Genomic DNA, 144179 nt, shown 5'->3' with positions numbered 1-144179 from the left:
ATCAATTCTGAACAATGTGAGGAATATGACATCTCTGTATCTATATGCCAATGTGCATACTGTATGTGATGCACCTTATTGAAAACTCTGTGTACTCACAATCTAAAATACTCAATCACTCAGTATTGTATATGGCCAATCCAGCCCAGGGAAGATCCATCCCAAATATATATGTATATCCATCAACTGACAGTCAGTCACTCACTACTGTATAAGGCCAATCCAGCCCAGGGAAGATCCATCCCAAATATATAAATACTTCGGGCAAGATCCATGCCCAGGGAAAATCCATCCCTCAATATAAATGCTTCGGGCAAGATCCATGCCCAGGGAAGATCCATCCCTCAATATAAATGCTTCGGGCAAGATCCATCCCTCAATATAAATGCTTCGGACAAGATCCATGTCCAGGGAAGATCCATCCTTCAATATAAATAATTCGGATAAGATCCATGTCCAGGGAAGATCCATCCCTCAATAAAAATGCTTTAGGCAAGATCTATGCCCAGGGAAGAGAGGCTCTTTTAGCCCAAGCACTAAAAATCAATCGTGCTCACTGGGGGTGTGTGCAGACTCTCGGAGAGGATCTTTTAGCCCAAGCGCTATAATAGCGAGACCCAGGGATAAATAAATAAAATATGATGCGACATGCAACCCGATCCCATAAATATCGATCAAAATTTTCAGTCTCTCGGGCTCTCAATGACATGAAAATCGACCCGACATGATAATATGATGTACAATGAATGACAACAGATACTGAGACATGATATGCAAATGATAGATGTGACTGTGTAAAAATATATAATTCAAACAAGTAATTCAATAGCAATAAGACCTCTGTGGTACCAAAATATGCACGTAGCCTAATCATGATCTTCAACATGAGCCTCAACTCAATTTCCTCTAACACATGGAGGATATGTGGATAATGACGTGATTATTTGATTATACAACTCCACTTAATCAATTAAGTCATAATTTCTATGGTGTACACCCACACGCCCGTCACCTAGCATGTGCGTCACCTCTATGCAATTTATATAATACGTAATTCAGGGATTTATACCCTCAAAACCAAGTTTAGAAGTGTTATTTACCTCAATCACGCTATCTCAATCCAATAGTAGAACTTTTTCCTCAATTATCCAACTCCAAATGGCTTGAATCTAACCACAATTAGTTCGATACAATCAACACAAGCTATCAGAATCAATTCCAAATGATAAAGGGTGGATCTTTAATTAAAATCCCCAAAGCCAACCAAACTTTAAACTTACAGGGACATTATGGAATTTGATTTTAAGAGATAAAATTTAGCCAACACACCCGAAATGTGCCCCCTTAATAATACTACAACAATCAACTACACTAAGCAACTTCAATCTATGATATCAACAACCCATGGGACCAACATTTGTAACAATTCCATAGTTTAGGCCATTTGGATAATTTAACAAACACCTGGTAGGCATAAATTTCTACATCTCTTAACCATAGAATTAGTTCATCCAATTACCACCATTTTACAAAAATTTATCCCACCATCATTCTTTAATAATTTATACTCCAAGCATCACATGTGTGACCAACCATTCACACCCAACCAACAAAATTCCATCAAATAATCACTTTTCAATCACTACAATGGTTATGCATTTAAATTGGGAATTTACGATTTCCAATCACCATACCATGATTTTTAATACTTGATTCATACTAATATTTCCATAATAAATCCGTATATGTAAGTCTAAAGGTGTAGGATTACCTTTTTGGAAGAGATCTTGCAAAATCCTCCTTTGAATTCTTGAAGAAATTTCTTGAAGATTTAAGGATTTCATGGTAGATTGAGTTAGTTTTAGGGTGGAATTGATGGAATGAAACACCAAATTAGTAGGGATTACTCACCTTGAAGATTGGAGGAATTAGAGATCTTGAGAGAGTGGAGGAAAACCAAAATATTCGTCCAAGATGAATGGGGGAAATGAACCCCCAAAATGACTTAAAAAGACTTTAGGTGGGGGTAGCGTGCTAGTGCCAGTGCCAACTTCTATACTTCACTGGTTTTTCAAACATGATGGGAGGGTTGGCGTGCCACAATTCGCGCGTTGCACGGACTCTAGCATGCTCCCAATGGTTTTCTTTTCCATTTCTTGCTTCTCTACTCACCCTCACTTGATACCTTGCTATGATATAGATCTGAATTGACTATAAATTTTTGCACACAAGTCTCATTTGATATTACGGACATATTCCAACTTCCGAAATTGAAATACGGTCCCGATATCAGAAAGTCTACTTCCGGTCAAACTTCCCAAAAATTTAACTTAAGTTTTCAATTATGAGGCTAAGTGTCTCATTTCACTCTAAAATCCTTCCGGACCTGAACCAACTAACCCGGTAAGTCATAAAACAATTGTAAAGCATAATTTGAGCAGTAAATGGGGGAATGGGGTTGTAATACTCAAAACGACCGGTCAGGTCGTTACATAAAATCAATGGATTGTGTAAGATAAACATAGTTAACCCCAAGATAGTGAATCCAGTCTCGCAGATTTGTCATCGTAATCCTTGAGAAATATTCAAATTGGAGTTGGGTTAGTTAAAGGTTCCGTATAAGTGTTACGAAAAAAAGAGTGTCACTGGGAAGATAGTCAAAAATTTAAGTTCAGAAGCAACCCTTCGAGCACAAGGGCGCGGAGCTAAGTAACTAGGGAAAATTATATGCGAGCAAGAACATCAAAAATTTAGTCAGGTAAATGATGTAATAAGCTCATAGCTTTACAAGAGTCAGAGGGTCTCCCCTAAGTACTACAATGAAAGACTAGCAGAGGATATAAGGAAGACGGCTTCAACCTAAGCATAGTAACTTGAAGAAGAAATGGTCTTGTAACAACAGTTTAACTATAATATTGTATACACTCCAAAAGAAAGTAGCACCTATTGTGGCTAATGAATGGGAAACAAAATCAAAGGTGATATTTGAGATCATATGAGTTACATGAAATTCCAGTATTCGTGGGCAATAAGATAAGCCAAGTATTTATGCGACAAGTGGCAGAACAACCGGGAAAAGTAATTGCTTATATTAAAATACAACTGAGAAGGCACGAAAGGAAATCTATGGTGCTAGCAAGTTAAAGGAAGGTTGCGAGTAGTATAAATAGATATGTGTAGGTCGCAAGCTAAAGTATCGTAGAGCAATAAGATTTTAGGTAGATAAGAGTAAGGATAAGAAAAGGTGAGTGAGAAGGTGACGAGAATAGGTAAGTCCTCCGGATTAAACCCATCAAAATAAGAGATCTAATGATTTTCGTAAGTTATAGAAAACTCGATACAGCCTGAATGAACTCAGAGGAGTCTAAGACTAGGAGGAATTTGAATAGATGAAATATTGCCCTGATAGTAGAATAAGGGTGTAATAGTGATAGATAAGAGGATGACGTTTAGGCCTTTGATTGAGAAATGATTTTAAGAAATGGTATTTCATGAATTTCACGGGATTAGAATACCCCCATAAGATGAATCACATTAGGATGCTATGAAATACGGTTATTGAAGTATATTATTGTTCCTAGGTGGATCAGGCAAATAACTTCAGATATTCCCCGATGAGATGTGAGCCCTAGTGACAATGTATTATGTAAGAGGTTTCAAGTTATCAGTGGTAGATTATGGATCAACATTAAGGTGAGTGAACAATGGATGGATAAAAGTTATAAAGTATGAGATGAGATTGGGTCGTCATTATTAAGATGAGCAGTAATGAGGAAGCATTAAAGGATTTAGATATATACATATAGGATAAGCAGCGAGAGAGTAACCTGGAGTTGGCTAGCAGACCTCAGTAATAATAAATCAAAGTAAGAGTTATGGTATAGTATGACCTACCTAGTTGTAGTAAATCCATAATTATAGATAACCGAGGCTATGAAATAAGATATAGCAATAGTTCTATATATGTTCACAAAGTGAGGCCTAAAGATTGGCTAAAGGCTGGAGGAAAAAGGAAAGAAGAGTTGCATAGGTGGATATAAAAGGCCAGATCCGTAAAGGCTGCATGATAGAAGATAGCAACAATTACGAGATTGGAAGAATTTCGATCACAATTCGTGGTGTAATAAAGAGGCTAAAGGGGGGAATGCCCTAGCCTTTGGATTTATTCACAGAATAGTTGCCTAGATGGCAAGAACAATATTAAAGTATTCCTATGAGCTATAGGTTATGAGATTGATAAGAGCATCAGTCGACATTCGAGGACGAATGTTCCAAAGGGGGGAATGATGTTACACCCCACGTTTTCGTACGTGAGAGTACGTCGTAAGTCAATTGATGTAAGCTCAGAAATGAGATCGTCTTTGAAAGTACATAAATTAAGTTAATCATGTTACCTTGGAGGTTACAAATCTGTAATATCATGGATAACAAGTACCAAGAGGGTTGAAAGGCTTAGAATCTAATCAAATTTAAGAAAAATAAGTTTCGTCGAATGTCGACAAGTTGAGAATGTTATAACATGTATTTTTGGGGTGATACTAGGGTGCCTAACATGATAAGGAGGTTATGTTATGAGTTATTTTAGTTGTATGATAGTCGTGTATTATGTTTTGAAGTCAAGCAAATGTGCTGAACATTATGTCAAATGTAGCTGAGCTTTTCTCCCAATATACTTTGAATTACATGATGATCCACAGATCAAATTAATATCTACAAATCTAGTTTCTAATGCATTAAATCGTTCGTTAATACAAAATTGGAGTAGAGAGATATTTGCGTTTTTGCGAGACTGCACAAGCAACTCCCAATGGGACTCACTTAGGCGGTGGTCGGCCTACTTCACTTTGAAAACGATTTGGACGCCTATTTTCTTCTCATTTTCGAGTCAACTTTGTCTCCAATATTCTCCTAACCCTCCTACATAGGTACCATAAGGGTTTGACGAGGAATCCAAGTGATTACACCATATTTCAAAATCAAACATTAGTTTTAGTGAAGAACAACACCTCTTTGAGGTTGTGTTGTCATTGAGGATAGTTGTGGGCTGTGTTTGGCTGAAATTTCAAGTTGTTTCTACTATTAAAGGTGATTATAACATCCTATTACATGTTATTGATGTTGTTTATATGTTAGTTTCATTATTTGAGTAAGATACTACAATAGGAGACTTGAAATAGTTAGAGATATTATTGTTCTTAATGGACTGTTTTGAAAACGTTGTTTCCATGAACTTTAAATGGTTAGAAACCTTTGAAAATGACTTTTTTATGATGTTGTTATTATAAATATATTGTCTACATTTCAAACTTGTTGTTGACACTGTGAATATGAAGAAAAAGGACAACATAATAATGGAAAGTTATAATTGTTGTTGTTGGATTGTTCGGATGTTTGAGGGTTAATTAGGAGATGGATAGGAGGTCAAAATTCCTCCCATTGTACTTAATTTCATGCTAGATATGTTGTTAAGTTAATCAATTAATGAAGTTGGGATTAAAGGGTTCAGAAGGGATTCAATCTGAGCTTGTCGCTCGTCGTGATATGTTGATGACTTGTTAATGAAATATTTTCTACCCTATTGTTGATGTTGTTCTTATTGTATTGCTCTGGTTGTTGTTGTTGGTATATGGTATTGGAGGAGGCCCTTGATACATGGGAGATGCTGCCCAAATTTACATAAACGAGCTACTAGTTTAAGTTGCGGACTTAGCCTTTACTCAGCACTGATTTTGAATCTTCTTATGCTATAGTAGATTGAGTTGAGTTGTTTGAAGAATTTCTTGAAAGGTATTAAGGACTCAACGGAGTAAGGTATGTTAAGTCTATCGCTTCTTTCCTTTTGGTATGATCCATATGATACAAATGAAACGAGCAAACGCGGAATTTGGACAAATGACTATATTCTTAGAAGTACTATGGGTGCCTATGTGCTTGACTCCCTATGTGTCCAATTATTATATCATATGTTCATGGGTCTCAAAAAATATGTTAGTTGATAAAGTTTATTTCATGATATTAACCGAAGGCATATTGATCTTATGACATCCCGAGAGATCTTATTACCTTACTTCTTATGCATTGTATTCATTTATATATGTACATTGATCCATGACCAGATGGCGTTATAACGCATATATTATATTTATATGGGGTATGGGAAAAGGTTATGGAATTATATACGCACCCCACCTGATCAGCTGGTATATGTTGATGATTTCGCCTACAAAGGCTGAGATGATATGCATGACATTATAAATGTTTCATGATTCACATAGCTATTCAGACTTACAGGTTGAGTTCTTTACTCCATGTTTGTTTCATGTCTTTTATATACTGCTTTCATGCCTTACATACTCGGTACTTTATTTGTATTCACGTCCCTTTTGCCTGGGGATGCTGCGTTTCATGCTTGCAGGTCCCGATAGACATATTGACAGTCCTCCTAGTAGGATATCAGCTCAGCGGAAGGTGTTGGTGCACTAAACTTGCTTTGGAGTTGCCAATTTGGTCTGTATGTTTTGGACATTTATAGATTGGTATGGTGGGGCCCTATCCCGGCCTTTATGACATTTATGTACTCTTAGAGGCTTGTAGATATGTGTCATATATATGGATGATTATATGGCATTGTCGGCCTATTTTTTGAGTGTACAAATGATCATTTTGATCCTATAGGCCTGTATGTCACATGTATAAGTTTGTATATCATGTTGGGTCATTCTATGTCGAGTATTCCCTTATGTTTTATTCTGGTTATCTCATGATAGCCCTTTCGGCCCACTTACCCATGATGGCATGATAAGAAAGATATATTATATTGGTACTCGGTTGAGTAAGGCACGGGGTGCCCGTCGCGACCCTGCGATTTGGGTCGTGACAAAGAAGCAGCAGACTATAAGTAGAAGTTCAGCTGAAGCTGACTATAGAAGCATGGTAGTTGTAGTAGCTGAAATAGTTTGGCTAGTTGTCCTGCTAAAGGAATTAAGTGTTGAGGTATCAAAACTAGTGAGATTGTTCAGTGATAGTAAAGCAGCAATGCAAATTGCAGCTAACCCAATATATCATGAGGAACAAAGTACATTGAAATTAACTGCCATTTTATTAGGGAAAAGATCAAGAATGGTCTGGTTCAACAAGAGTACTTGGGAAGTAAACAACAACTTGATGACTTGTTAATAAAGGCCTTGGGTGCAACATAACATCACTATCTTCTATCCAAGCTAGGAGTGTTGGATGTATAACACCCTCCAGCTTGAGGGGGAGTATTGGAGACCACTTGCTTAATTGATAAATCAGTTAGTTAGTTAGTTAGTTAAATGAAATTGGGATTGTGCACATGTAAAGTGTGTGTATAAATGTACCAGTGCATTTGCACTGAAATGAATGAGAATCAGAAAATTCTTTGTCTATTCTTCTCTTCCTCTCTCTCTGGTTCTTCACAACTCTAGCAAAGAGACACAACCATCTTCTCTTCTAGAAGCTACAGAAGCTAGATGAAGAATTCAATATTCTAATTGTTGACGACCAATTTCGACCCTCCCTTTTAAGATTAATTAATTTATACTTAATGATTTGCAATATATGTGTTAAAAATATTTTCTAATCAATAATAACTACTTTTATATAAATTAGTAATTAATAGTGTTGAAACTAATAATTTGATATTAGATAATTGTAAATTATATTACCCATACTATTTTTTAGACTATTAAAGTAACATGTATATTTGTTACATAAGTTTTATAATTAATTTAACAAGTTATTCCTTAATATTTTAATTAATTAGCCAACTATTTCAAATAATCCAAAATTAATGTCATAATTTAAGAAATAAGGTATTTTAATAATTAATTAATTAATTAAAGTAATTTATAGAGTATTTGATGATTATATTTTTATCACGTTTAATTATGACTAAATTAAGTTTTATTAAATTAATTTTAAAAAGAATTAAAGAGTAAATAGCTACAATTACAATTGCACACTTAAATACAAATTGGCCATCTTTTGAATTAAAACCAGCCCAATAGTTGGCCCAATTCCCCCATCTGACCCAGTCCAAACGATCTGACCCATCCAAGTTGGCAATCCATGCTACTCCCTATGTGTTGTAACGACCCGACTTGTCGGTTTAATAAATTACGCCTCGTTCACTAACTTAAGGTCTCGATAAGCTTCGCAATATGTATTATGCCCCGCCCCGCGTGTGTAGTCTAGTTTGGTTTTTGGAAGATTCAGAATCTAATTTAAAGAAAGATTCTCATTTTGAAGCTTAAATGGAAAGAGTTGATCGGAGAGTTGACTTTTGAGCAAACGACCCCGGGATAGAATTTTGATGATGACAATAGCTTTGTATGATGATTTTGGACTTAGGCGTATGTTCGGATTTGAATTTGGAAGTCCGTAGGACAATTCGACACATTTTGGCGAAAGATGGAAAATATAAGATTTTGGAAAAGTTCGACCGAACGGTGAATTTTTGATAACGAGGTCGGATTTCGATTCCAAAAATGGGAATAGCTCCCTTACGTCAATTATGACTTGTGTGCAAAATTTGAAGTCATTTCGGATTGATTTGATATGTTTCGACGCAAAATATTGATTCGATTTGATGCGTGATTCGTAATTCCGGCATTGTTTGACGTGGTTTGAAACCTCGACTAAGTTCGTATTGCATGTTGGGACATGTTTGTATAATTGGTTGAGGTCCCAGGGGCCTCGGGCGAGTTCGGATGGTTAAACGGACCAAAATACTAGTTTCATCGCATCTGCGATGAAATTGATCACAGATGCGACATCGCAAATGCGAGATTTAGGCCGCAGAAGCGAAAGGGAAAGGCTTGGGCAATGGTCGCAGGTGCAAAAAATATCACGCACCTGCTTGCTCGCAGAAGCGGGAGAGAAGGCGCAGAAGCGGAGGGGCATCGCAGATGCGCACGGGGCATCGCAGAAGCGATTTGCGCAAAAGCGAAAAAACTTCCGCAAATGCGATGGTCGACTGGGCAGTGTACTTCAGCAAAAGCGAGTTTTAGCTTGCACAAGCGGCTTCGCATGTGCGATAAAATGGTCCGCATGTGCGAAACTGGGCAGAAATATAAGGATGGAACTTGACCATTTTTGGTATTTCGTTTTGGGATTTTTGGAGCTCGGATTTGCGCAATTCTTGAGGGATTCTTCATAAGCTTGGCTGGGATTTGAGCTGTTCGGAGGCCAATTCAAGCAAGAAGGTTATTTTGGAATATCGGCCTAACTTCAAAAAGGTAAGTGTCTTACTTAACCTCGAGTGGGGGAATTACCCCTTAGGCATTGAGTCTTATGTGCCATTTGTGAAATGTGAAAAGCCGTGTACGCGAGGTGACGAGTACGTACTCGGGCTTATACATGCAAAATTCATTGAAATAAAGTCTTAGGCATTATTGCATAGTAAATTGGAAAATTGTGGAAAATTATTAAATCATCTGGTTTCCATGCCTAAATCCTTATTGTTGAATTTGTTTTTATATGATAATTTGATGTGATTGTTACTTGAAATATTTATGAAATTTTGTGAGTATTGTTGGTTTAATATTTCTTGGAAATTAATTCCAATATGAATCTTCTTATGCAAATAATTAATTTAAGCGAGCTTAAGAATAAGTGTTAATATAATTATCTAAATTTGCATTAATGAAGGTTTTGCTTTATGCTGAGTAATTTCTATCTCAATGGATTATTTTTGGGTGTCTGTGGCTATTGCCAGGCAGATTATAAAATGAAATGTAGGCACGAGGTGCCGTGAGTAAATAATGATAATTGGCACGTGTATTGTCCGTACAGTAGTGATATGCAATGAGGGCACGAGGTGCCGGAAAAATATGATGATTTAATTATGGGCACGAGGTGCCATGGAAATATGAAAATGGGCTGAGACCCGTGTTTACAAAAAATATAAAAATGGGCTGAGACCCGTATTTTTATGATTATGAAATGAGGTGTCATTTAATTGAAAGAATTATATTCAAAATATTTATTTGGAAGAATTTTTACTTAGAAAGTATTATATGAAAGAATTTTATTTGAAAGATATTTATTTGAGAAAATTATATTTGAAAAGATTTATTGAAAGAATTATATTTGAAAAATAATTATTTGAGAAAATTATATTTGAAAGAGAGTTATATGGAAGAATTATATGTGAAAGACATTTATTTGAAGGACTTGATTTAATTGGGTGTACTTGTATTTATTAATTGTTGAGTGATATTAATGGTATTCTTGTTGTCTGCTATGCATACCACTGGTTGTTCCACGTTGTCCTATTGTTATTTGTTTCCTATTATTTTGTATATTATATTGCACAGGTTATTAGACTAGTGAGTGTCTTGACTGTACCTCGCCTCTACTCCATTGAGGTTAGTCTTGATACTTACTGGGTACCGACCGTGGCGTACTCATACTACACTTCTGCATATTTTTGTGCAGAGCCAGGTATTGAAGATATCGGACTTGAGCAGAGTTAAAGCGCGATCATAAGGATTCAAGGTAGAGCTGCTTGGCTGTCGCAGTCCCTTGGAGTCTTTTCATTTTATTGTACTGTTAATTTATAATCAAATAGTATTGTATATTTGGTCCTTGTGATCATTCCATGTATTCAGTTAGAGTTCGTGACTCAGTATTACCAGTCTTGGGAGGTTGTGTACTGTAATTATTTCCGCTGTTAGATTTTAATTCAAAAAAATGGCTTCAAAATATAATAGAAATCGGCTGATCGATGGCTTATTAACTTATTGATATTGGGTTATCGGGGTAATGGTTGGTGAACATATTGAGATTTTATAATTAACGGCTTAACAATTTGGGGGCGGATTACTCAATTTTCTTATCGAATAAACCGTTAGCCCGTTAAGAATTTTTATATTTAAATATACATATCTTTAATTATTCCCATTAACTATATGTGGATCTATCTCCTATGAAGACTTCAAAAGGATTATAAACACACCACCTAGATGTACATGCTTCATTGTATATGCGTTTTCAATCAGTTTGACTAGTTTTCCATCTTTCACTTTTTTGACATGAAACTGTTAGCTATACAGCCAAAAGAAATACTTATAATAAGTGCATTAGTGCAGTACAAACTACAAAGTGTTAACAGATTCTATCATGTAGCAACAGATGTTAACAAGCCTGGTAGACTAAAGTACAGTACATACTAACGAGGGAGTCGAGACACTTTATCAGGTTTGGCCATTTTGTATTCATAACATTAAGATTGTTCAAAAAATTTCTATTTGGTTTAGCAGATAAACCGCCCGATAACCACCCGAAAATCGTTAATCCGATATTAATATGTCCGTTATCTTATTGGATGGCTAGTTGATTATAACATTTATAATCCGATAACCGATAAGCCGAACCATTAAGCACAATTATCCACCTGATCTACCCAATAAGCACCCCTACCTATGAGCCAATAACGGTGCGCCACATCACCCATATTCCACGCTCACAAAACAAGCACAAACAAATCTGTATCATTGATCTAACTCATCTACAGTCCGTAATTAATTCTGGTTTTTCTCTTTTCTTTTAATTCCAGCTAAAACCTCATCTCCACAGTTGAAATACAAAAATCCAACGGTTCCAGTATTTTCTCATAAAACCCTTTTTAAAACTTTTAATACCTAATTTATCAGGGTCGTTGATCAAATGATCCAACGACCCAGATCTCTTCCCCCGTTTTTAACCTTAGAGACCGTCCTGGTTACCCCCAAACCCTAATCATTTGCCTCATGGACCAACCGCCCCCCCCCCCCCCCCTTTCTTTTTTCCTCTCTAGTCCCTCGACCTCTCATCCCCTATCAATCTTTAACCCTTGCACAAATTGGTGCAAGGTCACAAATCCATACCCTCTAACACCCAATTTGTTCCCTATACCCACGAATCAAGTCGATTTCATTAATTTAATCACTAAAATTTGAAATCCCAAATATAAATCCCTAACCCAAAAGTGAAACTTCAAATCATCTGCATCACCATTGTGATCTTTCAAATCCATGGCAAGCATGAGCATTTCTTCAGCATTATCATTGTTATTCATTATCCAGATGTCACTTTGACCTCTGGAGATTGGGATTTTATCCGACGGGTTTCCGTCTTTGAAGGATGTCCTCGTGCCCAGGTAAATCACTTTGGTACTTTTCCCTCTGTTCTTCACCAATTTTTACTCCCTCTCCATCGTCATCTTTCGCTCACTATTTCAAATTTGTCGGAACCGTAGGTTTGAAGGCACTAAAAGTAGAGGTTTTAATTGCCTTCACCTAACACAAATAACAGACATAATCGAAACAACTATAAACTTAGACTCCCTCACGCATTTCATCTTTTCTCTTATTTCCGATTCTTAGTTCATTCATTGTGCGAAGTTTGAGCTTCTGGTTTCTAATTGGCTAAACCAAAAATCTTTATTTGGTTTGCTACTCAAAAGAAGGTCAGTGTATACTGACCCCTCACTTTCTTTGACTGCTTAAGCTATAATCATGCTTACTATGTTGTCTTTGTTGTTTATCTTTACTTAATGATGTATGCTATTATCTTATCATGCCTTAACATTGAATATTATCTTCATTGTATGAGCCATCTATTTCCCTGATAATTTGAAATTATGATAATGTTAGTCGATTGTCCTATGAACATAGTAATGCTAAAAACTTCTCTAAATTGAACAAATTTGGGTCTTGTTGAATCTTTGTAGTTAATTAAAATATTTAATGATTCTCTACATATGCTTAGTTAAAGTTATACTACTGTTATGATCTTAAGCTCTTTCTGATGAAAGTTCTAAGCCTGCTCTTCTGATATTATATTATAAATATCACTTGTTGATCCATGCTTAATTTGTCTACTTTAATAGCATTGGGATTATGTTTGTGGTGCACATTTAAAATGCCTAATACAAACCTATCACTATAGTTTAACTCATCAGACTAGTTGAGTTGCCTGCTCACTTCAAGTATGATCTGTGACCTTGTAACTCTTTAAAATATCATTATGTGCAGGTTTGAAAGCCTTATCTTAACTTTCATGTTTGTGTTTGTTTAGCTACACTTGTGAGTTCCACTGGGAAAATATTTTCTCTAAAATGATTAACATAAGTCTTAATGAGTTTATGTGGTTAGTTTAAAGGTTGTGGTGTATTCATATGTATTTTGTCAACTTCTACCTTGCTTATTAGCCCAATTTAAGTTCTGTTATTAACTTCTCCTTAAAAGTTTGGTTAAGAGTTGTACATGTTGTCTTTGTGTCATACTATCTCTTGGATTGGCTGTGTTGTTAACATGTCAGAACTGAACTTCATCATACCTAGACTATCACACTCAACCTGTCTTCTTGGATTGATTGTTCTGCTACTCAACCTGTCTTCTTGGATTGATTGTTCTGCTACTAGAACCATACCTACTCAGTATATGTAAAACTTTCATATTTTAAACTCCTGTAATGAACCTGCTAGTATGATTATATATCATTTGTTTCTCTGATATGCTCTATAGTCTTGCAGTCCCTTAAGAACATCTCTTATATGTATCTAAGTATCCTCTTTTTAAAGTTTCTGCACTCATTTGTTTGTTATCAGACTTCCTGCTTGTCTTCCATGTAAAGGATACTCATGTTTGTACTCTCATACTTCTCTTTTAAGAACTGTATCATCTCATAAAAGGGGCTGAATCTTGAAAGGATTAATAACATAGAATTTGGAATATAAGTTAGCTGTGATTATAGATGAACTTAGGGGTAACTCATTGATGTTTGCCTACCATGTTTTGAGTACCATACTGCATTTATATGTATATCTTGACTCTTAATAGCTTAGTGTGAATCTAAGATTGTAAGCTTAAAAGGGTGAGTGATCATGTTATTAGCTAGTATTAGGGTTAAGATTGACATACTTGCCTACGTAAGTACTTCTGTTGATGCTCTTTAGGAAATTTTGGACAAGGTTGTTAATTTATACATCTAGCAGAACTGAGAATTTAATCAATGTGTGAACTTTTGATTGAATATCGTCTGATGACTGTTGGAGCACTATGAACTTAGTCAAAGATCCCTGTAGGTTTGAACCTATCAGTAGGGTTAGTAAAGGTTAGGATACATGTCTGCTCTACCTCCTTAACTCATTCAACTTAGTATTTCAAACTTAAAATAGTCTAATGGTGCCTGCTATGACCTCTCCTTGTTTACATTTGTGGTTGATTCCTTCAAGTGTTCTGATGCATGTTCCAGAATGATAGTGTAAATACCTGTAGCAGCCTACATTCTTGTGTTTGAATTAAAGTTGATATCCTCATGCTCTGCTGACAGTATTCTGTGAAGCTTCTGTGACAATGAAACTTTGTTCTAACTACTGCTACCATGTTAGTTATTAGAGTGATTTCATCATTCATGTTTAAACCTTTGTGGAAGAATAATTGTGATTAACTAAGGGTATTCGGGGTGGGGCTTAGTTTGTGGATGAGGTGTCCTTTCCTGACACAAGCACTGCTTGGGATCCTTCAGACCCTTGTTAACTCTGAAGTGCCAGGGATTCTAAGGATACCTTATTCATGAATAAGGTCTTACCCTAAGCCATTAGTCATTGACCCTCATTAATCCTCTTAGGATTAATATAAATAAAGCTTGGTCTTCACTCCAATAGTGCTTATTTGTTACAGTCTTATTGGGTCTCATAATTAGCTTTACCATACTCTTAATATCACTTGAATGTTATATTTTATTGAGTATCATCACTAATGTCTCTCTTTTCTTTTGCATATGTGACCGAACTAGGCCTGCTGAGTTCTCAAGAAATCAGTCCTAAGTTCTAGCCTAGAGTCTCAGTCACTGGAGCTTGTTGCTGCTGTTCAAAATCTGCTGGGCCTAGCATTTATTTTAGGCCCAAAACTCTGAGTGAACGACGGAATTTGCCATAAAAATGAATAATTTTTAAAAAAACTACATTTTCTAGAAAACTATTCTTCCACCTACCGAACTTCGTGGCACAATCTCACCAGACCCGGGGCAAGGCCAGGACTATGATCAACACAAACCAACACCCCCTCCCTCTGCTAAGAATTATTCTTTGAATGCAGGACCGATAGGAGATGAAGCATGCTGGGGCACAGTCGGAGAAATCACAGGCCCACTACTCTCTTATTAACCCTTATCTCTCTTTCGTTATTTAAATTCATTCCCTTATGTGACTAAGGACTAACTCCAAATGCATTGCAGGTATTCTGGAACCAAACCTCTGATGCAATTGGAGCATATCGTAAATAGAAAACTGTCTGCTCAACCAAGCGGAGCACGTTGTATATAACGAACCTTCGGCCTCGCCAATCGGATCCGTGTATATCGCAAACCGTCTACTCAACCAATTGGAGCTCTTTGTACAAATTGAGTCGATGGCTTTGCTAATCGAAGCCTGTATATAGGAAACTGTTTGCTTCACCAACTGGAGCACTTCGCACAGATCACGTTGTCACTCTGCCATATTGGAGATTCTAAGCAAATAGTTGCAAATTTTGTCTCCAACTTCGCCAATCGAAGGATGAACCATCCGATCCTGCCATACATCCTGCCAATCGACGGCCGCAATCTAGTTTTGTAGTCAAGAGTATCTCTTGGGCATGCTCCTTATTTCTTTGTTTTATCTCTAATGTTTTGACGTTTTTATTCATGCAGCATACAGGGATGTTACATTCTTTCAAGTCAGAAACTCCCATCATGCGGAGATACTTTACATTTCAAGTTAACTACTCTCATCGCGTGGACATACTCCCATTATGCGGAGATATTTTATATTTCAAGTCAACTACTCCCATCAGGCGGAGATACTCCCATCGTGTGGAGACTTAATGCTCCGACAGCTGCGGAATGGTACACAACTTGGCTAACAATCAAGTAAATTCAAAGGCCCATCTCCGGCATCCCAAATAATGCTCCAGAGCTCAAGAGACTTCAGATTCCAATATCGCGTCGCCCGATCCTAAATAATGGCCAGCCGACAGCTAGGCATCATCATTCCTGCATTATTTGCATCACATCTTAACATATATGCATTACAATATATGGGTATGTGTGTACTTTGGTTTTGCAAGATCAAACGTCGCGGCGTGGAACTTCTTATAAGAAGCAAACCAAGCTACAATGCGATGAGCGACAACAAACTCATAACGGGCCAATGATACAAACTCAAACTCAAACTCAAATATGATCAGTAGAACAATAAATTATCGAATCTTCCAAGTCTCACAATCAAGCTGCAATCTGAAATCATTCTAGGTGCCAAAATCTTCTCGTCTTGCAGTATCGTCATAATACGATACTGGGGCAATTCCTGCAAACATCGCCTTCTATAAATCATCATTCCAGAACTACATGGGGCCCGATCCTCGTTAATGTCATGACCCCAAATTTCCTCCGTAGAATGTCGTGATGGCACCTAGTCTTTAAGACTAGGTAAGCCTATCAATGCAGAATAAAATTTAAATCTGAATAAATAATTAAATAAACTACAATTCAAACAATTTCAACTCCCAAAACCCGGTAGAAATAAGTCACAAGCTTCTAAGAATTTATCCTCAATGTCTCTCTCTCTCTCTCTCTCTCTCTCTCTCTCTCTCTCTCTCTCTCTCTCTCTCTCTCTATATATATATATATATATATATATATATATATATATATATATATATATATATATATATATATATATATATCAAGGTCTAAAGAAAATAAGGAAGCAATACAATAATGATAGAAGGGGACTCCGGAGTCTGCGGACGCAGGCAGATATACCTCGAAGTCTCCGTGCATAGGTAACTCACTGATGTCGGGACTGGTAAGGAGTACCTGAATCTGCACAAAAAGATGTGCAGAAGCATAGTATGAGTACACCACAACGGTACCTAGTAAGTGTCAAGCCTAACCTTGGTAGAGTAGTGACGAGGTCAGGTCTGGCCCTAGTGGAAAATAATGATTGCATGGTAAAATGTTTAACAATATAATAAAATAAAATAATAATGGAAATGAATCAAGTAACATGTCACCATTTAATTACACGAAATAATGGCAAATAATATCTCGTGGAATCAAAACAGTATTCCATTCAACTTTATGAAAATCACAACAAATAATCAAAGGCAACTATGACCATAAATCAATATCAACAAGGGTACTCACGAGGTACCGCCTCGTAGTCCCAAATCATAAATAAATTCACAATATCTCATTTTCTTATCTCACCGCGGGAGCCTTCACAATTTATTTTAAAGAAATATTTTTTTCGAAATAGCATCCCGCACTTTAGCCATCCTTATCACACCGCATGACTTCTAGTACTTCCCCCTACTAGCCACGCGTATCAAGCCACCTTTATCTCACCGCATGCGTTTCAATACCCAGACCTTATACCACCGCATGCATATCAATATCACAATATATCACAATTTGCACCTCAAGTGCTCAAATAATTTAACTTGCAAACATAATTCAACAATAATGTTTTCCACAATAAAGAGCTCACGGCTCATGCCAAAATAAGTCATCAATAATATTTTTCCACAATAAAGAGCTCACGGCTCATGCCAAAATAAATCATCAATAATATTTTTTCACAATAAAGAGCTCACGGCTCCATCACAACGAGTACGATAATCTTACACAAATATTCAGGAATAAATAATTCAGCAAAATAATATTTTAAAATCTTTAATATGTTGCTTCAATACCAAATTTAAAAGGGAGAAGGTTCAAATATACCTCTATACTTTCGAAAATGGTCTAAAATTATCCCTTGTTATACTATTGGGTTATCTATACCCCTGCAGTCATACTTTGGGTTCAAATATACCCCTCATTTAAACGGAGGGACACATGTCATCGTCTTATTGGCCAATTATAAATATCTCCTAATTAATTAAAAATACTCATTACCCATACCCGAAAAACAATTTTATAAAGAAATTTTTTTGTAAAAACTGGAAAAAAAATCATTTCTGTTTTTACTAAAAACTGAAAAAAATGAAAATATTTTTTTAAAATTTTTTTACAAAACAATATGCTTTAAAAAAAATTTCTAAAAAAATATTTTTTGTAAAAACTAGATAACAAAACTGAAAAATAATTTTCTAATGCAATTAAAAACTGAAAAAAACTGATTTTTTTAACTAAAAACTTAAAAAAAAAAATTGTTTTTTCAGTATTTACAAAAATATTGCTTTTCAGTTTTTGTTTTTTAGTTTTTACAAAACAAATTGCTTTAGAAATTATTTTTTAGTTTTTTTAAAGCAATGTTTTTCTAAAAACTGGAAAAAAATATTTTTGATTTTTTCAGTTTTTAGTAAAACAAAATCAGTTTTTTCCCGTTTTTAATTGCTTTAAAAAATTATTTTTCAGTTTTTATAAAAACATTGTTTTAGAAAGTTTTTTTAAAAGCAGATATTTTTGTAAAAAATGAAAAAAAAATATTTTTGTTTTTTTCAGTTTTTAGTAAAAAAAATATTAGTTTTTTCCAGTTTTTACAAAAAAAATACTTTATAAAATTATTTTTCGGGTATGAATAATAGGTATTTTTAATTAATTAGGAGATATTTAAAATTAACCAATAAGACGATGACACGTGTCCCTCCGTTTAATTGAGCGGTATATTTGAACCCAAAGTATGACTGCAGGGGTATAGTGTGATGACCCAAAATGTTATCTTTAAATTTAATGATTAATTTTATGATATAAGCACTATTTACCATTACTCGACTTGCATGTGCAGTCCGTAAAAACTTTCTGGAAAGTTTTCAGGTGAAAATGGATTAAAATGTCAATTAGATGTTTAAAACATAACTGAGTTGACTTTGGTCAACATTTTGAGCAAAAGACCCGGATCAGTGTTTTGACAGTTCCGGCAGGTCTGTATTGTGAATTGGGACTTGGGCGTATGCCCGGAATCAAATTCCGAGGTCCCTAGCCCGAGATATGGAATTTTGATAAAAAATTTAAAGTTTAAGTTCAAATAATGACCGGATGTCGAATTATATACAAATGACCCCGGAATAGAATTTTAATGATTCCAACAGCTCTGTATGGTGATTTTAGACTTAGGAGCGTGATCGAAATTTTATTTGGAAGTCCGTAGTGGAATTAGGCTTGAAATGCCGAAAGTTGAATTTTTGGGAAGTTTGACCGAGGGATTGAATTTTTGATATCGGGGTCGAAATCCGATTCTGAAAATTTTCATAGCTCCGTTATGTAATTTATGACTTGCGTGTAAAATTTGAGGTCAATTGAACTGGATTTGATAGATTCCGGTGTTGTTTGTAGAAATTGAAAGTTCAAAGTTCAGAGATTTTGATTTGAGGTGCGATTAGTCGTTTTGATGTTGTTTGATGTGGTTTGAAGCCTCGACTAAGTTCGTATTGTATTTTGGGACATGTTGGAATAATTGGTTAAGGTCCCGAAGGTCTCGGGTGGAATTCGAAAGGTAAACGGAATGGATTTCGGACAAAGAAGGTTGCTGGAAATATGCAGAAATTTCGCCAGATATTTCTGGTGTGGAGCCAATTTTGGAAGCTTATATCTCGTAATTCATAAGGAACCGGAAAATTGTCAAAACGTCAAAGTTGTAGTTGTTTGTTTCTAGTTTCCAGAAAGTTAAACCATTCATTATTTGGACATTTGTACAGAAAGTTATGATGGAATGAATGAAGGCTGGTTGAGCAGTTTCGCCAGAAATTCTGATGCATGGAGCCGACTGTGGAAGCTTATATCTCGCAATTCATAAGGAATCAGAAAAGTTGCAAAACTTGAAAGTGGTAGTCGGTTGATTCTAGTTTCCAGAAAGTTAACCCATTTATAATTTGGACATTTGTACATAAAGTTATGATCAATTGAAGGAAGGCTGGTAGAGCAGTTTCTGGTGGACTTTTAGTGACGAAAAATGGACTTTTAGTGACGGATTGGCAGAAACTTAAGGACCAAAAATTGTCATTTCATTCATTTCGTTTTGGATTTTTGGAGCACGGTTCTTGGGCGATTTTCACTGGAAAATATTGGGGTAAGTGTTCCTTATCTTATATTGATTATATTTCATGATTTCATACTCATTTACATCATGAATCCGTGAATTTATGGAAGAAAAATCAAGATTTTTGCAAAATCATCCAAAAACGAAAATTTAAGATTTGGAGGTCGAATTGTTATCGGATTTTGGTAAAATTGGTATGGGTGGACTCGTAATTGAATGGGTTATCGGATTTTGTAAGTTTTGCCGGATTCCGAGATGTGGGTCCCACGGGCAAATTTTGAGCTAATTTCGGATTTTAATGAAAATGTAATATTTTCTTATGAAATTGATTACTATAATTTTTGTTGACTGTATCGAATTAATTATGACTAGATACGAGTCGATCGGAGTCAAAAAATCGAGGAAAAAGCATAATACTTGGTTAAATTGGAGCAAGTCGAGGTAAGTGACTTATCTAACCTTGTGTGGGGGAAATTTTCCCTAGAATTGATATTAATGTGATTATTGAAATGTGTTAAAAGTCGTGTACACGAGGTGACGAGTATGTACACGGGCTAAATGTGAAAGATTATATTTTTAAATTATGTAGATCATTGTTGCGCATTTATTAAATTATTTTATCTTGTTATATTCTTCATCATTGATCTGTGATATATATTTTAAATTTGTTTGCCTTTTTCCTTCTAATTGTTTTACCTGTTTAATTGAAACTTGGCCTCTTTCATACTGTGCATTATTTAGAGGTTGATTTTCTTTAAATTAAATAGTATTAATATAAAGTATTTGACATTTTTAAATTTGATATTGAAGCAACGAAATAAAAATTTGGAATATTATTTTCCAGAATTATTTATTCTTGAATATTTTCGTGAGATTTGTTTTCGTGGAAAATTGAAATATTGGGCACTTGAGGTGCAAATTGTGATATATTGTGATATTGATACGCATGCGGTGGTATAAGGTATGGGTGTTGAAACGCATGCGGTGAGATAAGGGTGACTTGATACGCGTGGCTAGTAGGGGTGACTACTAGAAGTCATGCGGTGTGATAAGGATGGCTAAAACCCGGGATGCTATTTCGATAAAAAAATATTTTCTTTAAATAAATTGTGAAGGCTCCCGCGGTGATATAAGAAAATGAGATATTGTGAAATTATTTATAATTTGGGACTACGAGGCGGTACCTCGGTAGTGCCCTTGTTAATATTGATTTATGGCCATAGTTGCCTTCGATTAATTGTTGTGATTTTTATAAAGTTGAAGGAAATTCTGTTATGATTCAACGAGATATTATTTGCAATTATTTGGTGTCATTAAATGTGACATACTATTTGATTCATTTCCAGTGTCATTTTATTTTACTATATTGTTAAACATTTTACCATTCCATTATTATATTCCAGTAGGGCCTCACCTGACCTCGTCACTACTCTACCGAGGTTAGGCTTGGCACTTACTGGGTACCGTTATGGTGTACTCATACTACGCTTCTGCACATCTTTTTGTGCATATCCAGGTACATCTTACCAACCTAGACGTCAGTGAGTTACCTGCGAACGGAGACTTCGAGGTATATCTGCCAGTGTCCGCAGACTCCGGAGTCCCTTTCTATCATTTTTTGTTGCTTCCTTATATTTTATTTAGACCTTGATATATAGAGACATTGAGAATAAATTCTTAGAAGCTTGTGATTTATTTCAACCGGGTTTTGGGAGTTGAAATTGTTTGAATTGTAGTTTGTTTATTTCAGATATTTATTATTATTCCGCATTGTTAGGCTTACCTAGTTTTAGAGACTAGGTGCCATCACGACATCCTACGGAGGGAATTTGGAGTCGTGACATATAGATAGCCCAATAGTATAACGAGGGATATTCTTAGACCATTTTCGAAAATACAGGGGTATATTTGGATCTTCTCCGAATTTAAAATGTCAAATACTTCATATTAACTATATTTAAATTATACAAAATCAATTCAATAATGTACAGAATAAAAGAAACCAAGTTTTAACTAAACAGGTAAAACAATTAGCAGGAAAAGGTCAAGCAAATATAAAGTATACAAATCAAATCAATGATGGAGAATATAACAAGATTTAATAATTTAATTAATATGCAACAGTGATCTTGATAATTTAAAAACATAATCCTTCACATTTAGTTCGTGTACACACTCGTCACCTCGTGTACACGACTTTCATAACATTATAATTAATACCAATCATAGGGGAAATTTCCCTCACACAATGTTAGACAAGTCACTTACCTCGACTTGCTCCAATTTAACCAAGTAGTATGCTTTTTCCTTGATTTTTCGAATCTGATCGACCCGTATCTAGTCATAATTAATTCGATATAGTCAACAAAAATTATAGAAATCAATTTCATAAGAATATACTACATTTTTCAATAAAATCCGAAATTAGCTCAAAAATTGCTTGTGGGGCCCACGTCTTGGAATCCGACGAAGCTTATAAAATCTGATAACCCATTCAATTACGAGTCCAACCATACCAGTTTCATTCAAATCCGACTCCGAATCGACAAAGAAATCTCAAAAATTCGTTTCTATGAGATTTCTAAAAGTTTCTCAAAATTTCAATCTCGATACACTAATTAAATGGTGAAAACAATGATATATCCATGTATATAGATGAAATCCAAGTTAGAATCACTTACCCAAATATTTTTCCTTGAAAATCTGTCAAAAATCGCTTCTGCAAAAGCTCAAGTTCGTCAAAAATGGCAAATGGGACGAAATCCCCTCTTTTATAAATCTGCCCAGGCAACCTTCGGAACTAGGCCTCGATCATGGCTTCGATCATCGCCCTCGAGTCTAGGCCTCGGTCTTGGCTTCGATCATAGGCTCGAGCCGGGGCCTTCGGTCATGGCATCGATCTTGAGCCTTCGATCAGTGGCTTTCGATCATGGCCCTCGAGCCTTGCCTTCGATCATGGCTCTCGAGCCTGCCTTCGATCCTCGGCTCGATTTCTGGGCTTGATTTCTGGGATCGATTTCTGGGCTTTGATTTTTTAGCTCGACTTCTGGGCTCGATTGCTCAGCAGAAGAAAAATTGCAGCAGCTTTTTGCTACAGCTATTTAAGTCCCATTTTTGATCCGTTAACCATCTGAAACTCACCTGAGGCCCTCGGGACCTCAACCAAATACGCCAACAAGTCCTAAAACATCATACAAACTTATTTGAAACCTCAAATCACATCAAACAACGCTAAAATCATGAATCATGCTCCAATTCAAGCTTAATGAAGCTTAGAATTTCCAACTTCTACATTCGATGTCGAAACATATCAAATCAAGTCCGATTTACCTCTAATTTTGCACACAAGTCATAAATGACATAACGGAGCTATGAAAATTTTCGAAATTGGATTCCGACCCTGATATCAAAAGGTCAATTCTGCGGTCAAACTTCCAAACTTTAAATTCCTATTTTAGCCATTTCAAGCCTAATTTCACTACGGACTTCCAAATAAAATTCTGATCATGCTCCTAAGTCCAAAATCACCATACGGGGCTGTTGGAATCATCAAAATTCTATTCTGAGGTCGTTTGCACATAATTCGACACCCGGTCACAATTTGAACTTCAACTTTAATTTTTTTTCATCAAAATTTTATATCTCGGACTAGGGACCTCGGAATTTGATTTCGGGCATATGCCCATGTCCCAAATCATGATACAAACCTACCGGAATTGTCAAAACACAGATCCGAGTCCGTTTGCTCAAACTATTGACCTAAGTCAACTCAGTTGGGTTTTAAAGCTCTAATTCACATTTTAATCCATTTTTCACATAAAAGCTTTCCGGAAAATTTTACGGACTGCGCACGCAAGTCAAGTAATGATAGATAGTGCTTTTCGTTGTCTTAGAACACATAATTAATTATTAACTTTAAAGATGACATTTTGGGTCACTACATTCTCCACCTTTAAAACAAACGTTCGTCCTCGAACGGAGTTAAAAAAACAAATACCTAAGCTGCTGAAAAAGTGTGGATAACAGCTGCGCATATCATGCTCGGTCTCCCAACTTGCCTCCTCGACCGGATGACCCCTCCACTGAACCTTCACGGAAGCAATGTTCTTTGACCTCAGTTTTTGAGCATGCCTATCTAAAATAGCCAGTGGTTCCTCAACATAAGATAGATCTTTGTCCAACTGAACTGAACTGAAGTCTAACACATAAGACGGATCGTCGTGATATTTTCGAAGCATAGAAACATGGAATACCGGATGAACTGCAGATAGACTAGGTAGTAGTGCGAGTTTGTAAGCCACCTCTCTCCAACTCTCTCAAGAATCTCAAAAGGTCCAATATACCTAGGGCTCAACTTGCGCTTCTTCCCGAACCTCATCACACCCTACATAGGTGAAACCTAGAGCAATACCCGCTCACCAACCATGAATGCAACATCACGAACCTTCCGATCCGCGTAACTCTTCTGTCTAGATTGGGCTGTACGAAGTCGATCCTGAATTAACTTAGCCTTTTCCAAGGCATCCTGAACTAAGTCTGTACCCAATAGCCTAGCCTCGCCCGGTTCGAACCAACCCACTAGAGACCGACACCGCCTACTATACATGGCCTCATACGGAGCTATCTGAATGCCCGACCGGTAACTGTTGTTGTAAGCAAACTCAGCAAGTGGTAAGAACTGGCCCCAAGCACCCCCAAAATCTATCACACACGCACGGAGCATATCCTCCAGTATCTGAATAGTGCATTCGGACTGTCCGTCCGTCTGAGGGTGAAATGTTGTACTCAACTCCACACGAGCACCCAACTCTCAATGTACAGCCCTCCAAAACCGTAAGGTAAACTATGTACCCCGGTCAGAGATGATAGATACCGGTATACCGTGAAGTCTGACAATCTCGCGAATATATACCTAAGCTAGCTGCTCTGAAGTGTAAGTAGTAATCACAGGAATGAAATGAGCTGACTTGGTCAATCTATCCACAATCACCCAAACTGCATCGAATTTCCTCTAAGTCCGTGGGAGTCCAACAACAAAATCCATAGTGATTCGTTCCCATTTTCATTCTGGAATTTCCAACTTCTAAAGCAATCCACCCGGTCGTTGATGCTCGTACTTGACCTGCTGGCAATTTAGGCACCAAGCTACATATTCCACTATGTCTTTCTTCATCCGCCTCCACCAATAGAGTTGTTTCAAATCCTGATACATCTTTGCAGCACCCGGATGAATGGAGTACCGTGAACTGTGAGCCTCCTGGAGAATCAATTCACGTAAACCATCTACATTAGGCATACATAGCCTGCCCTGCATCCGTTATACATCATCATCTCCAATTGTGACTTCCTTGGCATCACCGTGCTGAACTGTGTCCTTAAGGACAAGAAGATGGGGGTCATCGTACTGACACTCTCTGATCTGATCATAAAGAGAAGACTGAGAAACCACACAAGCCAAAACTCGGCTCGGCTCGGAAATATCCAACCATACAAACTGGTTGGCCAAGGCCTGAACATCCAAGACTAAGCTGCCCAAACTCTTCGCCTTACGACCCAAGGCATCGGCCACTACATTGGCCTTCCCGGGATGATAGAGAATGATGATAGCATAATCCTTAAGCAACTCCAACCATCTCTGTTGCCGCAAATTAAGATCCTTCTGTTTAAACAGATGTTGTAGACTCCGGTGATCGGTGTAGACCTCACAATGGACACCGTATAAGTAATGCCGCCAAATCTTCAAGGCATGAACAATAGCTGCTAACTCAAAGTCATGTACAGGATAGTTCTTCTCATGCACCTTTAACTGTCTGGACGCGTAGGCAATCACCCTACCATCTTGCATCAATACTGCGCCGAGACCAATACGCGACGTGTCACAATACACAGTATAAGACCCTGTACCTATAGGTAATACCAATATAAGGGTTGTAGTCAAAGTTGTCTTGAGCTTTTGGAAGCTCTCCTCACATTCCTCGGTCCACCTGAACGGAGCACCCTTCTGGGTCAATTTGGTCATAGATGCAGCAATAGAAGAGCAACCCTTTACAAATCGGCGATAATACCCTGCCAAACCAAGGAAAATCCGGATTTCCGTAACTGAGGACGGACTGGACCAACTCTGCATGGCTTCAATCTTCTTCAGATCTACCTTGATCCCCTCACACGAAACTATATAACCCAAAAATCCCACTAAATCAAGCCAAAATTCAGACTTTGAAAATTTTGCATATAACTTCTTTTCTCTCAAAATCTGAAGCACAGTCCTCAGGTGTTGTTCATAATCTTCCCGACTCCAGGAGTACACCAGAATGTCGTCAATAAACATAATGACGAAAGAATCAAGATAGGGTTGAAATACACTATTCATTAAGTGCATAAATGTTGATAGGGCAATGGTCAGCCCGAAAGACATCACAAGGAACTCGTAATGACTGTACTAAGTCCTGAAAGCAGTCTTCAGGATATCTGGCTCCCGAATCTTCAACTAATGATAGCCTGAATGCAAGTCAATTTTAGAAAACACTCTGGCACCCTGAAGCTGATCAAATAGGTCATCAATACATGGCAATGGATACATGTTCTTCACTACAACCTTGTTCAGCTGGCGGTAATCAATACGCATCCGCATAGAACCATTTTTCTTATTTACAAATAAGACAGGAGCACCCCCAAGGCGATACACTGGGCCGAATAAAGCCCTTATCCAGCAATTCCTGTAACTGTTCTTTTAATTTTTTTCAACTCTACTGGGGCCATATGGTATGGTGGAATAGAAATGGGCTGAGTGCCCGGTAACAAATTAATTCCAAAATTAATATCCCTGTCGGGTGGCATACCCGGAAGATTCGCTGGAAATACATCGGAAAAATCCCTTACTATAGGAACTGACTCCACGGTAGGAGTATCAATACTAATATCTCTTACATAGGCCAGATACGCATCACACCTCTTCTCAACCATTCATTGAGCTTTAAGAAATGAAACAACCCTGCTAGGAACATGATCCGAGTTACCTCTCCACTCTAGCCGCGGTAGACCTGGCATAGCCAACGTCACCGTCTTGGGGTAACAAACAAGAATAGCATGATAGGGTGACAACCAGTCCATGCCCAAAATAATATCGGAATCCACCATACTGAGCAATAATAAATTGGCCCTGGTCTCAAAACCACTGATAACAACTAAACACGACCGATACATACGGTCCATAATAATAGATTCACCAAAGGGTGTAGATACATAAATAGAAGAACTCAAGGAATCACGTGATACGCCCAAATACGGGGCAAAATAAGATGACATATAAGAATAAGTGGAGCCTCGATCAAATAAGACTGATGCATCTCTATGACAAACCAGAATAATACCTGTGATAACAGAATCGGATGCAACAGCATCTGTCCTAGCAGGAAGGGCATAATATCTTGCCTGGCCTCCCCCTCTAGGGCGACCTCCACCTCTGGCTGACTGTGCAGGTGGAGTGGTAACTGGTGCAGTAATCATGGCCTGAAAAGCCTGAGGACCCTGTGGAATAGGAGGGGCCTGATAAATCTATGGAGGTGCACCCCTCCTAAGTTTGGGACAATCCCTCATGATATGACGAGTGTCACCACACTCAAAACAAGCCCTCGGAGGACGTGGCTGATGGGACTGGCTCGGTCCTGATCGATTAGACTGTCTGCTAAAAGCACCCCGTACAGGATGTACAGTATACACTAGCGATGGATAATATGGAACATGAGGTCTGGGGGTAGCTAGAATACCATTGGAAGTTGGAAGATCTGAATGAATAGGACGGATCACATAACCTCTACCATGACGGGCTGCAACTAGGGCACGAGAATTATTATATGTGCCAGAATCCTGGGGTCTCTTAGCCTCCCTCTCTTCCCTTTCCCGAGTCTGCATACCTTCCAATCTCCTAGCAATTGACACCACCTGTTGGTATGTGATGTCCATCTCTAACTCTCGGGCCATACTGTATCTGATACTAGGGTGGAGACCCTCAATAAATCTGCGAACCCACTCTCGAACAGTAGCAACTAAGATTGGTGCATGCCTAGCCAAATCACTGAATCGGACTGCATACTCTGACACGGTCATAGAACCCTAGCATAGCTGCTCAAACTCTGCACGCCATGCATCTCTAAGAATCTGAGGAACATACTCCCTTGAGAACATATCTGAAAATTGAGTCCAAGTAAGTGAAGCTGCCTCAACTGTACTATCTAACTCATATGCCTGCCACCACTGGTAGGCTGCTCCTCTAAACTGGAATGTCGTGAAAGAAACCCCACTGGAATCCACAATACCCATAGTACGAAGGATAAGGTGACATTCCTCCAGAAAAACCTGAGCATCGTCTGAAGCTAAACCGTTGAAAGTGGGAGGGTGGTACTTCTTGTACCTCTTGAGCCTAAGTTGCTCCCCCTCTGAAATTGTTGTCCTAATCTCAGGCCGAACTAGGACAACTGGTTGCACTGGTATAACCTCTAGGGCATGGTAAACTTGGGCCCGTGGCTCTGGAGTATGGGCAGCGGGAGTATGTGCTCCTCCCCCGGCCTGAGATGTGGCAGAAGCAAGTGGAACTAACCCTGCCTGAGCTAGAGTGCCAGACATACTCAAAAACTGGGCAAGAGTCTCCTGAAGTGTAGGAGTAGTAACAGGCGTCTCAGGTGCCTGCTCTCCAACTGGAGCTACCGGTGGCTCTGGTGCAGCAGCTCGTGCAGGTGCTCTGGCTACACCACATGGTCTTCCTCAGCCTCTGCCCCGACCCCGGCCTCTTGTGGCTCCAATAAGGGGCACGGGTGTCTGATCATCGGATCCAGTTGTGCGTGTCCCCACCATCTGTGAGAGAATAAAAAGACAATGGTTTAGAACTTTGAAGTCAACAAATGCGCACGATAAGGAATCAAAGAAGTGAATATTTCCTAACAGTTCCATAGCCTCTCGAAGATAAGTAAAGGCGTCTCAGTACCGATCCGCAAGACTCTACTAAACCTACTTGTTACTCATGACACCTATGAACCTAGTGCTCTGATACCAACTTTTCACGACCCAAAATTCCCTCCATAGGATGTCGTAATGGCACCTAGTCTCTAAGACTAGGTAAGCTTATGAATGCTGAATAAAAATTTAAATCTGAATAAATAATTAAATAAACTACAATTCAAACAATTTCAACTCCCAAAACCCGGTAGAAATAAGTCACAAGCTTCTAAGAATTTATCCTCAATATCTCTATATATCAAGGTCTAAAGAAAATATTTTATCCTCAATGTCTCTATATATATCAAGGTCTGAAGAAAATAAGGAAGAAACATAATAATGATAGAAGGGGACTCCGGAGTCTGCGGACGCTGGCAGATATACCTCTAAGTCTCCGTGCACAGGTAACTCACTGATGTCGGCACTGGTAAGGAGTACCTGGATCTGCACAAAAATGTCACGCCCCGAACCTAGGAGCGAGACAAGCACCCCGTGCCTCACCTAACCTGGCGTACCAAATTGCGACTAAGGGACTCTGAACACATAATGTCATACTTTGGCCATGGGGCCACCTTGCAAGACAATTTGCGAAGCAAAATATAAAACTGAATGGAAACTAGCACTAACTAAATATCAATATAAAGCTAGGCCGACAAGGCCGTCATAGCTACTACAGCTGACAAACCACCAATTTATACAAACCCAACATACTGCACTAACCAACAGGATATGCCTACAAGCCTCTACTGATAGATGTACTGCGATCGGAACAGGGCCCCGACCTACCCATAACATATATACAGATATACATAAGATGTACACAAAACTCTAGTCCTGGCAACTCCGAAAGACGTGGAGCTTACCGATCAGGCGGAACTCGGAAAACACCTACTGAGGAGGTCTACCCGTCTGTCTGTCTGAACCTGCACGCATGAAATGCAGCGCCCCCAAAAAGGGACGTCAGTACGAAATAATGTACCGAGTATGTAAGGCAATAAAATAACTGAAATCTGAAACTGAACTGATAATATGATAACTGAAATTAACTGGGAGTCAAAGATGATCTGGAGATATACTTACCTGCTGATACTGACTCAACTCCTTCAATATAGTAAGTAAAATAATTGTACGGCCTTATAAGGCTCGGTATATATAACTGCTCTGCCATAGTAGGCTCGCTTATAGGCGCTCGGCCATACTAGGCTATGTATCTCGACCATGCTGGGCTCGCTCATAGGCGCTCGGCCACAGTAGGCTCGGTATATAACTTTCCATCTAATCAGAGGTTGCCCAATAGGGGCCTGCCCATCGATTATAGCTCGATGGTAATTGAAAATACTGTAATACTGTATATATAGGCTTGCTGCTCTCTTGACTGAAAGAAGACAATACTAAAATTGAATATAGAGTCTCGATAAGGAATAATATTGTAACTTATGAGACTAGAATAGTGTGAATAAATTCATGAATATGAACTTCTCTTTTTGTCTCATTACTAACACATGTAGCTACGAGATCATGCCAAAATGAAGGAAGGCTTAGCCTTAACATACCTTATCACAATCTTTTCAATCACCAAGTTGAACTCACCTCTTCGCACCTTAATCTACAAGAATGATAATAATACTATCGTTAAGTTACGAAAGGTACAACTATCGCACAACGAACGACAAACCTATTTTGTATTAAAACGGGCAGCATCTCCCCTATAATATGCCCTTCCTCCAACTTCAAGATAACACCAACAATACAAGGACAGAACAATAACAACATATATACATCATTTTCCAGCTCTATATACACCATCAAATACTACAAAACAGCCCAACACACCCCAATCTCTTCGTACACAAAACGACCACCGTAGTAGTGTCAAACAACCCGAAAATGTTATGACGAACGACCAGCCAACCACCCTACATTTATATGGTGTTTATAAACCCCCTTCCTCCTCCAAAACTCCACAAAATAGTAATAAAACACGCAGCCCAACAGCAACACAAAACAGTCCACAAAACAGTCCGCTACAAGTGAATAACTCGAACTCACGGCTTCCGATCACCATCCCGTGAGTTCTTACAAGTATAGAACGACTTACCATGAATTTACAGAAGAAAAAATGGATGAAAGAGAGCAGTAAACTCACCTTATTTGTTGGATAACTCAGCTCCTATCTTGGTTCTTCAAACTCTAAGTTTTACCTCCAATTGGAACTTGAAAGGGAGAGAAAATCAATTAGGGTTTGTGGGAAATTTTTGGGAGGATTCTTTGCAGAGCTTATGTCTGGTTATTATGCTCTATTTTAAGTCTAATATATGAAGAAAATAGGCCCTTAAAAGGCCTCTTTGGACGACCCGAAATGGCCCATTTTTGGGCTTTCATTTAAGCAAGTAGGTGACACACCTACTTGTCACCTAGCAGCTTGCGCAGTATCGCAAAAATGCACATATCTCTCTACTCCGATGTCGTATTGACAAATGGTTTAATGCGTTGGAAAATAGACTCATAGATCTTTAATTTGATGGGTGGAACACACCATAACTCTAAGTATATTGGGAGAAAATTGTAGTTACATTTGACCCAAAGTTTCAGTAAAACTTATGAATGTAACTTGTGATGACTTTCATCGACTTTTGTTCCACAACTCGCTTGACTTAAAAACATAACACACGGATGTAATACAACTAATATAAATCATAACATAATCTCTTTATCATGTTAATCACCCTAGTCTCACCCCAAAGGTACATGTTATAACATTCCCAACTTGTCGACTTTCGATGAAACATTGTTTTATTTAATTGCTTTAGCTTCTGAACTGTCCAACCCTCTTTGTACTTGTTGTTCATGATCTTCAATATTTGTAACCTCAGAGGTAACATGATTAACTTACTTTATATACTTTTAAATATTATCTCATTTTTTTGTCCTACATTAGTTTGCTTACGACGCATTTTTACATACGAAAATATAGGGTGTAACATCACTCCCCCTTGGGAACATTCGTCCTCGAATGTTTACTCTTGGAGACTTTGGAAACTTTTTCCAGAGTATCCTTCGTACACTAGGTTAAAACCAACCTGCACGTAGCCAGAAACATACTATGCATGCCACACATGGCCAATCTTTATAAATAGCAGCAATTTGCCTCACCGACCGTAAATCATAAATATTGAAAGTGAAAAATAAAAGCTTACCTGATGACCTGCTAGCCTACATAGAGCTATGTTGTAGCGTCCCATCTCGAACCATATCTTCATTTTGAAATAGGTGGGGGTATTTAGACTTCATTTCTTCCTCCGATTCCCACGTCATCTCTTCTACATTCTTGCTCCTCCATAAAACCTTTACGGAAGCTACCTCCTTATTTCGTAGATTGCGGATTTGTCGGTCTAGGATGGCAACTGGAATTTCCTCGTATGACAAGTCCTCTGTAATCTGTACATCATCCGTGGGCACCACTCGGGTAGGATCGCCAATGCACTTCCGTAGCATAGATACGTGAAAAACCGGATGGACAGACTCCAATTCTGAGGGCAACTCTAACTCATAAGCTAGTTGGCCCACTCTCCGAATGATCCTATAAGGCCCAATATACCGTGGGCTAAGCTTTCCTTTCTTGCCAAACCTCATCACGCCCTTCATAGGTGATACCTTTAAGAATACCCAGTCATTAATCCTGAACTCTAAGTCTCATCGCTGCACGTCAAAATATGACTTCTGACGACTCTGCGCTGTCAACAGTCGCTCCCGGATAACCTTTACTTTCTCTACGGCCTGCTGAACCAGGTCTGGCCCATGTAACCCAGATTCTCCAACATCAAACCACCCTATAGGAGATCTGCACTTACGCCCATACAAAGCCTCGTACGGAGCCATCTGGATACTGGAGTGGTAACTGTTATTATATGCAAACTCGATAAGAGGTAGATGTTCATCCCAACTTCTTTTAAAATCCAACACACATACTCGTAACATATCCTCGAGCGTCTGAATTATGCGCTCGGCTTGTCCATCAGTCTGTGGATGAAAAGCTGTGCTGAGATTCACCTGAGTCCCTAGACCTCTCTGAAATGACCTCCAAAAATGTGCTGTAAACTGAGCCCCACGGTCAGATATAATAGAAACTGGTACTCCGTGTAGCCGCACTATCTCCTTAATATATAACTTTGCATAATCTTCTGCTGTATATGTAGATCTGACCGGTAGGAAGTGAGCTGATTTCGTGAGCCTATCGACTATCACCCATATGGAATCGAACTTACGATTAGAACGAGGTAAACCCATGATAAAGTCCATGTTTATCGCCTCCCATTTCCATGTCGGGATCTCTATAGTCTGCATTAGCCCTCCGGGCTTCTGGTGTTCTACCTTCACTTGCTGGCAACTAGTACATTGGGCGACAAACTCAGCAATGTTCTTCTTCATATCATTCCACCAGTACATATCCTTAATGTCATGATACATCTTCGTCGATCCAGGGTGGATGGAATACCATGAATAATGTGCCTCTGACATAATCCTGTCTCGTAGCCCTGCTACATCTGGAACACACAAACGACCCTTGTATCTGAGAACCCCATCTCCCTTGAGCTCTAACAATGGCTTTTTCTGCTGCGGAACTCGCTCTCTCAACTCGACCAACTCTGGGTCCTCGTACTGCCTTTCCTTGACTTCAGCTATGAGGGATGATTTTGCAGTGTTTTGGATTACAACTCCACCATCCTCAGAATCTACTAACCGAACCCCCAACGAAGCCAATTGATGAATATCTCTAGCTAATTGTCTTTTCTCGGGCTCTACATGTGCTAAGCTACCCATAGATCGGCGACTTAAGGCATCTGCTACAACATTAGCTTTCCCTGGATGGTAGAGAATGTTAACATCGTAATCTTTCAATAACTCAAGCCATCGCCTCTGTCGCAAATTCAACTCTTTCTGCTTGAAAATATATTGTAGGCTTTTATGATCAGTAAATATATCAACATGAACACCATATAAATAATGCCGCCATATCTTAAGTGCATGGACAACCGCAGCTAACTCGAGGTCGTGGGTCGGATAATTCCTCTCGTGCTTCCTCAACTGCCTTGAAGCATATGCAATTACCTTCCCATGTTGCATCAGGACACATCCTAACCCGACACCTGATGCATCACAATACACGGCATAACCCTCTAGACCCTCTGGAAGTGTTAGAACTGGAGCTGAGGTCAACTTGTTCTTAAGCTCTTGGAAACTCCGCTCACAAGCCTCTGTCCATTGAAACTTAGTTTCTTTCTGTGTCAACTTCGTCAATGGTGCCGAAAGGGAAGAAAAACCCTCTACGAACCTCCGATAGTATCCTGCTAAGCCTAGAAAGCTACGAACCTCTGTCGGAGTGGTAGGTCTAGGCCAAGATTTCACGGCCTCAATCTTCTGAGTGTCCACCTTTATCCCTTCATCTGATACAATATGCCCCAAGAATGCTACAGACTTCAACCAGAACTCACATTTAGAAAACTTAGCATACAACTTACGATCACGGAGGGTTTGGAGTACCGCTCGCAGGTGGTCCGCATGCTCATCCTCTGAACGGGAATAAACCAGAATATCATCAATAAATACTATCACGAACAGATCTAAAAATGGCCGGAATAGGCTATTCATCAAGTCCATAAATACAGCGGGTGCATTAGTCAACCCGAAGGACATGACAAGGAACTCGAAGTGGCCATATCGGGTCCTGAAGGCTGTCTTCGGAATATCTTTTTCCCGAACTCTGACCTGGTGGTACCCCGACCTCAAATCAATCTTGGAAAAGCATCTAGCTCCCTGCAACTGATCAAACAAGTCATCGATCCTTGGAAGTGGATACTTATTCTTAATAGTTACCTTGTTCAACTGCCTATAATCGATACACATCCTCAGTGAGCCGTCTTTCTTCCGCACAAATAGTACCGGTGCACCCCAAGGTGAGGTACTGGGCCTAATGTAACCTTTCTCCAGCAAATCTTTTAACTGCTCCTTCAACTCCTTCAATTCGGCAGGTGCCATTCTATACGGAGGGATGGATATTGGTTGAGTTCCTGGAAGCAAATCGATGCTAAAATCAATCTCTCGCTCTGGAGGAATACCTGGAAGCTCATCTGGAAACACATCTGCATACTCTTTGACTATGGGAATAGACTGAAGTGTAGGTATCTCAGCATCTGCATCTCTAACTCGCACAATATGATAAATGCACCCTTTTGCGATCATTTTCCTCGCCTTTAGATAGGAAATAAACCTACCTCTGGGTGTTGGTGTATTACCTACCCATTCAAGGACTGGCTCACCCGGAAAATGAAATTTGGCAACCTTTGCTCGGCAATCAACTGTGGCATAGCAAGCTGCCAACCAGTCCATGCCCATGATAGCATCAAAGTCCATCATCTCTAGCTCAACTAGGTCAGCTGAGGTCTGACGGCTACAAATTGTCACCGTACAACCTCGGTAAACCCGTCTAGCAATAATCGATTCTCCGACCAGTGTAGATACCGCAAAAGGATCACTTAGTATTTCAGGCACTATACCAAACTTCCTCGCGACAAATGGGGTAATATACGATAAAGTAGATCCTGGGTCTATCAAAGCATAAGCATCGTGAGAGAAAATGGTTAATATACCTGTCACAACGTCTGGTGAAGACTCCTGGTCCTGTCGACCCACTAAAGCATAGATACGGTTCTGATTACCACTTGAACTGGAACCTCTACCTCTGCCTCGACCTCTACCAACCGAAGACTGAGACTCACGCCTTGAAGGATGCACGGACATAGACGATCCTGTTGCTGAACTCGCTGGTTGTGCCATTCCCCCAGAATCTCTATTTGGGCAATCTCGCATCATATGCCCCGGACGCCCACATGTATAACAAGCATCAGAACCTGCTCGGCATTGACCCAAGTGTCCTCTACCACAGATGTCACACCGCGGAGGAAATGACCATGTCTGCGCAGAACCTCGTTGTCGCTGCAAACCCGACACCCGTGAGCTCTCACCTGGTCCTGACTGAGTATAGCGATCATACCCGTAACCCTGTAACTGAGGTGGTGGAGGCCTAGGTGGCCGTCCGAAGTACTGGGTCCTATAACTACCCTGAGATTGCTCCTGAGACCTGGGAAATCTCATCCTCTTACGTTGCCCTTGCTCAGCCCTCTCTGTACCCTGCTGCCGACGCCTACCCCTTTCTATATTCTGGGCAAATGCCTGAATCCGGGAGATATCCATACTATCCTGCAATGCAGCGGTGGCACATGCCTCGGTTATCTCTGGGGCTAACCCTGCTATAAACCTGTGAATCCTGTCCCGCATAGTAGAAACTATGGATGGTGCATATCTGGCCAATGAGTCAAAACAGAGACTATACTCTCGAACACTCATATTACCCTGCTTGAGGGCTAGAAACTGATCGACTCGAGCCTGTCGGATCTCCCGCGGTAAGTACTGGTCAAGGAAAGCATCTGAAAAATTCTCCCAAATAGTTGGAGGTGTATCACGTCCCCTGGACCTCTCCCATCCCTCATACCAAAGGATGGCTATATCTCGGAGTCGAAAAGCTGCTAGCTCAACTGCCTCTTTCTCCGTGGCATGCATAACACGAAAGATCCTGTGAAGCTGATCTATGAAATCCTGCGGGTCCTCCCTCTGATCTGTCCCCGTGAACTCTGGGGGACTCAAAGCAATAAACTCTCGGACCCTTGAACTCCCAGACCCCTCAGAAGTTCCTGCACTAGCTGATGCCCTAGCATGTTGCTGGGTAGCTACCAACTGTGTCAACAAATGCACCGCACTCCTTAAGTCCTGATCTGATGGAAGTGGAGGGGGAACTGGATGTGCGGTTTCCCTAGGAATCTCCGTAGTTGGTGGAGGAGCCGGTAATGGCTGAGTAGGGGTCTCCCCTTGAGCCTCAGACTGGGCCCCATCTACTGGGGGTACCCTGTTGGTCCCCTCACCTACTACTGTATCTCTCCTCTGGCTAGCCGTAGTCTTCCTAGTCACCGTCATCTGTGCATGCAAACACCAACACATAAGTTTAATTCAAATTTCCTATAACTCAGTTCTATAGCACGATTTAGATTTCAAAGAAGTGTAACCAACTCCTAAATGCCCTGTAGTTCCTTGCTTATATAATGTGGTGCACAACACATCTATAAACAAGACCCTACTAGACACGGCTTGTAGACTCCCTAGGACAGAACTGCTCTGATACCAAGTTTGTCACGCCCCGAACCTAGGAGCGAGACAAGCACCCCGTGCCTCACCTAACCTGGCGTACCAAATTGCGACTAAGGGACTCTGAACACATAATGTCATACTTTGGCCATGGGGCCACCTTGCAAGACAATTTGCGAAGCAAAATATAAAACTGAATGGAAACTAGCACTAACTAAATATCAATATAAAGCTAGGCCGACAAGGCCGTCATAGCTACTACAGCTGACAAACCACCAATTTATACAAACCCAACATACTGCACTAACCAACAGGATATGCCTACAAGCCTCTACTGATAGATGTACTGCGATCGGAACAGGGCCCCGACCTACCCATAACATATATACAGATATACATAAGATGTACACAAAACTCTAGTCCTGGCAACTCCGAAAGACGTGGAGCTTACTGATCAGGCGGAACTCGGAAAACACCTACTGAGGAGGTCTACCCGTCTGTCTGTCTGAACCTGCACGCATGAAATGCAGCGCCCCCAAAAAGGGACGTCAGTACGAAATAATGTACCGAGTATGTAAGGCAATAAAATAACTGAAATCTGAAACTGAACTGATAATATGATAACTGAAATTAACTGGGAGTCAAAGATGATCTGGAGATATACTTACCTGCTGATACTGACTCAACTCCTTCAATATAGTAAGTAAAATAATTGTACGGCCTTATAAGGCTCGGTATATATAACTGCTCTGCCATAGTAGGCTCGCTTATAGGCGCTCGGCCATACTAGGCTATGTATCTCGACCATGCTGGGCTCGCTCATAGGCGCTCGGCCACAGTAGGCTCGGTATATAACTTTCCATCTGATCAGAGGTTGCCCAATAGGGGCCTGCCCATCGATTATAGCTCGATGGTAATGAAAATACTGTAATACTGTATATATAGGCTTGCTGCTCTCTTGACTGAAAGAAGACAATACTAAAATTGAATATAGAGTCTCGATAAGGAATAATATTGTAACTTATGAGACTAGAATAGTGTGAATAAATTCATGAATATGAACTTCTCTTTTGTCTCATTACTAACACATGTAGCTACGAGATCATGCCAAAATGAAGGAAGGCTTAGCCTTAACATACCTTATCACAATCTTTTCAATCACCAAGTTGAACTCACCTCTTCGCACCTTAATCTACAAGAATGATAATAATACTATCGTTAAGTTACGAAAGGTACAACTATCGCACAACGAACGACAAACCTATTTTGTATTAAAACGGGCAGCATCTCCCCTATAATATGCCCTTCCTCCAACTTCAAGATAACACCAACAATACAAGGACAGAACAATAACAACATATATACATCATTTTCCAGCCCTATATACACCATCAAATACTACAAAACAGCCCAACACACCCCAATCTCTTCGTACACAAAACGACCACCGTAGTAGTGTCAAACAACCCAAAAATGTTATGACGAACGACCAGCCAACCACCCTACATTTATATGGTGTTTATAAACCCCCTTCCTCCTCCAAAACTCCACAAAATAGTAATAAAACACGCAGCCCAACAGCAACACAAAACAGTCCACAAAACAGTCCGCTACAAGTGAAATAACTCGAACTCACGGCTTCCGATCACCATCCCGTGAGTTCTTACAAGTATAGAACGACTTACCATGAATTTACAGAAGAAAAAATGGATGAAAGAGAGCAGTAAACTCACCTTATTTGTTGGATAACTCAGCTCCTATCTTGGTTCTTCAAACTCTAAGTTTTACCTCCAATTGGAACTTGAAAGGGAGAGAAAATCAATTAGGGTTTGTGGGAAATTTTTGGGAGGATTCTTTGCAGAGCTTATGTCTGGTTATTATGCTCTATTTTAAGTCTAATATATGAAGAAAATAGGCCCTTAAAAGGCCTCTTTGGACGACCCGAAATGGCCCATTTTTGGGCTTTCATTTAAGCAAGTAGGTGACACACCTACTTGTCACCTAGCAGCTTGCGCAGTATCGCAAAAATGCACATATCTCTCTACTCCGATGTCGTATTGACAAATGGTTTAATGCGTTGGAAAATAGACTCATAGATCTTTAATTTGATGGGTGGAACACACCATAACTCTAAGTATATTGGGAGAAAATTGTAGTTACATTTGACCCAAAGTTTCAGTAAAACTTATGAATGTAACTTGTGATGACTTTCATCGACTTTTGTTCCACAACTCGCTTGACTTAAAAACATAACACACGGATGTAATACAACTAATATAAATCATAACATAATCTCTTTATCATGTTAATCACCCTAGTCTCACCCCAAAGGTACATGTTATAACATTCCCAACTTGTCGACTTTCGATGAAACATTGTTTTATTTAATTGCTTTAGCTTCTGAACTGTCCAACCCTCTTTGTACTTGTTGTTCATGATCTTCAATATTTGTAACCTCAGAGGTAACATGATTAACTTACTTTATATACTTTTAAATATTATCTCATTTTTTTGTCCTACATTAGTTTGCTTACGACGCATTTTTACATACGAAAATATAGGGTGTAACAAAAAAGATGTGCAGAAGCGTAGTATGAGTACACCACAGAGGTACCAGTAAGTGCCAAGCCTAACCTCTGTAGAGTAGTGACGAGGTCAGGTCACGCCCTACTGAAAAATAATAATTGCATGGTAAAATGTTTAACAATATAATAAAATAAAATGACAATGGAAATGAATCAAGTAGAATGTCACCATTTAATTACATATAATAATGGCAAATAATATCTCGTGGAATCAAAACATAATTCCCTTTAACTTTATGAAAATCACAACAAATAATAAAAGGCAAATATGGCCATAAATCAATATCAACAAGGGCACTCACGAGGTACCGCCTCGTAGTCCCAAATCATAAATAAATTCACAATATCTCATTTCCTTATCTCACCGCGGGAGCCTTCACATTTTATTTTAAAGAAAATATTTTTTTCGAAATAGCATCCCGCGTTTTAGCCATCCTTATCACACCGCATAACTTCTAGTAGTTCCCCCTACTAACCACGCGAATCAAGCCATCCTTATCTCACCGCATGCGTTTCAATACCCAGACCTTATACCACCGCATGCGTATCAATATCACAATATATCACAATTTGCACCTCAAGTGCTCAATAATTTAACTTGCCAACATAATTCAACAACAATGTTTTCCACAATAAAGAACTCACGGCTCATGCCAAAATAAGTCATCAATAATATTTTTTCACAATAAAGAGCTCACGGCTCCATCACAATGAGTACGAAAATCTTACACAAATATTTAGAAATAAATAATTCAGCAAAATAATATTTCAAAATCTTTAATACGTTGCTTCAATACCAAATTTAAAATGTCAAATACTTCTTATTAATAATATTTAAATTAAATAAAATCAATTTCAAATAATGCACAGAATAAAGAAACCAAGTTTCAACTAAACAGGTAAAACAATTAGCATGAAAAGGTCAAGCAAATTTAAAGTATACAAATCAAATAAATGATGGAGAATATAACAAGATTTAATAATTTAATTAATATGCAACAGTGATCTTCATAATTTAAAAACATAATCCTTCATATTTAGTCCGTGTACACACCCGCCACCTCGTGTACACGAATTTCATCACATTATAATTAATACCAATCCTAGGTGAAATTTCCCCCACACAATATTAGACAAGTCACTTACCTCGACTTGATCCAATTTAACAAAGTAGTATGTTTTTTCCTCGATTTTCCGACTCCGATCGACTCGTATCTAGTTATAATTAATTTGATACAGTCAACAAAAATTATAGAAATCAATTTCATAAGAATATACTATATTTTTCAATAAAATTCAAAATTAGCTCAAACATCGCATGTGGGGCCCACGTCTTAGAATCCGGCAAAACTTATAAAATCTGAAAATTCATTCAATTACGAGTCTAACCATACCAGTTTCACTCAAATCCGATTCCGAATCGACACAGAAATCTCAAAAATTCGTTTCTATGAGATTTCTAAAAGTTTTTCAAAATTTCAATCTTGATACACCAATTAAATGGTGAAAACAATGATATATTCGTGTATATAGACCAAATTCGAGTTAGAAACACTTACCCAAATATTGTTCCTTGAAAATCTGTCAAAAATCGCTTCTGCTCAAGCTCAAGTTCGTCAAAAATGGCAAATGGACGAAATCCCCTCTTTTATAAATCTGCCCAGGCAGCCTTCGGAACTGGGCCTCGATCATGGCTTCGATCATGGCCCTCGAGTCTAGGCATCGATCGTGTCTTCGATCACAGGCTCGAGCTGGGGCCTTCGGTCATGGCATCGATTATGGCATTGAGCCTGGGACTTCGATCATGGCCTCGTTCATGGAATCGATCTTTAGCCTTAGATCAGTGGCCTTCAATCATGGCCCTCGAGCCTTGCCTTCGATCATGGCTCTCAAGCATGCCCTTCGATTATGGCTCTCGAACCTGCCTTCGATCCTCGGCTCGATTGCTCAGCAGAAGAAAAATTGCAGCAGCTTTTTGCAGTAGTTGTTTAAGTCTCATTTTTTATCCGTTAACCATCCGAAACTCGCCCGAGGCCCTCGGGACCTCAACCAAATACACCAACAAGTCCTAAAACATCATACAAACTTATTTGAAACCTCAAATCACATCAAACAACGCTAAAATCATGAATCATGCTCCAATGCAAGCTCAATAAAACTTAGAATTTCCAACTTCTACATTCGATGTCGAAACCTATCAAATCAAGTCCGATTTACCTCAAATTATGCACACAAGTCATAAATGACATAACGGAGCTATGAAAATTTTCGGAACTAAATTCTGACCCCGATATCAAAAAGTCAACTCTGTGATCAAACTTCCAAATTTTAAATTCTTATTTTAGCCATTTCAAGCCTAATTTCACTACGGACTTCCAAAGAAAATTCTGATCACGCTCCTAAGTTCAAAATCACCATACAGAGCTATTGGAATCATCAAAATTCTATTATGGGGTCATTTGTACATAATTTGACATCCGGTCACTATTTGAACTTAAACTTTAATTCCTTTTTATCAAAATTCCATATCTTAGACTAGGGACCTCGGAATTTGATTTCGGACATACGCCCAAGACCCAAATCATGATACGGACCTACCAGAACTGTTAAAACACTGATCCGAGTCCGTTTGCTCAAAATATTGACCAAAGTCAACTCAGTTGGGCTTTAAATCTCTAATTCACATTTTAATCTATTTTTCACATAAAAGCTTTCCAAAAAATTTTACGAACTACGCACGCAAGTCGAGTAATGATAAATAGTGCTTTTAGATGTCTTAGAATACATAATTAATCATTAACTTTAAAGATGACATTTTGGATCATCACAGTTAAGCCCAAGTTATATAGGAGATTCAAAGCCAGAATTTAGCCCTGATTTCCCAAAATATTCCTTATGAAATCTTCTATAATTTTTTCTTAGTCCTACAATTCATAATTTCTCTCAAATCCATATGTTTTTCCTGCAACATGCATGAAGTCGGGACAAAATTTGTCTTGGTTTAATTTCTTTGCCCGAAAACTCTTTTATCGTCTCTGGTCAAAGAGGAGCAGTTGTTGACGATCAATTTTGGCTCTCCCTTTTAAAATTAATTTATTTATACTTAATAATTTACAACAGATGTGTTGAAAATATTTTCTAATCAACAATATCTATTTTTATATAAATTAGTAATTAATAGTGTTGATATTAATAATTTGGTATTACAAAATTGTAAAATATAGTACCCTTACTATTTTTGAGACTATTAAAGTAACATGTATATTAGTTACAAAAGTTTTATAATTAATTTAACATGTTATTCCTTAATTATTAATTAACTAGCCTACTATTTCAAAGAATCCAAAATTAATGTCATAATTTGAGAAATAAGATATTTTAATAAATTATTAATTAATTATAATAATATATAGAGTATTTGATGATTATATTATTATCACATTAAATTATGATTAATTAAGTTTAATTAAATTAATTTTAAAATGGGTTAAAGATTAAATAGCTACAATTGCAATTGAACACTTAAATACAAATTGGCCATCTTTTAAATTAAGCCCAATAGTTGGCCCAATTCCCCCATCTGACCCAGTCCAAATGACTTGACCCATCCAAGTTGGAAATCAATGCCACTTCTTGTGAGACAATAGCGGTGTGCCACGTCACCCATCTTCCACACTCACAAAACAAGCACAAATAAATTTGGACCGTTGATCCAACTCATCAACGATCCGTAATTAATTCTAATTTTTCTCTTCACTTTTAATTCCCGCTAAAACCTCATCTTCACCGTTGATAAGCAGATATCCAACGGTTCCCATATTTTCTCATAAAAACTTTTTTAAAACTTTTAATACGTGATTTATCATGGTTGTTGATCAAATGATCAAACAGCCCAGATCTCTTCCCTCGTTCTTAACCTTAGAGACCATCCTAGTTACCCCCAAACCCTAATCATTTTCCTCATTGACCAGCCGCCCCCCTTTCCTCTTTTCCTCTCTAGCCTCTCGACCTCTCATCCCCTATCAATCTTTAACCCTTATACAAATCAGTGCAAGGTTACAAATCCACACCCTCTAACACCCAATACGTTCCCTATACCTGCGAATCAAGCCGATTTCACCATTTTAATCACTTAAATTCAAAATCTCAAATATGAAACCCTAACCCAAAAGTGAAACTTCAAATCATCTGCATCACCGTTGTGATCTTTTAAATCCATGGCATGCATGACCATATCTTCAGCATCATTATCGTTATTCTTTTTCCAGAGGTCAAACGTAGTGACCTCTGGACATTGCTCTGGACATTGGGATTTTATCCTATTATTTTCCGTCTTCGAAGATTGTCCTCGTGCCTAGGTAAATCACTTTGGTACATTTCCCTCTGTTCTTCACTATTTTTTACTCCCTCCCCACCGTCATCAACTCATTGTCATCTTCCGCTCAATATTTCAAATCTGTCGGAACCCTAGGCTTGAAGGCACTATAAATAGAGGCTTTAATTTCTTTCACCTAACACGGATAACATATATAATCTAAATAACTAAAAACTTAGACTCCCTCACAGATTTAATCTTTTCTCTTCTTTCCAGTTCTGAGCTAATTCACTATGCGAAGTTTGAGTTTTTGGTTTCTACTTGGCTAAACAAAAGATATTTATTTGGTTTGATGCTCAAAAGAAGGTCAGTATAACCCTTCTCTTTCTTTGACTCCTTAAAATATAATCATGCTTACTATATTGTCTTTGTAGTTTATCTTTGCTTAATGATATATGCTATTAGCTTATCATGCCTTAACATTGAATATTATCTTCAATGTATGAGCCAATTGTTTCCTCTGATAATTTGAAATTGTAATATTGTTAGTCGATTTTCCTGTAAACTTAATGATGCTAAATACTTCTCTAAATTGAACAAATCTAGGTCTTGTTGAATCTCTATAGTTAATTAAAGAATTTAATGATTCTCTACATATGCTTAGTCAAAGTTATACTACTGTTATGATCTTAAGCTCTTTCTGATGAAAGTTCTAAGTCTTCTATTCTTATATTAAATTAGAAATATCACCTGTTGATCCATGCTTACTCTGTCTACTTTAATAACATTTGGATTATGGTTGGGGTGCACATTTAAAAGTCTAATACAAACCTGTCATTATAGTTTAACTCATCATACTAGGTGTTGAGTTGCCTACTCTCTTCAAATATGATCTTTGACCTTGTAACTCTTTAAAACATCATTATGTGTAGGTTTGAAATCCTTCCGTTAACTGTCATGTTTGTGTCTGTTTAGATACACTTGTGAGCTCCATTGGGCAAAATGCTTTCTCTAAAATGATTAACCTAAGTCTTAATGAGTTTCTCCGGTTAGTTTAAATGTTTTGGTGTTTTCATATGTATTCTGTCAACTGCTACCTTGCTTATTAGCCCAATTTAAGTTCTATTATTAACTTCTCCTTAGAAGTTTGGTTAAGAGTTGCACTTGTTGCCTTTGTGTCATACTATCTCTTGGATTGGCTATGCCGTTAACATATCAGAATTGAACTTCATCATGCCTAAACTATCACACTCAACCTGTCTTCTTGGATTGATTGTTCTGCTACTAGAACCATACCTACTCAGTATATGTAAAACTTTCATATTTTAAACTCCTGTAATGAACCTGCTAGTATGATTATATATCATTTGTTTCTCTGATATGCTCTATAGTCTTGCAGTCCCTTAAGAACATCTCTTATATGTATCTAAGTATCCTCTTTTTAAAGTTTCTGCACTCATTTGTTTGTTATCAGACTTCCTGCTTGTCTTCCATGTAAAGGATACTCATGTTTGTACCTCATACTTCTTTTTTAAAAACTGTATCATCTCATAAAAGGGGCTGAATCTCGAAAGGATTAACAATATAGAATTTGGAATATAAGTTAGTTGTGATTATAGATGAACTTAGGGGTAACTCAATGATGTTTGCCTACCGTGTTTTGAGTACCATATTCTGTTTATATGAATATCTTGACTCTTAATAGCTTAGTGTGAATCTAAGATTATGAGCTTGAAAGGGTGAGTGATCATGTTATTAGCTTGGATTAGGGTTAAGATTGACATACTTGCCAACATAAGTACTTTTGTTGATGCTCTTTAGAAATTTTGGACAAGTTTGTTAATTCATACATCTAGCAAAATTGAGGATTTAATTAATGTGTAAACTTTTGATTGAATATGGTCTGATGATTGTTGGGGCACTATGAACTTAGTCAAAGATCCATGTAGGTTTGGACCTATCAGTAGGGTTAGTAAAGGTTAGGATACATGTCTGCTCTACCTCCTTAACTCATTCAACTTAGTATTTCAAACTTGAAATAGTCTAATGGTGCCTGCTATGACCTCTACTTATTTACATTTGTGGTTGATTCCTTCAAGTGTTCTGATGCATTTTCCAGAATAATAGTGTAAATACCAGTAGCAGCCTACATTCTTGTGTTTGAATTAAAGTTGATATCCTCATGCTCTGCTGACAGTATTTTTTGAAGCTTCTATGACAATATGTATTACTTGAAACTTTGTTCTAACTACTGCTACCATGTTAGTTATTAGAGTGATTTCCTCATTCATGTTTAAACGTTTGTGGAAGAATGATTATGAGTAACTAAGGGTATTCGGGGTGGGATTTCGTTTGTGAATGAGGTTTCCTTCCCTAACAAAAGCACTGCTCGGGGTCCTTGAGATATTTGTGAACTCTGAAGTGCCAGAGACTCCAAGGATACCTTGTTCATGAATAAGGTCTTACCCTAAGCCATTAGTCATTGGCCATCATTAATCCTCTTAGGATTAGTATAAATGAAGTTTGGTCTTCACTCCAACAGTGCTTTATTTGTATCTTATTGGGTCTCATAATTAGCTTTACCATACTCTTAATATCACTTGAATGTTATATTTTATTGTGTTTCATCAATAATGTCTCTCTTTTCTTTTGCATATATGACTGAACTAGGCCTGCTGAGTTCTCAAGAACTCAGTCCCAAATTTTAGCCTAGAGTCTAGGGCTGGCAAATGGGCCGGTCCCAGGCCAAGTGGGCCGGTCCAAACTGTCTCGGGCCCGGTCTCGGGTCCGGCCCAAATTAAACGGACAAAACGGGCCCGGGCCTAAATGGGATTTTTGTAAGAACCGGTCCGGGACCGGGACCGTTTGGTCCCGGGCTAAACGGTCCCGGGCCATGGGCTAAACGGGCTAAGTGGGCCCAATATATTTTTTTAAAAAAAATTAAATAGATATTAGAGACAAAAAGATGTTAAAAATAATATCTAAGACAATGCTTTGTAAATTTTATTATAGAATTGTGACCTAAATTTTAATATTCAATATTTAATATCGAATATATATAGTATATAAGATGTATATATAGTATATCGATATAAGATGTATATATAGTATACATGGCATGGACATTGTGATCTTTTAAATCCATGGCATGCATGACCATTTCTTCAGCATCATTATCGTTATTCTTTTTCCAGAGGTCAAACGTAGTGACCTCTGGACATTGCTCTGGACATTGGGATTTTATCCTATGGTTTTCCGTCTTCGAAGATTGTCCTCGTGCCTAGGTAAATCACTTTGGTACTTTTCCATCTGTTCTTCACTATTTTTTTACTCCCTCCCCATCGTCATCAACTCATTGTCATCTTCCGCTCACTATTTCAAATCTGTCGGAACCCTAGGCTTGAAGGCACTATAAATAGAGGCTTTAATTTCTTTCACCTAACACGGATAACATATATAATCTAAATAACTAAAAACTTAGACTCCCTCACTGATTTAATCTTTTCTCTTCTTTCCAGTACTGAGCTAATTCACTATGCGAAGTTTGAGTTTTTGATTCCTACTTGGCTAAACAAAAGATATTTGTTTGGTTTGATGCTCAAAAGAAGGTCAGTATAACCCCTCTCTTTCTTTGACTCCTTAAAATATAATCATGCTTACTATGTTGTCTTTGTTGTTTATCTTTACTTAATGATGTATGCTATTAGCTTATCATGCCTTAACATTGAATATTATCTTCAATGTATGAGCCAATTGTTTCCTCTGATAATTTGAAATTGTAATATTGTTAGTCGATTTTCCTGTAAACTTAATGATGCTAAATACTTCTCTAAATTGAACAAATCTAGGTCTTGTTGAATCTCTATAGTTAATTAAAGAATTTAATGATTCTCTACATATGCTTAGTCAAAGTTATACTACTGTTATGATCTTAAGCTCTTTCTGATGAAAGTTCTAAGTCTTCTATTCTTATATTAAATTAGAAATATCACCTGTTGATCCATGCTTACTCTGTCTACTTTAATAACATTTGGATTATGGTTGGGGTGCACATTTAAAAGTCTAATACAAACCTGTCATTATAGTTTAACTCATCATACTAGGTGTTGAGTTGCCTACTCTCTTCAAATATGATCTTTGACCTTGTAACTCTTTAAAACATCATTATGTGTAGGTTTGAAATCCTTCCGTTAACTGTCATGTTTGTGTCTGTTTAGCTACACTTGTGAGCTCCATTGGGCAAAATATTTTCTCTAAAATGATTAACTTAAGTCTTAATAAGTTTCTCCGATTAGTTTAAATGTTTTGGTGTTTTCATATGTATTCTGTCAACTGCTACCTTGCTTATTAGCCCAATTTAAGTTCTATTATTAACTTCTCCTTAGAAGTTTGGTTAAGAGTTGCACTTGTTGCCTTTGTGTTATACTATCTCTTGGATTGGCTATGCCGTTAATATATCAGAACTGAACTTCATCATGCCTAGACTATCACACTCAACCTGTCTTCTTGGATTGATTGTTCTGCTACTAGAACCATACCTACTCAGTATATGTGAAACTTTCATGTTCTGAACTCCTGTAATGAACCTGCTAGTATGATTCTATATCATTTGTTCCTCTGATATGCTCTATAGTCTTGCAGTCCCTTAAGAACATCTCTTGTATGTATCTAAGTATCCTCTTTTTAAAGTTTCTGCACTCATTTGTTTGTTATCAGACTTCCTGCTTGTCTTCCATGTAAAGGATACTCATGTTTGTACTCTCATACTTCTCTTTTAAGAACTGTATCATCTCATAAAAGGGGCTGAATCTCGAAAGGATTAACAATATTGAATTTGGAATATAAGTTAGTTGTGATTATAGATGAACTTAGGGGTAACTCAATGATGTTTGCCTACCGTGTTTTGAGTACCATATTCTATTTATATGAATATCTTGACTCTTAATAGCTTAGTGTGAATCCAAGATTATGAGCTTGAAATGGTGAGTGATCATGTTATTAGCTTGGATTAGGGTTAAGATTGACATACTTGCCAACATAAGTACTTTTGTTGATGCTCTTTAGAAATTTTGGACAAGTTTGTTAATTCATACATCTAGCAAAATTGAGGATTTAATTAATGTATGAACTTTTGATTGAATATGGTCTGATGATTGTTGGGGCACTATGAACTTAGTCAAAGATCCCTGTAGGTTTGGACCTATCAGTAGGGTTAGTAAAGGTTATGATACATGTCTGCTCTACCTCCTTAACTTATTCAACTTAGTATTTCAAACTTGAAATAGTCTAATGGTGCCTGCTATGACCTCTACTTGTTTATATTTGTGGTTGATTCCTTCAAGTGTTCTGATGCATTTTCCAGAATGATAGTGTAAATACCAGTAGCAGCCTACATTCTTGTGTTTGAATTAAAGTTGATATCCTCATGCTCTGCTGACGGTATTTTTTGAAGCTTCTGTGACAATATGTATTACTTGAAACTTTGTTCTAACTACTGCTACCATGTTAGTTATTAGAGTGATTTCCTCATTCATGTTTAAACGTTTGTGGAAGAATGATTATGAGTAACTAAGGGTATTCGGGGTGGGACTTCGTTTGTGGATGAGGTGTCCTTCCCTAACAAAAGCACTGCTCGGGGTCCTTGAGATATTTGTGAACTCTGAAGTGCCAGAGACTCCAAGGATACCTTGTTTATGAATAAGGTCTTACCCTAAGCCATTAGTCATTGGCCATCATTAATCCTCTTAGGATTAGTATAAATGAAGTTTGGTCTTCACTCCAACAGTGCTAATTTGTATCTTATTGGGTCTCATAATTAGCTTTATCATACTCTTAATATCACTTGAATGTTATATTTTATTGTGTTTTATCACTAATGTCTCTATTTTCTTTTGCATATATGACTGAACTAGGCCTGCTAAGTTCTCAAGAACTCAGTCCCAAATTTCAGCCTAGAGTCTAGGGTTGGCAAATGGGCCAGTCCCGGGCCAAGTGGGCCGGTCCAAATGGTCTCGGGCCCGGTCTCGGATCAGGCCCAAATTAAACGGGCCAAACGGGCCCGGACCTAAACGGACTTTTTGTAAGGACCGGTCCGGAACCGAGACCGTTTGGTCTCGGGCTAAATGATCCCGGACCGCGGGCTAAACGGGCTAAGTGGACTAAGTGGGCCCAACATATTTTTTTTTAAAAAAAATTAAATAGATATTAGAGACAAAAGGATATTAAAAAAAATATCTAAGACAATGCTTAGTAAATTTTATTATAGAATTGTGACCTAAATTTTAATATTCAATATTTAATATCGAATATATATAGTATATAAGATGTATATATAGTATATCGATATAAGATGTATATATAGTATATATATATATATATATATATATATATATATATATATATATATATATATATATATATATATATATATATATATATATATATATATATATATATATAAATAATAAGTTATATGTATATATAGTATAGTATAGTATAGTATAGTATATATATTAAATGTATAAAACGTTTGGGGTTAAAAAAAAGTTGGGCCGGTCCCGGTCCTTGGCGGGCTAAATGGTCCCGGGCCTGGCGGGCCCAAATCACGAGACCGGCCCAAGCCCACTAAAACTGGGCCAAACGGACCTGGCCCGTTTAGCCCATTTGGCCCGCGGGCCCGGGCCGTTCCAGGGCCTGGAGCGGCCCACTTGCTACCCTTACTAGAGTCTGAGTCACTGGAGCTTGCTGCTTCTGTTCAAAATATGTTGGGCCTAGCATTTCTTTTAGGCCTAAAACTCTGAGTCCGGCCTCCTTCCTCTTTATCTCTTTAAATAAATCTGTTGTTTGTTTATATATATGTGTGACACTAACAATATTGATTAAGTGCTTTTTTTTTTATCATCTTTGAACTATCTTAGAAACCTAGGCAAGCTAAAGGCCATAGGTAACTAAACGAAAAATCAGTGTTTACCTATATTAGTTAAAGAACTTCAATATGCTTAATCACTTATTTTGCTATACAATTTTCATCTTCATTCATACTGACCATTTTCATGGAGTTCTTTAAAGTTTAAATAGATTTGAAAAGCAACTCTCCGTCTCTTAAGAGCCAGAATCGAAAAACGATTTCAAAGGCATTTGATAGGATACAACTACCTTGCTTTATGTTTTGATGATCTAACAAATTTACTGCCAAGAACCAGATAAGGAACCAGTTACATATCCTCAACACCTTAAGATCGAAAGGTTCCAACTTGGTATATGCTTCAACTCTTCAGAGTCAGAAAAATAATAGAGGGAACAGATAACTATCGTTTCTAGAGGAAACAGTACAGGTCAACTACCCTAGTTATAAAATTGTTGCCTGCACACACTATAGTGTAGAAGCAGTGCAGTAGTCAACTTTATGGAGAGTGTCTTTTACCTACCTTGCTTACATCAACCTAGTGATGTCACAAATGCATTATTAACATCAAGGAAGGTAAAACAAATCACTTGTTCACTTAGAGAAATCATCAAAGCTCTCACACGGCCATTGATTATCAAGCAATCAATTCTCAAGTGCATCAAGAACAAAGAACAACACTACTACGGACAATTTCCCCACAATAAGTCATTGTATGTCCTTAGTTGAGTTGTAACTTTGTAATAGATCTTAAATTGTATTTCCTACTTAGCTTGTTTAGAAGTATTCTGTAGGAAACACTTTGTAAACCTTAAACCTTTGTGTTTGAGTCTTGGCTAGAGATAGTCGAGTTGTAAAGACTTTGTAATAGATTTATTACAAAGTGGCTTGTAATAGAGTATTACAAGTTAGTGAGAGATTAAGAGGTTAATTCCTAGGTTGGATAGGTTGTAATCTAAAAGTTGCTCAGTAGTAAAGTTGAAATCCTACAAGGGTAGGTCGTGGTTTTTAATCCCGTTGAGCTGGAAATTTTTCACGTAAAATTCCTCTTGTCATCTACTTACTACAGTGTGCGTGTGTTTTATAGGAACTGATAGAGAATCTGGTTCTCTATAGAGTTTGGTGGACCCTTATATTCTATCAATTGGTATCAGAACGGGTTCTTTCTATCAGGTTAACACCTAGAAAGGATCCTCATGGCTGCTCCTCCAAACTTCGAAGAACGCCAGTCTACTTACAGACCACCTAGGTTCAATGGACAATATTACGGATAGTGGAAAACTAAGATGCACGACTTCATCATGGCTGAAGATTCTGAGCTATGGGATGTCATACTATCTCTTGGATTGGCTATGCCGTTAACATATCAGAATTGAACTTCATCATGCCTAAACTATCACACTCAACCTGTCTTCTTGGATTGATTGTTCTGCTACTAGAACCATACCTACTCAGTATATGTAAAACTTTCATATTTTAAACTCCTGTAATGAACCTGCTAGTATGATTATATATCATTTGTTTCTCTGATATGCTCTATAGTCTTGCAGTCCCTTAAGAACATCTCTTATATGTATCTAAGTATCCTCTTTTTAAAGTTTCTGCACTCATTTGTTTGTTATCAGACTTCCTGCTTGTCTTCCATGTAAAGGATACTCATGTTTGTACCTCATACTTCTTTTTTAAAAACTGTATCATCTCATAAAAGGGGCTGAATCTCGAAAGGATTAACAATATAGAATTTGGAATATAAGTTAGTTGTGATTATAGATGAACTTAGGGGTAACTCAATGATGTTTGCCTACCGTGTTTTGAGTACCATATTCTGTTTATATGAATATCTTGACTCTTAATAGCTTAGTGTGAATCTAAGATTATGAGCTTGAAAGGGTGAGTGATCATGTTATTAGCTTGGATTAGGGTTAAGATTGACATACTTGCCAACATAAGTACTTTTGTTGATGCTCTTTAGAAATTTTGGACAAGTTTGTTAATTCATACATCTAGCAAAATTGAGGATTTAATTAATGTGTAAACTTTTGATTGAATATGGTCTGATGATTGTTGGGGCACTATGAACTTAGTCAAAGATCCATGTAGGTTTGGACCTATCAGTAGGGTTAGTAAAGGTTAGGATACATGTCTGCTCTACCTCCTTAACTCATTCAACTTAGTATTTCAAACTTGAAATAGTCTAATGGTGCCTGCTATGACCTCTACTTATTTACATTTGTGGTTGATTCCTTCAAGTGTTCTGATGCATTTTCCAGAATAATAGTGTAAATACCAGTAGCAGCCTACATTCTTGTGTTTGAATTAAAGTTGATATCCTCATGCTCTGCTGACAGTATTTTTTGAAGCTTCTATGACAATATGTATTACTTGAAACTTTGTTCTAACTACTACTACCATGTTAGTTATTAGAGTGATTTCCTCATTCATGTTTAAACGTTTGTGGAAGAATGATTATGAGTAACTAAGGGTATTCGGGGTGGGATTTCGTTTGTGAATGAGGTTTCCTTCCCTAACAAAAGCACTGCTCGGGGTCCTTGAGATATTTGTGAACTCTGAAGTGCCAGAGACTCCAAGGATACCTTGTTCATGAATAAGGTCTTACCCTAAGCCATTAGTCATTGGCCATCATTAATCCTCTTAGGATTAGTATAAATGAAGTTTGGTCTTCACTCCAACAGTGCTTTATTTGTATCTTATTGGGTCTCATAATTAGCTTTACCATACTCTTAATATCACTTGAATGTTATATTTTATTGTGTTTCATCAATAATGTCTCTCTTTTCTTTTGCATATATGACTGAACTAGGCCTGCTGAGTTCTCAAGAACTCAGTCCCAAATTTTAGCCTAGAGTCTAGGGCTGGCAAATGGGCCGGTCCCAGGCCAAGTGGGCCGGTCCAAACTGTCTCGGGCCCGGTCTCGGGTCCGGCCCAAATTAAACGGACAAAACGGGCCCGGGCCTAAATGGGATTTTTGTAAGAACCGGTCCGGGACCGGGACCGTTTGGTCCCGGGCTAAACGGTCCCGGGCCATGGGCTAAACGGGCTAAGTGGGCCCAATATATTTTTTTAAAAAAAATTAAATAGATATTAGAGACAAAAAGATGTTAAAAATAATATCTAAGACAATGCTTTGTAAATTTTATTATAGAATTGTGACCTAAATTTTAATATTCAATATTTAATATCGAATATATATAGTATATAAGATGTATATATAGTATATCGATATAAGATGTATATATAGTATACATGGCATGGACATTGTGATCTTTTAAATCCATGGCATGCATGACCATTTCTTCAGCATCATTATCGTTATTCTTTTTCCAGAGGTCAAACGTAGTGACCTCTGGACATTGCTCTGGACATTGGGATTTTATCCTATGGTTTTCCGTCTTCGAAGATTGTCCTCGTGCCTAGGTAAATCACTTTGGTACTTTTCCATCTGTTCTTCACTATTTTTTTACTCCCTCCCCATCGTCATCAACTCATTGTCATCTTCCGCTCACTATTTCAAATCTGTCGGAACCCTAGGCTTGAAGGCACTATAAATAGAGGCTTTAATTTCTTTCACCTAACACGGATAACATATATAATCTAAATAACTAAAAACTTAGACTCCCTCACTGATTTAATCTTTTCTCTTCTTTCCAGTACTGAGCTAATTCACTATGCGAAGTTTGAGTTTTTGATTCCTACTTGGCTAAACAAAAGATATTTGTTTGGTTTGATGCTCAAAAGAAGGTCAGTATAACCCCTCTCTTTCTTTGACTCCTTAAAATATAATCATGCTTACTATGTTGTCTTTGTTGTTTATCTTTACTTAATGATGTATGCTATTAGCTTATCATGCCTTAACATTGAATATTATCTTCAATGTATGAGCCAATTGTTTCCTCTGATAATTTGAAATTGTAATATTGTTAGTCGATTTTCCTGTAAACTTAATGATGCTAAATACTTCTCTAAATTGAACAAATCTAGGTCTTGTTGAATCTCTATAGTTAATTAAAGAATTTAATGATTCTCTACATATGCTTAGTCAAAGTTATACTACTGTTATGATCTTAAGCTCTTTCTGATGAAAGTTCTAAGTCTTCTATTCTTATATTAAATTAGAAATATCACCTGTTGATCCATGCTTACTCTGTCTACTTTAATAACATTTGGATTATGGTTGGGGTGCACATTTAAAAGTCTAATACAAACCTGTCATTATAGTTTAACTCATCATACTAGGTGTTGAGTTGCCTACTCTCTTCAAATATGATCTTTGACCTTGTAACTCTTTAAAACATCATTATGTGTAGGTTTGAAATCCTTCCGTTAACTGTCATGTTTGTGTCTGTTTAGCTACACTTGTGAGCTCCATTGGGCAAAATATTTTCTCTAAAATGATTAACTTAAGTCTTAATAAGTTTCTCCGATTAGTTTAAATGTTTTGGTGTTTTCATATGTATTCTGTCAACTGCTACCTTGCTTATTAGCCCAATTTAAGTTCTATTATTAACTTCTCCTTAGAAGTTTGGTTAAGAGTTGCACTTGTTGCCTTTGTGTTATACTATCTCTTGGATTGGCTATGCCGTTAATATATCAGAACTGAACTTCATCATGCCTAGACTATCACACTCAACCTGTCTTCTTGGATTGATTGTTCTGCTACTAGAACCATACCTACTCAGTATATGTGAAACTTTCATGTTCTGAACTCCTGTAATGAACCTGCTAGTATGATTCTATATCATTTGTTCCTCTGATATGCTCTATAGTCTTGCAGTCCCTTAAGAACATCTCTTGTATGTATCTAAGTATCCTCTTTTTAAAGTTTCTGCACTCATTTGTTTGTTATCAGACTTCCTGCTTGTCTTCCATGTAAAGGATACTCATGTTTGTACTCTCATACTTCTCTTTTAAGAACTGTATCATCTCATAAAAGGGGCTGAATCTCGAAAGGATTAACAATATTGAATTTGGAATATAAGTTAGTTGTGATTATAGATGAACTTAGGGGTAACTCAATGATGTTTGCCTACCGTGTTTTGAGTACCATATTCTATTTATATGAATATCTTGACTCTTAATAGCTTAGTGTGAATCCAAGATTATGAGCTTGAAAGGGTGAGTGATCATGTTATTAGCTTGGATTAGGGTTAAGATTGACATACTTGCCAACATAAGTACTTTTGTTGATGCTCTTTAGAAATTTTGGACAAGTTTGTTAATTCATACATCTAGCAAAATTGAGGATTTAATTAATGTATGAACTTTTGATTGAATATGGTCTGATGATTGTTGGGGCACTATGAACTTAGTCAAAGATCCCTGTAGGTTTGGACCTATCAGTAGGGTTAGTAAAGGTTATGATACATGTCTGCTCTACCTCCTTAACTTATTCAACTTAGTATTTCAAACTTGAAATAGTCTAATGGTGCCTGCTATGACCTCTACTTGTTTATATTTGTGGTTGATTCCTTCAAGTGTTCTGATGCATTTTCCAGAATGATAGTGTAAATACCAGTAGCAGCCTACATTCTTGTGTTTGAATTAAAGTTGATATCCTCATGCTCTGCTGACGGTATTTTTTGAAGCTTCTGTGACAATATGTATTACTTGAAACTTTGTTCTAACTACTGCTACCATGTTAGTTATTAGAGTGATTTCCTCATTCATGTTTAAACGTTTGTGGAAGAATGATTATGAGTAACTAAGGGTATTCGGGGTGGGACTTCGTTTGTGGATGAGGTGTCCTTCCCTAACAAAAGCACTGCTCGGGGTCCTTGAGATATTTGTGAACTCTGAAGTGCCAGAGACTCCAAGGATACCTTGTTTATGAATAAGGTCTTACCCTAAGCCATTAGTCATTGGCCATCATTAATCCTCTTAGGATTAGTATAAATGAAGTTTGGTCTTCACTCCAACAGTGCTAATTTGTATCTTATTGGGTCTCATAATTAGCTTTATCATACTCTTAATATCACTTGAATGTTATATTTTATTGTGTTTTATCACTAATGTCTCTATTTTCTTTTGCATATATGACTGAACTAGGCCTGCTAAGTTCTCAAGAACTCAGTCCCAAATTTCAGCCTAGAGTCTAGGGTTGGCAAATGGGCCAGTCCCGGGCCAAGTGGGCCGGTCCAAATGGTCTCGGGCCCGGTCTCGGATCAGGCCCAAATTAAACGGGCCAAACGGGCCCGGACCTAAACGGACTTTTTGTAAGGACCGGTCCGGAACCGAGACCGTTTGGTCTCGGGCTAAATGATCCCGGACCGCGGGCTAAACGGGCTAAGTGGACTAAGTGGGCCCAACATATTTTTTTAAAAAAAAAATTAAATAGATATTAGAGACAAAAGGATATTAAAAAAAATATCTAAGACAATGCTTAGTAAATTTTATTATAGAATTGTGACCTAAATTTTAATATTCAATATTTAATATCGAATATATATAGTATATAAGATGTATATATAGTATATCGATATAAGATGTATATATAGTATATATATATATATATATATATATATATATATAGTATATATATATATATATATATATACTATATATATATATATATAGTATATATATATATATATATATATATATATATATATATATATATATATATATATATATATATATATATATATATATATATATATATATATATAAATAATAAGTTATATGTATATATAGTATAGTATAGTATAGTATAGTATATATATTAAATGTATAAAACGTTTGGGGTTAAAAAAAAGTTGGGCCGGTCCCGGTCCTTGGCGGGCTAAATGGTCCCGGGCCTGGCGGGCCCAAATCACGAGACCGGCCCAAGCCCACTAAAACTGGGCCAAACGGACCTGGCCCGTTTAGCCCATTTGGCCCGCGGGCCCGGGCCGTTCCAGGGCCTGGAGCGGCCCACTTGCTACCCTTACTAGAGTCTGAGTCACTGGAGCTTGCTGCTTCTGTTCAAAATATGTTGGGCCTAGCATTTCTTTTAGGCCTAAAACTCTGAGTCCGGCCTCCTTCCTCTTTATCTCTTTAAATAAATCTGTTGTTTGTTTATATATATGTGTGACACTAACAATATTGATTAAGTGCTTTTTTTTTTATCATCTTTGAACTATCTTAGAAACCTAGGCAAGCTAAAGGCCATAGGTAACTAAACGAAAAATCAGTGTTTACCTATATTAGTTAAAGAACTTCAATATGCTTAATCACTTATTTTGCTATACAATTTTCATCTTCATTCATACTGACCATTTTCATGGAGTTCTTTAAAGTTTAAATAGATTTGAAAAGCAACTCTCCGTCTCTTAAGAGCCAGAATCGAAAAACGATTTCAAAGGCATTTGATAGGATACAACTACCTTGCTTTATGTTTTGATGATCTAACAAATTTACTGCCAAGAACCAGATAAGGAACCAGTTACATATCCTCAACACCTTAAGATCGAAAGGTTCCAACTTGGTATATGCTTCAACTCTTCAGAGTCAGAAAAATAATAGAGGGAACAGATAACTATCGTTTCTAGAGGAAACAGTACAGGTCAACTACCCTAGTTATAAAATTGTTGCCTGCACACACTATAGTGTAGAAGCAGTGCAGTAGTCAACTTTATGGAGAGTGTCTTTTACCTACCTTGCTTACATCAACCTAGTGATGTCACAAATGCATTATTAACATCAAGGAAGGTAAAACAAATCACTTGTTCACTTAGAGAAATCATCAAAGCTCTCACACGGCCATTGATTATCAAGCAATCAATTCTCAAGTGCATCAAGAACAAAGAACAACACTACTACGGACAATTTCCCCACAATAAGTCATTGTATGTCCTTAGTTGAGTTGTAACTTTGTAATAGATCTTAAATTGTATTTCCTACTTAGCTTGTTTAGAAGTATTCTGTAGGAAACACTTTGTAAACCTTAAACCTTTGTGTTTGAGTCTTGGCTAGAGATAGTCGAGTTGTAAAGACTTTGTAATAGATTTATTACAAAGTGGCTTGTAATAGAGTATTACAAGTTAGTGAGAGATTAAGAGGTTAATTCCTAGGTTGGATAGGTTGTAATCTAAAAGTTGCTCAGTAGTAAAGTTGAAATCCTACAAGGGTAGGTCGTGGTTTTTAATCCCGTTGAGCTGGAAATTTTTCACGTAAAATTCCTCTTGTCATCTACTTACTACAGTGTGCGTGTGTTTTATAGGAACTGATAGAGAATCTGGTTCTCTATAGAGTTTGGTGGACCCTTATATTCTATCAATTGGTATCAGAACGGGTTCTTTCTATCAGGTTAACACCTAGAAAGGATCCTCATGGCTGCTCCTCCAAACTTCGAAGAACGCCAGTCTACTTACAGACCACCTAGGTTCAATGGACAATATTACGGATAGTGGAAAACTAAGATGCACGACTTCATCATGGCTGAAGATTCTGAGCTATGGGATGTCATATATGACGGACCTTTTGTTCCCACCAAGAATCTTGGCGACCCAGCTGTAGTCATTCCCAAGAAGAGGAAGGAATTCAATGACGTTGATCGAAAGGCCATAGAAAAGAACTTTCGTGCAAAGAAAATTTTTGTTTGTGGCATTGGTCCTGATGAATACAACAGGATATCGGCATGCCAATCAGCAAAAGAAATCCGGGAGTCTCTTCAGACAGCTCACGAAGGAACAACATAGGTTAAGCAATCCGAGATCGAGATGCTCACAACTGAATACGAGCTTTTCAGGATGAAAGATGATGAACCCATCCAAGATATGCACACTCGCTTCACCTACATCATTAATGAGCTTCACTTTCTTAGTGAAACTATTCCAAGAAACAAGCTTGTCAGGAAAATTCTTAGTGTTCTGCCCAGTTCTTGGGAAAGCAAAGTGAACGCCATTACAGAGGCGAAGGACTTGCAGACACTGACCATAGATGAACTTGTTGGCAATCTGAAAATATATAAAATGAATAATTATAAGGACAATGAAAGAAGAGAACCCAAAAGGGAGAAGAACTTGGTCCTCAAGACAGACATCAATGATTCAAGTAGCGAGGATGATGATATGAAGAAGAAGAAGAAGAAGAAGAAGAAGAAGAAGAAGAAGAAGAAGAAGAAGAAGAAGAAGAAGAAGAAGAAGAAGATCCTCAAGACAGACAGCAATGATTCAAGTAGTGAGGATGGTGATATGGCTTACTTGACAAGAAGATTCCAGAAGATGGTTCGCAGGAATGGAGGCATTCAAAAAAGGGGAAACTCCAGCAAGACAAAAAATTATGACCTCTGCCATAAATGTGGCAAGCCAGGACACTTCATCAAGGAGTGCCCTCTCTTAAAGCAAGATCAGTACAAAAACAACTTTGACAAAGCAGCCAAGAGGAACCCGGATCCTGATAAACACTTCAAGAGAAAGAATGTCGCTGACAATGTTGTAAAGCAAGCTCTTGCTTTATGGGGAGACTCCTTCGGTGAATCTGAAGAAGAAAATAATCATGGTGATAGTTCAATGATGGCAGTGTAAAGCGAAGCAACTGAGTATGACTCAATCTTTACCTTGTTGGCTCAGCCTGATGATGATGAAGATGACGACGATGATGAGGTAAATTTTCTGGATGTTCAGAGAAATTTGAAATCTTATTCTCCTAAAAAATTCATGTCTTTGGCAAATGTGTTAATTGATGTTTATCACGGTCTTATAAATGATAAAGACGCTTTAATTGTGGAGTTAGGAGAAGCAGAACAAACCAGAGATGACTTAGTAATCGTGGTTGTTAACCTAAAGGAAACAATTGAGAACCTGAAGAAAGAGAAGGATGCCTTAGATGAAGAAATTACAAATATAGGACATGAAAGAGATGATCTAATGGTCGTTGTGGTAGACCTAAAAGAGACCTTTGAGTGTGTAAGAAAGGAAAAAGAAGTCTTAGCTAAGAGAGTTGCTAACATTAAGCATAAGAGATATGACCTATTAGTGGTGGTAGTGGACTTAAAGGAAACAATTGGAGAACCTAAAATAGAGAGTAGGCCTGAAAATTCTCAAAAGGGAAAGGAAGTTGCAAGTGAGGCACACATTAAGCTTGAAAGTGAGTTAAATTCAGTGAAGCCTAGTCTGTGTGTTGAGCTTGAGAAAAACAAATAACTTCATGAAGAACTAGGAAGAGTGAAGAGTGATCTTGAAAAATCACTCAAGTGGACCTGGTCCTCTGATGCTATCACTGTCATGTACACCAACAATAGGGGAAACAAGTAGGGGATTGGGTTCCAAAGGGAAAAGATTCCCTACAACCCTCATAGCAAGTATGTTACTGTACCTGATAATTGTCTTTGCACCCACTGTGGCAACACTGGGCACTTTAAAGAAAATTGTAAGACCAGATTCAGTCACAACAGAAAAACATAGTTTTCGCTGAAAAAGTAACTACTAGGTTCCTAAGTCTAACTCATTCACCCATTTCCTCATTATAAGGGACCCAAACTCGTTTGGGTTCCTAAGTCTAACTCCTAATTCTCTTCTGTAGGGAACAGTGAAATGAAGCAGCCTACAATGGTACATGGATAGTGGCTGCTCAAAGCACATAACTGGAAGTACAACTAATTTCCTTTCACTTAAAGCCCCGCAAGGAGGGAGTGTATCCTTTGGTAATGGCAAGAAAGGATACATTATGGGAGTAGGAAGGATTGGAAAGTCTCTCTCACACTCAATCGAAAATGTGTACTACGTAAATGGGTTGAAGTACAACTTGCTCAGTGTTTCCCAGATCTGTGACAAGGGAAACAAGGTGGAATTTATGTCAAAAGTATATACAGTCACAAACATAGTGACTGGTGAGGTGGTGCTAGTAGCAAAAAGATACAAAAATATCTATGTTGTTGATTTTGAGTCTCTACAGAATGGTGATCTCAACTGTCTAAGTGTTATTGACAATGATGCTGAATTATGTCATAGGAGGTTGGGTCATGCAAGCTTCACGTTGATGAACAAATTGGTCAAGACGGACCTGGTTCGTGGTCTACCCAAGTCAAATTTCAAGAATCAGAAAGTGTGTTATGCATGTGTAAAAGGTAAGCAAGCCATATCTTCATTCAAGCCCAAAAGGGAAGTCAAAACCTCAAAGTCACTTGATCTTCTTCACATGGATCTATGTGGACCCATGAGGGTGGCAAGTAGGGGAGGAAAGAAATATATCTTCGTTATAGTCGACGATTACTCTAGATATACCTCGACCCTATTTCTCAAAACCAAGGACGAAACATTTGAAATGTTTGTTTATTTAGTCAAAAAGATTCAAGTGAAGATGGGTTATAATGTAGTTTGCATCAGGTCTAATCATGGGACAGAGTTCGACAATGCCAAATTTGATGAGTTATGTACTGAAAATGGTATCACTCACAATATTTCGGCTCCAAGAACACCTCAACAAAATGGTGTTGTGGAGAGAAAAAATAAAACTCTTGAAGACATAGCAAGGACAATGTTTATTGACAGTGGGATCGCAAAGAATTTCTAGGCAGAAGCCATCAATACTGCCTGCTACTTGTTGAACAGGTGCATGATCAGGTCCCTTCTGAACAAGACTCCATATGAATTGTTGAATAAAAGGAAGCCCAAGCTGACACATCTAAGAACCTTTGGGTGTAAATGTTTTATCCTCAATAATGGAAAGGAAGCTCTTGGAAAATTCAATGCCAAAGTGATGAAGGAATATTTCTGGTATACTCATCCCACATCAAAGCTTAAAAAGTATACAACAATGTTGAAGAGAGTATACATGTGATCTTTGATGAATCTCACCTCTCCTGTGAGAAGGACAGACGTGTTGACCAAGATGGAGAACCTTTATCTGTTCCAGGTGAAGTTATTGACATGGAAAATGGAAAGGCAGACATGATGAGTCATGTCAAGGAATCCAGAAAAGATGATACAAATACATCTCCATCCATTCGAGAGGAACCTGGCCCCACGATCACAACAACTGAAGCTGAAAATAGAGTTGTCGATGCAGTCCAAGGTACTCCACTTGCTGAAGTAAGAAGTAGCCAAGAACCTCAGTCATATATACTTGAGTCCTCTACAAATGAGATTCAGGTACCAAACTGGAAGCACAAAAGCTCGCATCCTTTTGACAACATAATCACCCCTCTTGACTCAAGTGTTCAAACCAGATCAAGAGCTAGAAATTCACTTGCCTTTTCAGCCTTTCTTTCTCAAATAGAGCCCAAAAACATCAAAGAAATGCTGAAAGATGCAGACTGGATCACAGCCATGCAAGAGGAGTTGCATCAATTTGAAAGAAACAAGGTATGGCACCTGGTCCCTCGACCTGCAGATCAAACCATCATAGGAACCAGGTGGATATTCAGGAACAAACTTGATGAGTTTGGAAATACAACAAGAAACAAGGCAAGGCTTGTAGTTCAAGGCTACAATTAGGAAAAAGGGATCGATTATGATGAAACGTTTGCTCCAGTTGCTCAAATGGAAGCCATTAGAATTCTTATTGCCTTTGCATCTCATATGGAGTTCACATTGTTCCAAATGGATATCAAAAGTGCATTTCTAAATGGCTATCTGAAAGAAGAAGTCTATATCAAGCAGCCTCCTGGTTTTGAGAGTCACGAGCATCCTGAGCATGTGTTCAAACTGGACAAGGCATTGTACGGGCTAAAGCAGGCTCACCGAGCTTGGTATGAAAGGTTGTCAAAATTCCTTCTAGAAAATGGATTTACAAGAGGAAAAATTGACAACACTCTTTTTCTGAAAAAAAGAGGGAAGAACCTGCTCATTGTTCAGGTATATGTTGATGATATCATCTTTGGAGCCACAACTGACTCGCTTTGTGAAGAATTTTCAAAACTCATGGGGAGTGAGTTCGAGATGAGTATGATGGGCGAATTAAATTTCTTCCTAGGACTTAAAGTATACCAATCTTAGAAGGGAACATTGATAAGTCAGCAGAAGTACATCAAGGAGTTGCTGAAAAGGTTTCACATGGAAGCATCAAAAGTCATTGACACCCCTATTGCCACAGCTACCCGACTAGACATGGATGAACTTGGTTCTCCTGTAAATCAAACCATGTATAGAGGGATTATAGGGTCACTCTTGTATCTTACTGCAAGCACACCAGACATTGTGTTCACCATGGGCCTCTGTGCAAGGTTACAATCCAATACAAAGGAATCTCATCTGAAAGCTGCCAAGAGAATATTGAGATATCTCAAAGGAATGCAGGACCTGGTTCTCTACTATCCCTCAGGTGACAGCTTTGATCTTATTGGGTATGCTGACGCTGATTATGCAGGATATCTGGTGGACAGGAAAAGCATGTCTGGAATGGCACATTTCCTGGGTTCCTGCCTAATCTCGTGGGGTACAAGAAAGCAAAACTCAGTGGCACTCTCAACTGCAGAAACGGAATATGTAGCAGTTGCTTCTTGTTGTGCTCAGTCGCTGTGGATCAAGCAGCAGCTGGAAAACTTTGGAGTGTTCTCAGATTGTGTGCCTCTCCTATGCGACAATACAAGTGCACTCAATATGGCCAAAAATCCAGTCCAACATAAGAGAACCAAGCACATTAACGTGCGTCATCACTTTCTCAGAGACAATGTTGAAAAGGGACTTATTTGCATGAAATTTTGCAGCACAAAAGATCAGATTGCAGACATATTTACCAAGGCCTTGAGTAGAGAACATTTTGAAAGAAATCATCTGGCTCTAGGATTGATAAAGCCCAACTGAGAACCTGGTCCCTCGATGATTGGCTATGAAAGACATGTTCAGGTAAAATTAGCTAAAAAGTATTTTCTGTCAAAGTCTAACTCATCTCTATACCGTTACAGGTAGACATGCATGATGATTACAGAGCAAATAGGCAGTTGATGCAGTTTGCGCTGGTAAAAAGGGCAAAGCTTACAGATGCAAGATTTGTCAGGGAACCTGGTTCCTCTGACACAGCTTAGTAGTTTCTCTATTCTCTCATGCACAATTTTGAACGGATAAAACAAGCTCAACGTCATCAGTGCGTCGGTTTCTTTTCACTGCGTCTTGTGAACCCAAACGTCCTACCCGATAATTATCGACCCGACTACCAAAATTGCCGCCCTTTCTTAACCTGTCCCTCATCTATCATAACTTCATCTATCACTGTTACAACTCCTCCCATCAAACGTCAAAACCCTATTCTCTCGCCTCTCCTCAAACTGCCAAAATCCCCTCTCTTTCTCTCACCATGGTTGAACATCAAACAACCTCGAGTACTCCAAGTGACATCCCCATTGAGTCCTCACCTGTTGACACACCCGTATTAGACTCCTCATCCCACACTACTGCAAACCAAAACCTTAGGATAGAGTCACCCCCACACTCTATCTCCTCTCCTACCCACACGAGTTATGGTTCTCATAGGAGTCGCAAAATCTCGACTCCCAAAAGATTTTTAGCCCAGAGCCCTTCTCCTGCTTCGCCAGAAAAAGGGGATGAACAGAGTACTACTGAGAAAGAAGAAAATCAGGCAATTTCAAGCTCGCCTATGAAAAAGGGGTCAAAGGTAGATCCAACTGATAGTTCCGAGAAGCTTGACTCAACAACGACTGCTCCTGACTTTATGTCCACAGGTAACACTCCTTTCTCTACTGAGTTTTCCATGGATGTACAAGAAAAGGAGGCAATAGAGAACATGTTGTCCGTAGCTCATGAAGGGATTTTTATAGAAGGAGATGATGATGGTTTTGGAATTCAGGGAGAAGAGTTTATGACTCTGAAAAATGATAGAGAGCTTGTGCCTGTTGAACAATCGGCACAAGACAATACTACTGAGGTACCAAATGAGGGACCTGATTCCTCCCAGGAGGATTTAACTCAGGGGTTCTCTCAAGAGCCCCAGGTCAGTGTTGACCCTACTCCCTCTCCTCATTTTGATGTTGAGCCTTTATGTGTGGTGATGCCTGAGGAAAGACCTGTGTCCAGAGAAGAAAAAGGTGTTAGTGAAGGGGATTCTGATGATATGATAATTGCTAGCTTGACTAGGCGTAGACCAATGGTTGCACTAGATTCCACTCCTAAGCGACCTACTACAAGGTTGCAAAATAAGGAGGCTCTTGAGTCTGCGCTTAAGAACAACCAAGCTAAGTCAAGGAGAAGAAAATTAGTGAACGATGGGAAAGTTGTGAGCGAGAAGTCAGTGCTAGTTGTGAATGTGGATGATGAAGTAGAAGAGGAACCTAGTTCCTTAACTAGAAAGCGCTCACAAAAGCATGGTCTCCCCAAGCCTAAAAGGGGATCTTCTATGTCTGTTGAAGGTTTGAACAAGTTTGATGATATTGTTGCTAGTAAAAGTGTGGTGAAAGAATCTGGTGATAAGTTGGTAGAAGAGTCAGCTGCCAGGGTGATGGAAATATTTGGTGAAAAGTCTGTGAAGTCTGATGAAAAGGGAAAAAATGTTTGCAAGTCTACTAAGAGAAGAGTTGATACAGATGAGAAACCTGGTTCCTCAAAGAAAGCCAGAATGGGTGATCTAATAAGTGCTTGAAAAGAGAGGTTAAGAAGTCAAAAGGTGCTATGGGGCCGCACATTTGCCCCCGATATCTTGGAGGAGGTTGGTATGAGATAGCTGATTGAGATTTGTGAGTTCCAACATTGGACACATTTGTTTACAAATGATGCTCCAATGGTGTATGAAGAGGAAGTTCAAAGTTTCTATGCTGACCTTTTTAAAGTTGAAGATGATCACATTTGTGTGTTGGTGAATGGAATTGATATGGTGATGGACTCTGCCTTGTTGGGGTCCATTCTTGGTGTGCCTGTTGAAGGGTTGTCTAGTGTTCATAGATCCTACTCTCAAAATTTCAGAAATGCCATATTAAAGGACATAGCAGTTCAGCAAGGGGAACGGGTTCAGAAGAGGGCCCTCCTTCCTGTATACCAACTGTTGTTTGAGATAGTGAACAAGGTACTGCTGCCTCGAGCTGAGAGAAGATCTATCACCTCTCGTGCAGACATGTTCCTCATGGAAGCACTGGACAACTTCACTACCATCAATCTGCCTGGGATTATAATAGAGCACATGAACAAAGTGGCAGACTTTAAAGATGGTAATCATGGGCTGCCGTATGGGTTCCTTCTCACCAAGGTCTTTAAGCACTTTAAAGTTCCTCTGGGACAAGCTAAAGTGGTCACAAAGAAGCAAACGTTTTCCAAAGATACTCTTGAAGAATGTGAGTGTATCGAGAAAATTGGAGAAGTTGGAAGCACTTATACCATATCTCAATTGATCAATGCTCAGAACAGTGCTACCTCGGAGATACGGAAATTGAAAGCAAGGAATGCTATCCTTGAGACTCAGTTAAGTCAGCTGCATGAGGCACCTGGTTCCAATTTTTCTCAAGAAGAAGAGGTTTCTCGTCTAACAAAAGAGAATGTTGAGCTCAGGAAACAAGTGGAGGACCTGAAGGAGAGACTTCTCAACGAGAAAATGTCAGCAATTGCTCGAATGGATTTAGTCCTCCAATCCCTTTCTAATCCATCTCCTTCCAATGCTTCCTAAACAGCGTCCCTTCAGTTTCCAGTCTTTAGTGATCAGTCTATTCCCTCAGTGTCAGTTTTTTTTATGATGATGTTGTGGTGTTTTTTTTGTTTTGTTCAAAACTATGGATGGTGGTAGTAACATTGACTCTGCTCCTGTTGAAAAATCCAAATTAATGATAATGCAAGCTTTTCCCTTTTTGCTAACTATGCCTTGTCTTTATGCTCTCTTTTTAGTCATGTTGTATGCACACAAGTGGCATGAGTTAACTCGAGCTAGACTTCTTTTTGCTATATACATGTTGCTCTTATTTTTATGATGCCAAAAGGGGGAAGATTAGTGTGCATAATTGATTAATGAGCACTGATTAAGGGGGAATACAGACTCAGGGGGAAACTTAAGGCTTTTCTGGTTCACGTTCTGGTTCTGTGCGTTTTTTTTGGGATCTTTAATTATAAGTTTGTCATCATCAAAAGGGGGGGAATTGATAGGTTACAACTACCTTGCTTTATGTTTTGATGATCTAACAAACTTACTGCCAAGAACCAGATAAGAAACCAGTTACATATCCTCAAGACCTTAAGATCGAAAGGTTCCATATTGGAATATGCTTCAACTCTTCAGAGTCAGAGGAACAACAGACAGAATAGATAACTATCATTTCCCGAGGAAACAGTACAAGTCAACTGCCCCGGCTGTAAAGTTGCTGCCTGCACAAGCTACAGTGCATAAATAGTGCAGCAGTCAACTTTATGGGGAGTGTCTTTTATCTACCTTGCTTACATCATCCTAGTGATGTCACAAATGCATTATTAACATCAAGGAAGGTAAAACAAATCACTTGTTCACTTAGAGAAATCATCGAAGCTCTCACACGGTCATTGATTATCAAGCAATCAATTCTCAAGTGCATCAAGAATAAAGAACAATACTACTACGGACCAGTTCCCTACCGCAAGCCATTGTATGTCCTTAGTTGAGTTGTAACTTTGTAATAGTTATTAAATTATATTTCCTACTTAGCTTGTTTAGAAGTATTTTGTAGGCAACTCTTTGTAAACCTTAAACCTTTGTGTTTGAGTCTTGGCTAGAGCTAGTCGAGTTGTAAAGTCTTTGTAATAGATTTATTACAAAGTAGCTTGTAATAGAGTATTACAAGTTAGTGAGGGATTAAGAGGTTAACTCCTAGGTTTCATAGGTTGTAATCTAAAAGTTGCTCAGTAGTGAAGTTCAAATCCTACAAGGGTAGGTCGTGGTTTTTAATCACGTTGAGCTGGGAATTTTTCACGTAAAATTTTTCTTGTCATCTACTTACTGCAATGTGCGTGTGTTCTATTGGAACTGATAGAGAACCTGATTCTCTATTGAGTTTGATAGACCCTTATATTCTATCAACATTTTTCTAAAAACAAAAATAAAAATAAAACACAATCGCAATCAAGGATTACTTCAATGAGCTTTCTTCTAAACTTGGATACAAAATTTGAAACCAATCATAAGGTATACCTAAAACCCATTTTCTAATAGTCTTACTTCACTAGATTTATACAAATAGCTATACTATTTCAAAGATGAAGTATTCAAAACATGGCCACGTTTTACAAAGCTTGCAAATACAAATACTATATACACTTCCAAAATTCTTTCGTAGATCTACATGTAAAATATCTTTAAGGGCTTTTACAAATTAAACCTATATCCTTTTTTCAAAGTACATACATTATTTTCTTTTAAATAATAGACTTTAAACAAGACATAGAGTAAGCCTCAATCCTTTAAGCACTAAATAGAATATGGACATTTAACTTGAGTTCATTACCTAGGCAGTGATAGAATACCAAACTCTGCTGCATCATCAACATTTTTATTGGCTTTCAAAATTTACAAGTATAAAGTTCCTTACCCTGCTCAATGCCATTTAAAGCCAACTCAAACAACCAGCTGCTTTGTTTTGTTATTCTGTCAATTGGATCATTTTATTATAAGCTTGAAAACTAAACGTGCATTTGAAGGTGAAGATATTTAGTCCATAACCATTCAATGGACATTGCACAGATAAGCTTGTTGGCATATATTTCTTCACAGTCACCAACAATCTTAGAAAAAAGGTGTAATGTCAGCTAAATAACCTATGGTTCAGATTGATACTTATTGTTTTGTTAATAATTATGAATAATTCGAAAAGCAAAATAATGGATTGCTTAGTAGGAAGGCGCATTATCTTACCACAGTAAATTCATTAACTCTGCACTCTGCAGTAATCAAATGTTTTCGGCATTTTTGTTAACATTAGGTTCCACACAACACCTTTATTCCAAGCGGAACTACACACTTGACTTCGTCACTAAAATTAAATTATATAATTTGCTCATAAACGAAATTAAGGGGAGAACAAGCAAAAAGTGGATGACTCGAAACAAGGGAAAAATGTGTCCCTCATCCGCTGACACAAAGGAAAACAAGGATCTGGACGAGTATATATAAAAGGATAGGAAGGAGCTTCAAGAAAACTTATTTACCTGGATGGAGTTAATGGGCGAACAACAATGCTCATGGACTAGGTTGATGACCTCCATTGCACTTTGGAGGGGTGCCCTCTTAAGGTCGGCACAAGTGGCTGAGCCTACATAATTTGTGCACTGGAGGCTGCGTTCGCTAGGCCCCTACCCAATCCTTAAACAAAGTTTTTTGATAATGAGTCCTGATATCTAAGCTAGTGTCCCAGACCATTTGTCACTTTAAATGCAACTTTAGACTTAAACAAAATCAAACTTATGCTACATTTCAACTAAAACCTGCCAGCTTGTTCCATAATATTCTTATGCGACATTTCATCGATGAGATTGTGAGCATATTACTTCTTCATAATAAATTTGTTGAGTTGAGCATATAATATGTTTGATGATTAATAAATCAGGATCAATTATGAGGAAGAACCAGGTTTCATGTTCCAGGATAATGTGCTACGTGAGTGTGTGCAGAAGTAAGATGCAGCTGACAGATAAACTAGGTTCGTAGCAATCAGAAGTATGGTGCTAATCAGACATGAAATAGTGGAATACATGAGCAAGTTGGATTTCTCAAGCAGTTGTGTTTGTACTGTACAAGGAATACATTAATTGTGAGGAATCCGTGATTAAAAAGGGATCTTTTAATTAAGGAAAAACTTGCATGAAAAGAAAAGCTTGAAAAGTTGAAAACAAACAAGAAAACCAAATCAAAGTAGGAGAGGCTTTCTTAACAGAAATATTTTAGGTTTTGGAGTATTAATTGAAGAAGATTTTTGGCCAATTTTACAACTATAAAGGGAGGCTTTTGCCGTAGTTCATGACCAATGCTATTGAGAGAAATCATATAGAAATACTCTTGGCAATAGCAATTAAGGCAAGAAGATATTCTCGAACACTCAAGTTGCTCAACTGAAGAACATGTTCCCAAAGACGAAGTTGTGGAAGTTCTTTAGTTGTTAGGTTGAGTTAAGTGTTCCAAATTGTAATCTATTTTTTTTTGAGAAACATGTTCTTTAAATTCGTGAAAATCGAGTAAAACATAATACCAACCCTTGTGTCCGGATAAAATAACAAAATTGAATGAGAGAATGAGGATGGCCACCTTGAGGGCTTTGAAGTTTAGCTGAGCACAAGAATCGAAAAGGTGAAATTCAATCGAAAGAGAAAGTGACATCACACCATCTTTCTATATAAACAAGCGTTAGTGGAAAATTGTGTGTGTTTTACACTAGCGAGGGATAGCACATGCTACGCATGTGCCCAATAATACTATGTTTAAGTATAACGATCCGGTCGGTCGTTTTATGTATTGTAGCCTCATTCCCCCATTTACTACTTCTTCTATGCTCATTTGTGATTATGCGACCTACCGGGGTGGTTGGTTTGGTTTCAGAGATCGAAGTGAATTGGGACACTTAGTCCCAAGGTCGAAAGCTTAAGTTGAAAGAGTTGACTGGAGTTGACTTTTATGTAGACGGCTCCGGAATGGAGTTTTGATCGTTCTGATAGATTCGTATGGTGATTTTGGACTTATACGTATGTCCGTATGTTGATTTGGATGTCTATAGGTTGATTTGATAATTTTTGGCAAAAGTTGGAAAGTTGAAGGTTTGGAAGGCTAAGAGGTTTGACCGAGAGTTGACTTTGTCGATATCGGATTCGGATTTTGGTTTCGGGAGTTGGAGTAGGTCCTTGTTTCATTTATGACTTGTGTACAAAATTTGAGCTCATTCAAAATTGGTTCGATATGATTTGGCAATAGTTTTAGAAGTTGGAAGTTCATTAGCTCGTTAGGCTTGAATCGATGTGCGATTCGTGATTTTGGTATTGTTTGATGTGATTTGAGGCTTCGAGCGAGTACGTATTATGTTTTAGGACTTGTTGGTATATTTGGTTGGGGTCCCGGGGGCCTCGGGTGTGTTCCGGATGGGTTTCGGGCCATTTTTCTTCATTGTTGGACTACTGATTTATGTGCTTCAGGTTTCCTCTTTCGCGAAAAAAGGGATGTGGTCGCGAAGAGTTATTGCTGGTAGGTGGTCATTTGTTCATCGCGTTCGCGATAATAAGCTCGTGTTCGTGAAGCTTTGTGAGGCTCAGCACGATCGCGAGTAGGGTCATGCGTTCGCGTAGAAGAGATGTCAGCTGGGGCGTCAGGCTTTAGGCTTACGCGATCGCGTAGAAGTACCCGCGTTCGCGAAGTGTCAGGGCTGGTAACCATCATGTTCGCGGCTGAGTCTTCGCATTCGCGTAGACTATTTTTTAGGGTAGTGATAATTTGTTTACATCTCGATCACAATGTATTATACATGGGCGGACTATATAGTACTCTATTTTGTGGGTTTGGTTCATTTAAATATATTTTGAGTTGTGGAGTTTAGATTTTGACGATTTTGGAGGGGATTTTCACGATTTGAATTGGTGTAAGTGTTTTGACTCAGATTTGTTCATTTTCCATGATTCCATATTTGTTTTTATCATTTAATTGGTGATTTGAATTGGAGAAATTGGACATTTTAGTAAAAGCTTTCCTAAAGTGTAAATTGAGGATTTGATGGTCGATTTGAAGTCGAAATAGGATAAAATTAGTATAGTTGGACTCGTAGTTGAATGGGTGTGGAATTTGTGAATTTGTCGGGTTCCGAGGTGCAAGCCCGAGGTTGACATTTTGAGTTGACTTTTTGATTTTGATTAGAGATCTTAGCTTTATCATTTGGAATTGTTTCCTATAACTATTATTGATGGTATTAAGTTATTTTGGCTAGATTCGAGCCGTCTGGAGCTTGATACGCGCCTGAAGGTCTTGTTAGATGAGTGATTTGACTTGCTTGAGGTAAGTATATTACCTATACTTGGTTGAGGCACTACTTGCTTGAATTATTTGTGATAGCTACGTGTTATGAGTGGCGTATATGTGTGGGGTTGAGTCCATATGCGTGCATCGGAGTACTATTGTCATGCTCGGGGTAGCGCTTAGGCTATGATATGCTTTGAATTAACTGCTAAGTCAAGTTGTGATGTTTCTTCTATTTGTACCCCTTTGTGAGCTATTTGTACCACATTTGAGATTTCGTTGAGGTTAATCTCCTGACTGAACCTAATAAACTGTTAGTTCATGATGAAATTGTTTTTTCTAGCTGTGATAGCACTCATTGCACATGCCTACACTATATCATGTTAGTTATACCAGTCCAGGAGTATGAAACTTGATAATCATTAATCATGTTCATGTATTCTCGTATATTTGCTTTCTGTGAGTTATGATCTGGACTGGTAGCCTGTGACCAAGCAGGACGGATTGTGATTATTAACACGTGAGTTGTCCGTTTGATTGATATTATTGGCATGTGAGTTTTCCGTGTAGCACGTGAGTTGTCTATGCAGATCCAGATATTGATATTATTAGCTCATGAGTTATCCGTGCAGCATGTGAGTTGCCCGTGCGGTTGATATTATTAGCACGTGAGTTGTCCGTGTAGCACGTGAATTGTACGTGCAGTGTGTGGATATGGATCCATCCCCTTAGAGTCACCCTCTCATGTGCCTTCTTGATGGTGTACACGCGGATTTGAGGAAATTGATAAGTGGTTTACTATGGATATGAAAGTATTGAGGAAAATCTGGCCAGTGTCTATTTGGATTTTGCATTTCATCTTTACTTGCAATATCCATGGTTATTTGCTTGATTCATTAGCATCTTATCCATATATGCTATATCATTTGCTGAGAAGAGTACTTGAGTAATTATGCACACATACATAGATAGTTCCTTCTACGCTTTATACTTGATCACATTATTGTTCTGTACTTGTTGAATTTATGAAATTGTACATGTTATAGCAGGTATCATTTATAATTCTTGCTTTTTTTACCTCATCGAGGTTAGTTATGATACTTTCTGAGTATATTGGGTCGGTTGTACTCATGCTACACTCTATACTTAATTGTGCAGATCCAGGTATCGGACCCAGTCATCACTAGCTGAGGCTTGTTGCAAAGCGGATCATTAAGAGACGAGGTAGGACTGCATTCTCGGTCGCAGTCTTGGCGTCTCTTTCCTTATGTACTGTTGTCTTTATTTCAAATAATATTGTACTTTGTCATTCAGACTTGTATTTCCGTATTAGAGCTCATAACTCTGTATTTACCAGTTCTGGGGAATTTATCATGTATTAGTGGTATTATGTTATATTGAGATTTCAGACTTATGTTATTTCTGTAAATTCTGTTATTTTGGTTCTTTATTGTTATGTTCGGCTTGCCTAGCAAGTGTGTTAGGCGTCATCACGATGGTTTGGGATTTTAGGTCGTGACATGTTGGTATCAAAGCCATAGGTTCTGGGAGATTTATCATGTATTAGCGGTATTATGTTATATTGAGATTTCAGACTTATGTTATTTCTATAAATTCTATTATTTTGGTTCTTTATTGTTATGTCCGGCTTGCCTAGCAAGTGTGTTAGGCGCTATCACGACAGTTTGGGATTTTGGGTCGTGACAAGTTAGTTTAGAGCTCTAGGTTCGTAGGTATTATGAGTCATGAGCATGTTTAGTAGAGTCTTGTGGATCGGTACAGAGACGTTTGTACTTATCTTCGAGAGGTTACCGAACTGTTAGGAAACTTTACTTTCTTGCATTCTCGCCGTGCGGATTTGCTACTTCCGAAATTTAAACTTAACTCTTCTATTTTCTTACAAATGGTGAGGACATATACGACCGGATCAGGCCGCCGACCACTAATACCACCAGTTAGGGCCACGGTAGAGGCCGAGGTATGGCTCGTACTATAGCCAGAGCAGCACCTGTGGAGCCACCAGTTGCTCCAGCTGAGGAGCAAGTACCAGATATTGTTGAGCCGATGGGACCAGCTCAGGCACCAGTAGCGCCCATCATTATTCCTGGCCTTCAGGAGGCCTTAGCCCATATTTTGACTGTATGCATGATCCTAGGTCAGGTGGTTTCGATTCCAGCTGCACCAGCCACCTCACAGGCTGGGGGAGGGGCCCAGACTCCCGCCGCCCATACTCCAGTGCAGCTAGCTCAGGGTCACCAGACACCAGGTTTATTGCCAATACAGTCAGTTGTCGCTGCTCGGGCCGAGGTTGGTCCACCTTTAAGTGATGAAGAGTAAAAGAGGTTGGAGAGGTTTTGGAAGGCTTAAGCCTCTAAAGTTCAGTGGGGAAGAGTCAGAGGATGCTCAGGATTTTCTAGACCGGTGTCAGTGGATTCTTCGCACAACGGGTATTTTAGACACCAGTGGGGTTACCTTTACTACTTTTCAGCTGAAAAAGGCAGCCTATAGATAGTGGCAGACTATTGAGCTAGGTAGGCCATCTGACGCAACACCACTTTTGTGGCATGAGTTCTCAGTTCTCTTCTTAGAGATATTTGTTCCACAGACACATAGAGAGGAGTTTTGTAGGGAGCTTGAGCAACTACGCCAGGGAGTTATGACTGTGAGCTAGTACGAGATGAGGTTTGCAGATTTGGCCTGTTATGTTATATGGTTGGTTCCCACTGAGAGGGAGAAGATTAGAAGGTTCATTGATGGCCTCAACTACAGCTTCCATTTCAGTATGGCTCGAGAGGCTAAGGCAGGTGCTAGGTTCGACCAGGTGGTCGAGATTTCTAGACGCTTAGAGTTGGTTCGCAGGCAGGAGCTTAAGGAGTGGGGAGCAAAGAGTCCTCGTAGTTCAGGTGGTTTTAGTAGTGCCTCATCTGGGGGGGACAGTCCTATTACAATAGAGGTCATCCTTCTAGACCCGTTCAGGCAGCTCGCCATGTTCCTCATAGTTCTTCAGTTATCCATAGTTCCTACAGTGCACGCCCAGCTCAGTCATCATTCAGTACATTTTCGACACAAAGTTCTTATCATGTCTTGTCTGCACAGGGTTCCACAGGCAACTATTCAGATTACCAAGGTCAGCAGCTCCGTCAGATGAGAGGTTGTTTTGAGTGTAGGGACTTGAGTTATCTCAAAAGAGATTGCCCCAGACTATTGAGTAAGGTTCCACAACAGAGCTTTCAGCCTATGATTTCAGAACCAGCAGCTGCACCACCCACACAACCAGTTAGGGTTGGGTCATAGTCAACACGAGGTCACCATAGGGGGAAGTCAATCACGTGGTGGTCAGTCCCATTGCTACGTATTTCCAGCCAAGACATAGGCGGTTTCTTCTGATATCGTGATCACATGTATTGTTTCAGTATGCCACAGTGATGCTTCAGTATTATTTGATCCTGGCTCCACTTATTTGTATATGTCATCATACTTTACTTGTTATTTGGATATGTCCCGTGATTCTTTAGTTGTGCATGTTCATGTATCTACACTAGTGGGTGATTCCATTATTGTGGACAGTGTGTATCGGTCGTGTGTGGTGACTATTGGGGGATTAGAGATGGGAGTGGATCTTTTACTTCTTAGCATGGTTGATTTTGACGTGATTTTAGGCATGGATTGGTTGTCACCATGCCATGCTATTTTGGATTATCACGCTAAGACCGTGACGTTGGCGATGCTGGGGTTGCCTAGGGTTGACTTGAGAGGTTCTCTAGATTATATTCCCAGACGAGTGATTTTATACTTGAAGGCTGAACGGATGGTTGAGAAGGGATGTTTGGCATATTTGGCCTTCGTGAGGGATGTTAGTGTTGTTGTTCCTACCGTTGAGTCAGTTCCGGTAGTGAGGGACTTCCCAGATGTATTTCATGTAGACCTGTCGGGCATGCCACCTGACATGGATATTATTTTGGTAATTATCTAGTGTCGGGCACTCATCTCATCTCTATTCCACAGTATCGCATGGCACCAGCAGAATTGAAAGAGTTAAAGGAACAGCTTCAGGAATTGCTTGATAAGGGCTTCATCAGGCCCAGGATGTCGCCTTGGGGTACGCCGGTTCTATTTATGAAGAAGAAGGATGGTACTGTGAGGATATGTATTGACTTCCGACAGTTGAAGAAAGTTACAATCAAGAACAGATACCCAATACCGCGCATTGATGGCTTATTTGACTAGCTTCAGGATGCTAGACTATTCTCGAAGAGTGATTTAATGTTAGGGTATCATCAGTTGAAGATTCGGGATTTTGATATTCTGAAGACGACATTCAGGACCCGCTATGGCCACTATGAGTTTCTTGTGATGTATTTTGGGCTGACCAATGCCCCGGTAGCCTTTATGCACTTGATGAAAGTGTGTTCCAATCATATCTTGATTCTTTCATTATAGTATTCATTGACGATATATTGGTGTACTCACGCAGCCAAGAGGATCATGAGCAGCATCTGAGGATTGAACTCTAGACTGTGAGTTTTGGCTAGATTTTATGGCATTCTTGGGTCACGTGGTGTCTAGTGAGAGGATCAAGGTGATTCCGAAGAAGATTGAGTTAGTTCAAAGTTGGCCTAGACCGTCTTCAGCTACTAAAAAATGGAGCTTTCATGGTTTGGTAGGTTACTATCGCTGTTTTGTAGAGGGTTTCTCGTCTATTGTTGCACCTTTGACTAGATTAACCCAAAAGGGTGCCTCATTCAGGTGGTCTGATGAGTGTGAGGAGGGCTTTTAGTAGCTCAAGACTGCATTGACTACAGCCTCAGTGTTGGTGTTGCCTACAGGTACAAGATCTTACATCGTGTATTGTGATGCATCGCGTATTGGGTTTGGCGCGGTGTTGATACAGGACGGTAGGTTGATTGCCTATGCGTCTCGACTCTCGACAGTTGAAGGTTAATGATAAGAATTACTATGTGCATGATTTAAAGTTGGAAACTATTGTTCACATATTGAAGATTTAGAGGCACTATTTGTACGGTGTTCATTGTGAGGTTTATACCGACCATCAGAGTCTCCGGCACCTGTTCAAGCACAAGGATCTTAATTTGCGGCAGAGGAGATGGTTAGAGTTACTGAAAGACTATGATATCACTATATCATATCATGCGAGGAAGGCCAATATGGTGACCGATGTATTGAGTACAAAGGCTAAGAGTATGGGCAGTTTGGCATATTTACCAGTAGTAGAGAGGCCACTAGCCATGGATGTTCAGGCGTTGGCCAATCAGTTTGTAAGATTTGATGTTTCGGAGCCTATTCGGTTTCTTGCTTGCATTATGGCTCGATCATCGTTGTTGGAGCGTATCAAGGCTCGCGAGTTTGATAATCCTCACTTGTTGGTGTTAAAGGACACGGTGCATCGGGGGGTGCCAAGGAGGTTGTGATTGGTGATGATGATGTTATGCGGCTTCAAGGCCGGATTTATGTTCCAAATGTGGATGGGTTAAGAAATTTGATATTTGAGTAGGCTCAAAATTCGTGCTATTCCATTCATCCAGGTATCACGAAGATATATCGTAACTTGAAACAGCACTACTGACGGCAGAGAATGAAGAAAGATATTGTTGCTTACGTCTCTCGTTGTTTGAATTGTCAACAGGTGAAGTATGCGCATTAGAAATCAGGAGGGTTGATTCAGAGTTTGGAGATACCGGAGTAGAAGTGGGAGCACATCACTATGGATTTTGTGATACGCTTGCCACAGACCTTGAAGAAATATGACGCAATCTGGGTTACTGAGTACCGGTTGACTAAGTCTGCACACTTTATTACGGTGGTGACTTCTTATTCTTCAGAGGGTTGGCACATATCACACTTGCTATATCTACTAACGCTTCATCCTAACCAACTATACCTGATATAAAGCCGTTCCATACTAACGCTACATCCTAACCAAGTATGCTCCTATGAAATATTGGTACATGCTTATAGATCTTTTATAGGTATTGGCATCTCTGCTTAATTTAAGAGTTCAAAGGAGTAAAACTCGCCCTTGACCGTTTACGTATTAACGACGAGCCTTCTTGACTCGTCAACTTATTGCATAAATGAACATGCGGTATGAGACCTTGCAATGACGTGTTGGGATTTCTTTATATGAAGTACCGATTTGTAGTTGAATTAAATAAATTGAACATGGCATTTGACTAACCCAATTGCACCAGAAGGATGAAACTTGTTGGCATAAAACTGTTAGCATAGTTTGTTTCTTCGTTTGGATTTCTCTATGCACGATCAAGAATCCTAGTCCTCTTTTAATTCTTGTTTTGTTCTCTCTTTTGCATGTGCACTTGGAGCTAACATGGAGTCTAAATGCAAGACTCTCCATCCCCGAGCATGGAATCATCACATCCCATATTTCATAGAATGCACCGGATAGCCAAAAAAACAAGCGAATCGCTTGGGATCGTCTATGGCGGCTTTTGTTTTTACTTTGTCTGTTTGTTAATTTATGTGATTTGTTTTATTTGAAACTATGTTTGATGATTAATTTATCATTTTAAAATTACAACTTTAGTTTTGGCCAAGTATTTTGTTGAATAAGGACTTAAAAGGATATAATGCACTTAGAGCTTTGGGGAGATAGTTACCAATTGAGTCTTTATTCTTTTTTTTAAAAAAAACTTTGAGAAAGTATTTCTTAAGCTAAGATTGAATTTGAACATATTTTCAAATCAGGTGACTCTTTACTCAAAAGGACGTTTTCTTTATGATAAGTTTTTTGATAAATTTGAGCTGGATTATTTAACAGAACTACTTCGGAAACTTTGGTCCATTTTCTAAATTAAAAAGGCTGTTTTTCTCAAGTTTAATTTTAATAAAATTTCAATTCCAACATGAAACGTTTTAGCCTATTTTGAAACCTAAGCATGTATATTTTGCTAATTCAAGAGTCAAGACTTTCAGACTTGGATCAGAAATTTGATTTCTTTTAAAAGCCGTCCTAGTCCATTAAGATTCCTTCTTGAGTCACCATTTTTAATCGCTATAAACGATCTTAATCACTTCATTAGTTATTTATAACGTTATTACACTGTTTATAAGCCATTAATAACCTAAATTTTGCCGGTTAACCATAATTAACGGATCACATAGGGTGCTTTTACACCCTTCCCTATAGAATTAATTGGAACTCTTGCCCATAATCTTAAAGTTAAGCAGACTATAAAATTGAGTTAACTTTAAGCACTACTTAGCTAAAATTGGTGTCCTAATTCATCGTTAAAATAATTAGGTGACGACTCTTTTAATTAAAACCTTGTGGTTCCAATATGTTATATTCCGGTTTGACCTGTGTTAAAATAGGGTCTATTTCTTTTCCCTTTATTTACCATTCACACCTTTTTATTTTATAAATAAAATCCAACAATAATAAATTAATCTAGCCAGAAAGTATACAGAAGAGCTTAACTCGTTTCTAGTTGAAACATGTTGATTTTCAGCCATATAGTGATTGAAGACCGGTGAAGAAGAAGAAGCAGAGAGAGAGAGAGAGTTATATACTTTTACACTTTAAAAATTTAGGAAAGGATAAAAGAGATAGGCGAGTACCACTTCGATAAACAAAGAGAGAACCCAAACTTTGTGACAATATAAAAGGACAGCATTGAGGAGCTATAGAACCCACGCAGCCATGCAATGAGCACAAAGCGAAACTATTCTTTCGCCTTTTACTAAAGAATACCATGTGCCGATGTAGCTACAACCCATTTAATTTTTTTCTTTTTTTGAACTCCCTTGACGGTAATCTTACATTCGCCACTACATGCATGTGCGTGCTACAATTAGTGTCATATGCCTATTTTTGGAGGGGTTCTCTTCTTTGAGTTTCCCGTACAATTCAAGTTCAATCTTTTTACTCGTGTGTCATATATGTAATGTCTAAAGGAAAAATCTTTGTTAAGGTAGGTGAAGCCACCCACTTAACTTTGTTGGGATATATACTATTAACCATGAATTTTGGTTTGGATATAGTATTTATTATGGAACAATTGTTTACTCAATTTTAATAAAGTCTTAAATAGATTATATATTCGTTTGTGTCATTTACTTATATAGTAGATGATTTAGTGTATAGAGTTTAGCTTATACACGGAAGATTAAATCATCGGTTCTTATAAGTATAAAGTTTGAGTTCACAATCTAATGATGGAATTGGACAAACGATCATGAATGATTGTAGTACAAGATTAAATATAATTTATCTTGATTATGGGAATGATTTAATTCCAACTTCTTGTGCTAGTACATTTTGTATGTATTGAACGGACCAAGTAGAGATAAGTATTTTATATTGATTTAATAAAATAAACTCTCTAGCCATTAAATGTACTTATACTCTTAATCTTGATATAATTATTATTAGTTGTGTATATTATTATTGTTTTGATTTATTAAAAGGCGAGATTCTTTCGTGGGTCAATATGCTTGGTAAATTGGATAATAATAATGTACATTGGCGAAGTAATAGTTAGTTGAAGGAATCCATGTCTCGGTTTAGAGATTGATGATACGCCTTTATGAAAGCTTATTAGTTTTCATGTGTAAATCCAACCGGTGAATTTTGTATCCGACACATGAAATAAGTTAAGCGAAAGTCTAAAGGAAATAATCAATAAATTAAATTGTCAGTAATTTAATTTAATTGATTAGTATCTGAAACTTAACATGGGAAGTTAATGAGATTTAATGGATGAATTTTGAAATTGAATAAGGAGTGCAATTACGAATTTTTAGTAGAATAATTCGTAATTAATTATGGTGGATATTAATTTCGAAAATTATAAATTAATTCCATAATTGGAAGCCTTGTTAATTAAATTTTGTGGTCTCTGTTGTACGTAAATAATAGAAAATAAAGGAATCCTTTTTCTAGTGGAAAAGAAAACTCAACAAGTTTGGAAAAGGGTTTTAACCCTTAAAACTTATGCTATAAATATATAATGTTTTCCACCTAGAGATAGTAGAATAAGGTGGCCGAAATTTTCAGTCTTTTTCCTAGAAAATTTCGCCCACACGAAATTACTATTTTCGGATACTATTTGGGTAACACAGTAGAAGACCGTGGAACGTTCGCGAATCTTTATCATGCTGATGATGAAGATTTCATTGAGTTGCTCTGAAATTGGAGATTCACGTGATAGAGGAACTTTGTTCACGCTTTAAGAGATAACCCGTGAAATCCCGTTTATACTAGTTGTCTACGAAACCAGTGGCAAACAAGGGAATCGAAGTAGACTTAAAACTGTTTAACTAGGAGTGAATCTTATAATGACAAACACGTGGGTCACATATCAATTTTGTAGTATACAAAAATAAAATAAAGTAAATAGTAAGAAATAATTCACGTAATTTTTGATACTACATCTGAATGTTCCTTTGAAGAAAAAAGTAAATACGAACAAGAACAGTAGTAATTGTTTTCGAATTTGGATTAATTTTGCAAATTGCACGAAGGATCTTATTAGATCGAATTTGTCCAAAAAAGTAAAATTTCGACATTTAGTTCACTTTTAGCTGATAAAGATCCCGATTGAGATGGTACGTAATGTGAAAAAAAAAAAAAAGAGTCAAATACACAACAATTAAAATAGACAGGCTACCATGATGTGTATATTTAATTTTTTAGGAACTCACGAGTTGAAATCTAACTTTTTGCTGTTTATGAGGTTATGGCAGCAAATGGAGATAAATTTGGCACCACTTTCTTTTTCATCACCTAGTTTTCTAGAGGACCATGAAAATATCAATCTAGTTCTTGTTGAAGCTCTTCTTTTGATCGTTAATACTTCCCAAGAGTCGTGATTTGTGAGTGCTGAAGTCAAAATAATTAGCGGTGAAACTTCTCCTATCGCGTCATTAAGCAAAAAAATGCAAAAATATGATATGGTAAGGAGAGGTCTTGAATTTTTCTTCACCTTATTTCATGAGCAAAGGTTTTGTCTCCGCTTGCCCCATCGGCAAATATTCAAGGTTAAAATTTAAAATTTTGTGCTCATAGGGCAAAACTTTTAAAACTTGGATTATTCATAAGGCAAGTGTAGTCAAAAGTTCAATATCACCCTCTGTCATTCTTGTAAATCACCCGTTGTTAAGTTGGAAGAGTTATGTGAAACCAGCCGATTCATGGCTCTTTCGTGTTGTGTTCGAACTTTTCCGTCTTTTTCAAACTATTTCATCCTTTTCTTTCTTTATCGTCTTTTTTTGGTGTTAAGTTGTATTACTTCTTTTCTACCAAGCAAGTGTAGTTGGACAAGGAATAGAGCTTCCCGCTTTCCTGTTATTTTTCCAGAATGATTGACAGGAATGGACCTATAAGTACCTGGTCTTTAAATATTATTTCTATTTTCTAATATATTTAGAAAACGACAAAGGCCAAATATACTCTTGTATTTTAGAAAATGGTCTAAAAATATCCCCGTTATACTATTGGGCCTATATATACTCTTTCCGTCATACTTTGGAACAAATATACCCTTATTTTGGATTGAGTGCCATGTGTCAGCACCAGATTAAAACAACCCATTTTATTTTTTTACCCGATCCGTTTTTAAAAACCCAACACCCGACCCGTTTTAAAATTCAGTTTTTTTAAAGCATATATTTTGTAAAAACTAGATTTCTTTTTTGTAAAAACTGGAAAAAAAAAATTGCAAAATATATATTTTTAAGCATTTTCAGTTTTTTTAAAGTTTTTTTTTTGTAAAAACTGATTTTTTTTTTAAACTGAAAAAAAGACTCTCTTAAAGCAGTGGACTACATATGCATCAGTTTTACAAAAACGAAAATATTTTGCAAAATCTTTTATTTTTTAATTTTTACAAAAAAAATACTTTAAAAACTGAAAAATATATATTTCGCAAATTTTTTTTTTCAGTTTTTGCAGAATATATATTTTTCAGTTTTTAAAACATTTTTAAAAAAAATATTTTTTTTCTTCAGTTTTTACAAAAAAATACTTTAAAAAAACTGAAAATACTTAAAAATATATATTTTGCAAATTACTTTTTTTTCCAGTTTTTACAAAAAATAAATCTAATTTTTACAAAATATATACTTTAAAAAAACGAAATTTTAAAACGGATCGGGTGGTGGGTTTTTAAAAACGGATCAAGTAAAAAAATAAAATGGGTCGTTTTCATCTGGTGTTGACACGTGGCACTCCATCCAAAATAAGGGTATATTTGTTCCAAAGTATGACGGGAAGGGTATATATAGCCCAATAGTATAACGAAGGGTATTTTTAACATAAACTCTCTGGTTGGCATGACTTGTTGTTCACCAAATCCTATCGTATTGGCATGACTTTGTGTATTCGCTTATTTAATTTGTTAAATTTTTATTAACTCTACCTAATTGGCATGGCTTTGTGCTTGTTCAACTGTTCACCAAACTCTACCATATTGACATGACTTTATCTGCAATCAACCTAGTTGTTAAATTGTTCGTCAAAGTTTGCCTGGTTGGCAATTTATCTGTGTTGTTCAACAAAGTATTTTTCGAAATTGTAATTCCAACTCCGATAAAACCACTCTAAATCTACTCCAAATTATCCAAATTTGAAACAGAACCTCCAAATCCCAACACAAATGATCTTCAATCACCAATTTAGTTAAATAATATCAAATCAAGAAGATCCACTTTATCCTTTTCAACACTTTCTAAGGACCAAATGAAGTTTTAAGATTTTAAAAGCAAATCATTAAATTAGTATTTGAACGAAAATTTTAGTACTAATTATCTACATTCAAATAATTTTAACAATAGTCAATCACTAAACTTGCAGTTTTCACTCTCAAACATGAATTTCAAGCTTCCAATTGAAGAACTATAGTATTTTTGGTAAGCAAAAACCTATTTTTACAACAAAGTAAAGAATATGAACAATATTTAAAGACCAGTTCCTTGGGGGACAACCGGTGCAATTTTACTATTTTTTCAACCCAAACAGAGAAGAAATGGATTCATTTGTTTTAGGAGAGTTTTCAGAAATCACTATTGTTTGGAGGCTTATTGCAAGTCGTAGCTATAGTTTAGTTAATTACATTCTATAACTACTAATTGATTGTCATAGGATGTATGTCGTTGTATTCAATTCGGATGTATTTGTTCTTATATATTTTACATTGTATTTAATTTTACTATATTGAATTCAGTTGTATTCAAATAACAAAAAATCAAGAAAAAGGGTGCATGCCTCTATATTCAATTCGGTTGTATACACTGTATTCAATTCAACGATATTCATTCTTAACTATTTTACATTGTATTCAATTTCACTGTATTCAATTCAATTGTATTCAAACAATAAAAAATAAAAAATACAGTGATATTCGATTGTATTCAATTTACTGTATTCATTCGTAACTGCTTTTACACTGTATTCAATTCACTTTATTTAATTCGGTTGTATTCAAACAACCAAAATTCAAAAAATGCAGGGATCTGCCAAAAAATCACTTTCGGAATACATAAATACATGTGAAAATACATTAAAAAAACTATATTTGCATTAAAAAATACATACATAATATAATGTATTTATACCATTGTATGTGACTCAATAGCAAATAAGAGAAGAAAGTTCATCGGAGATAACGTCTTTCGGCCAAGTAAAATACTGTATACATTATACTAACACTAAAAATAGAGACGAAAAACAATCCGGCCAGATCTAAGAGTACACTTATTCGAAAATCTGACCAGATCTGAGAGATCTTTCATTGTAGCCAGACATTAGCCAGTGATGGCCGTTCGCCGGAGAGGACAAAGCTTTGCCAGCGGAGCAGCAACGACGAACGAGACCGGCGGATCAGTAGCGATGGAGCAGCAACGACAGAACAACAATGACGGATCAACGGTGACGAACGAGATCGAATCTTTTTGGGAAGCAATGAAAAAAGAGGCGCTTGTGTGTAGTTGAGATAGGGTTTGAAAGAATGTATCTATATCTATATTATATTAAAAGAGAGATAGTATGCATTGTGGTTAAGCCAAGTGGTAAGCTAAAATGAAGTCACTTGGCAATTTTAAGACAACATTAATAATTAGAATTTATAAATGAAAACATAATTAATGGAAGTAGTTGAATGAATCTTATACATAATCTAAATAGATCTTAGACAAATCTAATATGTATATTTATATTTATATCTATACCTATCTCTATATTGATCCACTCATAAATTTTCTTCTATATTAGCTAGAAATATGGAGTTAAAGAATTAATTAAAAAACTACAATAAATAAATAAAATATAGAAAGACGTAAATTGAGATAACCTATGATTATTTATACTTTGGAGTAAGTTAAAATATAAAATTTATTTAAGATATTAAAGATTTGATCACTTTAAGAAATAAAAAATTTCAAGCATAAAAATAAGATCTTACATAAAATATACAAATTATTTACAAAGTAAGAGAAAAACTTAAATAATTATTAAAATATTTCAAAAAAAGAATAATAAATTCATATTAATATTGACAAATCAAAAAACGAATATTTTATACGTAAATAAATATTTTTATATAATTAAAAAATTTAAACTTAACAAGAATAAATTATAACCATTTGGATAAATGGCAAATGGATTACTATGCGAAAGAATATTTTATAAAGTATAACTAATTCTCTCTCTCTCTCTCTCTGAGAGAGAGAGAGAGAGGGAGGGGGTATAGATAACATTTTATAAAGAGAATATAAATATCTATATCTATATTATATTAAAAAGAGGGCGGTCAAACTTAATATTAAGCTAAGTGGCGTACTAAAAAAATACTTGGTACTTTTGGGACAAAATATCAAAATATAAAATCTAATAAGAATTAACTCAAATTAGATTTGATCAAATTTAATCTAAAGGTATAAAATTATTGATAAATTTAAATAATTTAATAATTTCAATCAATTGTTTAAAAATAAAATTAATTAATATAAAAAATTACATATCTATTTATATTATATTAAAAATAATAGTAGATAAAAATATTAATTAAAGTGAAAAGTTAAAAAAGAATACACGAAAACGTGATAATATTACATATTAGATAACATTATAGCAAAAGTAAGAAAACTAATTAAAATTCAAAAAATCTATGTTGAAAATAAAAGAAAATACTATTTGAACTTGAGATTAGAAAGTTCTTAAAGTTATGATGAGAAATATATTTTGTTATCATATTGACGTGAGAAAAATTAGAACTTATAGTGCTTTTCGTGTAGTTTTGTATATCTAAATTTTAATTTTAAAATACTAAGTTGAACTAATTTAATTTAACTTCACAGTTTAGTCAAATTGACTGTCGATAAGCGAAATGTGTCATCTAAATTGAAACAGATGGAGTAATTTTTAGACTAATTTAAAGTTATATTTTAAAATAAAATAAAATATTATTTTGAGTATAGGTAAAATATTTATGTAAAAAGCTAATTAAAATTTTTTAGCATGAAAGAGAATGTATAAAGAGGAAAATAGAGATAGTGCAAGGATACTTATATTTTTAAATATATGTGGGATGATACTGTGTATGTTGTTGTTGTTTATTTAAAAATAAATAAATAAAATTATTAAATAATACTCAAAAATATTATTAATAGATTTAAATGATGAAAGAGATCTGAGTAAGAGGATAATAGTGTAAAAATACATTAAATTTCAAGAATAAGTTTTTTTACATTTATTAATAATTATTAAAAGGGTAATAAGCAAGACATTAAGTCAATTTATAAGCGAATAAAAGATCGCATTACAGTATAACAATATTAAGTAATAAATAATAAAAAAACTATAAGGAATGAACAATAAAGGGGAAAAAATATGTCTAAAAATGTAGAAGAATAAGACTTATTTGAATTTGAGATTAAAAAAATAAAGTCGTAGTAAGAATTTTGTTAAAAATAATATAATTTAACGTACTCAAACAAGACAGATCGCAACATTACATGTTTAATATTCCTTAATATTGACCGTAAAATATAATATAAGTGTCAAAATTATGGGTTTGGGTTATTACGGATATAGAAAAAGAAAACATATTATGCATTATGAGATTTGAAAAATGATTTCATGTCCTGCTACTTAATTAATATCAAATAATTATTTATAATTTATATATAAAAGGTTTGATTTTAAGGTTATTTGCACATAATTCAAATAATCCAAATCATTGTTTAACATGGATTATGTCCGCACATCGTATGGGTACTAATACTAGTTTGCTATAAAACTCAAAAAGTAGCTATGTATTTATTTATGATAAATATGGTGTATAAGGTAGTCATTGGGATCCTTTGTTTTATTTAGGTTCTTTGTTGTAGCCCCGTTATCTCGATTTTTTGTTTAAAGCCAACCCATCCTTTTTAGCTTCTTCAGTTAGCTTTGGGTTTTAAATCATTCTTTTTCACTTTTAATTTTGACTTGGACAAAAGATGTCCACTATTTGCAAACATTAAGGACCTTTTATGTTCATTCAGAGAAATACATAAGGACTAAAATTTAACCCTTTAACATAAGAGGTTAATTTGATTGTTTTCTTTCTCTTAGATATTCTCACATTTTTCTTCTTCGGTTGTACTCTAATATTTGCGCTCTTTCCCATAATCCCTTTCTCCCCGTGAAACGATAATCCGCGATTCTTCCACCGCCAGACGCCGGCGACCTAGTAAGGCTTTTTTTCTTCAAAAAATATTTTGCTTTGCACTATTTTGCTTGTATCTCTTATTTCAACCTTATTGTTTATACCTAATATTTAGGGGTTCCTTGCTAGATTTTTCTGGCCGTAATTTCACCTAGCAACTAGAAAAGAGGATGATTGACCTTGTGATGCAAAGTTGAATCTTGAAACACATAGAATCTTATTCTAAACATTTAATATGGTATGGTACAGGCAGGCACATGTTTTGAATTGATTTTGTCATGAACTTAAAGGTTCACAATAATAAGAGAGAAATAACATGAAAAGAAAAGCTTTAAACAAAAAGAAAATTAGAAGAAAACGAATTAGGAAATAAGAAGAATAGTGGGGAAGCTGCTGGTTATTCATTTAATGCTTTCTCAGTGAATATATTGTCATATATATACAAAAGGCTAAGAGGAATTACTGTTTATACCTAATATTTAGGGGTTCCTTGCTAGATTTTTCTGGCCGTAATTTCACCTAGTAACTAGAAAAGAGGATGATTGACCTCTTAAGTAGAGGCTTTAAAGTTATTTAATAATAATTATATTTATTTCAATTTGAAACTTATTCTCTAGCTTCTTGAGTTACAAAGTTATTCATCATTTTTATAATGAAGTTTTCCTAATATGTATGCTGAGTTTTGAATAACCAGATCCATATCTTAGTTGACATATTTAAATTTTATCGGCACAGTCAATCCATGGAAGAGTTTTTTTATTTCAAGTTTTTGCTTCAGTACTTGTGAACACTCATTTACAAAATACTTTTAAAATTTGAATCAATGTATAATCAGATAAAAGAAACTTCTAGGCTTGAAAAAATGTAGGTGGACTACAATATGTGAGGAAAAAAATTAAAAAAGGAGAGGAATGACTAATGAGAGGCTGAAAAAACAAAAGAGTCTTTGTTTTGTTTATATTTGTGTTATTTTCTTTTTGTAATCTCCATTTAAGAAAGAGCCGAAAGTCATATGGTTTTAGAGTTGGGATACTGTAATTATTTTATTTATAGGCCTTGACAAGCTGATATTCATTTTTTCTTTAATAATTACTCCTACTACATAATAACTATTTCATATTGTATAACGAGATTTTTGGACGCCCCCAGTTGCTTTACCCTGAAGCCGGCCCCGTCAATGATTAATTTGCAAATAATAAAGCATCTCTCAAACTTTCTTGCCAATTCCATGTGTTAGTAGGCTGTCATCCCTCTGCTTCGCCCTTCCATTCTACTCCCTCCGTTCACTTTTACTTGACACATTTTGATTTTTCACGCCCCTTAAAAAATAATAAATGAAGTGCATAATTTATCATGATACCCATATTAATTGATGCATATTTTATTTTATTTGAGAAAGTGATTTGAAATGAGTAATAAATACTGTGGGTATAACAGGAAAATCTCTTCTCTTGATATGCGTAAAGTGACGAGTAAAAATGAAAATCTATTTTTAGTATACCCGCCAAGTAAAAGTTAACGGAGGGAGTATTTACCAAGGATTTTGCCATACCAAGACTGGCAAATATGGTAATGCGTTGTGCTTATATAATCTACAATATGGTAAAGCCTGCCGTAAACTATTTTTTCTTTTTTCAGGTTAAATTTTGAAAACAACTGTTTTACCTTTTTTTTTAAACTCAAAAAAAAAAAAGAATAACAGAAAACTAAATCGATGAAGTGAGGGAGCCGAGGATATATCGGAAACAGCCTCTCTACCCCAGGGTAGGGGTAAGGTCTGCGTACACACTACCCTCCCTAGACCCCACTTGTGGGATTATAGTGGGTTGTTGTTGTTGTTAAATCGATGAAGTGATATTGATGGAGCATCATTGATTCTTCTTACCTAGGTCTTCAGCTTATTTTCTGGTGCCAACCTATAATTATCTGATTATGTAACTTTCCACCTCTCCTACTGCTGGAAAGATTGAGGGCTCTCTAAGAACACTTATGCAAATTTGGTTTCTAAATTGTCAAGATGTGAAGAGGAAAGTCCTAATTTAATGTTTAGAGTAGATAGTATACATATTTTTTCGAGTTTCAAAAATAGTATACATATTTTTTCATACATTCAATAGTTAAGAGACCACAATTTTAACTATAGTATAACAACTTCAAATTACAGAAATATCTAGTTAGACATTTTCTACTACCATGTTATCCATGTGAAAGAAAAGATCGTATTTCTCCTTTCCGTTCAATTTTTACCCTCGTTTCTCCTATTAAACTTCACATCCTTACAGTCTCAAGCACAATTCAATGGCAAAAGATTTCACAATTCAAATTAGTTCGTTTGTTCGTATACACAAGCCCAAGCCCAACAGAAAAACTTCCTGCATAATACATGTTCCTCGTAAAGGGTTTGAGTTTTTGACCAATATTGTCCCTTATCTTTGAGGGTAGGTCTATTTTGGTCCCTCAAATATAATCCTGAGCATATTTAGTCCCTTAAGTATGCTAAAGTAGAGCACATTTAGTCTCACTGACACAATATGTTCAAAAACTAACGGTGTTACCCAACTCTGATTCATGAAGCAAATCTTCTGCTCTGAAGCAAAACGTTTCATCTCCTTTTATTGGATAATGCAAATCATCACTTTAATTTCTCATTTTTAGATAATGCCTTCTAAAATTTTAATATCCCCTTATGTGCCAGTTTTCAATAAGAAAATGACACTGTATAGCCGCTGTAAAAATAATAGCTGAAAAATGTATAAAATTTGTATTTTTTTTTTTTGTATATATATACATTTAAAAATTTCGGTTGATTTTTCCAAAAAGAAAAGTTTAAATTTGAAAAAAATAGAGCTGCCAGGATCACTTCTAGGCATATTATTGAAGCAAAGGAATAACCAGATTGTATTATCGCTTTTAGCCCGTGCCAGAAACTATTTACATCTAGTAGCGGAAAAAATATGTATACAAATTTTATACATTTTTTCGGCTATTATTTTTACAGCGGCTATATAGTGTCATTTTCTTATTGAAAACTGACACATAAGGGGATATTTTCAAGGTCAAAATTTTAGAAGACATTATCTAAAAATGAGGAATTAAAGTGATAATTTGCGTTATCCAATAAAAGGAGAGGAAACGTTTGCTTTAGAGCAGAAGATTTGCTTCATGAATCAGAGTTGGGTAACACCGTTAGTTTTTTAATACATTGTGTTAGTGAGACTAAATATGCTCCACTTTAGCATTCTTAAGGGACTACATATGCTCAGAGTTATATTTGATAGACCAAAATAGACCTACCCTCAAATATAAGGGACAATATTGGCCAAAAACTCTAAAGGGTTTATCATTGTGATATGTGTTCATACTTCTATTTATCATCATCATTAATCATGGAAATTAGTCCCTTTGATATATGCACCCACCCGAAGCCCTTAGCCAATTGCCACTCAAGTGGGCTTTGCAGACCCATGAAATAGAAACTATATAAAGAAATAAAAAAACCCTTACACTCTCAAAATAATGCTCTAACGCTCGTTTGGTTGGAAAACAACTTATCGATTATTAATTATTTCGGAATTAGTTATTCACACTCCTATGAAAATAAAAAAATAATACAATCGCGGATTACTAATGATGGTATTAGTTATACTATCTATCCCAATCAAATGACTCATGTCAAATTTAATCTAATAATTAATTATACCTTGATCCTTCTTACCAAACGAGCTCTAAAAGGTTTTACTTCGCCGCATCAGGTGCCCGTCAACTGCGCCGCCAGAGAAAGATGAAAGAACAGAGGGCTATCTTAGGGAATAATAGGATTGAAGATGTTAGATGGCTTTGTTCCTTAACAGAATCTGAGATTGTAAGTTTCTCTCCTTTCCTTTATCCTTTTTCTTTTTTTATGAGGACCAATATCTTAGGTGTGGTTTGGTTGAATTTTTAGGATTTATTGATAGGTCTAAAAGTGTTGATACATCAACGTGCCAAAAAGATTGGTCATGAGTCTTTAGCAAACAAGTTTGATTTGAAGACCCTCCGAGCCTTTAGTGAGTTCTTTCTTCTTCCTTTCCAGAAATATGTAACATTTATTTGACTTTATTTATAGGTTGCACCATCTATAATTTAGTGAATAAATTGGTATTTGCTGTAGATTTGTGAATTCTTTATCTGTTAGTATTTTCCTTCAGATTGATGGTAACTTCTCTTTCTCAAAAAAAAAAAAAGAATTGGGGGGGGTGGGGGGTGGGGGGGAATTATGTAAACCTTGAGCTTCATATGTAAAATTTGCAAAGCTAGAGTAAGTAAATAACAGAAGGAGAAGAAAGAAGAATGAGAAGAGTAGATAAGAAGAAGGAATTAGAGAGGAGGGAATTCGGTTTTTTATTCATCAAAACAACTAGACAAGAATGGGTTGCTCTAGTGGTGAGCACCCTCCACTTCCAACCAAGACTTTGTGAGTTCGAATCACCCCAAGAGCAAGGTGGGGAGTTCTTGGAGGGAGGGAGTCGAGGGTCTATCGGAAAGAGCCTCTCTACCTCGGAAATAGCCTCTCTACCCCAGGGTAGAGGTAAGGTCTGCGTACACACTACCCTCCCCAGACCCCACTAGTGGGATTATACTGGGTTGTTGTTGTTGTTGTATTCATCAAAACAACTGTGAGATGACATATTCAGAGGGTTTTGAAATGGCTTAGGACGTGATGGAGATGGCTTGAAAGAGGTTTATTTGTGAAGAGCTTTAATGGACTCATTATATCATTGGGGTACTTCATAAGCATCCATGAAGGTGGCAGGATTGGCTATCCTCACTAGAGACTTAAGCTCTTGTTTCTACCCATTGACAAAGCAAATGGCAACATAGAGTTCAAGATGGAGGTAAATCATCATCATCATAACAATTGCAACTCCTGCAATTGATCCTGATAACAATCTACATCTCGACATTTCTGAAGTTTATTGAACATATCTATAATATTGCTAATCCTTCTACGTAAATGCGCATAGAACACTGGCCTACCATCCTCCGTGATCCATTAGATACCTATTAAATCAGTAATTAACTGCATGCATTACATGCTTAATAGTTAAATTCAATTTCATTTATTCGGAACTTGATAGCTTCCGAAATACTTTATGCACCTTCTAATCTAGCCCTTGGATTGATGGCATCAAACTCAGCAAAGTTGAGCTTTGTTTTTAGGAGCTTCTGTGGTGAAGGGGCGTGATTTGGTAGGGCTGATATAGTAGGGTGTGCAATTAGATAAAAGGTGGATTGGGTGTTTCAAAGTGAGGGACAAGGGTATAGATAACTCTCAATTGTCATAGTAAGAGATGTATACGGGAGGAGTTACCTTTGCAACACCTGAGCTGGAGGATTACCCAATATCTGCCCCCACTAGTTGTCCTTGAGCCACAAAATGGTAGGACCTTACTAATGAAGATATTCCGCGTTTCTGTTGGAGGTCAGTTGAGTGATAATCTTTCAAACTTTCGGTTCATCTCTTTATTAACTTGTATGAGTGATATTCTTTCCAACTTCAGATTAATGCCATTATTCTCTTGCATGAGAGTAGCAAATTGACTTTGGGTCAAAATGATCAGCTCAAACCTCCTAGAGCTCTGTGTTGCAAAGGATTAAATTTGGGGTTTCAAATTTATTCATGCTATCTTTAATTCCCTTAGAGTTTATGATTATCTGCGAGGGTTGTTAATGGATCAATCCTATGATACCAACTTGTAACACTTGGCTTGATCGCAAAAAACTTGCACAATTAAAGTAAGGAACTGAAGGAAGAATAAGAAGAGTAGAAAAGAAGAGGGAATTAGAGAAGAGAGCAATAGTTTTTTGTCTTGCATCTGCATAATACCTTTTAGCATATTTAGCAGAACAAATGAAGATTCTGGAATGGTCAAAACAAGTGTGAGCTGACATATGGGCGAGGGGAAGTTCTTTTTAAATTTTTAGAAATTCGTTTCTTTTATAAAGTAAAGTTGTATATATATGAGTCAGCATCAACAGTATGCTGTTCTAGACAATTGAGTACATCAAAAGTTGCTCTCGCAGATTGTGAAGGGAGCTAATAAAATCAACTATGGCTTCTACTTTGTCACCCTCATGTACATTTGCCATGTTACTCCAAAAAGAAAGGAAAAAGAAAATTGAACTTAAGACTAGATATATTTTCCTTTTTGTTTTCAAATATTATTGAAATTGCATCCCAGACACTTGAGTGAACATCCCTTAGATCCCTGCTTTGCCAACCTTGTAAAAGTTACAGTAAGTCTCTTGGCATAGTCCCACTTTAAACCCAAAAAAATTAAAAACATGTCCCACAATTGTGTAGTAGCCTTGCAATGCAAATAAAAAGGCGGTGTGTATCTTCTGGTTGCTCTTCACAGAGAGGGCATCTACTACAAATGTTCAGTCCTCTTTTTTGTAGATTTGACTTTGTCAAGCATGCATTTTTATTCTATCCAAGTGAAGCACTGTACCTTGTGAGGGGCTTTATTTTGACAAATTTGTTTCTAAGGCCCCTTGAGAGTAGTAGTATGTGAATTCTGCTAGAGTGAGTAACAAGATCTGACTGTGAACATACCATTCTTCTTGCCCGTCCAACAAATGTTATCCTGATTTTACAAGCATATACGGTAGGTTCCTAGTTGTTGTAGTAGAGCACATGTTCTGTCTACTTCCCAGTTGCTGCAAAGTCTTCTGAAAGTGATATTCAACTATCGTTTGAGTGATAATCTGGAACGGAGGCTTCCTGGTGGGCTGCCAATGTATATAGAACAGGGTAACTTTGTTTTGATGGTGTGTGACCCAACCAAGAATCATGCCAAAAACTTCCATCAAAAAACAAAAAAGAATCATGCCAAAAGCATCCCAAAGAGTCCTGATACTTTTCCAAACTGAATGTCCATACAAAAATTAGGCATCTTTGTTATCCACTGATTGCACATGCCACCTTCCTCCTTTGTTAACCTCCGTAGCCATTTGGTAGGCTAACATTGTGTTTTTTCAAGTCCCTACCTCTAGGCTTCACACCTTTTTATCTTTCTAAACTGAATCCTAATTGACTAGATTGACTGATTTATTGTCTCTGTTTTTTTCTTGTCGATAAAGTAATAATTTCATTGAATGAGTTTGGGCATAACAGAGCCCGTACACAAGAGGTATACCAAAAAGTAGATGATTTATTGTTAACGTTTCCTTCCCATAGGAAATTTTGTCGCATCTTGTAAATCTTCTTTGCAACTGAGGAAGGAAGAGGAAAAAGTGACATTGTGTAAGTAGGAAGTGAATCCAAAACACTGTTTATGAGGATTAATCTACCACCATGGAGCGATACTGCCTTTTACAATTTGACAACTTTCTTTCACTTTTTCCCAGAAAACCATCCCATAATTGACTTGTGGTTATGCCCTAAAGGATGCCCCAAATAGGTGGTAGGAAGAGTTCCAATATTACACCCCAAAATGTCTGCTAAGTGCTGGATAATCTGGACCAAGTTTAATGGAAAGAGCCTGTCTCTTATGCAGATTTATATGGAGTCCAGTGACTGCCTCAAAGAGTAACTAAATAAGTGTGACTGTGTGAGGTAGTGCATCCATTCAGTCGCCGCTTCACAAAGTAATTTATAGAAATTCTAAAAGTTATCTTTCAGTTCGGAGTTACCCAAAGGCTAGGTGTGATCCTTTGAGCTTTGATTGCTACTCCCACCAACGAGCGCCTTAATTCTCTCGTAACATATAAGTAGATGGTTATTATTTCATTCCAGCTAAAATTGGGTGTTTGACAGTGATGTGAAGCAACATATGTTTTGAAATTGAGAATACCTGTTTATTTGTTTTATGTGATAACACTCGAATATGCTATTACACCTATTTCATATGAACAAATGGTTACAGCTTAAATCCAACTGTAAAAAGAATAGCTATCTGTCTCATTTGCACTTATGAAATTAAAAAGAATTTCTTTCAACACTATTTCCCTTTGAACCATAAGAAGGTGCTGACATAGGACCCTTTATTTTTATTTTTTATACCCTCTTAAGAGGAGGATGCCAAAAAATCACAAGAACTTGAAAGCAAAACCACGTTTTTGTAGAAACTGAAAGTGACAAATCAAATTGGAAACGAGTGCTTTTATTGTGTGTAAATGGGAAATGTTAAATAGACTGATTTCAAAAGCTTGATAGACTGAAAACATCAGTATTATTAAGGTTCATTTGAGGCGCGCTTAAGCCCTAAAGCTAGGTGAAGCTCAAGGGGGGCGCTTTGTCTCACTCAGTTAGCGTACTAATGTAGGTATCAAGTGTTAAGGCATGTGCCTCATCATCCATGCGCTCTATCTTTAAGAGAACTGTCCTAAATAATAAATATATCCAACAAAGAGATTTATTGATTAAGGAGGAAATATTATTAATGAATTTGTAACTTATTAAGGAAAAGAATTTAATATAAGACAACTAGTCAGTAAACCTGAATGAGAAATTTAAAACTGCATTTTTTCATCTAAATCAAAATTTTAAATCTGTCTATGCACTTTATTTACATGTTCTTTTACTTAATATATTTCACTTAGTTGTATTTTCAATTACTTTGCTCATATAAATGTTTTTTGCTTTTAGTTATTTTTTCTAGCTTTCCATTTTTTAAAGATTGTTTATCATTGCACCTTTAGTTACTGAAGTCCATTTGAATGTGTTGTTCATTTAAAGCCACATAAGGCCTTGAGCTCTTTTCTATACTTTTTCGCCTTTGACAATAGTGCAAAACATATAGGTATAATGATGTGAGTAGAATCAGATCCTCCTTTTTAACTTGAGATTGAAAAGTTTGGTATGCAGTCTCATGAATTAAAAGAAGAGGAATGCTAATATTAGATGAATGTTCCCTGCTCTCCATAGGCTTTTACAATTAAGAGATAAGACGTGTTACTGTAACAGATAGTCAAGAGTAACTCTCAGTTAAATTTTGGTGCAACATCAATTTTGCGAGTGAGCGGACTTTCAAGGAAAGATTTGATGAGGAGCTGCTGAAAGAAACCAGTAGAATAAAGAAATAAGGTTTTGGCACTCAGCTGGTATAGCTTATCTTCGGTTTTGCTGCCCTTCTACGAAAGCAGTTTCCAACTTTTGCGGTACTATTGCAAGCTAAGAAGCCAGTAGAATAAAGAAAGAAGATTCTAGCTTCCGACTGGTATAGTGGTATTTAGGTTCTGCTTCCCTTTTGCCTAATTTTTGAGAAGGTAACATGTTGTATGTATAAAACACAAAACAGTACATGGGTTGTACTTAAACCATATATACAAGTGAGCAAAAAGAGTAAACCAGTCTACATGTCTAACAAGAACCTAACGTGTCTAAGATAGAAATAGTATCCTCTGGGTATATCTTGTTGCACCAAAAACAAAAAAGCTTAATACATTTAAGTTTGATCTCTTGCAATGTGTTGTTGTTCTCGAAACATCTAGAGTTCCTTTCTTTCCAAATTGTCCACCAAATACCAGCAGGGACCATTCTCCATCGGTTTTTGTTGTCTGCCCCAACTCCAGCTGCTTCCCAACTAAAGAGAGCTTCAGTAATCTTTCCAGGCATTGTCCAAGCTATGCCTCTGAGATTAATGAAGATCTTCCATAACTGATCAGTTATCGTACAATGCAAAAATAGGTGACCAACTGTTTCCACTTCATTTTCACAAAAACATCTTGAGCATAGAGTCCACTTCCTCTTGTTTAAGTTTTCATGTGTGAGCACAACTTCCTTTGCCAGTAGCCATGAGAAACATGCTACCTTATATGGTATCTTGGTCTTCCAAATATGTTTCCAGGGCCAGTTGGTGACTTGAGGTATTGGTTGGTTTTTATCGTTTTGTAGGTTGCATTGACACTGAATTTTCCACTGCTTTGTCCCTGCCATCTCAATATGTCATCTCCATTCTGAATTCCTGTGAAGTTGTCCAGTTGTTTATAGAACTCAATCATTCTATTTATCTTCCAATCACTCAAGTCTCTTCTGAGTATTAGTTCTCAACCTTGAGGTGACCACATTTCAGCTATAGATCTCTGTTGGTGATGAGCTAGAGCATATATGTCAGAGCATAAATCCTTCAGAGCTCCATTTCTCAGCCAATTGTCATTCCAGAATGATGTCCTGCTACCATTTAGCACTTTAATAGACTTGTTTTTTTAGAGCTGGCCATAATACCCTTATGGATCTCTAAAGATGTGCTAACTGGTTTAGTCATCCAGTTGTCTTCTACTTCATATTTGGCTTTGATTACCTTGCTCCATAAACTTTAAGGGTCTTGAGAGTACCTCCATAGCCATTTTAGTTTAAGGGCTTTGCTGTGATTCTTCAAGTTTCTAATTCCCAATCCACCTTGCGCTTTGCCGAGAGTTACCTCTTTCCACTTGACTAGGTGATAGGCCTTTTTTTCCTTTTTGCCTTGCCACAAAAAATTCCTTATGTTATCCAACCTTTGAATGATTCCCGCATGAATGGGAAAAAGGGACATCATATAGGTTGGCAGTGAGTCTAATACCGAGTTGATCAGAGTGAGCCTTCCTCCCATTGACAAATATTGACATTTCCATCTTGACAGCTTTTTCTCACATTTCTCCAGTACATTCCATATTGCAGTGGATTTTGACTTAGCCCCCAGTGGCATACCCAGATAAGTGGTAGGGATAGTCCCCACTTCTCCCTTCAGGATCAGTGCCAAATCCTCCATGTTTGGTACTTCATTGATCGGGAAGAGATGACTCTTTCTCCAATTAATGTGTAGCCTAGAAATTCCTTCAAAAAGAACCAGTATAATCCTCAAAACTCTTAGTTGTTCCACTTCTGCATCACAGAAGATCAAGGTGTCATCAGCATATTGAAGATGTGTAATCTCCTGGTTGTTATGTCCATTCCTGGCTACCTCAAAGCCTTTAATCCACCCATTGAGTTTGGCTTTTTTGATCATGTTGTTCAAACCTTCCATGGCTATTATGAAAAGAAAAGGTGACAAGGGATCACCCTGCCTGAGACCTCTCTCAGTAGGAAAGAATCCTTCTGGAGAACCATTAATAATGACTGAGAATTTGACAGTAGATATACAGAATTTCACCCATTTAATCCAGTGCACTCCAAATCCCATTTGTTGTAGCATGTTTATTAAGAAATTCCAATTCACATGGTCAAATGCTTTCTCAATATCTAGTTTGCAAAGGATACCAGGCTTCTTCTATTTTTGTCTTGAGTCTATTGCTTCATTGGCTATTAGTATGGCATCCATTATTTGCCTTCCTTTTATGAATGCCATTTGTTGAGAATCTATTAATTTCCCATCACCTTTTTCAGCCTCTCAGTCAGGACTTTTGCAATAATCTTGTAAATGCTCCCTATTAGGCTTATAGGCCTGAAGTCCCTCAATTCCTTTGCACCATTCTTCTTGGTGATAAATTCTTAGCATTTTAATGAATCTATGAACATAGTAATACTACTAACATAATTTTCATGACCTTTTGTTGTTTCCAAGTCATTTATACCATAATATTAGGAGAACCTAGAAGTTAGACACTTGGAACTAGGACTCTTTTACCACTCTTCTGAAAAACACATTCCAACAGTATTACTCTATTTGGATCATGGAGGAACCTCCTTTTGGATCTCTCATCCTTGATTTGATGGAGGATTCTTTGTTGATGCGTGCAATGGTTTCTCAGCTTTACCTTATCTGCTTTGTCAGTTATGCAATTTGTTAGTACGTTATTGAAGCATGATAGCTTACAAGATTTGTAATATGAGGTCAATGGGTTTAGTTGCATTCAACTAACTTGGCTGTGGGAAAGTGGAAGTCAGAAGAAGTCCTCATTGCATCACTGCAGCTGTGCAGCTGTCCAAACCAACATAGGCAAAAATCTCTAGGTGATTTCTTCCCATTTGCCTAAGTTTTGGTTGCACTGTTACCTGGTACCTATGCTAGTTGGATGTAGGAGGTACCCATTGAATTAATCGAGGTGCGCGCAAATTGATTGGGACACCACCATCAGTCAAAAAAAAAAAAGACACACAATGTAGTTTTGGCATTTCCTTAAAGTTGAACCTTTAAAGAATTTTTAACTTATTGTGGATTTTCTGCCCCTAATGGGGTTCCCTCTTAGCTTATTTCTTCTTGTGTTGTGTAATTTATCCTGCATGAATATCTTTCCTTGTTTTATCATCCTCTCCCTTCTTCTCTGGCCACCTATTTAACCTAAGAACTTTTATCCATTTCTAGCATTATTGTAACTTCAAAAAGCTTTACCATATATGCCTTAATGGCATCAGCTTTTAATTCCCTCGATATTTTGTAAAAACTCACACCTGTTATTTCAGTTTGCCTTTTCTTTCTGCCAATGATTTTAACCTACTAAAGTCTTCTTCAGTATAATTATTACTAGTTAAACTTGCCGAAAGAATCTACGTAAATGACATGAATCACACATCTTTTAGGTGAAGTTTTGATCACTTCATTATTAGAGTATCTTATAATGTGTATTCTGCAGGTTTCATTTTGATGGAGAATCTTAAAGGAAAACTTAAAGATCTCTCGTGTATACCTGGTGCAGACGAGTCCTCAGCAAATTTAGGTGCATGTAATCTGTTGAATTATGATCTAGACAAGACTTTTGCCAATATGGAGGTTGAACAACTGAGCTCCTACATTTGCAGTGATAAGAGGAAGAGAATTATGGAGATGTAAGTTCTCCAAAATTCATTTGGTCATTAGTCATAACCCTGTAAATTAATTGTCTGAATCACATTACATGATATTTCTGAAATCGTTGTCCTGGTCAATCCTTGTTTTCCATTCCCAATTTGTTTTTAGCTTCCAAAGCATGGGTGCATACTCATTTCTGCACACATTTTATCAGAATGTGCACAGAACATGAAGTTCTGTTTACCAACTTTCGGCTTCATCAATATGGTAGTCGTGCTCTTTTTCATAGGCTATAGCTTTAATAGGCCACGTACTTGAACTCTAGATATCATTTGTTTCAACTTGTTTTCTGTTAATCTCTTTGGAAAGATGAATGATTTGAGAGTTGAGACCCTCACACTATTTGTGTCCTGTAGGTTTTTTGAAGACATCTCCAAATAGAAAGCAGAGAGCTAACAGTGACAACAGTAGATCCACGTAGTGATTGATATAAGTAGATTACGAGTTCTCTCCTATGAGCTATCTATCTTGCTTGAGAAAGCCTGTTGTTATGTATAATCAAATTCTGATGTGTTTTTCTTGAAGAGGGGAGCTACTTATTTCCATCTAATTTTTGAGCTGTGTTAAAGATGGCTTAATTTTAGTATAAAAAAGTTGGTTTGGAGAAGAATAAAAGGAATTTTCATTTGGTTGGTGTTATTAACATGATTGTTGGGAAATCAGGTCTTATGTCACAAACTAAATGCTGTATTAATAATCAAAAGTGTTTTACTGGAAGTCTTATACAATATTAGACACTAATGTTTTTACTTAAATTAGCTAATGGCGTTATAAACCTAAAGTGTACGTACGATTAAAACAAATTTTTTAATTAGTGAGCATTCGTGATTATATATTTATTTAACGTCGCACGAGACACTAGATTCATCAAAGATATGACGATTTAAACTCTCTGCCCAACCCAAAAGAAAATTCATCTTACTGTATATTCTCTGATTCAGTGAGTTTTTTTGTTTATAGTATGTTTAATAAATGACAATAATGGAGCACAAGAACAAAGCAACGTTCATTTTTTCATCTGCTTTCGCAAGTGGGAATTAAAGAAAAGATAGAAATCTGTGAAAAGGGTTAAAGCTGCCAAAATGAATATTGTTTTCTTCCTCATTTCCTTTTTTATTTACTGAATGAAAGACGGTGTGGCTTAGCACTCACACTTACACCATAGTCCATACTTAATGATAATCTTATTAACGGCTTTATTGGTTTCTTTCTTTAGAGGGTAATTGCAGTGATGTTATAATTACCATACTTTCTTTACTTTTCTTTTTACCATACTATTAGAAAATTGTGATATCTATTCTTGCAATACAAAAGTAATTTCTTACAGTGTTAGACTAGGCGCATACGGCTTAAGAAATAAAAAAAAGGACTTTTAGAATTTCTAATCTTAAATATGTCATGATATTTTATAATTATAAAAATATATCAATAAAAGGTAAACGAGAAGTAAATATTTTTAATTAAGAAAATTTAATACTCTTATTAGAACATATTAAAAACGAAAGGTTGTCACATAATATAGAATAGACTGAGTATAATGGATTTATTTAAAGCTAATTGGCATCAGTAAAAGAAAAAAAGGAAGGACAAATAAACATAAGTCATTTCTTCTTGCATTTTCTTCAACTAATCAAATCTCATCGCTTGATTTTACTGTTAGATTAATGTTGAACCATAAATAAAAAGTAAGCTATAGTGTTAAATAATCATCAACTTATCCACATTTTGGACGAGAATAACTAGCACCTACACCAAAAGAATACTTCCTTCGTCCGAATTTTTATGACGGTTTGGATCTCTAGAGTTAAACGGATTATTGTTTCATGGTAATTTTTAAATATGTCTATAAATATTTCGACTTATAATATTTTTTACATAATTTTTAAATATGTAATTTTATTTTGAAAAACTTAGGGATTTTATGTCCAAATATACAGTCAAAATTAAAATTTTACTTTTCACTTAGCTACCAAAACAATAAGTCTAGAAGAAATTAGTACTTTTTTCTAAATTTGTTTCAATTCCTTTTTTCCCCCTAATCGTCGTATTGCGTACAATTTGCATGACTTTTCATGAGTTTATCATGACCAAGTACATAAAAGTGGCAATCCACCAAATTTAACAACCTTGGTTTCATGATTTTTCACATGCAAATTTCATGAATTAACATTCCAAAAATTGCATAATTAAACCAAAATTTGTTTTAAAAATGTTCTAAATTAAAAAAAGAAGAAGAAGAGAAAATAGAATAATATAAATTCAGCAGGAGACAAGGTGCTCAGAATTGGCAGTAAGGATATATAGGAGCGTTGATACCATCTGTCTACATCAATTCTCGCAACTCCATGCCTGCCACGTAGATTCTTTATGTTTATGCCTACGTGTTTTCTTTTTTCTATGTTCTATTTTTATCCTTTTTAATTTTAGGATGATAATTAATGAAAAGATCGTACATAAATCAACGGTTCCAAACATAATTAATTTCACAGTTTTCCCCCCTTTTCACCTATGAGTTATGACACATGAGCACATGTATTTTGACATTTTGCTAAAGAAGTCTTTAGGGACTTGTATTCTTTTTATTTTCTTAAAACCAACTATTCAATGAGATTACAATATGCAAGTTGCATATATTACTTATAAGAAGACGCTAAAATTAAGAGTCTGATGGAAGGGTAAAGATTTTTTTACTCTGAATTAGAGGTCTTATGTTCGAATTTAAATACGTCTAAACTACTATATAAGGAGCAATGTGAAACGATTTAGAAGAAATGTCATAAAATAAAACAGTTGATATTGATTTATGATTCATGTAATTGACTACCAAATATTTGAGTAATTTTCATGGACGGTGATTCAACTTTGTGTTTTTATCCAAAAGTCACTTTGCTTTCTTTCGTTACGTAAAAGTCATTCAATTTTGCATTCATTATCCAAAAGTCAATTTTTTTTCTTTTGTTACACAAAAATCATTTTACTATGCTCTAGTTATCACAATAGTCATTTTAACCACATTTTACAAACCTTTCACCTGAAAAGTCTATTATGCCCTTCACATTATAAATCCTCTCATTTATGCAACACCTTCTATATTATATGCTATATAATATATTTTTACCTAAGTACTTTACTTATAATTAGAATAACTTAATATTATTTTATAATATATTCGTACATTTAATTTTTTCTTAACATTAATTTTCAAGATATATAAGTAGCATTATTAAATTTGTCGGTAATATTACCGTGAACAAATCTCAAGTCCACGTTCTTAATCATGCTTAATGAAATATTTTTATTGAAAATTATAAAATCAAAGCTCACTGGTTTATCGGTCAAGCCATACCCATTAATCCAATAAATAAAATACTTACATTTAGCACAATGACACGTCCGATTAATACTTTCAAATAAATAATATTAATAGATAAAGCTTTAAAAAACTTAATTAAACACAAATATACTTCAAATTTTTTTATAAAATTCTTATTAACTATAAAAAACTATCATTTGTTAAACAAATCTATTTTTATAATTTCAAATAAATATTAAAAAATATACATTTTTGTTGTTTTTATATTTAAAATATGTTCATGTTTGAATATGGTTAAACAAATTGAGTGCCACGGAATATATATTATAAAAAATATTAAATAAAATAATATAAAGTTATTTTAATTATAAGTAAAATACCTAGGTAAAAATATAGTATATAGTATATAGAAGGTGTTATATAAATGAGGAGATTTATAATGGCAAGGGCATAATAGACTTTTCAAGTAAAAATATTATAAAATTTGGCCAATGTGACTTTTGTGATAAATAGACCAAAGTAAAATGATTTTTGTGTAACTAAAAAAAAGAAACGTGACTTTTGAGTAATGAACACAAAATTAAATAATTTTTACGTAACAAAAAGAAGAAAAATAATTTTTGCGTAATGAACACAAAGTTAAATGATTACCTATAAAAATTACTCCAAATATTCCTAACATGCTTATTACTCTTTCAAAATTAAAATATTAGTTACCTGATATACTTTCACCATAGCTTAACGCATGTAATTTTGTTTCTAAAATTTCAAGAATTTAGGCGATTTCTGTAAAGGTGATGAAAAAAACTAAAACATAAGTCTCATGTAAAAGTAGATCGAATGAAAACTTGTTTGACCCAAAATTTAGATCCTTATTTAAATAATTAGATTAATAAAATAGAGTTAATCTTAGCCAATATTAATGTCCAAAAGATATATTAACCGATTTTGTAGCAAGATAGTACGTATATTCTCTAAGTAGCAATAAATGATAATATCACTAGCAATATTCAATGACCCAAAAATAAAGGAGATAACAATAAATAACAATGAATGACATTTAAGTAAATAAGAACATGTGAGTACCCTAAAGGGTGATGTTTGTGGATATTGTTTCTGACAATGATGAATGATTGATGAGTTTTTGAATATTCGAATTCTTCTTGTATCGTGGGGGAAGAGCTAGACAAGAATCTCAAGAAAAGAATATATTTTGTATGTGTGTAATAAAGCAAGATTCTTTAGAGAAAGTTAATGTATTGTCTTACAAATAAATATTATATGTCCCTTATAACTATGTCTCTTTCTATTTATAAAGGAACATGTGCCAAAAAACTCTAATAGTACAGATATAGAGAATATTCATTGGAATGTTCTCTTTAAAGTCTTACCCTAAAACTAACCGTTATTACTCTATTTAAGATAAGTGTTCGTCCTCGACCTTGATCTACATTGACTCCTCGATCCCGCCCTTCATCTCTTATGAGATTACTTTGACCCTGAATATGCCTTTTGTCGAAGTCATTTTGTGACACATGACAGTTCTTGAAGAGTCTCTTAATGCTGATATGATCTGAACTTAAACTAAGATAATTTTTAGCCCATATAAAACCGACGGTTTTTTTTTTCATTTTGTAGTAATTTTTACAGACCACGATGTCTTCTATGAACCTTTAACCATCCAAAATTTACCTTTATCTATGGTTTAATTACCTTTATTGGTTTTATTTCTCTGAAAAATAAAAGACATTATAAAACAGTTTCTTTCAAATAAAAAAGAGGTAGGTAAAATATATTTCCATATTTGTCATAACCTCAACGGAAAAGTAGCATTTTAATGACCAGTACCCACCCCACTTTCAAATATGTAAAAACAAATACTAGGAGAGAGCAAAAAAAAAAAAAAAATAAATAAAAAATGGCAAAGTGAAAAAGAGGCTCCTTTCCCCCCACTTTAAAAGGCTCCACTGACCCACTCACTCTCCCTACTTTCTCATATCCACCATTCTTTCTTCTCCGATTAACCGGTAAAATAATTTCTTCTCAAATGGGTGATTCTATTTGCACTAGAAAACTGATAGTACAAGTTTGCAATGCCCGAAATTTGATGCCCAAAGATGGACAAGGCACAGCCAGCGCCTTTGTCATCGTCGATTTCGACGGCCAACGTCGTCGCACCAAGACTAAGTTCAGAGATCTCAATCCCCAATGGGACGAGCATCTCGAGTTCTTGCTCCACGACCTTCACTCCATGCCCTCTCAGACTCTTGAACTCAACATTTACAACGACAAAAAAGCCGGTAAGAGGAGCAATTTCCTCGGTAAAGTCAAAATATCTGCTACTACTTTCCTCAAACTTGGCTCCGAAATTCCTCTTGTCTATTATCCCTTGGAAAAACGGAGCGTCTTTTCTCAAATTAAAGGCGAGATTGGGCTTAAGATTTGGTACGTAGACGAAGAGGCTCCTCCTCCAACGGAGGAAAAGAAGGAGGAAGTTGCTGCGGCGGCGGCTGAAAATCCTCCGCCGCCACAGGGAGATGAAAAGCCACCCGAGGAGAAACCCGCGGCTGCTCCTCCTTCTGATGAAAAGAAAGAGGAGTCGTCGGAGAAGAAGAAGGAAGAGGAGAAGAAACCCGACGAAAAGAAAGAAGAAAAGCCACCAGAGAATCAGAAAAAAGACGAAGCACCAACACCAACACCAACACCACAACCAGAAGTACTGGAACATCCTCCGATAGCTCAACACAAACCGCCTAACAAAAAGCCGATAACAAATGAAAATACAAGTGAACTCAAAGTCCTTCATAAGAATCTCTCCAGTAGTGTGGATCGTCGAACAGGGGCGTTCGATCTTGTCGATCAAATGCCATTCCTCTACGTTCGAATTGTGAAGGCGAAACGGGCCAATCAAGAGCCTGATTCCTCCGCTTACGCAAAGCTCGTGATCGGAACTCACAGTATAAAAACCAAATCACTCGCGGATAACAAAGAGTGGGATCAAGTTTTCGCATTCGACAAAGAGGGATTAAACTCAACATCCTTAGAAGTCTCTGTTTGGGTCGAAAAGAAGGTTGCCGATGATAAAACTGATGAGAATAGCATTGGAACGGTGTCGTTCGATTTGCAGGAAGTGCCAAAAAGAGTGCCGCCGGACAGTCCGTTAGCTCCTCAATGGTACAGTTTAGAAGGTGTTACCGCTGATCAGAATAACCCGCCGGGAAATGACGTCATGCTGGCGGTGTGGCTCGGGACTCAGGCGGACGAAGCATTTAACGAGGCATGGCAATCGGACTCCGGCGGATTGATACCGGAAACCCGAGCCAAAGTCTACCTTTCACCGAAGCTGTGGTATTTAAGGCTAACGGTCATCCAAACCCAAGATTTGCAGCTAGGTTCGGGTGGCACCGAGCCTAAGGTTCGGAGTCCGGACCTCTATGTGAAAGCGCAGCTCGGCGCACAGTTATTCAAGACGAGCCGAACCACGGTGGGGTCCTCCAGCTCGGCTTCCAATCCTACGTGGAACGAAGACCTTGTATTCGTAGCAGCTGAGCCGTTTGAGCCGTTTTTGGTGATCACAGTGGAAGATGTTACTAACTGTCAAGTGGTGGGTTATGCTAAGGTGCAGGTCACGTCCATTGATAAGCGTACGGACGATAAATCAGAGCCGAGATCAAGGTGGTTTAATTTAGTGGGTGATGAGAAAAAGCCTTATGCTGGTAGGATACACGTGCGAGTTTGTTTGGAGGGTGGGTATCACGTGCTTGATGAAGCAGCACATTTAACCAGTGATGTTAGAGCCACAGCAAAACAATTGTCCAAACCACCTATTGGATTGCTTGAAGTTGGTATTAGAGGTGCTAATAATCTACTCCCTGTGAAAACAAAAGATGGTACTCGTGGGACCACCGATGCCTACGTGGTGGCCAAGTACGGACCCAAGTGGGCCCGGACGCGTACAATTCTTGATCGGTTTAATCCGAGGTGGAATGAGCAGTATACTTGGGATGTATATGATCCCTGCACCGTGTTGACAATTGGGGTGTTTGATAATGGGAGGTACAAGCATGATGACAAGAAAGATGTACGACTTGGAAAGCTAAGAGTACGACTGTCGACGCTGGACACGAATAAGATGTACATGGGTACTTATTCACTTATGGTGTTGCTTCCTAGTGGTGCAAAGAAAATGGGTGACATTGAGATTGCTTTGAGGTTTACTTGTTCATCGTGGCTGAGTTTGATACAAGCCTATACAAATCCAATATTGCCAAGAATGCATTATGTGCGCCCATTTGGTCCAGCTCAACAGGATATCTTAAGGCACACTGCTATGAGGATAGTCACAGCAAGATTGGCTAGGTCAGAACCTGCATTGGGTCAAGAAGTGGTTCAATGTATGTTGGATTCAGACACTCACATATGGAGCATGAGGCGAAGCAAGTCGAATTGGTTCAGAGTGGTCGGGTGCTTGTCTAGAGCGGCCACATTAGCACGTTGGCTAGATGGAATTAGGACATGGGTGCACCCACCAACCACAATTTTGGTGCATATACTATTGATAGCCATTGTGTTATGTCCGCACCTAGTATTGCCTACAATCTGTATGTATGCCTTCTTGATAATTTCCTTAAGGTTTCGATATCGGCAACGTGTTGCAATCACCATGGATCCTCGATTATCTCACGTGGATGCAATAGGTCCCGATGAGCTCGATGAGGAGTTCGATGGATTCCCAACGTCGAGGCCTATGGAACATGTTCGGGTTCGATATGACAGGTTAAGGGCACTAGCAGGGAGGGCACAAACACTACTAGGTGATGTTGCAGCACAAGGGGAGAGGTTAGAAGCATTGTTCAATTGGAGGGATCCTAGAGCTACTGCTATATTTGTGGTGGTGTGCTTATTTGCTTCATTGCTGTTCTATGTCGTTCCCTTCAAGGCATTTGTGTTAGGCTCAGGGTTGTATTACTTGCGCCACCCTCGCTTCCGCCACGACATGCCTTCCCTCCCCGTCAACTTTTTCCGCCGACTTCCACCACTCTCCGATCAAATTCTTTAGATTTTGTTTTTACTGCACTTTCCCCGTGGCTTTGTTTTTGTTTTGTAAAACATGGCGTACTATTTTTTTAATTCAGTGCTTTGGTTTCTTAACAATATGTGTATTTTGATACTTTGCCAATTGAAATGACCGTTGGTGTATTAGGACAAAATATTACTAATACACTGTCTTGAATTGAGTTGGTGTGTGCGTTAAAAAGTAGATCATAAATGACCATTAGATGAGTCAGAGAGCCTGGGTAAGGATCACAATAACTCGCAGCTGAAAAAAGGAACCGAAAGTAATGTTACTCCAATATACTTTTTTTTCATATAAATGTCGAAATAGAGAAATGACTATTTGGAGAAAAATAAATAGGTTTCTTTAGGCAACTTTGGGGGAGAAGGGGGAGGGGGGCAGTCGCAAACTGATCGTCATTTATTGTTCTTATTTAGACTAGTGAAGGACACTACAGTAGTGTAACGAAATAACAGTAGGAATTGCCAAACATCCTCTAGTTGTTCCATAAAAGGCATTTATGAGGATTTTCACTGCACTTTGCATACATATATATTCTGTTTTAGTGCTGTTTTAGGTTTAGTTTAGCGCGCGTAGTGGTGGCAAAATGGTTAAAAGAAAATAGTTATTCACTCATATTATCCACTAAAAATGAGTTGGATAATGAACTTTTTAAAAACGATTCAAATATGGATAATTTATCCGTTTTTGCATTACTTATTTTACCCGACTCATATCCGACCCGACCCGACCCGACCCAATTCCCCACCCCTAAGCGCCCGCGGGGGGGGGGGGGGGAGGGGGGCAATGAAATTGTTGTATCCTTAGTCATTATCTTTGGATTTGCTTCAAAGATATGTTGAAGTAACTTCGTTCATTGCCCTAAATACTGTTTGAATTTGCTTTAAAGCAGTATAGTTTTCTCCCTCATTGTTGATTCAAACAACATTCTTATAGTGGTAGGAAAACCATAGTAAAAACATGAGTTTATCTCACTTTGTCTGTTGGGTGGTTGCTTCCTATTTTGGTACTTATAACCAACCATCTGCTGACTGCTTTCAGATATTCTATGAATGACTAATTGAGTATAGTGTAATTAGCTCAGAAGATTTCTATCCTATCCTGCTTTATCCTTTCTGCTCAAAGAAAGGGCAGGGATGTACAAAAATGATTATAATTTTGGCAGTGTCCACAGAACAGTTTGTACAATACCTTCTTTAATGCTTTGGGCAGTGTCCACAGAAGAGTTATAAAATGAGTACACAAACAGTTTTGGCAGCATGTATCAAACATTCTGATAAATTGTGCATCCAATGTCCATAGAGGAGCAAACACAGGTAATGACTGAGTTGTAGTGGATGGACTACAAGGGATCAAAAAGAGGAAGGAGAAAAAAAAAGAACAAAGAAAGAAAATGAAAGGTCAAAAAGAAGAGAGATAGATGGAAAGGAAAACTGGAAATGAGAAGGAAATGAAAGGAAGAAATGATGGACCAGAAATTGGTTTCTCCATTCACTCAAAGCATTTGTTTTGTGCTTAGAGACTTGGCTTCCCCAAGCAGATGTCTTATGGGCTGCAGCAGTGTGTTTTTTCTTTATGCTCCAGTTATCAATGTCGCAATCATCTCCTCAGAGATTCATTCCCCGCATCACTTCGAAATCAGAGGCATACTACAGATGGCACATCAAACCACAAACATTGACTGCCAAAGTCCACTATGCTCTCCCAGTTTAGCTTGCGATGGTCATCTATATTAGTTCAACCATCTCTTTTACATTAATGCACTAGACGAGATGAGTCATTTGACGTGCAACACAGTTGAAAGTAAACTGAATAGAGAAATGAATGAACCTGTGAAATTCAAAGAAGCCTTTATCGTAGAGAAAACTGAGGGAGCCAAGTAATTGACTTCCAGTTAAAGATATACAACCACCTGCTGAGAGCAAGAAGATTATTACAGACTAGACTCAGTCTACACCTGTAACAGAGCTTGGCCAGACTCTTACTTAACCATGTAATATATTGGGAAAGAATAGCTTTGTCTGCTCCAGTCAAAACAAAGAAATATCAATAAGTTTCCACACATGAACATAGATGGATTATCCAGTAAATTACTAGGCTAACTGAAATATACTTGGCATAAAAAAAACGCCCTGTAACAGAGCTTGGCCAGACTCTAACTTAACCATGTAATATATTGGGAAAGAATAGCTTTGTCTGCTCCAGTCAAAACAAAGAAATATCAATAAGTTTCCACACATGAACATAGATGGATTATCCAGTAAATTACTAGGCTAACTGAAATATACTTGGCATAAAAAAACCAACATGCTATTTCTTAAACCCTTACTACAGATCAGAAGTTGTATAAACAAAGAGAGAGTCACTGCTTGTATAACTGGATATGAAGGCCCTTCCAACTGAGGTTGGCTGAGAATAGGCTAACTCTGAGCGTTTAAGAACTAAATCCTTGCAAAAGGTTCCCCTGCATTGAAGAATGAGAAGCAAGTTCAGACTAAATGTAAATCATAAGCAATCCAAACCTATGCGGAGCTTTGGCATTCCAGACTGCAAATGGCAAACAAGGAGTTTAATTTAAAGAAAATAGTTATTACCCATTTTACCAACTTCAAGTAACTTATTTGACCAAATTTATAATGCAACAATTACTTTGCAGAGAGCACGGTCAGACAAACTCTATTTGCTAAATAGAAGCACATCTGATGCTTCAACGACGAACTCTGTGTGTGAGCATCTACTAAGCAACATCCAATCTTTCATTTTGGTGTGCTCTTCTTTCTTTCCTTGGTCATTTCGTTTTGACATATTCATTATAACTTATCCAATTACAATGTATTAACCGCTAATGCACCTTTCTTTTACCAAATCTCAGGGGCATAGTCTAATATGAGGGTAATATGTTTCTATTTTTTATTTTTTTGATGACAGAGAAATCTCAGAGGGCCAATAGTGCACGGTCTGAAACTCGGTGAATAATGGGACCGCCACTAACCCTTCTCTACTCAAAAACCAGGCTCTTGTGTGCGGCAGGGTTCAAACTCGTGGCATGCGCCTAATCCTCAAATCACACGCTACACTCTTACCACTACACCAAAATCCTGAGGGGCAATCATGAGGGTAATATTTTACATAGTGTCGTATCCTAAATTTTAATGGAACAAAAGAGGCCCAGCTGGGTACTAACCAGACCAGGCCATTGATTCGAATAATTTGTTGTCTTATCACATTCATTTTCCTATCACTTGTGGAATGTATCTTAGCCAAACTCTTAAAAAAACAAAGAGAGTAGAGACCAGTGATGCTCAACAACAAAGTTTTCAGTTTCTTCTGTATGACTGCAGATATTAAAGATATTATCATTTGGCAATTGAATTCAAGAACCAACTTCGCGTTATGCAAGTAAATACCACCCCAAGAATCCCAGAACTCCTTTGAAACTGATATCTAAGGACGTTTGCATTTGTATCCACTGTTCTTTAGTAGGCATGAGTAAAGCATAATCCTTGCCCGTAACAGCCACTTTATCACCATTGACACCTTTGTAATAGCATGAATTTGAAATTGTTGCACGTTGAATATAGGAAATGGTGGGCACAACCTTCTTAATCATCTCTAAAACACCTTGATAGCACTCAGCTATATTCCTCAGAACAATTTCCTTATCAAGATAATTACTGCATGGAAAAACTAGAGGCATTATGTCTGAAACTGCATTTGTACCGGGAGAGTAGAAGTCTCTGGTAAACTTTACGAAGCTGGAGGACAGCTCTTCATCTTGAGAAGCACCAATCAAGCAACTCCATCATGTACTTGAGCAGCAGAGAGTACTACACCATTCTGTTTCTGCAATATAGATAGAGTACACCGTGGTAGGATCTTCTCATACTACATTGATGGCGTACACCACTCTGATTCTGTGAATACTTGCATACCAGGACCCCTTTCATAAATTATCAAGTCCAAGTGAAGAAAAATTCAGCTTCAAGTTTACAAAGACACTTGTCAAGTGAGAGCATCAGACTCTCACTCTATGGAATTTAGGTTTGTTTTATCAGTCACTGTCGCCTTTCTTCCTTTTTCCAGTGGTCTCGTTTATCAGACATGAATTTTTTTGTTTCCAATTCAAAAGGAGCAATTACTAGTTTGAACCCCGTAAATTTAACTTTTGTCAGTTCATTAAGCATGCAATATATTTACAATAAAAAAACTTCAAGGAACCATAACAACTCTGAGAAAGTGAATGGCATTACCTAGCAGCATCCAGCAAATAGCTGGCAATATGTTTTCTTCTGTTGGAGGGACTGACCCAAATGGCTCTAATGCCACATAAAGCAGATACAGCTTCCTTCTCACACAAGATTACTCCACTATCAGACTCTTCATGGCTTTTGGTTGATTGATTTATTCTTACAATTTCCCTTTGGAAACTCACTCCCCCAAATTGGAGTGTGGTTGAAGTCCGTCTTGCTTCCTTCTCAGGTGAAACCTTACACCTGCTGCCTTCTGATCTTGAGAGAATCTTATACGCCTTCTTTATGGGCTCTGTTACCAGACATCCAGATATTCTTTGAGAAGATATAAACAGATAAACCTGTTAACAGGAGAAATGTTTCAGAGTTTCATTCACATAGCTAGACAAACTCAGTATCTCACATAACCACCACATGAAGGGAGAATTCTTCATAAAAATTAGTCGGCAAAATGAGGACAACCATTCAACGTCATAGGACGATTAAGAAGCTTCATTGAGCTCGAGTAACTTACAACTCAAATTATAAAAAATATAAGTAGAAAGCTGGACAGCTGAAATTTGATATTGATTAGTGAATAACTTTGAACAATGAAGTGTACTTTCTATGACAGTAAGTTTCTTATAATTGCAAGAGAACGGAACCTTGCATAGCTGATGATATATCCACCCATCTCCAAGTTCCATCTCCATCATCTTCACAACTTCCTGTACCTGCCAACAACACACTCTCTTTAAGTCTATGAACACTTTGTTTAACATGATTAACTAGAGAAATATCAATCGTGAAAGTCAAAATACAGTGTTTCATGTATAACCAAATAGTATCTGAAAACCTTGTTTCTCTGAGGAGGAGGGTCATCGTCCAGCACCAAGATAATTCGTCCAATTTCAAGTGGAGGAATTTGAAGAACTCTTTCATTCCGCCAACCCTGGACATTTTATCAAATCCCAGCAGGATAGAACTTTAATCTTTTAATAATTTTACACAAATTTGAAATAACATACTCTGTTGCTGAATTACCTTAAATGGAATACCATGCGTATAATTCTTGTGAAACGTCTTATGAAACTTTTCATCCCCTTCATCACCTCTGGCATACTTGAAGCCACAGATGGTACAAGTATGCAATAAAAAATCAGACTGACCCAGTTCCAAATAAAATTGGGCGTACTTTCTCTTCTTATTCAAAACTTTCCCAGACTTTGCCACCCCCAGGTCTGGCGCAAATTTCCCCAAGTCTATTTCCTTGGATGCTTCACCAGTTGATGCACCATTGATTTCACTGCAAAATCAGCAAAGAACTTGAAGGGGAATTAAAAATGGTCATCAATGTTAGGTAGTAACAACTCTGAGATGTAATTTTTTTCCAAACACATAATTTCCAACTCCGAGGACAGAAATTTCAAGATTCAATAGTAGAGAAAAGGAATTAAGAAAAGATAAAAGAAGTAATAGAGAATATACCCAATTGAATTTTGAGGTCTGCGCTGGTAAGTAACAACAATTTCTGGCTGTAACCTCCCATAATCAAACATAACACTGCAACATTGGGATGGGTCTGCAGTAGAAGAAGAGGGCTTGAAGAAGCTGCTAATTTTCGATTGCATTTGATTTTCTCTCTCTTTCGGCCCTGTGAAAATTCTGCTTTAGCGCTTCCCGCCTCACTGAACTGAAACAAGTCGAGAGGGTGGTACTTCTATTTATCACTTGTATGCTCACAAGTTTAGGAGAAATGGTATTTCGCCCCCTAAAGTTTGTCAAAATAAACGTTTTCTTGTTTGGGGACCTTTTATGGATTAGCAAGAGGGTGTTTGTATTGGCTTAAAAGTTGGTCAAACCAGCTTAAAATCACATTTTACCTTGTTAGTGTTTGACAAACCTTAAAAGAGTTTTTAAGCTAAGTACTTTTAAGCTGAATTAAGCCAAAAGCCACAAACTGGGGATGACCAACTTATTGCTTGTTGGCTTAAAAGCTTTTTATGTTTGACCAAGTAATTGACCTTATTATCCCTCCTTTTTTATTTATATAAATTACAAAATACCCTTAGTAAAGTCATAACGTCATTTTTTTCCATCTTCCATTTTGACGTTGCAGGTATCTTTCTTCACATTATTATAATAAATAAGTAGCTTTATTTTTTCTGTGATAAGTAATTAATAAGACCCTTAATTACCTGACATTAGACAAATGTGAGAACTAGCAGAGGAGAAAAGAAACGATGCAAAGACTAAGACATTAGTTTTATTGGCATTAATTTATACTTCTATTATATTTTTTTTATTTCACTCTAGAAACAAATAATTTTATTTAGTAATTGAATATTCAGAGCAAAAGCATGTTACAAGTCTATTGGCATTCAGATTATATTTATTAAAAATAATCTTATCTAATTAATTTAATTTAGAGTTAATTAAGACATAAATTAGTCCTTATTTGAGTTAATTTTACATTAAGGATGTTGTAGTAATAAGCTTATTTTCAGTGTTAACAGTTTTAAGGATATTTCGGTCTTTTTAATAGAAAAAGTGCTTATTTGCACTTGTTTACCAAACACTTTAACAACTTTTTTTTAATTTCAGCACTTTTATCCAAACACATAACAACTTATTTAGAAAATAAGCTCCAGCACTAAAAATGTGCTTTTAAGTACTTGTGCTTAAAAGTCACTTTTTTTAAGCCAATCCAAATGGGCTCTAAATTTATAATGTCTCTCGAAAATTCAGTTGCATACTTCAACTTTGCGGGCGTCCTATTACCACCCTATTCTTGTTCAGAATGGAACTATTACCTCATTGTCACACTCAAAATCAATCCCCTATCCCCCACTCTCGCTTCTCTCAATTATTGAGTATATAACCCATAACCGGTTAGATTCAACCAAAAGAATTTTACGCCTCTTTCTGGTTCATCCTATCTTATATCGCTTATTTTCTTCCTTCATAATAATAAACCATCACATTTTTTTCTTCACGCAATGTATATCACCTTTGTAATCTCAGTCACTGTATTCTCTCATAATTGCTCACTCCCGCTAACAATTCCAATTGAAAAGAAAGACTAATATGCACCAATAAATTGGCAAAATAACATATAATCCTTTCGTTCCAATTTATGTGAACCTACTTGACTAGGCACGGAGTTTAAGAAAAAATGAAGATTTTTAAAATTTGTGGTCCTAAACAAATCAAAAAGAGGCCCAAAGTATTTGTGTGGTTATAAACATTTCTCATTAAGGGTAGAATTATAAGTTTAAGCAAAATTATTTCCAAATTTAGAAAGAGGTCATTCTTTTTGGAACAGACCAAAAAGAAAATAGGTTCACATAAACTGGAACGGAGGGAGTATTTATATAAAATAATATATGTAAACATCAAATTAAACAATAGCTTCCGGAGATAGTTGTAATGGCGTCAAGGACAAGAAGCGCCAAGAGTTTTGTGTACTTTAATACTAAAACCACTAGAAACACATCTTTCCTCACTTGGGTACACAAAAGTTATAATCGATCGGTTAAAAAGATTCGCAGTTGGAGAAAAAAAATCGGTAACAATAGCATCTACATTGTTATAATTGTGAGTTTATTTTCAAATCTCAAGCCTCTGGTCAATAATTTGCACCTTTGCTTATAATTTTTGAATATGTAGTATTTAATCACACTTAATTTGTCTTGATAACGCAAATTCTTTTTTAAAGATTTCTATTATTGCAAGAGGTCTGATCGAAGAGGATGTGGTGATAGGTTCTAAAGAAGGTAATGGGTACGGAGAATGAAAGATAAGGAAAAAAAAGACTAAAAAGTACACAAAGAATTAATTGTATTTAGTAGTATAATATTCAATAGAAACATGACATGCGGTCAATTTAATTTGCCTTTTAATCTTTTTCTGCTCATGTCCGTTTGAAAAAGGTGTAGCTTTTTTCTTTACCATGTTAGCTTTTAGGGGGATAATTACAACACTCAGAATAAGAGTACAGTGGGAACAAGACGTCCGCAAAGTTGGAGGGTGTAATTGAGTTTTCGGCACAAGTTTAAAGTGTAACTTATATATTTTTCTTTTCTTTTTTTACACACTATATGTCATTGCTTTAAACAATTCAATTAAGAAGCTAAACTCACGTGATGCATGAACACTAACCATATCAAATTATGATCTGGTTATTTGAATATATTAGCCAGATCAAATTAATCACTTTTTACTGATTGTTTATAGCTGGAGTTCTTTTGTATTACTTCCTAACTGTATTGAATCACAGACTGTAACATCTTATTTTTTCGTGTGAGTTGCGAGCAGTACTATGATTTTTAAAGTAAAATATTCTCATTGTGTGCTTTATGTGTGTAGGAGTAAGTTTGAATGATAAGTAATCGAAAAATGTCAATTTATTGCACAAAGAAGAGATGAAAAGAACTGGGATCTCGTCCAATCACTACTAGAAACATAGCATTTTCCCACGAAAATTTCTCACGAAAAAATTTTCAGTGGCAATTCCTATCGAAATTCAATGGGAAAATGAAATTTCTTTTTCAGAAAAAAATAATAACGTTGATTGTCCGTGGGAATATTTTGGCACAAAAATGCGCGTAATTTAGTTCTCTCTGATTCTGTGAGAAAAGTTATTAAAAAAATAATTATATAAAAGTGAAAAAAAAATCAGGGAAAACAGTGGGAAAAATAAATAAATAAAAAATATTTTTAAATATACCCATAGATTCAGTGTGAACAAAATATTTTGAATTTTGATTTTTTTGTGTTTTATGAAAATGTTTTCCCACAGAACTTTTCCATGGAAGTAGTGGGAAAGTTATTATTATTCACACAACCTTTTAGTTTTCTCTCAGTTTACTCACATCATTTTCTTCCTCTGTTTCTTCACTCCACCGACGAGTTCTTCGCTTCACTCCATTTCCAGGTAAGTCGAACTCTCTCTCTCTCACTCACCCTCTCCTTTTTCGTTTTTGATTTTTCGGAACATAGAAATTTTCTACTGTTTCAAACCTTAGGTTTGAAAAAATTACTGATGTTCTCTTCCTCATGTATAGTCTAATTAAATCTAAGTCTTTATTCGTTTCGTCTTAGAAACAATGAATTTACGAGCAAGTTTCATACATTAGATATTTTTAAAACACAATAAAGTGATTAAGTCAAGCGAGATTGCTAAGCTTTTTATCTATATGCGTGTTTCACTTTAAAGTTTGAGAAATAAAGATACTTACTTACATAAAAAAAAAAGTTTACTTTTATAATAATTATAATTTTTTTACAAGATACTTTCAAACAAAGCTTAGAGGAGTTCATTCAAAGTCAGCCGATTGATGATCAAGGTAGACCAATCCAACCATCTCAAGAGAAGATCATGGACATATGGATTAAGGCAACTGGTGGCGTGCGTAAGGGGAGAGTCTACGGCCTTAGATAAGAGTTTAGTCTCGGTCGTCGTACTTCTGAATTGTCTAGTTCTTATTCTTCCTCACATTACTCGGTTGATCTGGATGAGTTTGAGCAATTGAATAGGAAGGTAGTAAAGATTACTGAGTTGTATCTTCAAGAAAGGGCTGCAAGGGAAGAAGAGGCAAAGCGGAGAGAGGAAGAAGATAGACGAAGAGAGGAAGAGTAAAGGTGAAGGGAGGAACAAATGAGGCGAAAAGACGATGCATTAAGACTTGTCACTAGTGATGTTAAAAGTCTTAAGTCTCAGATAAAATCCCTCTTAGCATCTGGTGTATTTCCTCTACCCCGTTCCCCAGCACCATCGGATGATAACTAAGGAGTAGTTTCTTTTATTAGTTTGTCTTAGATGGTACTTGGATGTTGAATATTGAATGTTGGATTATTTGAGTTTTTGTTCTACTCTCTATTTAGTTGGATATTGTTTATAAAATGGATTGAATTAGATGTTATTTATGAAATAAATTAGATTGAATGCTGAATTTGGTATTTGAATGCTTAATTGTATTTAGTCTTGTATTGTTGGTTGTACTTTCTTCTTGGTAGGTGATGTAGTTCTAAAAATAGATTTTGCCATGAAAATATTTTCCAGATTTTTCACGGATTTTCCACCGACTCCGTGGGAATTTTGTCCATATTTTTCTAGAACTTCAATATTTTTCACTGATTTTCGTGGAAATGTTCATATATTTATTTCCAGGTTATGCATGTTTTCCACTGCTTCCATGGGTAAAATAAAAAAATATCTAAATTATTTTTAATACTTCCCACAAATTCGGTGAAAAACTTAAGAAAATTAAATTATTATATTTTATTACTTTTCCCACGACGGTCATGGGAAAATACACTATGTGACTTATCAAGTTCACGTGAAACCCTCTCTGGAAATTACCCACGAATGTTTTAGAAAATTATTTTCCACCAGCCCTTTTCCCACTGAGCGTATCCCCTGGGAATGTCGTGGGAATATCTAAATTTTCCACTGATTTCTCACAGATTTTTTTGTGGAAAAAAACTGTATTTCTAGTAGTGAATCTCGTGCGTAGAACGAAAATAGACGTTGAGACAATTAAATGCATAAAAAAGGCAAAGTAAAGGGAAGGCATGGATTGCTTCGCGAAATGAAAATTTTTCAAAGTCTGAGTCCACGTCTTTGGGCGCACAACGCGTGAGCGTGGAGGCAATTTTTCCTATACAAGATTAGATTGATTAGTTCCCCCATACAAACACTAATTGATATAAATACATCAAAGAACGATTGTTTAAGGGTTACACAACATCTTTGAAGATAAGAACAAGAAATCAAAGTGGGAGTGGGAGCGTATCGTAAGGATTTTGTGGCAGGGCAGCCACTTGCCTGGAGAAAGCTTCGTGTAATTTGAGTCATGGTGGGCAGAAAGACTAAGTCTATGTATTTCATTTGGGATACTGGCTTCATTCTTAGGAAGTTAGAATATGACGGAAAGGTGTTTGCTTAGAATGAAGAGGGATAGGAATGCTTGATTGTCGTTTTGGGATGCTATGTGGCTTCGAGTTTCAAACGTATTGTTGGACCTTTAGTTGATGCTAAAAAGGATGAATGGACGCTTACAGCTGGCGAACGAGTGTGGACCTAGGAGAATTAACTGATTTCATAATGAATGTGGTTATGGCTATGCCGTTGGAGGATGTCGGTATGAGGTTATACATGTGGTCTATCTCCTGTGAGAAGGTTAAGGGTTGCATGATTTCTGATGAAGTTCCTATAAAGAGTTCTGCCTTTTATCTTATGGGATGCATGTACTGCGATATGAGCTTTGATCGCTTGAAGATGATGGCACAACTATCAGGAGGTCGAGTGTGCGATTATGGCTGACAATTCGGGATATGTTATGATTAGTACAACAATAACTCCTAAGAAGTTTTGGCTGAGCAACAGTGCGAGATCATGGTAACTGAGAAGGAGGAGTCATTGTGGGTTTTGGATTTATGTGATTATGGCTTAAAGCTAATTGGGAGAGCCTACCGTCTATGATTGGGTCATGTGCTTATGTGCCTATGAGGTTTCTGGTTATCAGTACGTTGGTGGATTAGTTATGACTAAGGGAAGAAACGTTAGGGGTAATTCGAGCAAGGGAATTGATAGATGTGTACGGCGCGTAACTTTAATGATATATGAAGGTTGTGGAATGATTCAGATTTTATACTTCCTATGGGTGTGGTGAACAAGGGAAATGATTCATTTTGTTGCTTCTTTGGAGTGTTTGTGTGCTAACAAAGCACTAGTTGTTGGTTGTATAATCGGGACATGATTAGAGTGGGCGACTTTCAATAATGGTTCTAGCGGATTCGAGATTTAAGGTGTGGTGTTTAAGGACCTTCGGGGTCGTTATGTGGCTGAGGATTGGGTTTTTGTTGGTTTCTTAAGTACACGCACGTATACGTGGCCGTCAAGTAATAAAGTGACTCGAAACTCGAATGTCAAACCCATAGAGACTTAGATTAATCATTAACTAAGCAAACTTAAATTAACTTACTGTCCAAGATGATTAAAAGTTTAACTTTTCTATTACAACTACTATTGCGAAATTCAAACACGTAACCAAGGGAGATATAGATTCTAGGGTTGTGGTCGGTTTATCAATCCTATTGAGTTCGTAATTATACCTATTAATCCAAATTATCTACGATTTCTAGTTGACTAGATCGTTTATATAAATATCATGTTCCCACAATACTATCCGTCTATCCATAATATATCAACCCTATATTCCTATGGTCTTGAATCTATCATGAACAAATATAATACGGTATTCAACTAAGTAAGAATGTTAGGTATATTCTTATCCTAACCGCGAAATCTTTCCCCGAGCCACGGGTTCAGAAACAAGTTCTCTCTAATTCTACTCTAATCTAAACACGGCTTTTCCAAGCATAGCATAGATAGTAAATAGAACTCAACTGCTGGCCAAACAATTAAGCAAATATGCACAGAATTAGAGAAACAACCAAAGATGATAACTCGAGTTAACGGTAATATAATTAATAAACTTCAATATTCATGACAACCACAACCCTAGAACGTAAAGTTTAGCTCCACATAGACATGGTAGCAAAACAACAAATCATCAAGAAAAAGTAAAGATTACTAAATTTGATGAAAGAAAGATGGAATCTGATGAATTCCGGCCTCCACGGCGGCTCCGTGCTCTCCCTCGGTCAAATCTCAGGTCTCCTAGGTCTCTCCCTTAAAAAATAGTGTTTAATGACTATTTATAAGTGTAGGATAAAATCCTAGGTAAAATAACCCAATCCAAAACCAAAAAGGAGACAAAATAAGCTTGAAATTGGACCTGCTCGTTGCCACGCGACACACCTCGCGTCAGGCCGCGCCTCGCAAGCTTAAACGCGAGATGAGAGACTCGCGTCGCCCAGCTACTTCTTCAAATGAAATTCGTTGCCTGCCTCTTTATTCCTTACAGTGTTAGGCTACCTAACTTTTCTTTCCAAGCTCTAATATCAAAACCAAAGGTGCTGCTTTTCCAGGTAAGTTCTCCCTTGGTTCTTTTTGTTAATGCTTCAATAATTACATCTTCTCCAATTGTTTTGTGCATTTTGCTCCAAAATTTCATCTCCAAAGTACCTACACACAAAATAAACTCAATTAAGCACAATTATAATACAATTTAGCATTAAATCACCTAAATGTAAGGTAAGTAATGTACTAAAAATATATAATTATAGCCAAACATCACTACCCCGCACTTAAACGTTGCTCATCCTCGAGTCAACCAACAATTCACACTATCATTGAGCACTTTGTTTTTACACAATTGAGGCACACTACACCAATGACCATGGTTTATAGCAACAATTAAACTTTAGCATGTGCAATCGCATACACTTCCCTTTTCTTATGCCATACTTCACTAATATTCACAACAAAGACATCATGCTCCTAACAATCCTAGCCTCAAAAACCAACTCAATGTCACAATGCACTCATGGCTTGAACACCCAACATCATAGAGATAAGTCTAATAACGTTACCTATCCCTCATGAAACCATGTGCCCTCACAACAAGAACAAGAGAGTAAGTTGACTCCATACATTCAAATCTAATGCTCAAATATATTTTAAGGACTCATATATATCAAAGAAAATCTCTCACTCTCACAAAAGAACTCACATGCATGCAATTGGCACCATAGGCTTGACCTTAATGTAAATCTCTACTAATGCAGGCTCACTCAGTCTAAAATCAATTAGAACTTTTTTTATGGTTGTAATGTGGGCTAAGGGACGGGAATGATATATTTAGGAATAGTGGTTAACCCTCCTAAGTACTTTAACACATCACATAATCAACTGTAAGCGTAAATTCTTTAATCCCAATCTTAATTTCACAAATAAAAACATCCCTAACAATGTTTCCTCTTTCTTTAAGCACTACTTTAATTTATATTCCACTAGCAAGAATAAGATGTCAATTTATTCATCTAATTTTTTTTTCTTTTTCTCTTTTGTAATTTCCACTAGTAGTGTATTCTTTTACAAAACAAGTGCACCTTTCTTTCTTTCACTGATTCCACTCAAAAGCCACCCCACACTTACTCCCTTCTTACTCCTTTTAGCACTCATCTCACAATTAAAGTACTTTAAGAGGTAAAAGGAACAAAACAATGTCAATTTAGAACAAAAGAAGTTTAGGTTTGTAATGTGGGTGCCAAATAAAAGTCTATAAGCTCAAAATAGTTAACTAGGGATATATTTTATTTGTGATAAGCATTAAACTCAAAAAGAACAAAGATAGCCTAAAATTATTTTTCAAACCGAGTATCACCTAAAATTTCACTTCGACTCATATACCGGACAAGTTCTAGACACAAGCACAATAATATGGACTATGCAAAAATCACATGGTACATGACTCACTAAGGACAGTTTCATTCTGACTCTCAAACTAATGCAAGTATTCACGGAGCCACGAGATGTTAAGCATTAAGCACAAAGTGAACATAAGTCAAGAAAATGAGACATTGGCGTCACAAAACATGCTATCTAAATAACCAAGGCATCATAAGCACTTTTAGCACATAGGGAAGATACTACGCATGCCAAAGGCTAAATATGCTACTATCAAACAAGTCAAGAGCGCCTAGGAATCTCATCTTTCTTCCTCCATTTATTCCCTAATTTCAAATCTACTCTAAAAATAAAAAAAATAAAAGGAAAAACTACTACCCGGTTCAAACTACATCCCATGGAAAAGAAACGAGACAGAAAGAAAAACCACAGGGGATTATTACTATCTAAAGAAAGCTAAAAGACATATTTTTGGATTTTTGTTTAGACTTTAATCCCTCAAGAAAACTGTCTAGGAGATCCATCGTCGGGAAAAGTCCAATTTTTCTACCTTTTTCAATTTTTTTTTCTTATTTTCCACATTTAAAATAAATAAATTAAGCTACTAAAATACTACACAACTACGAAAACAAAAATAAGAAGTTAACATTTTCTAACATACTACTACTAATTATCTAGAGGAATTCTCCCACCTCACACTTAAAGGAGTGCAGTGTCGTCAATGCACAAATAAAGCAAAATAATAATGAGGGTGGACAAGAAACTCCCCGAAAGGCCAAAGGCCGAAATAATAGCGGCTCACGGGTACTCAGACTCCCCCCATGCATGGTCCTTTGTGTGGTCACCCCACACTTAGTTCTCACCGTCTAGCTCGCTTTTACACTCTTCCAATGGCTTTGCCTCCTATGCTTATAATCCTACAAAACAAAAACAGACACTACAATAATAATAAGATAAAAATAAAAATAAAAAAAAGTAATAAAGCTGGGTTACCTCCCAACAAGCGCCTGATTTAACATAGCGGCATGACTTGTAGCACTTTTTGTCTCTATCTCGAACTTATGAATTGAGCCCCCAATTTGGCTTCAAGCTTTTTGCTATGCTCGCGGGGTGGTGGGATAAATGTAATTGGGCCAAGTAACCAATTTTGCATTCTACAATCCTTGGCCTTTAGAGGTATGTAATTCTTTCTCTCTGGCACAATAAATTTCAGAATGTAAGCACCTTGTTCCTCATCTGTTGGCTCCTCCAAAGGCTCGAATGACTCAATTACCATATCATCATTCAAACACAATGTTGAAAAATGGATGGAATGAGGACCAATGCGTTCCAACTCTAGAATTGCGTTACTATTTACATCCTCGTATGTACACACACTCGAGTCTTCAAATATAACATTATCTACTTCCTCACATAACTCTAGTGTACTTTCCTCAACATGGACATCATCAATAAAAGTATGGTCAAATGATTGACTCTCCACTTTTAGCTCCTCAATTTGGCGTATAAGCTCCTTTTCAGTTTCACACAATTCATAACTATTTTGTTAGGCGTTAGATGCATCAACCTTTTCAATCAATTGAGCTCCTAAGTCATGAATAGCAGTGCCAAATTTTTTAATCTCTTGTCCCAATTCAGCTCTTCCTTCTATTAAGTCTTTTATCCCATCTGTAATTTTCTCACGTTGAGCCTCATATATTTCCAATCTTTCAGCTTGTTCCACCAGCCAAGTTTGACTAAAAATCTCCTCTTTTTCAAAATTTTCCTCTTGCCGGTACTCGCTCTCTTGTCCAATTTTAGGCTCTTCCTGACTATCAACTAAGTCTGCAACTTGTTGATCATTAGCTGTTTCAGCCCATTCTTCTACTTTGGCCTTCATTCTCTTCATTGATGCCTTGAGAATTTTCATCTCTTTTCGACGTTCATGAGTTTGCTTCATTAAAAATTGAGTTTTCTCCATTATTTGCCTCATCATGTCCATTATATGAGCATCATGTTCAATATCTTCCATATCGTTGATCCTATCAAACTCATAAATATTATTAGAAAGATCATAATAAGGATTCAGAGACGGATATAAAGAATTAGGACAACCATCCCAATGGCCACCTTGACCACCACACATGTTATAAATATTCCACTCATAGGATTGAGATTGTGCGCACAATCCGCTCCTGTGAACATTACAATAATTTTTCTACCAGTGGGGTCCTCCACAATATGGACAAGGATCATCAAAGTAAGAATAATCATCATTCAAACAATTTTCATTCCAAAACGTCATGTCAAAATAAGAAAAGAAAATATTAACTAAATAAGAAAATTAAAAACATGAACAGAAATAAACTAAAAGCTATACCTAGATAACCAATTAATAACTAAGTCCCCGGCAACGGCGCCAAAAACTTATTGGTTCCCCAAGTACACGCAAGTATACGTGGCCGTCAAGTAATAAAGTGACTCGAAAGTCGGATGTCGAACCCACAGAGACTTAGATTAATCGTTAACTAAGCAAACTAAAATCAACTTACTATCCAAGATGATCAAAAGTTTAACTTTTCTATTACAACTACTATTGCGAAATTCAAACACGTAACAAAGGGAGATATAGATTCTAGGGTTGTGGTCGATTTATCAATCCTATTGAGTTCGTAATTATGCTTGTTAATCCAAATTATCTATGATTGCTAGTTGACTGGATCGTTTATATAAATATCATGTTCCCACAATACTATCCGTCTATCCATAATATATCAACCCTATATTCCTATGGTCTTGAATCTATCATGAACGAATATAATACGGTATTCAACTAAGCAAGAATGTTAGGTATATTCCTATCCTAACCGCGAAATCTTTCCCCGAGCCACGGGTTCAGAAACAAGTTCTCTCTAATTCTAAATACGGTTTTTCCAAGCATAGCATAGATAGTAAATAGAACTCAACTGCTGGCCAAACAATTTAGCAATTATGCACAGAATTAGAGAAACAACCAAAGATGATAACTCGAGTTAACGGTAATATAATTAATAAACTTCAATATTCATGACAACCACAACCCTAAAACGTAAAGTTTAGCTCCACATAGACATGGTAGCAAAACAACAAATCATCAAGAAAATGTAAAGATTACTAAATTTGATGGAAGAAAGATGGAATCTGATGAATTCCGGCCTCCACGGCGACTCCGTGCTCTCCCTCGGTCCAATCTCAGGTCTCCTAGGTCACTCCCTTAAAAAATAGTGTTTAATGACTATTTATAATGTAGTATAAAAGCCTAGGTAAAATAACCCAATCCAAAACCAAAAAGGAGACAAAATAAGCTCGAAACTGGACCCGCGCGTCGCCATACGACACACCTCGCATCAGGCCGTGCATCGCAAGCTTAAACGCGAGATGAGAGACTCGCGTCGCCCAGCTACTTCTTCAAATCAAATTTGTTGTCTGCCTCTTTATTCCTTGTAGTGTTAGGATACCTAACTTTTCTTTCCAAGCTTCTTAATATCAAAACCAAAGGTGCTGCTTTTCCAGGTAAGTTCTCCCTTGATTGTTTTCGTTAATGCTTCAATAATTACATCTTCTCCAATTGTTTTGTGCATTTTTCTCCAAAATTCCATCTCCAAAGTACCTACACATAAAATAAACTTAATTAAGCATAATTATAATATAATTTTGCATTAAAGCACCTAAATGTAAGGTAAGTAATGCACTAAAAATATATAATTATAGCCAAACATCAGTTTTGCAGCAGAGTGTGAAGGACACTTGGAGTATTTCTATGTTATCACCGGGTCTACGGTGCAGTGTTAGAGAAAATGGGAGAAACAACTCCGGATTCGCAGAAGATCTAATCAGCACAGGTGTATCAGTTGAGGATATTGTTGAGTGCATGAAGAGGGTATAAAAATGGCTTATGAGTATTGAGACGATGTGGTCTCGTGATTTGGATCACTCGGGATGAGTGTTGATGGATGTCCATTATGTGTTTGAATAGAGGTATTAATTCGAAGGCAAGTCAAGAGTAAATCGGGAGAAGCTGAGTCAATCTAGTAGTGGTTTAGATCGGCATGGTTAAGGAAAGGATCGATTCCTTCGGTGTGGTAAGGCTATACAGGTGATTCGTAGATGAACGTGCGGGCTTGACAACCTCCGTAATCTGATTGATTTGGAGGTATTTTATTCTGATGGTTTTGTTGTGTGTAAATGGGTCCCGGAAGAGTTATGGCGGTTTAGAACACGACTTGAGTTATGTGTCTTTCGCGGTTATAGGAAGTTAGCTGTGTGTTGCTATTCTTCTTCTGAAATGAATTAAGTGAAAGGTTTCTAGCCGATGAAGTGTTTATTCTACTGGTGTTTCAGGAATTATGATGAGATTTTTGTACTCTCGCGTAGCAGCATGATAGGTGCAGTGAGCAGTATGTAATTGGAACTCGAGGATCAAAGTTGCGATCCAGTTTTGACAGGAATGTCACGAGCTCGGAAAAGATGGGGAGAAATTTCAGGTGTTCAGAGTATGCTGGCACTATTTTTGTGTCGCCTGAGAGTGGTGTTCCGTGGAAGAGGCATTGTATATTGATTTGTGGATTCATGATTTGCATTATAGTAATAGTATGGTTGGTGGCCATGGATGTGTAGATTTTGCTACCTGGTGCGGAAGGTCGTGGGAGTATCTTCCGCGGGATGATCGTATAAGTGTGACGTGTCAGCCATTTATGTGGTGGAGGTTGAAATCAGGTATGGAGATCGTATTATTGTCGCTGATGGGAGAGTTTATGTCTGAAAGGCGCTTTATTTCTTTGATTATTGTCAAGACCCCAATCTCCCTCCGTAGGATGTCGTGATGACACCTAGTCTCTAAGAGTAGGTAAGCCTAACATACATGAAGAATTTAAAAGAAATAGTAATAAAACTTCCAATTTAAACCAATAGGTATCATAAACAATACTCCGCAATACAACTAAACATAATTCCCAAAGTCTGGTGAGACCAAGTCACAAGCTCTACACGAGTATACTGAACATCCCTATACAACAATATCTAGAAAAGGAGAATGAAATAGAAACTAGATGCCTAGGCTATTTCATCCAAGCTCGGCGCAAGTATGCCTAGGCTATTATGAAGTACCTGGATCTGTACAAAAAGATGTGCAGAAGCGTAGTATGAGTACACCACAACGGTATTCAGTAAGTATCAAGCCTAACCTCGGTAAAGTAGTGACGAGGTCAGGGCAAGACACCTACTGGAATAAATAAATAAATTGAACAGGTAAAGTACAGTATAATAATGAAAACTTGTAACAAGAATAACTACACTGAAATCTAAGGCAATTAAGACATCATGGAAGAAAACACATAATAAGAAGGCCAAGGAAACGATGCAAACAAAACACAAGTGATGTAATGAAAGGTATCAAAAAGAATCACTACTGAGGTACCGCCTCATAGTCTCATTTCACAAACCAAATCACAGTCTTTCCTTATACCACCGCGAGAGCCTTGGATTTAGTTTTCAAAATCATTTTTCTGAAATAGCTACCCACGTTTAAGCCTACCTTATCACACTGCGTGGCTTCAAGTAGTTCCTCTGCTAGCAACATGCGTATCAAGCCCACCTTATCTCACCGCATGCGTTTCAACCCCAATCATTATACCACCGCATGCATATCCATATCACAACATATCACAAATCGCACCTCAAGTGCCTAATACCACAACTTGCCAAAGAAGTCAACAATAATAGTGTTTCCACAATAAATAACCCATGGCTCAATCACAATATGTACAAAAGTCTCAACAATAGCAACCGAAAGTGAATAACTCAACAAGAATGGTATTTCAACAAATTTACAACTTTGCCTCACTGTAAATCACGGCCTTTATAACTTCAACACCATAATTCAACAATAAGATATTCAAAGAATTAACAACTTCAAGTAAAGGAACTCAACAGTTAAATAATTAACAAGGAAATGAGAGAACAATAACTTCAACTAAGCATGTAAAGGCAATTAACGAGTAAGAGATGAGACAAGTGTTTACAATGTCAAGTAAATCACGTAAGGATAGGTTCACGATGATGAAGATAACATGTTATGACAATTCAAGTAAAGGTATGAAAGAATCTACATAGCTCAAGCCGGTCAATAACCACATTTAGCCTGTGTACCCACTCGTCACCTTACATACACGACTTTCACATATCATAATTTATACGAAACAACACCAATCCTAAGGGGTAATTCCCCCCCACCCCCACCCCCACCCCACAAAGTTAGGCAAGACACTTACCTCAAAACACGCCAACTCAATCCACTAGTAAGCCTTTTCCGCGATTGTCCAACTCTGAACTGCTCGAATCTAACCAAAATAACTTTATACGATAAATACAAGCCATAGGAAACTATTCCGAATAAAAAAGTTGTAATCTTTAAAGAAAATCAAAAAGTCAACTCAAAAAGTCAACCCAGACCAAACTTACAAAATTCGAACACCCATTCGACAACGAGTCCAACCATACTAAAATTATTCAAATTCAACCTCAAATCCCCTTTCCCAAAATACAATCTATGAAGTTTTCACAATTTTCCCAACTTTTCTAACCCAAAACACTAATTAAATGGTAAAAACAATGATGGATTCAATCGCGGACAAACACACGCGATCGCAGAGAACAATCTCCCCAGCTCATAAAACCTTCTTCACGATCGCGAGATCTCAGTCACGAACGCGATGACCAGTTTCCTCAACATACGCAATCGCGAACCAGGCCACGCGATCGCGAAGAACATCGCGTGCTTGAGCCCCAGCCTCTCCTTCCTTATACGCGAATACGATCCTCCACACGCGTTCGCGATTCACAAACTCCTCAATCACTGCGATCGCGTCTCGTACTTTGCGAATGTGAAGAGTAAAATTCCAGCTGCCACAAACTACTCTACGTGATCGCGGCACATCCTTTGCAAACGCAATGAAGGAAACCAAACTCAGAAAACCAGCAATCCCATTTCAAGAACAATTGGTCCGAACTCAATTTGAAACACACCCAGGGCCCCCGGGACCCCGTCCGAACATACCAGCAAGTCATAAAACATGATGCGAACTTGCTTGAAGCCTCAAATCACATCAAATAACACTAAAAATATGAATCGCACATAGATTCAAGCCTAATGAACTTATGAACTTCTAAAACTAATATCGAAACATACCAAACCAACTCCAATTGACCTCAAATTTTGAGCACAAGTAATAATTGACAATACGGACCTATTCTAACTTCCAAAACTAAAATTCAGACCCAATATCAATAAAGTCAACTCCCGGTCAAATTTCTCAACCTTCCAAGCCTTCAACTTTCCAACTTTTGCCAATTCAAGCCGAAATGACCTATGAACCTACAAATCAATATCCGGACACGCTCCTAAGTCCAAAATTACCATACATAGCTATTGGAACCGTCAAAACTCCATTCCCGAGTCGTCTACACAAAAGTCAAACTCCAGTCAACTCTTTCAACTTAAGCCTCTAACTTAGGGATTAAGTGTATTATTTCACTCCGAAACTCACCCGTAACCAAAACCAACCACTCCGGCAAATCACATAACCACAATATAACATAGAGGAGGCAATAAATAAGGGAACGAAGGTTAAAATAATCAAAACGACCGTCCATATTGTTACATCCTCCCCCTCTTAAAACAAATGTTCATCCTCGAACGAGTATAGAGACATACCTGAAGTGGTGAAAAGATGAGGATAATGGCTACGCATATCATGTTCGGTCTCCCAAGTCACCTCCTTGACTGGTTGACCCCTCCACTGAACCTTCACTGAAGAAATGCTCTTTGACCTCAACTTTCGGATGTGCCTGTCCAAGATGGCCGCCGGCTCCACAACATAAGACAAATCCTTGTCCAATTAGACTGAGCTGAAGTCTAACATATGGTACGAATCACTGTGATACTTCCGGAGCATAGAAACATGGAATACCGGATGAACTGCAGCTAGACTAGGTGGCAAAGCAAGCTTGTAGGCCGCCTCACCAATCCTCTCAAGAATTTCAAATGATCTGATATACCTAGGGCTCAACTTGTCATTCTTCTCGAACCTCATAACACCCTTCATGGGAGAAACTTGGAGCAAGACCCGCTCTCCAACCATGAATGTAACATCACGAACCTTCCGATCCGCATAACTCTTCTATTTAGATTGGGTTGTACAAAGCCGATCCTGGATCAACTTGACTTTCTCCAAGGCATCTCGAACCAAATCCGTGCCTAATAACTTAGCCTCTCCCGGCTCAAACCAACCAACTCAGGAACGACATCGTCTCCCATATAGGGCCTCATAAGGACCCATCAGAATACTTGATTGGTTGCTGTTATTGTAGGCAAACTCCGAAAGCGGCAAGAACTGATACCAAGAACCCCCGAACTCCATAACACAGGCACGAAGCATATCCTCCAAAATCTGAATGGTGTGCTCGGACTGTCTGTCTGTCTGGGGGTGGAATGTTGTACTCAAATCAACCCGTGTGCCTAAATCACGTTGTACGGCCCTCCAGAATCGTGATGTAAACTGCGTACCCCGGTCAGAGATGATGGATACCGGCACGCCATGAAGTCGGGTAATCTCAAAAATATAGACCTGAGGCAACTGCTCTGAAGAATAAGTAGTCATCACCGTAATGAAATGAGCCGACTTGGTCAATCTATCCACAATCACCCATACTGCGTCAAATTTCTTCTGAGTCCATGGGAGTCCAACAACGAAATCCTTGGTAACTCGCTCTTATTTCCACTCAGGAATCTCAAGCCTCTGAAGCAACCCACTGGCCTCTGGTGCTCATACTTCACCTGCTGAAAACTTAGGCACCATGCTATATACTCCACTATGTCCTTCTTCATCCTTCTCCACCAATAGTACTACCTCAAATCTTGATACATCTTAGTGGTACCCGGATGAATGAAGTATCGTAAACTGTGGGCCTCCTGAAGAATCAACTCACGCAAACCATCCACATTGAGCACACATAACCGGCCTTGCATCTGCAACACACTGTCATCTCCAATAGAAACCTCCTTGGCATTGTCGTGCTGTACTATGTCCTTAAGGACAAGCAAATAGGGATCGTCATACTGATGCTCTCTGATGCGATCATATAGAGAAGACCGAGAAACCACGCAAGCCAAAACTCGACTCGGCTCCGAAATATCCAATCTAACAAATTGGTTGGCCAAGGCCTGAACATCCAAAGTTAATGGCCTCTCTACTGTCGGTAGATATACTAAACTGCCCATGCTCTCCGCCTTTCGAATCAAGGTATCGGCCACCACATTAACCTTCCTAGGATGATATAGAATAGTGATATCATAGTCCTTAAGCAACTCTAACTCTCTCCGCTGCCGCAAGTTAAGGTCCTTTTGTTTGAACAGATGTTGTAGACTTCGGTGGTCGGTATAGACCTCACAGGGGACACCGTACAAATAGTGCCGCCAAATATTCAAGGCATGAACAATCGCTTCTAATTCCAAGTCATGGACAAGATAAGTTTTCTCATGAACCTTCAGCTGCCTAGACGCGTAGGCAATCACCCTACTGTCTTGCATCAACACCGCACCAAGGCCAACACATGACGCATCACAGTACACAGTGTAAGATCCCGAACCCGTAGGCAACACCAATACTGGGGCTGTAGTCAAAGCAGTTTTGAGCTTATGAAAGCTCTCCTCACACTCGTAGATCCATCTAAACGGAGCACCCTTTTGGGTCAATCTGGTCATGGGTGTAGCAATAGATGAGAAACCCTCTATGAAATGATGGTAATACCTGGCCAAACCAAGAAAACTCCGGATCTCAGTAGCTGAAGATGGTCTGGTCCAACTCTGTACTACTTTAATCTTCTTCAGATCTACCTTGATCCCCTCACTCGACACCATATGACCCAAAACTGCCACTGAATCGAGCCAGAATTCACACTTTGAAAATTTTGCATACAACTTCTTTTCTCTCAAGGTTTGGAGCACAATATCCAAATACTGCTCATGATCCTCCCGGTTGCGGAAGTACACCAAGATATCGTCAATAAACACAATGACGAATGAATTAAGATAGGGCTGGAATACACTATTCATCAGGTGCATGAACATTGATGGGGCATTGGTCAGCCCAAATGACATCACAAGGAAATCATAGTGACCATACCGAGTCCTGAAAGCAGTCTTCAGGATACCCGGATCCCGAATTTTTAGTTGATGATACCATGCCCGCAAATCGATCTTTGAGAACTCTGGCACCCTGTAGCTGATCAAATAAGTTACTAATGCATGGTAATGGATATCTGTTCTTCACTGTAACCTTGTTCAACTACCGATAGTCAATACACATGCGCATAGAACCATCCTTTTTTTTGCATAAATAGAATCGGAGCACCCCAAGGTGACACACTAGGCCGAATGAAACCCTTATCAAGTAACTCTTGCAATTTCTCCTTTAACTCCTTCAAATCCATTGGGGCCATACGATATGGTGGAATAGAAATGGGTTGAGTGCCCGGCAACAAGTCAATACCAAAATCGATATCCCTATCGGGCGGCATGCCCGGAAGATCTGCCGAAAACATATCTGGATAGTCTCTTACTACTGGAACTGACTCAATGATAGGAGTATCAACACTGACATCTCTCACAGAGGCTAGATATGCATCACACCCCTTCTCAACCATCCGATGTGCCTTAAGGAAGGACACAACCTTGTTAGGGACATAATCTAAAGTACCCCTCCACTGCAACTGCGATAAACCTGGCATAGCCAATGATACCTTCTTGGCGTGACAATCAAGAATAGCATGATAGGGTGACAACTAGTACATGCCCAAAATAACATCAAAGTCTACCATACTGAGCAACAATAGATCAACTCTGGTCTCAAAATCACCAATAACAACTAAACACGACCGATACACACGGTCAACAATAATAGAATCTCCCACAGGTGTGGACACATAAACAGGAGAACTCAAAGAATCATAAGATATACCCAAATATGGAGCAAAAGTAAGGTGATACATATGAATAAGTGGAGCCTGGATAAAATAAGACGGATGCCTCTCTATGACAAAACGGAACAATACCTGTGATAACTGTGTCTGATGCAACCGCCTACGTCCTACCCGGAAAAGCATAACATCTGGCTTGGCCTCCCCCTCTAGGGCGACCTCTACTTGCCTGACCTCCACCCCTAGCTAGTTGTGCAGGTGGAGCGGCAACTGGAGCGGTAACCACGGCCTCAGAAGTCTGTGGACCCTATGGAATACGTGGAGCCTGAGTAGTCTGTGGAGGTGCACCCCTCCCGAGTCTGGGGTCCCTCACCATATGATGAGTATCACCACACTCAAAGCAAGCTCTCGAAGGATGTAGTTGCTGAAACTGGCTCGGGCCTGGTCGGCTGGACTGACCGCTAAAATCACCTCGTGCAGGAGGTGCACTAGACAGTGGCGGTGCATAATGGGCAACCTGAGACCTGGGAGTAGTGGGAGTACCACTAGAAATTGGAAGTGCTGAATGAACTGGACGGCTCACATAGCCTCTACCATGATGGGTTGCAATTGCGGTATGGGTACCACTATATCCGCTAGAATCATGAGGCCTCCATGTCCTATCTCTCCCAGCCCCGCATACCTCCAGTCTCCGTGCAATATCTACCACCTGCTAATATGGGTTATCCGTATCCAACTCTCGAGCCATGCTAAATCCAATACCATAGTTGAGCCCCTCGATAAATTGACGGACTCGCTCTATGACCATGGAAACCAAGGCAGGTACATGTCTGGATAACTCACTGAATCTGACAGCATACTCTGACACAGTCATAGCACCCTGGCACAATAGCTCAAACTCTGCGTGCCATGCACCCCGAAGACTCTGGGGAACAAATTCCCTCAAGAATATCTCTGATAATTGAGTCTATGTGAGTGAAGCTGCCTCGGCTGGCCTACCCTCCTCATAAGCCCGCCACCACTGGTACGCTGGTCCCGACAGCTGAAATGTAATGAAAGCGACCCCGCTCGTCTCCACAATACCCATGGTACGGAGAATACAATGGCACTTCTCCAGAAAACCCTGTGCATCCTTTGTAGCTAGGCCACTGAAAGTAGGAGGGTGGTACTTCTTGTACCTATCAAGCCTGAGCTCCTCCTCCTCAGATACTGTTGCCCTAGCCTTGGGCTGAACTAGGACAACCGACTGCACTAGTATAACCTCTAGGAGCTGGTTAATATGGACTTGTTGCTCTAAGGTACGGGCCATAGTAGTCTGAGCTCCTCCCCTAGCCTGAGATGTGACTGATGTAAGTGAAATCAACTCCGCCTGAGCTAGAGTACCAAACATGCGCAAGAACTGTGTGAACGTCTCCTGAAGTGCAGGGGTGGTAACATGTGCCTCAAGTGCCTGCCCCCATTTAGAGCTACTAGCCACTCCTCTGTCACAGCTCGGCAGGTGCTCTGGCTACACTATGTGCCCTTCCTCGGCCTATGCCCCGACCTCTCGCGGCTCTAGCAGGGGGCGCAGGTGTTTGATCGTCGGATCCAGCGGTGCGTGCCCTCACCATCTGTGCGAGAATAGAAAGACAAAGATTCAGAATTTTGAAGTCAACAAATTCACACGATAAGGAATCAAAGAAGTTAAGTTTCTTAATAGTTCCATAGCCTCTCGAAGATAAGTACAGACGTCTCTGTACCGATCCGCGAGACTATACTAAACCTGCTTATGACTCGTAATACCTATGAACCTAGAGCTCTGATACCAACTTGTCATGACCCTAATCTCCCTCAATAGGATGTTGTCATGCCCCAAACTTGGGGAGCGCGATCGGCGCTCAACCGAGTAAACCCGACTGAGCAAGCCTGTTAGATTTCATTCTACACAAATTCATCCCTGAATAAAGAGGAGATGTACTCCATTAATCAAATACTAAAAAGATTTCATTAACCGCTTCCATTTCATTCCCATTAACAATATCATTCATTATTTCACATATCATAATTTATACGAAACAACACCAATCCTAAGGGGTAATTCCCCCCCACCCCCACCCCCACCCCACAAAGTTAGGCAAGACACTTACCTCAAAACACGCCAACTCAATCCACTAGTAAGCCCTTTCCGTGATTATCCAACTCTGAACTGCTCGAATCTAGCCAAAATAACTTTATACGATAAATAAAAGCCATAGGAAACTATTCCAAATAAAAAAGTTGCAATCTTTAAAGAAAATCAAAAAGTCAACACAAAATGTCAACCCTAGGATGTGTCTCGGAACCTGACCAAACTTACAAAATTCAAACACACATTCAATAACGAATACAACCATACTAAAATTATTCAAATCCGACCTCAAATCGCTTTTCAATCCCCAAAATACGGTCTATGAAGTTTTCACAATTTTCCCAACTTTTCTAACCCAAAACACTAATTAAATGGTAAAAATAATGATGGGTTCATGTAAAATAATCAAATCCTAATTAGAATCACTTACCCCAATCAATTCCTTGAAAATACCTCTTAAAATTACCACAAACCGAGTTCTCTAAGTCCAAAAGATGAAGAATGAAATAAAACCCTCGTTTTTGAAACTTAACACTACTGCCTAGTTATCCTCTTTCACGATCGCGGACAAACACACGCGATCGCGGAGAACAAATCTCCCCATCTCATAAAACCTCCTTTGCGATCGCAAGAGCTTAGTCGTGAATGCAATGACCAGCTCCTCAGCTTACGCGATCGCGAACTAGGCCACGCGATCGTGATGAACATCGCGTGCCTCAGCCCCAGCCTCTCCTTCCTTATACGCGAACGCGATCCTTCTCACGCATTCATGATTCACAAACTCCTCAATCATTGTGATCGCATCCCGTACTTCGTGAACTCGAAGAGTAAAATTCCAGCTGTCACAAACTACTCTACGTGATCGCGACACATCCTCCACGAACGCGATGAAGGATACCAAACTCAGAAAACCAGCAATCTTATTTCAAGAACAATTGGTCCGAACTTAATCTGAAACACACCCGGGGCCCTCGGGATCCCGTTCGAACATACCAATAAGTCCTAAAACATGATACGAACTAGCTCAAAGCCTCAAATCATATAAAATAACACTAAAACCATTAATCACACATCGATTCAAGCCTAATGAACTTATGAACTTTTAACTTCTAAAACTAATGCCGAAACATACTAAACCAACTTCAATTGACTTCAAATTTTGCACACATGTCATAACTGACACAACAGACCTATTCCAACTTCCGAAATCAAAATCCAGAACAAATATCAATAAAATCAACCCCCATCAAACTTCTCAACCTTCCAAACCTTCAACTTTCCAGTTTTTGCCAATTCAAGCCAAAACGGCCTACGAACCTCCAAATCAATATCCGGACACGCTCCAAAGTCAAAAATTATCATACAAATCTGTTAGTACCGTCAAAATGCCATTCAGTAATCGTCTACACAAAATTCAAACTCCGGTCAACTCTTTCAACATTAGCCTCCAACTTAGGGACTAAGTGTCCCATTTCACTCTGAAACTCACCCGAAACCAAAACCAACCACCCCGGTAAATCACATAACAATAATATAACATAAAGGAGGTAATAAATAGGGAAACAGAGATAAAATACTCAAAACAACCGTCCGGGTCATTACAATTGCGGAATGTGAAAGTTTATTCTTGATTTGATGGTTGATCGTATATGTTATTGATAGGGTCATTGTGGGTCTTTGGGAGGTTAAATACCTATTTGGGGATGATCTAAATAGGCTTTGAGGTTCGTGGGTAGGCCTGATATGAATGTATATTTTATACCACACCAGATATGCTTATTTGGCATAACATTGCTTATGGATGGGACTTCGGGCGTGGTGGATGATATTCCCACATTCATCTATTTTGGGTGCTACTATTTATGCTATTTGGGTTGTGATACGACTCGATTATTCACACGTGTGTTGAGATCCGGTGTAGCTTGTAGTGTTATATGAGCGAGATGGCTCTCGAGATACATGTCATTTATTGCACCCTAGTCGTGCTTAGCATTTTGTAGCACATGGTGCTATATGTCTCCCTAGGGTTGTGTTTATGCATTTGGCATACTTGTGGTCGATATTCGGGCTTTTCATGGGTATGAGCATTTTAGCTCGATGGGTATTTCCTTATCGATTGTTATTGATGGATCGGGTGGTAAGTCGCCATGAGTATGATGTTTAGATCGGGTTGCACGCTGCATTAGTGAGATATTGAGTACGGTTCCTTATACGTATTTTGTGTGTGTTATTTCTTACCATTGGGATAAGTTCATAGCATTTTTCTGGTTGATTTGAATGTTATGTAAGCTGGGTAGTTCCTTACCATAGTTTGTTTTTCCTTATTGGCCATATTCGGTTGTAGCTTGTTGGCGCATTGATGGCGTCGCATGAGATTTTGGATGGTGTTTGAAGTGGCTTATTGCCTGAGAAACTTGTACTGGGTGAGATAAGGTTGTTGGACCTGAAATTAGTGCAATCGGATTTGTATAGTGTATATTAGAGGGAAATGTCATTAATAAGTTTAGAATGAGGTAATGGTTCTTGACAAGCGGAAAGACTCAATGAATTGTTGAATTGGCAGGTGGTTGTGAGTTTCTACACCTCTCTTTCGTCGTTGCAGTATTACGAGAGTTGGGACAGGTCTTATATGTGTTATGAGGTATATTACGGGCATCAGGCTCGTGAAATTACATGTATTGTGGTTGGAGGGTGTTATTATGGGCCTACAACTTATGGGTGCATGATCATGTTTTAGTACGTGTTGAGATTGAGGCATTGTTCATATGTTAGAATCAGACTAGGTAGAGAATTCCAGATGTTGGAATTTGGTTCTAAGGCTTGTGGGCTAAGGTAGCAGGAAGGGCATTCTGTCTGGCTTGAGCTAATGTGCTCATATGGGTTGTGGTGGCACTGATAGGGGCACGAGGTGTTAAACTGTGATTTTGGGCAACTCTGGACGGTTCTTGGCATATTCGAGTACGAACGTATGTTTAAGTGGAGCAGAATATAACGACCCAACCGGTCATTTTGAGTTCTAGAGAGTCGTTCGGCGGTTTGATGCCTTGAGTAGCTTCACTTTATATATTACGACTTGCACGTGTGGTTGGTTTTGGTTTTCGAGGAGTTCAGAGTTGATTTGGAGGAATAATTCTCAATTCGGAAGCTTTATGTTGAAAGAGTTGACCAAGGTTTGATTTTTGAGTAAAAGACCTCAGAATCGGGATTTGAAGGTTCCAATAGGTTCATATGATGATTTTGAACTTGGTAATATGTTTGATTTGAGTATCGGATGGTCCTGGGGCGTTTCGACGCTTATTGTGTAAAGTTGGCATTTTAAAGATATTAGAATTTCCTAAGTTTGTTATGAAGGGGACTTTGGGGTTATCGATGTCCGTTTGAGATTTCGAGCCTTGTAATAGGTCCTTATTGTGATTTGTGACTTCTATGTAAAATTTGGCATCATTCCTGAATGTTTAAGTATGATTCGGACGCGTTCAGTGAAGTTTGAATGTTTGAAAGTTAAAAGAAGGATTTTGATCATCGATTCGTGGTTTTGATGTTATTCATGGAGTTTCGAGCCTTTGGATAAGTTTGGATAAGGTATTGGGACTTATTGGTATGATTGGACGGGTCTCAGGGGCTTTGGGTGCGTTTTGGGGTGGTTTCGGATCATTTTTCCTTGTTTTGCAATTGTTGGTGCTGGTGTCTGGTGTTGTTCTTCGCGAACGCGAAAGGAGGCATGCGTTCGCGAAGAAGGATTGAGGCTGCTAGGGATTTGTGCTACGAGTTTGCGAGGTAAGTACCACGTTCGCGAATGTATGGGGTAGAGGAGCATCACGTTCGCGATAAGGGCATCGCGTTCGCATAGGTGAAGCGGGGCAGGGGGACTTGGCTTTCGTGTACGCGAAGGGGTCTCTTTGTAGAGCACTGCGTTTACGATCCCTGTCTCATGTTCGCGAAGAAGAAATCTGGAGCTGAATCTGGCTATGCTTCACGAATGTGAGGGATTTGCCGCGTTCGCGAAGAAGGATCGACTGGGCAGAGTGCTTCTTATTTCGGGACTTAGCCCATTTCCCTTATATTTTCACTTGGTTGGGCGATTGTTGGAGCTCTTGGAGGGGAGAGTTTCATCATCTATCATGAGGTAAGTTATTCCCACTTGTTGTAAGATAAATACATGGATTATATATGGATTTAAACATGGAATTTTATAGAAATTGTGGGATTTCGGAAGAAAACCTAGAATTTGGTATTCCCAACTCCATGTCCAATTACGTGGACATGGAGTTGGGAATAAATCATATATTTGAGTTCTTGGTGTTATGAGTAATGGTTATCTTCAAAAAATTTCGGAATCCGAGCACGTGGGTCCGGGGTTGACTTTGTTGACTTTTCGAGCAGAGTTGGGAATTTGCTATAAATTGTTACATTACGAGTATTGGAGTATATTTTGATTGGTTTGCACATTGTTTGATTAGTTTTGGATCGTTTTTCATCGATTTGAGGTGTTAGAGAGGCGTTGGAATCGGGTATTGAATTTCGGAGCGAGGTAAGTCTCTTGTCTAACCTTGTGAGGGGGAAACTACCCTGTAGGTGTTACATTTGTTATGTGCTACTTGTTGTGGGAGCCACGTACGCACGAGGTGACGAGAGTCCGTACGTAGCTAAAATCGTGCTTATGTCCGGGGAGACTTAGGACTTTATCATGGAATATTTGTATTATCTGAATTCAACTTGTTAGTTTAATTACCTAAAATTTATAAATGAAATCTGATTAGAGATCATGTTAGGTCGAATATCATTACCTTGAGTTGATTAGCGGAATATTTGATTGTTGGTAAAAAAAAATGATTACTTTGTGTTCCTATTCGTGCATTGCAAATACGTGGTCGTAATTTGATAAGTTTCTTCTCTTCCTGGGGATCGGGGTCGAATGCCTCGGCAGTATATTTGAGATGCATCTATGGTTCGCGCCGGTCGACCCTCGGCAGTGTACACATAATTTTGGATCGGGCCGTACGATCCCGGCATAACTCGTGCATAATACCACTAGGAGTCCAGATATTCATGAGATTTCCCTTTTGACTGAGACTTGGCATTCATATGATATTCCTTAACTGTTTGAGATAGCACTTTATATTTCTTATCTGTTGAGATAGTATATGAGATTTGAGAAATTCATATTGTCATAATGTTGGAGAATTTTGTAGTTAGAGTTCTTACCTCATTATTGTTGTTGTGTTTCATATTCATTTATAATTTAATATATTGATTTATTGGACCACTAGTAAGTATTGATGTCGACTCCTCGTCACTATTTCTCCGGGGTTAGGTTAGATACTTACTGGGTACATGTTAATTTACATACTAATGCTACACTTATGCACTTATTGTGCAGGTATATTTCCGATGGTCATTTGGGCGCAAAGGCACAACTATTTAGGGGACTTTACGGTGAGCTGCATCCCATGATACGATCCGCAACACATGGAGTCTCCATCATTTCCATTTATATTATCCTGTCTATTTTGCATTCCAGACAAATGTTGTATTGGTATTGTACTTTCTAGTAGATGCTCATGCACTTGTGACACTGGGTTTTGGGATATTCTAGTAGATGATAATGGTTTAGCTTAATATTGTCACCTTTTAATTTGATATCTTACTAATATTGTATGTACCCATAATTTTCAATGCTTTAATTTTATATTTAATAAAATGCATGATTTCAAAGGCAAAATGAATAAGTAAGTTGATAGTTTATCGTTGGTTTGCCTAACGGCGACGTTGGGTGCCATCACGACCTATAGCGAGAATTGGGTCGTGACAACATGAAAGTATATAGCCCAATTTCGCATGATTTAATCCCATGACGACGCATATACACTCGTCACCTCGTATATACGCCGTTTCCCCACATAAGTCACACAACAAATAGACCAACAAGTCCTAATTCCCTCAAGTCAAGGTTAGATACAACACTTACCTCTTTGCTCAACCAACTCAATAATCAACCACGGCGTTGCCTTTCGATCAAGCCTCCAAACCAACCAAATCTAACCAAATATCATTCCAACAATTCAAATTAAGCTTTAAAAACTACCCACAAATGAAAAGGTTCAATCTTTGATGAATTTGAAAAGGTCAACAAAAGTCAACTCCGGGCTCGCTTGGTCAAAATCCGATATCTGGACCAAAATCTGATTACACATTCACCCTCGAGTCCGGCTATGTGATTTGTTTCGAAATCCGACCTCAATTTTGTAAAATCCCTAAATTCTACCCAAATCCCTAATTTCTATCATGAAAATCCTAGATTTGATGTTTAAAAAACTCATGAAAAGTAATAGGGAATTGAAAGAAAGTGGATTAGAGTTACTTAACAATGATTTTAAGAGGAAAAGTTCTCAAGAAAATCGCCTCTAGAGCGTTTAAGGTTTAGAAATGGTGTAAAATGAGCTAAGTCCCATTTTTTCCCTATTTTACCTAGCCACAAGTATCGCGATTGCGAACAGCCCAAATGCAAAACACGGATCGCAAATGCGATCAGTGCATCAGGTGCCCAGAAGTGGCAAATGCGACACTTTGTTCTCAAATGCGACACTTTGTTCGCAAATGCGAAAGGTCCCCCATCTTAAATGTGCCCAAATTCTTCGCAAATGCGAAGATGACAATAGCTACCAGTGGTCACAAATGCGACAAGGATGTTCGCAAAAGCGGATGCCCAAACTTCGCAAATGCGAGGTCACTCAGCCTAGGCCTTGCTCGCAAATATGAATTCTTATTTGCAAAAGCGAGGCTAGCAATTACGAGCCAAACCTCACAACTGCGAGATCTACATCAGACACCAGCAACTGGTAATGCATCAGTAGTTTCTCAATGGT

The 144179-nt window shown here is 37.4% G+C and overlaps 4 protein-coding genes and 2 non-coding genes across 6 annotated transcripts; 5 read left to right on the top strand and 1 right to left on the bottom strand.

Moving 5' to 3' along the window:
- The first annotated feature begins 61574 nt into the window (after positions 1-61574).
- On the top strand, positions 61575-64983 carry LOC142166857 (uncharacterized). Its single transcript, XM_075226406.1, has 6 exons — positions 61575-62497; positions 62582-62786; positions 62831-63322; positions 63956-64175; positions 64281-64522; positions 64864-64983. Exons 1-6 carry the CDS (start codon positions 61575-61577, stop codon positions 64981-64983), a joined length of 2202 nt encoding a protein of 733 aa, XP_075082507.1.
- Positions 64984-70055: 5072 nt separating this feature from the next.
- LOC142174256 (U1 spliceosomal RNA) lies at positions 70056-70209 on the top strand. The gene has a single exon (XR_012703567.1). It is a non-coding gene; the product is annotated as a U1 spliceosomal RNA (small nuclear RNA).
- Positions 70210-80523: 10314 nt separating this feature from the next.
- Positions 80524-80634, top strand: LOC142173901 (U5 spliceosomal RNA). The gene has a single exon (XR_012703255.1). It is a non-coding gene; the product is annotated as a U5 spliceosomal RNA (small nuclear RNA).
- Positions 80635-88393: 7759 nt separating this feature from the next.
- Positions 88394-101914, top strand: LOC107830138 (uncharacterized). The gene is made up of 5 exons (XM_075233677.1): positions 88394-88552; positions 92281-92390; positions 92472-92574; positions 101063-101255; positions 101634-101914. Exons 2-5 carry the CDS (start codon positions 92310-92312, stop codon positions 101656-101658), a joined length of 402 nt encoding a protein of 133 aa, XP_075089778.1. The 5' UTR covers positions 88394-88552; positions 92281-92309; the 3' UTR covers positions 101659-101914.
- Positions 101915-106547: 4633 nt separating this feature from the next.
- Positions 106548-109800, top strand: LOC107773246 (multiple C2 domain and transmembrane region protein 14). Its single transcript, XM_016592686.2, has one exon. It carries the CDS (start codon positions 106638-106640, stop codon positions 109647-109649), a length of 3012 nt encoding a protein of 1003 aa, XP_016448172.2. The 5' UTR covers positions 106548-106637; the 3' UTR covers positions 109650-109800.
- Positions 109801-110916: 1116 nt separating this feature from the next.
- On the bottom strand, positions 110917-115604 carry LOC107792488 (protein CHROMOSOME TRANSMISSION FIDELITY 7). The gene is made up of 6 exons (XM_016614708.2): positions 115385-115604; positions 114941-115202; positions 114753-114848; positions 114562-114630; positions 113918-114258; positions 110917-112131 (listed from the first exon to the last, which is right to left on the bottom strand). Exons 1-6 carry the CDS (start codon positions 115525-115527, stop codon positions 111996-111998), a joined length of 1047 nt encoding a protein of 348 aa, XP_016470194.1. The 5' UTR covers positions 115528-115604; the 3' UTR covers positions 110917-111995.
- Positions 115605-144179: the final 28575 nt, after the last annotated feature.

Source organism: Nicotiana tabacum, chromosome 2 (assembly GCF_000715075.1).
Source record: "Nicotiana tabacum cultivar K326 chromosome 2, ASM71507v2, whole genome shotgun sequence".
In the NCBI taxonomy this organism is placed as follows: domain Eukaryota; kingdom Viridiplantae; phylum Streptophyta; class Magnoliopsida; order Solanales; family Solanaceae; genus Nicotiana; species Nicotiana tabacum.
The sequence above is the reverse complement of the archived record's forward strand: the minus strand, read 5'-3'. Positions and strand labels throughout refer to the sequence as shown.

Bases quoted from the DNA above. Each gene is read 5' to 3' on its own strand.
- LOC142166857 (XM_075226406.1), top strand. From the start codon at position 61,575: ATGGATAGTGGCTGCTCAAAGCACATAACTGGAAGTACAACTAATTTC. The intron at 62,787-62,830 runs GTATACATGTGA...TCCTGTGAGAAG, and splicing joins ATACAACAATGTTGAAGAGA to GACAGACGTGTTGACCAAGA. The intron at 64,176-64,280 runs GTGCAAGGTTAC...ACTATCCCTCAG, and splicing joins TGTGTTCACCATGGGCCTCT to GTGACAGCTTTGATCTTATT.
- LOC107830138 (XM_075233677.1), top strand. From the start codon at position 92,310: ATGAAAGAACAGAGGGCTATCTTAGGGAATAATAGGATTGAAGATGTT. The intron at 92,391-92,471 runs GTAAGTTTCTCT...TTGAATTTTTAG, and splicing joins CCTTAACAGAATCTGAGATT to GATTTATTGATAGGTCTAAA. The intron at 101,256-101,633 runs GTAAGTTCTCCA...TGTGTCCTGTAG, and splicing joins AGGAAGAGAATTATGGAGAT to GTTTTTTGAAGACATCTCCA.
- LOC107773246 (XM_016592686.2), top strand. From the start codon at position 106,638: ATGGGTGATTCTATTTGCACTAGAAAACTGATAGTACAAGTTTGCAAT.
- LOC107792488 (XM_016614708.2), bottom strand. From the start codon at position 115,527: ATGCAATCGAAAATTAGCAGCTTCTTCAAGCCCTCTTCTTCTACTGCA. The intron at 114,259-114,561 runs GTTCCGTTCTCT...TCCTGTTAACAG, and splicing joins TATATCATCAGCTATGCAAG to GTTTATCTGTTTATATCTTC. The intron at 112,132-113,917 runs GTAATGCCATTC...TCTTCAATGCAG, and splicing joins TATTTGCTGGATGCTGCTAG to GGGAACCTTTTGCAAGGATT.